The following is a 116898-nucleotide window of genomic DNA, read 5'->3' on the forward strand; positions in this document are numbered from 1 at the left end:
TGAATCGGGTGCAACCACAACAAACAAAAAAACAAAAACACGAACAAGAAAACATCTTAAAGTGACTATGTGACTGTGCAAACAGAAAATCCATGAAAAAAACAGCATAATATTCCTGAAAAAAGCACCGTACACCAACGCTTTGTGCAAAAAATCCCAGTGGGATGCAAGTCAAACAACAACAACCACAAGAAAACTTTGATTAAGGTCATTAGTCTAACTCCGTACTACAATAAAACAAACATGTCCAAACCAAAAAATGTTTTCGAAATCACCAAAAAATAAAGCCATAATTGCAACGTAATAGTGATTATAGGGACTGTGACCGAATTTTTTACAATAAACTACATAAATAACATGTAACACCAAATCCTAGTGCCATAGCTGGCTGCATGAGTTACTCCACAAATTACAAAACTGTATCCACCCATGAACGTGTGCATCTAGTTTTACCATTTAAAAAATATGTGACAGACTTTGTTTCATGTTAATAGCTGCTTGTGAATGACTACGTAAGTCGCGTAAACTATAGCAATGATATAGGTCAAGAAAGCTGACGTCAAAAAACCCCTAAATTTCCAATCACGCTCCACTCCATCCTCCAAAAATTATGGGCCCAATATGTGTACACGTTTTACAAATTGAACTTAGAGATACCAAAGATAACAAGGTAAATGAAAACGATAAATTAAAATGCTATTTGAATTGACGAAAGGTATTGTAAATATTCAAAGTAACATAAACAGTCATCACTTTTGATTTAAAGCTTTCGTGACTGCAGTAATTCATATTCTTAGTTCTTTCGGTAAAGTCACGTTATATATATTTTATTATTTTTTTGTTTCCCTTCAGCGTGACTTTACCGAAAGAACTAAGAATAGTCATCACTTTATCAATGCACTGCTGTATAAAGGCCTCCCCACGCCATATCCTTGATGGAAACTGTTTGACCATCCGCCACCACGCTGGTCAGCGCATAGGACCGGTTCAGATATCACCACGGATGTCACAGTGGCCTGGAATCGACAGGCGAGGTACATATCAAAATGCGCTGACCAATTTGCTACGGCTCATAAATTAATCATGCAATCAGGAACATGAGAGAAAGAAATGGTTGGAAAACAAAGAAAAGTAAAATGCGATTTAATAATCCACCTAGCCTCAGCACAAGCTGATTTCATCGCTCCATCTCCTCGGGGTCATATATTCCCTGACTGCCACGCCACGATTATTCGTCACTATAGACCATTATCACTTGTAGCGACATGCCCTGCCAAAGGCCGCTGTTCATACGTTTGAATGCCTTTAAACTGCGTACGCCCACCCATGTGTTCCTCTCTGTCTCTCATTGGAAATTAAAGGAAAGCTGAAAAGTACGCATCTCTCCATGCTCCTTTGCATACCTTTCAGCTTTAATTAAATTCTTGTTTGTGAATGACCATATTCCTGGAGACGCTGGAGGCAGATATAATGGTATATGATGTCAAAAGCATCATAAATATCCAGAACTAGGAGAGTTATTTATCTACGGTCTGAGGTAATTTACCACACGTAGGAGCAGTCTAAACAGAATGGCCTTGTGGAAACCAGATTGTGCTGGATCATGGAGTCCATACAGAGCAAGGGGTTTACAGAGATTGTAGTTCATTACCCTTTTTAGGGCTTTCCAATAAGAGGGAGGTTTGAGATAGGGTGCACATTTTCTGTGATATTTGGGGTCCAAAATTGGTCCTTTTTCAGGATGGGAGCGACATCAGCAGCATCATTGAGCTAAAGAAATGGTCTCAGATGAAATTGAGACTGCCATCTAGTAAGAGGCAGAGCGAGTGGACAGTGGCATATTAGGTTAGTGTGCAGAGGATATAGGATGGAAAACCCTGAGGTTAAACATTGTTGTTGTTCATTGGGACAAGCTGAGGGATGTCAATGTCAAGGGTAGGAAGTATGGAGATAGGACGGACAATTTTAAGAGCAGAGTCAGACACCAGGATGCCATTCATTATTTTCTCGACCTTATGAAAGGCGAGTTCGTCCGTCTCCAGAAGTGTACCCGTGACCTGTGAGCTTTTCCCCCTGCTGGGCTAGCACGGTACTGTCAGGGGATACCCCGAGCCAGGTGGCATCTCAACCCCCATCACCTCCAGAGACCAAGTCGGTCCTGCACGGTGGTGCAGTGGACAAAACAGTACATCACAACACATTCACGTTTAAAGCTCTGCACGTGCAGAATAAAGGTTTTGAGACGAAAAGCCACGCGCAGACAGTTTTAAGCTCAATATTTATTTCATACTCTAATGCTCTTTGTTGCTTCCCAACCGCATAACATTTTCTTAAGTGAAGCCCAGCGATGGGAAGACAACACGTGAAGACTGTGGAGATGGCGTGACACGGGCCACAATACAACAACCTGTACAGCATAGCTAAGGCACAATCTGCACAACGCCGGCCACTCGCTCGTCGAACCACAGACTCCAATGGGGTCGCCCTGGCCTTTGGCAAATATCGAAACCGAATAAGGCACCGAGTTCACACTCTGTAGTGCCCTACTCCTCACCACATTAACTTGACACGGATGTACGTTCTTAGATAAAAAGGGGTTTACCTCCCACAGTGCTAATAAAATGGTCGCTAAATGCACCCAAGTACAAACTGGCGACGCACACACGTCGCAACACACAGTGGGGAGTAAGAGCAGAGCTTCCACACAGCCCATTCACACAGGCCGCGCTTATGAGATGCAAGACACAAACAGGTTGTGCAGTATCAACTGCGGAACCTACTGGACAGCCGCACCTGCGTTACATAACGTACTTTGGAAGTCTGGAAAATGGGGCTGGTCACATAGAAACACTTGCTTAGATGTTTCCTTTAATTTGGCAACGAAAGAGGTATGAGTGTAAAGAAAATAACATCAGATATTTTATGCAACCAGCCCCAGAAATTTATCAGGAATATTTTAAACTTCGTCGCCTCCAACCATCCTCGTATTGATAAAACCCACGACACAGTAAAAGCGTCGCCAGTGTTGAAATGTAAAACAGCATCTTTAGTCTCAATGGCTTCAGAGCTGGAGCTGGCAAGCGAGCTGGTGCACACACCAATATTCTAATGTAAAGCTGCAAATAGCAAAAAGTTAATCGCTTTTAGTTTTCAAGCAAGCCAGAAAGTTTTTAATCAATTGGAAACCTGTTCAGAAACGAAAATACTTAAGACATTTTCCTCTTAAGCTTCATGCACATGGGGTTATCAAGGGTTAATACAACATACTACAGTAACAGGCATTTGCGATGGGTATTCATTTCAATGTGCATGTATTTGAAGAAAATAACTGTCTTATGTAGCTCATATGGCAATTTATGAAAGGTACTTTGAAAATAAGCACGTGGCATATTCTACACAGCAATATGGCAGCTATACTGGTGCATGCACATCACGATCTCATACTCTGCCACTGTTTTGCAAGTGATGGCAGCCACATGGCACATTTGACACAGCAAAAGAGCTCACGCGAGTTGCGGTAAGGCACGGGCGGCTACAGGCACCACTTGAACACACGAGCCATGTCTCACGCTGATGCGTGGAGACCATTTGCCTGGACTCCCATCTGTTTGTCACCAAGTGTGCCTGGCAGCAGGAGTGAATGTGTGTGCGCATCTGTGGGGTATTCTCACGGTGGCACTCGTTTATCCACACCAACTTTGGCACTTGCGATTTCCATGCAGGCATGTAAGTGGGCATATGCACGTGTACCATACTCGTGTATGTTGGAGTACAAGCGTAGGTGTGTGTCACGTTGAGCAAGTATTTGCGTACGTATGCGGATAAGCGCGAGCTTTGTTTTTGTACAGCCATGCACGTCTCACAGTGGGACTTTCTCTTCAGGGTCAGGCTTGGCACTGGCACTTGCCGTGGAGCTCAGAACTTCTTCAAAACTTCCGGATCGGCGCGTGGAAACACGGGTCTGTGTGCGCACGCAGCATACAGTACAACGACACTAAGCCATGACATTGTTGTGCTGTGCATCTCGTACTGACAGAGCAAACAAATGCGACTCTCGTGAAACAATGTGCACGTGGCCGCATCACGTGGGCTCACCTTCAAGCCGGTCACGGTGCTTCCCACTCGTTCCTCGAAAGATTTGAAAGTAGGAGAGTTCCTGGAGAAACCAAGACCATTACCATCATACCAATATAAATTTTTGATTTAAAGCTTTCGTGACTGCAGGGATTCGTATTATTGGTTCTTTCGGTAAAGTCACGTAGAAGGGAAACAATAAAATAATAAAAATATAAAACAATAAAATATAAAATAAATTTTATTTTATATATATCAATATATACACCGTATCTAAGCATATGCAGAGACCTAAAACGTTAAGTAAACAGCAACAAACAGCAAAGTTGTAATAAAGTTAACATGTGTTTAACTGAGTAAGGTTATATAAGGGCTAATTTCTTTAAAACTGCTGTTTGTGTTTAATTTCACCCCTTGGCTTTCGCGACCAATATCATCCATAATAGTTTTTTTTTAGTTAGATCGCTTAAATGTGTCGTTAAACCCGCCACTACCCGACACAGCCAATTAGTAAGGTTTTTCATGTAAACAGAACATGCCAATTCATTACTAGTACAGCACACCGGTGTGTTGGAGAGCAAATCCACATTTACAATCTGAGTACGACGTTTTGCCAGGAATTACCACTAGCTTCATCAGGCGACAGCCATATTTGTGGAGAAATCCTGTTTTAATCCTTAAAGGGGGGGGGGGGGATTAATACATTTATATAAATTACAATGGGTATCTATTGCCGGTTGGGTTATTAATATGGTAATCAACATATTATTTGGGTCTTTCGGTACAGCCACGTAGATAGATCAAATAATACAAAATTATGAAATAAAAAAAACAATATGTTAATCAACGTACATTATGCATGCACATTATACATGCACATTTTTATTGTACCTCCTATTATTTGCATGCAATAAAATAGCAGTACCTGTTATTGTCTGCGTACAGGTGTAGTGTGAAATACAAAGGCGCACACACTATACTTGGAGGCAACACGTTTAATAAACAACCTACTTAAACACTCCGAGTTCTATAGCTAGGTGTGGCTATACTGTTCGCTGTGTGCGTGTCAGTTAACTGAACCAACGGGCCAGTCAGCATACACGCTGCCTGACCCACGATCCCCAGCTAAGACTTCACGGCGAACGAGGAGCGAAGAGCGACGACTTCTCAAGTTGATCCCCACAAACGAGCCCCGATCCCTCTCGGGGCTCCCCCTTTATTGGCCCCGATCCGCCCTCGGCCACGCCCCCTGCGGTATCAACTCAGGAGCTCCAGGTCACGTGTCCCTCAAGCCTCCTATGGAGATTCCCGGCGGTCAGCGGCACTCCCGAATTAGTGGCTGGCGCTAACAGTGCAGTGACCCTATTTGTGTCACTACACAGGTAATCCCCGTTGATGTCTGGTTACCTGTATAGGCATGCACTTAAACAATGTATTATTTGATGATTCGCTTCCAAGCAGCGCTAAGCCTGTAGCTATCCGAAAGGCTCAGAAGTGAAAATAATTGACGCGACGGGAACAGACAGGGTCACGTAAGGCTAGGATGGGACCTAAGGGGTCGTAAATTATAATTGAGACAGGGACAGACAGGGCCAGATGAGGTGAGAGATAGTTCGGGGAAAAGGGGCGTGGCCGGGTTCGAGAGGGGGATAAAAGCCAGTGTGGAGCAGGGCTCTGGGCTGCTGTGGGGGAATAAAGAAACCGTCATCGCCATCGTCATCTTGGAGCGGGTCATCTTCATCATCTTGGATCGGGGCACCTTATAGTCTTGGAAGGCTAGAGTTACATATTGTCTCCGTGACTGCTACACGTCCGCTCCTATGTAGTCAGCCAACTACATGCGGAGTGTCGCGTAGAGTCACAGAAGTAATCCAGCTGTATATAGTCAACCTGTGGTTATCCGTTAAAATATCAGTGAGTCGGCGGACTTTATTCATAAATAAATGAACAAGACGGTGTCTCTGAGAGCTTCATTACACTAGTAACGAATTGGCATGTTTTTTTACATGACAAACCTTACTAATTGGATGTGTATAGTGGTTGGGGGTTTCACGACACATTTAGATTTATGCGATCTAACCCAAAAAACCTATATTATCTTTGTGTTCAGTTTGATGTACTTCCCCGCACCTCCAGTGAGCATACTTGGCTACATACGGTGTGAAATAAGTTCAACATACTTACATGCAGCTCGGAACAACAGATGATGGGAGGGAATTAAAAGTTGAGCAGTGTGAGAGAAGGAACAAAAATACAAGTCTTGTGACCTACATACATGGTGTGTGGTGGATGAGACAAAATGACCAGTGTCTGGTAGACTGAGTCCTTAACGTGGGTAAAGGAATCAAGGAGTAACGTTCAGAGGAACAGCAAACATGGTCGTAGAGATAGAAGAATGATAAGGAGGCACCTAACTGGAGTGAATCGGTAAGTGCTGGATCATCACTCTTGACTGCTTTACGCTCAGATTCGATCAAGCGTAGTGAAGTAGGAACTGGGTGTTGCACCCCAGATATGACAACATAATTCCAACTCTGGCAGAAGTAAGATAATAATATGCAGTTCAAATGCTACTCTGGCCAATAAAAATTGTAAACGCAAGGTGCAGTGAATCACTGATGAGAACACAATGCTGTAGCACCTTCGTAATACTGCTTCCATCACGGAGGCACCAAAGGGACAACAGCAGCCTGCAACACAGGGTGGATGGGGCGACTGCTGGACCAGGCCACCTGATTCACAGCTCGTGATCAGTTTTCGCTGTTGAAGAAGCTTTTGTCACAAATCATGGTACCCTGGAATTTTTGCCACTAATAATTACTTAACGATTGTTAATTACAGGAAATATTGAAATAGTTTATTATTACTCTGCTGTGCTGGTTATAATAGTGTATGTATATCTAACTTCTTTCGCACTGTACATAGCCAACCGTGCTCAACGGAGGTGCAGTGTAAAGTTGAAAGGAACTTGGACTTCTTGCTCAAAACAGCATCGAGGCAGTGCACATCTGTTTACAGCCTCCAGTGATGGAAACTCCATATTTCTATGACAGGGGTGAGCCTATCCATAGGACTACTGATGACACTTTTTTTATTGGCCACACAGGAATAATGGGCTGAGTAAACACCCCCAATCAGGAATTGGCTTCGTAACCTTCAGATTGCGAGCCGCTCGCTCTACCGCTGGGCCACCTGGCCCGTAATTCACAGGCATGCAGCTCCTATCATCATTCTTATTATTATTACTACCACTGCACTCAAATTAATTCAGTTCCATTCTGATAAAGAAATGCACAAACACTTAGAGATGACATCTCATAAAACGGACCCTGCAGTGAACTCCAGAACATAGATGCCATGACAGCCACTTGCTGTAACGGTGTAAAGTTAATTGGAGTGATGCTATATTTTAAAATCGCGCCAACCATGAAAAGTGCATTTCTACAACACTTAGGATTTATAATGTGCAGTTTTCATATGGAGGTGCAGGGAACCCAGACAAGCGGGAAGGCCATAGTAACCGGCACCAACAATTGTCCAGGCTCTGTGATTCTATATTAGGATGTTTGGCCAACTCCATAAACGAGTGTTTATGTGTTGAAAGGAACGAATCGCTCACTTGACGTCGCCCAACGTGCGGCTCAGCACCGAGCCCACGGAAGAGATGGCTGCCGTCGTCTTCTGGCCAGCGTGCACCAGCGTCTCCGAGGTTTTCTTGTAACTGCATGGAAGGCACGAGTTTACGAGGGACGGCCACAGTCCAACACATCAGCCGACGCGTTTCTCTTGTAAAGGCAGGTATTAATGAGTCATGATAGTGGAGTTGTAGTAACGCTTGTGCCTTGCAGCAAGAAGTTCCTGGGACCACTTCAGGCAACTTTCTGCGTTAAATTTGTATGTTCGCGCCTGTTGTGCACCAGTTTCTTCCAGCTGCTCCGGTTTACTCCCATAGCGAAACACATTCAATGTAACTGGAATTGGCCACAGATCCCAAGGCTGAAAATTATCTGCAAATTACTTAATTGGGATTGCACACAGCAGTAACATTTCCCCCAACTGCGACAACTTGACAGGACCCTCCTAAAAAAGTGTTCAAACTCTGAGGCTCAGGGAAACAAGCATCACAACGATCATTATTAATGAAAATTGTCAATTTAACCATAATTAAATCGCACTAAAACTATCAGATAGCATGGACTAAGTTTATGTAGCGCATACAAAAAGTTTTTCATCCAGAAAAACACAATACACATCCACTATCTAGTGCCAATCCACGAGTGAATGCGCAGCTGGGATAGTACAGTAACGCACATGCAGGACCACGCAGACCCCAAAAACCTCAGCCTGTATCCTGTGCGACAGCATCCAAAGTAATAAGCACATACGCAGATGAAGATGTCACGTCTTGCCACCCCTTGCTCAGGTTTGCCTTCAGTTCCGTGATGGTTCCGATCCCCAGCTTTTGCTTGATCTCAGCCAGGTGATGCTCCTTCGCTGCAAGAACCTGCTTCAATGTGGCTATCTCCTCCTCCACCTGTGCATGTGCACACACACACAATGCACGAGCTCGCACCCCTATAAATCACAAGATATTCCTTTCCATTTTGACTTAAAACTTTCGTGACTGCAAGAATTCATATTCTTCGATTCTCTGTAAAGTCACGTAGATAGAATAATAATAAAAATGAAGTGAATAAAAATAAAAAATATATATTTTTTACAAAGTAATAAAATAAGCTAAAACCACTAATGTAGACTGTAGCCTGGTTCTTAATCTGAGTGAGTGTACTGGCAGTCGATAATGTAGCCTGGTTATTAAGTTTGGTGAGTGTACTGGCAGTCTAATGTAGACTGTAGCAATGGTGATTAAACTGAGTGCGCGTACTGGCAGTCTATAATGTAGACTAGCCTGCTTCTTAACATGAGGGAGCATACTGGCAGTCTATAATGTAGGCTTACTCTTTGGTTCTTTCGGTAAAATAATAAAAATAAAATAAAATTAGAAAAATAAAAAGCAAAAACCACGTTTCAGGAGGAAAGAGGGGGAAGGTCACCGAAGGCAACCGTTTTTAAAGGTTTCAAAAAAGTGGGCGTGGCACAAGAGCTCCGACGGTGGAAGCATGGAACACGAAGTGCCAACAAAACGTCCTGGTGTCAGAACGAAAGTGGGCGGGGCATATGTGCCCTGGGGTAAGGTAAAAATAAAACACAAATCAAGTCATAACTTGACCTGTGCTCCCTTGACAAGAGAATTCAAATCAAGTCATGACCCCAAGTGGTTGATGACATCTTTCCAATGATAGCTGAGTTTGTACACATCTTCTCGGTTGAAATTGTCTGAATATATTATAGACTGCCAGTACACTCACCGAGGATAAGAACCAGGCTACAGCCTACATTACAGACTGCCAATACACTCACCAAACTTAATAACCAGGCTACAATCTACATTATAGACTGCCAGTACACTCACTCAGATTAAGAACCCGGCTGCAGTCTACATTAGTGGTTTTTGGTTTTTATTTATTTTTTATTACATTTTTTATTTTATTTTATTCACTTCATTTTTATTATACTTTTTCTACCTACATGATTTTACTGAAAGAACCAAAGAATATGTATTCATTTCCATGAGTGTCTTTTCGTTACCTGCCATAAACTGTGAGCACTGTCATTGGCAAACACACTTCACATTTTTGTTTATACAGCTAATAAAACATTGTGACTTTGAGTGAACCACGAAAACGAGTCTTACGAGGACACTGTCTCTGCACGAATAAAAACAGAAAAAAAAGAGCAGGCTGCCGGGCCAGTGTGCGTGCACATACCTTAGCCAGCTCTTCACGCAGCTCTTCCGTTTCCACATCTGACAGAGCCGAGCTGCTGAGGGTTGGGTCTTCCCTGGCCATGCCAGCCCCGGCTTGCCCTGTCGTGCCACTCCGGAAGTCTGCATTGGGTTGGTCACTGCCCAGAAAACCTGTACACATCAAATGGCCATCTACTACAGAGGCACAATAGTATCTTGTCTGCATGAACCTATATGTATGGTTTCAAGTAGATTTCTTATTAACAATGAGAACTAGAGAGTCCAAGGTAGCCTCATTTTCAAGAGTGACCCGTCACCAAAATGACAAAAGGAATAACATGAAACAAAGTACAGCAATGAGGTATATAGAAATCTAAAAAACATACAAATAGAAATCAGAGCAAGGAACTACTAAATAGGAATCAGCTTAAAAATAACTGCATGATAGAAACAAAATCATATAGTGCACAAACATAAATTAATATTACATTCACATATTCACATTTCCTGCAACAAAATATGTCCTGGACAATTTGCTTTTTATCTGTAGCTGAATAGAGGTACATTACTGCTGACATGCAGCAGTGATGGGGTGCTGCCCGGCTGAGGGAAGCAATGGGAACAGCTTTACCCTGGGTGAGAGACGGGGACCCCGGTGGAGAGTCCCCATCAGTGGGGGCCAAGTGCAGGTACTTGATGCTCACGCCTGCACTGAAGTCAAATGGGGAGCGGTAATCTTCTGGACTGTCCTCAGCCTCCTCACCCAGACGACTCCTCTCACCTATCTTCCCACTCATGGCCTCAAACACCCACCGACACCTTCGTTAAATCTGACAGCCACGGTGATTAATCCAGATATGTAAGGAGGGAGCTACTTAAACTGCACCGATGATAATGACTGATGGCGACAAGACCACAGATTAGCAATTCTTATTTAATGACGGCTCATTCTGGGAAGCTACCACAGCGACACAGCTGAGAACTAATCTCCGTGAAGCAACGTGTGATCACGCAGGAGGGATTAAGGGTGTGCTTTACAAGCCTGAGTGTGCCACGTCTCAAAGGTCACTCGTCACAGGGTAGAAAATCAATTAACTCCACCTATACAGCCACCATCCAATGTTGACACAGCACCCACAAGGCACGGGTACATTGCATGTCCATTATCTGTCCATCAGTCCGTACCACAGGCCTCCCAAGGATAGCGTGCATGTTATCTATCAGTATGTGATACCTCCATGGCATAACAATGACATACAATATAAATCACTACAGTGATACATGTCATTCGCACGTCATACCTGCGGGGCATTACACTAAACAAGCATTGTATTACATGATTATTAGCATACAACTCACACAAGCAGCAGTCAGTGAACCACACTGAATACACATCATTAACAGAGATGCTGAAATGGATTTCAGTGATGTCATATGAACGAGCTATTGTGGTGATAGAGGATTGATCAGTGAGGTGAGATGATGCAATGGAAGTGATTAGATGGCAGTGCGATGAGGTGGGTGAGATAAAATATAGTATCGGATCTGATGAGGTGGGAATGAGATGAGTGAGATTAATTATGTGGAGTGATGCGATGGATGATGATGTGGGCGACAACAATTATGGTAGTGGGTGTACCGAGGTGGGAATGAGATGAGTGAGATTAAAGTGGGAGTGATACAGTGGGAGATGAGGTGGATGATATTTGGCGGGTGGGATGAATTGTGTGGTATGAGTGATGAGGTGGGAGTTACTTGCAGGTGAGATGAAGTATAAGGTGGGTGTTTTTATGTGAAAGAGTGAGATGAGGTGGGAAAAGATATACTGGTTGATCAGGTGGAAGTGACAATAGGCGGTTGAGATCAATTATGGGGCGAGTACATTTTGATTTAAAGCTTTCGTGACTGCAGGGATTCATATTCTTGGTACTTTCGGTAAAGTCACGTTATGAGATGGGGGAAGAGGTAGGGGAGGTTAATAATTAAGTGGTAGTGAGATATGGTGGACGAAATTGAGCGAGTTATGGGTGATTGGGTTGGAGTGCGATGAGATGGGCCAGACGAATTATGGGGTGGCATTGATAAGGTGGTGGTGGTGATCCATATGGGAATTGCCCGTCGTCCGTTCAAACACGTGAATGCTAATGGCAGCGCTTACGGATGCGTTAACCAGCGAGGCAATCCCCGCTTGTGACCGCGCTGATCGCCACGTTAATCACCTCTCCGTAAGTGCCTCCAATGACGGTGGCACGGGCCCTGTGGTCTGGGCCTGGCCCTATCGGGGAACCTAAGAATCCTCAATTTTACAAAGTTAAGAGAGCAGCCGAACAGCAGCAACCACTGTCCGCGGCCCTTGTGGGAAGAGATTTTAGTTCAAAGACGGCGGCAACGAGGGCGAGGGAGCAGCGCAGGACGATGTTGGGGAGTGACTCGGCATGGCCGCCACGGCGAGGCCTCGCTGCGGCGTCTCTCACCGTCCCCGGACGAGTCCATCGCAGAAGTCGTCAGATCGGTCCCGGCTCGGTCCAGGAGAGGAGGCCTCCTCCTGCACAGTGGGACAGAGTTCAGCTCACACCTCCTCCTCCTGCTGCTAATACTTCTGCAGTCCCCGCCGTGTGCGTTTCATAACTTGAAGCCTGGCCCTCTCTCCCCGTCCGTAGTGCGGGCGGGGGGTTGGGAGTTTGTTCGTTTAGCTCAGGCCTTGCTTGAGACTAGGATTGGAGTCGAGAGGCAGTTCTGCTGGACCTCAGGCTCGGAATATAACACACATCTCCTAGAACCAAGGTTCAGAGTTTAACCCCAGATATAACGCATGTATCTTGGAACCCTTGGTGGGAGTCTAACCCAGCTGTAATTGAGCAGTTTAACAGTCTTATGTTTTCCGGAGCCCAGGGTAAAAATATAATCCAGGTCCGCTGCAGCCTAGGGAAAGTCTATCCCAAGTCTGCCGCAGCCCAGGGTGGGAGCCGAACCTAGGTTTGGCTGGAGGTCTCGCAACTCCACGCGGCGTAGTCGCAGCAGCTCCACGCACACGGAACTGGGTGCCGCGCCCCGTGACGCGTGGCGCCGCTGGGCGTGTGTACACGCGTGGTGCTGCCGACACACGCATGTGCGTGTGTACACGCGTGGTGCTGCCGACACACGCATGTGCGTGTGTACACGCGTGGTGCTGCCGACACACGCATGTGCGTGTGTACACGCGTGGTGCTGCCGACACACGCATGTGCGTGTGTACACGCGTGGTGCTGCCGACACACGCATGTGCGTGTGTACACGCGTGGTTCTGCCGACACACGCATGTGCGTGTGTACACACGTGGTGCTACCGACACACGTGTTTCTATTTAAAGCTTTCGTGACTGCAATGATTCATCTTCTTTGGTTCTTTCGGTAAAGTCACGTAGAATGAGAATAAAATAATAAATTGATAATAAAATAATAAATTGATAAAATAAAATAACACTATTTTATTTTATCAATTTATTATTTTATTCTCATTCTACGTGACTTTACCGAAAGAACCAAAGAAGACACGTGTTTCTGTTTACGCGTGTCTACATACGCTTCATGATACAGCTTGTTCGACTCTGAAGTCACGCATTTCAGAGTAAATGAACTTTTTACACACCGCAGTCAATGTCGATGCCATTGTTTTTTAAAACAAAACTTGAAACCGTAACAGTTGTGGACCATCAACTAGTCCAGGCACCAAAGGCTTTAACTACTTACTGGTCTTTGCAATCCGTTACTGTACTGTCATTTCATAAAAATCAAATATGGAGGTGGCTTAGTTGTAGCACATGTCCCTCATAGCAAGGAGGATCTTCTGGGTTCTATTCCAGACCCGGGTGTCTTTTTGGAGTTCATTTATCCCCCGGTTCTGCATGGGTTTCCTCCAGAGGCTCGAGTGCAGAAAATGCGTAAAATCCACCAGGCAGTAGATTCACGTTTTTATGTGGGTGACTGCGCTTATTATTTGTGCGAGTGCGTTTGTCTAATTGTTACAATGTTACTTTGCGTGTGAACGTCACGAGCGTGGGTGTTTGTGCCTATAGCTAGCTAGTGTGTCGTCCCGACCTTAACACGTGATCGCAGTCTGCACAAAGGCAAGATGGGGGGCCTTTGTATGAGTGCCGTGTATGTCGGAAAAGTATATATTGTGGCTGTGTGTGTATTTCAGTGTGTGGCTGTATGGTGTATGTGTCGGGAAAGTATATTGTGGCTATGTGCTGGCTGTGTGTATTTGAGTGTGTGGCTGTATGGTGTATGTGTCGGGAAAGTATATTGTGGCTGTGTGCTGGCTGTGTGTATTTGAGTGTGTGGCTGTATGGTGTATGTGTCGGGAAAGTATATTGTGGCTGTGTGCTGGCTGTGTGTATTTGAGTGTGTGGCTGTATGGTGTATGTGTCGGGAAAGTATATTGTGGCTGTGTGCTGGCTGTGTGTATTTGAGTGTGTGGCTGTATGGTGTATGTGTCGGGAAAGTATATTGTGGCTGTGTGCTGGCTGTGTGTATTTGAGTGTGTGGCTGTATGGTGTATGTGTCGGGAAAGTATATTGTGGCTGTGTGCTGGCTGTGTGTATTTGAGCGTGTGGCTGTGTGTGGTGTATGTGTCGAGGAAGTATATATTGTGGCTGTGTGCTGGCAATGTGCGTGTATTTGAGTGTGTGGCTGTATGGTGTATGTATCAGGAAAGTAGATATTGTGGCTGTGTGGTGTATGTAAGAGCGTGCCGCGTGTGGACGTAATGTCAGACTTGAGGGTGGTTCCGTTTTTAGAATAAACACGATTTCTCTCATGGGATCGAGGTTAGGACAACTTAGCCTATGAAAATTCTAGAATTGCACAATTCAGTTCGATACTCAGGCCCAAGGTTCTCGGGTATTCTCCCATAGCTAAAATAAACAATGTAAATGATATTAGATTCGAAGCTTTCATTACCCGATGATGGTTGCTTGTGTTGAAATCGAAACGTCTTCTATTATTAATTTATTTTATTTTCTTTCTACGTGACTTTACCGAAAGAACCAAATAGTAAAAGATATTGACAAAATATTTCAATGTTGAAAATTTCACATCAACCACAACTGCACAAACTTGACAGGACCCCCTGAAGGTGTCTTTAGACTCCATGGGGCTTCCCTGGGTAAACAAGCGTGATAACAAATAAAGATGTCCTGTAACGACCGTATCGTTTAATTCAAACCAAAGCCAAACAAGTTTACGTTGTTATGGGACCTCCTTTGCCAGTACCAAAATATGACAATAGGTTTTTTCCCCTTTTTTCAAAGCATATATTATCAGAATGTTTTTGTTTGTATTCTGACCACAAGCAGTGGTTAATGCAGACATGATTCCTTGTAAAAAGATTTCAGTTTGGTGGTTTAACATCTTAACACCTATTTTGTTGCCAGAAGGGGAAAAGCCTATTATCAAAGTTCACGTTGCTGCTCAAATAACCCGGAGGCAGAAAGCACCTCACGTGGAGCCACCACAACCTGAAGAGTTAACACGTATGGGGCTTTCGCGACCAATATATTCCAGCGGTTTTTGTGGGTTAGATCGCGTCAATATATAAATGTTGTGTCGTTAAAACCCGACACAGCCAACTTGTAAGGTTTGTCACGTAGACAGAACATGGCAATTCGTCACGAGTACAGCACTAACCGGTGTGTTGGAGAGCCAAGCCACAACATTTACAAACCGAGCACGTTTCGCCAGTAATTACAACTAGCTTCATCAGGCGACAGATTTGTGGAGAAGTCTTACTGTTTACCGAAATAAAACGCATACTGACGCCTATCTGAATGCAGTCATACCATCACTCCGCACAGAAATCTGCTCTTATCAAGACGCTCATTCAGCGAGCTAAGAAAGTCAGATGGTGACAGTCTGAGAAGTGAAATTCAACATGTTAAAAAAGCGCTGCAAATGAACGGTTACGATGATGCACAAATCAACAGGGCATTGAATACCAAAACCAAATCAAATAACTATTGCATTGAAACTTCCCAAGTAATTAAAACGATCAAAATACCGTACATTGCGGGAGTAACTGATAAACTCGCCAGATGTTTGGAAAAACAAAACATCCGAGTCAGATTTGGCACAGTACATAAAATACCGAAATTAATATCTGGTACAAAAGATGTATTACCGAAGCTATCAACAGAAGGTGTGTACAGGATTAACTGCACGTGTGGTAAATGTTATGTTGGAGCAAACAGGACGAATGATCAGCACGAGACTAAAAGATCAGATAAATATTAAATTATCCCAAATACAACTGTTAGCAGTAGCAGAACACGCGTGCCAACAATGACACTCAATTGATTTTGATAACGTTGAAGTTTTGTGCAAAACCAGCTGCTACTGGCCAAGACTAATTAAAGAATCTATCGAAATTTAAAAATCAAAATAACTTTAACCGTTCGGATAGCTACCGTCTTAGTGCTGCGTGGAAGCGAATCATCAAATAATAAATTATTTAAATGTATGCCTACAAAGGGCAGCGTATTTCAATAGGGATTACCGTTGGTAGGGCTATTTTAATAAACACAATAGACAGGAAGGACAAGTTCAAAGAGTTCGCATGATGCACATGCATAATGTACATTACCTCAGTAACCCCCCCCCCCCACACTGCGCAAGAGCGCAGAAGGGTGGTCACCACATCTACGCCTCTATATAAGGAACGTTAACTGTAAGACTTCTCCACAAATCTGGTTGTCACCTGATCAAGCTAGTTGTAATTACTGGCGAAACGTCGTACTTAGTTTGTAAAAGTTGTGGCTTGGCTCTCCAACACACCAGTGTGCTGTACTAATGACGAATTGGCATGTTCTGTTTACGTGACAACCCTTACTAGCTGTGTCAGGTGGTGGCGGGTTTTAACGACACATTTAGGTAGATCTTGCAGCTTTATATTTGAAATGTTTTCGTTCCAATGGAGCCGACTGGACAGTGTGCCGTGTCTTGTTCTCCGAGGCATGTACATCCTACGACCCAGGGACTCCGTTGACTCTGTGTTGCACCGAGAGCAGCAACCTCCCACAACATTGTGCCAATGTTCCTGGCGTTGCACGGCTTGACCAAGAGCGACATCACCGGGCACAGGAAAGAGCCAAGCAGGGCCCGTGCGTCCCTGAGTGTCGCTTGGTTGCCTTGCACTTCTGGCACTTGCAACTCGGTCCCTAATGAAACCCAGTGATTTGGCTCCATATCCACCCTCTATAGCTCAACAAATGTTGGTGCCCATAAAACAAGTGGGCACCCTTTATAATGTAGTCCCCAATTTTACAAAATTACCGGATGTGAAGTGTTAAGATGCTATAAAACGTTATCAAACTCACGCCGAAGGGTGCAAAGGGTTAACGTCAAGTGTCCGATTCAGCATTATATGTAGAGAAAGTGCTACACTGAGTTGATCAAGTGATTATTCTGCAAAAATAAAACATGTCACATTGATTCTACTAAAGGCATAAAAAACATCAATTTCCTTGAGGCTCACACATTCTGCCAGAATGTCCTCTGATGTTCACCAAGTGTCCTGCAAAAGTTCCATATAAATTACCAACAAATACAATAGTGTAGGTGGACTTGCACAGACTACAATGTTTCCATCTCACGCAGTCATTTAATGATGCAGAGGTCATGGCCCCTGTTCTTTTTGGTTGTTTGATTTCTTGCAAACGAATCCCAAGCATTCTCGAACACCCTTGCTCTCAAGCTTTCTGTGCAGAATTTTCAGGCAACACAATGCTGTCCTGTTAGTCTCCATTCCTGTTGTGCATGCTGCACAGATCGCTGTAGGAGTGGCGGGCAGGACTTGAGAGGGGCAAATCATTGTTGTAAGCTGGTTCCTCCTTAATCGGGCGAATGAGTCGAGCACCTGAGCCAAAGCGTCCACCGCCAGCAAATGTGAAGTGCATGGGTGGCACGGCGCTCAGGCCTGGGCTACCCTGGTCCCCTAAAGAGTCTGCGCTCAGCTGTTCCACCACCTGCACACACGGGAGAAACAAAGTTGTACAAGCTGTGTAGCACCAATAATTAATTCATATCATTTATGATTTTTCAATTGCATAGTGCACACATTATACACATAATTCACAAGTGTACATCTGTCATGCTCTGGAGCTCCCAAACGGTACAGGGATGAAGGAAAAGATGAATAAAATGTAATTCTCTTACAAAGGACATTCCTAGGAAATTGTTTAAAAGGTTTGAAAAGTAACATAACTTTTGATTTAAAGCTTTCGTGACTGCAGGGATTCATATTCTTGGTTCTTTCGGTAAAGTCACGTAGAAGGGAAACAATAAAATAATAAAAAATATATAAAACAATAAAATTCTCACGACGTTTCGACTGCTTGTGAACCAAGAATAAGTAACATAACGTTGTTTTAATGTTGTAAATTAATGCACGAAAACGGGCAGAAACGCTTTTTTATACGATAATGGTTGCGTACACTCACACCCATCCTTGTGCTCATGATCAGTTGGTAGAGTTCAGCTTTTTTCACGCGGTATTGATGCTATTAACCTTAAGATTATTGCTGTTGTATTTTTGTTGATATATTATTGTTATGAACAATAATCTAATTATACCCTTTGGTTCTTTTGGTAAAGTTACGCAGGTAGAAATAAAATAAAACAAATCACGACGTTTCGATCGCAACACAAGCAATCTTCATCAGGTGGAACAACCACAGCAAGAAATGCTGAAGTAGACAAGAGAGCTGCCGTGGCAAGAGATTATATAGGTAAGAGTGGGGGGAGGCATGGGGGGAGAGAGGGGGGGTAGGGTAGGAGGGGGGCTGCGTGAGCGCTAGGGGAAGAGGACGTGAGGCTGGGGGGGGAAATGGGTGGGGAGAAGTGGGAAGCTGAGTGTGGGACACGGGGGGGGGAAATGTACTAGTAAATGGCAGGTTCTATGGAAACAACCACAACCAGTTAAGGCATTACCTGGTTAATAACAGCTTCCCACTTCTCCCCACCTACTTCCCCCCCCAGCCTCACGTCCTCTTCCCCTAGCGCTCACGCAGCCTCCCCCCCCATTCCCCTACCCCACACCCCCCCCCCCTTTCTGTCTCCCCCCTTGCCTCCCCCCGCTCTTACCTATATAACCTCTTTCCACGACAGCTCTCTCGCCTACTTCAGCATTTTCTTGCCGTGGTTGTTCCACCTGATGAAGATTGCTTGTGTTACGATCGAAACGTCGTGATTTGTTTTATTTTATTTCTACCTACGTGACTTTACCGAGAGAACCAAAGAGTATGGATTCCTGCAGTCATGAAAGCTTCAAATCAATAATCGAATTGTTTCTGATAGATCTTTATTGTTGATACATTATGTTATGGTCGTTCATGTTTATAAGTTATGATATCAGTTTAACACATAGGCTTTAATGACAAATATCATCTACGCCTCTATATAAGGAACGAAACAGTAAGACTTCTCCACAAATCTGGCTGTCGCCTGATGAAGCTAGTTGTAATTACTGATGAAACGTCGTGCTCAGATTGTAAATGCTGTGGCTTGGCTCTCCAACACACCGGTGTGCTGTACTAGTGACGAATTGGCATGTTCTGTTTACGTGACAACCCTTACTAGGTTGGCTGTGTCGGGTGGTGGTGGGTTTTAACGACATTTATATATTGACGCGATCTAACCCAAAAAAACTCTCTTATGGAAGTTATTATATGGATTCATATTCTTGGTTCTTTCGGTAAAGTCACGTAGAAGGGAAACAATAAAATAATAGAAATATATATAATAAAATATATATTATATTTGTATTACTTTATTGTTTCCCTTCTACGTGACTTACCAAAAGAACCAAGAATATGAATCCCTGCAGTCACGAAAGCTTTAAATCAAAATTTATTATATGGTTATTCAAATTGTTGATATGTTATTACTGTTGATGTTGATTGAAAGTTGGCCAGTGAGTACCACCAGGAAGAAAATTGCAGGAAATCCGTATCGCATCCAATTAACTGAAGTTGTATCCCTTGCATATGTGCGGGCAGTGCTAATGCATGAATAATTTTGCTTTGCGTCATGTAGCGAGTGACAGGAGATATTTTTGTTTTTAGACTTGTAGGTCCATTTGTCATACACATACCCACTTGAATTTGTATGGTGGTCCATATGCCAGTTCTGTTAACTGAAGACAATTACTGCCACTGTCACAAGGCAGAGTGCTTGCATACAGATCTGTCAGGGCAGACAATTACTTTTGTAATTGTTTTCATTTAATTACTTTACTTTTGCAATTACTTTTGTAATTGTCTTGACATCTTTGAAAAAGAGCTTCAAAACTCATTGTATTCCTCTAGTCTAATTACAGATTCTGATTATTTTCTTCATGGTTATCCTAACTAGAGGCCGACCGAAACTGAATTTCTAGTTTCGGCTGAAACCGAAGCCAAAAGTTTAACTCCACTTTCGACCGAGACCAAAACAGAAAGGTATATAACGAGTTACCGAATACAAGATTTATGAAATATGTCATGATCCAACGCTACTTTAATTAAAACTAAATCTAGAACTAATCATTCAGAGCCTGCAGTAAGAGTCACTAAATATCACATCTTTAGGTGTTACTTACTTAGTAATTATATCCAAACAAACGAATGTTGTAGTTAAGAAACAACAGTTCTTCCGCACTCTCGCCCAGCAGGTTGTTGCGCCTTGCTTGCATCAGAATCGACTTTAGTGGGGTAATCCCACACCGCATGTTTTGACATTCTTCACGGTGATTAACTGCTCCGTTTATTAACTTTAATTTTCTAATTCACTCAGATTCGTAATTTCATTATCACTAATTCGCTACAGAACTATTAACTAACTGAATATCAATATTGTCAGACTTAGAATCTCGGTATCAACACGTGTGTTGACTGAAGCGAATCGCAACATATAAGCCAAGGCGGGCAGGCAGCTGGAACAGACAACAGAGGCACTTTGTTGTCGTCCCGCCAAAAAGACTCCACCCATGGATGGAAATGCAGGCTGCCATCTGTTGACCGGTCGTATATACATTAGCAGACCATGGTTGTGGCTGTAACCTCGCTACCAAGCTGCTGCTGCTGACGTGTATGTGTGTACGTGTGTGTGTGTATGTCCGGCAAAAAAAACCCCTACCTCCTCGCGGTGCCGGACGGGCAACTCTGTCGTGGACAGTGCTGTGGGGAGAGGGCCAATTCCGATTGGCCTCTCCCCTCATGGCGTCTGTGACCACCACAGTGGCTAAACGGGGGCTCTGGATGGGTGCGAGGGGCTGGTAACCGCTCCACCTTCAAAAAATTACCATGAAACCACGACTTAAATGTATGGAGCGTGGCAGTGAGGTGTGGGAAGCTGTAAGCCCCAAGCTACTTTGGGCTCGCCTTCCCATCAACCGGAGGCGAGGAGTGGTGGTCGTGGTTACTTATGCCCCCACCGAAGACGAACATCCGTGGAGGGATGCAGGCAAAGCCAATGAGTCAGATGCCTTCTATGACCTCCTGTCACAGGTGCTGGCTAAAGTGGCCCCTCGGGATAGAGTCATCTTGTTGGGTGACTTCAATGCCCGAGTTGGTCATGATGCTGGCACCTGGTCTGGAGTGATTGGAGGGCATGGGCCAGATAAGATCAATAACAACGGTAGGAGGCTGCTAGATTTGTGTGCAGCCCATGGGCTTGTAATTACCAACACTCTGTTTTGGCATCGGCGCATCCACACATCATGGATGCATGCCGGGTCCAAGCAAGAACATCTGCTGGACTACATAGTGATGGACCAGTGAATGCGAGCCCATGTCCTTGACACCAGGACCTACCGTGGAGCTGATCTGCCCTCTAACCATCGACTAGTCATCTGTAAGATGCGCCTGCCATTCTTCCACTCCGGTGGTGGGTGTACACCCAGGACCCCATTCCAACCTAAAGTGGCCTGGTCTCAGCTGATGAAAGTTGCAAGCGATAATTTCATCATCGCTTGCGGCTGGGGTTGGCATCGTCCCCCACTCCTCCTGATGTCAAAGGTAAATGGGCGAGGTTTAGGATGGTGACTCATGCAGCTGCAATGGCTGCTTTGGGTACGCGGTCCAGACCTCCCCAGAGACCCTGGCTGACAGAAGTGGTGTTCAGGATAGTTGAGAAAAAGCGACAGGCCCACTGTCATCGGCTAAAGAATCCCACGTCAGAGAATGAGGAGGCTTACTGCAGCCTTCGCTCGGAGGTTCGGAGAGCCGTGAGGCACTGCAAGGATGGGTGGTGGTCGTGGGTTGCTGAGGAGATGGAGTCTGCCTCAGTGGCCCGCGATCACAAATCTCTATTTAACTACATCAAAAAAGTAACCTGCAGCACCACACCTATTACCATCATTAGGGGAAAAAATAGTGTTCCAATCTCCAACCCCCAGGAACAGGTTTGCAGATTTTCTGAGCATTTCTGTGAGGTCCTGGGGGAGGGGAAACCCCTCAGCCAGGAAAACATCGTGGCACAAAGTGAGGATGACCCTGCTGAGGCTGCGGTGCCTCAAATATTGGAAGAAGTCACCCCCTGTGAGTGGCTGGCTGAGATACCATCTGTAGAGGAAGTACTGAGGGATGATCCGGAGTCTGAGACCAGGAAAGGCACCGGGCAGAGATGATCTCCCAAGGGAAATGCTGAGGGAGGGTGGCGTTTGTGCACAGACTGCCCTATATGACATCATAACAACAGTCTGGACCACTGGACGGGTTCCGCAGGATTGGAAGGATGCCCTGGTGGTCCCCCTCTTTAAGAAAGGGGACCGCACAGACTGTAACAACTACAGGGGCATCTCACTCCTCAGTGTGCCGGGAAAGGTCCTGGCAAGGATTATTCAACATCGCCTTGCCAGGCACGCTGAGGAGAGGCTTGCGGAGCCCCAATCCGGTTTCAGGAAAGAGCGGTCCTGCACAGATGCCATATTTTCTGTCCGTCTGCTACAGCAGAGGTGTAGGGAATTCCAACAAGACCTACATCTCTGCTTTATTGACCTGGTCAAGGCCTATGATACCATCAGTAGGCCTGGGCTCTGGGTTGTTCTTCGTGCTTTTGGAGTCCCTGACCCCTTGCTCATGATCATTAAGGACCTTCATGATGGTGAGCGGGCCCGGGTAAAACTACGTGGCCGGGAGTCAGAGCCATTCCCTGTACACCTTGGGGTGCGACAGGAATGTCCTCTGGCTCCCACATTATTTAACATCTATTTTGACCACGTAGTTCGTGAAGCCTTCAATAGCTGTACCGGGGGAATCTCCATTTGGTACAGATATAATGGGAGGCTGATCAATGCCCGGGTGCGGTCAAGGGATGGCTCCCTATTGCTCAACCACATTATGTATGCTGATGATTTGGTAATAGCTGCTCATTCAGAGGAGGAGTTGGAGACGCTGCTGCTGAGACTGGAGCGTGCCACTAAGAGATGTGGCCTTACCATCAGCCCCACCAAAACTAAGCACCTACCTGGGTATTTTGTACCATCGGACACTCCACCCCCACAACTCCCAATCGGTGATGGGGCAGTTGTAGAGAGAGTGGAGAGTTTCCCATACCTGGGCAGTGTGCTTATGACCGGCTCCAGTTTAACAGCAGAGGTCTCACTCCGAATCAGTCGAGCGGCAATATCTTTCCATCGGTTGCATAACGCTGTGTGGAAGACACCTGGTCTGTCGCTCCGCACTAAGCTTTAGGTATTCTCAGCCACGGTCATTCCCTCCCTTCTCTACGCTTGCGAAACGTGGACCCCCCTAATGGAACATCTTCGCCGGTTAGAAACATTTAGGCTAGCCTGCCTATGATCCATCCTGGGTTTAACCAGGCTGGATTGTGTGAGGAGCTCACAAATCCTTGAAAGATCTGGACAAGGTCCCATCGGTGAGCTCCTCCGGCAGGCAAGGCTGCGTTGGCTGGGTCATGTAGCCCGCATGCCCAGCCACCGCATGCCTAAACAGCTTTTGTTCGGCCGGATGGAGGGGGCTAAACGGGCACGGCACAGGCTAGAAAAGAGATGGAGTGACGTGGTACAGGAGGACGTGGAGCTGAGTGGACTTGCCGATGACTGGTACCAGCGGTCTCAAGATCGGCCTCTGTGGAGGAGGCTCGTGAAGGACGCTACTGGGCAGTTGGAGGCAGTCGCCCTCCAACAACAACGGAGGGCGGATGAGCGATGCTCACAACAACGAGCGGAGCGCCGGGTGGCTAAAGCACAGCAGGTTGGCACAGTAGGGGGCACAGGTGGTGCATCAACCAGTCATCTCAGTCAGTCGACCCGCGGCACCTGGGTCTGCCCCGTGACCTGCCAGCGGGCATTCGACACTTCACGTGGCCTCAAGTTGCACATGGCCTGGCACAAGCGTCGTGGTGATGTCACCGCCACTTAGTGGCAAATGGTGGTTGTTGCTGTTGTGTGTGTTTGCAGCCTATGCATAGGATTGCCTAGCGCCGACTGATCGGCCGATTGGCAGAGTCATAGACGTAGCACGAGCGTTATAGTCTAAAAATAGATCTTCGGTTGACGAATGATGACCGAAAGTCAATATCAGTTTCGGCCGAAACAGAAACCAGACCGAAAGTTAAAAATTTACTTTCGGCCGCAACCGAAACTATGCCGAAAGAGGCCATTTGCCAACTATCGGCGCCGAAACTAAAACCGAATTTCGGTCAGCCTCTAATCCTAACCACAAATCCCTTAGCCTGAAAATAATCCCTGATACTAATCCCCAATGGACTCTGTTGCCTTCTATTCACAGCCTTGATGATGTCCACGACTGCTTTGGGGCCTATGGACCCCAGTTGAAAGAATTTGGTTTAAGAGCCATACCTGACCAGGTCTGGGCCAATGTTCACCAGCCGAGTATTCATTATCGAGGTTACGGTCCTGCAGACCAGACAGTGTGAGAAAGACAATGCAGACCACACACAAGCTCGAATGACAAGTACACTTTTACCATGGATACTGCCATCAGAGTTACCACGACTAGCACCATTGTAACAGGCCGGAGCTTGTTAAGTGGCTATCCAAGACAATAAAATGTGAGATCCGATCATCAGTGGTCACCTCTTGCACATGGATTCATGTGAAGTGGCAGTAGCCGATTTGTATGACAAAGCCAAACAGGACCATTTATATCCTGCAAAGTTTGGCTGAGTAATGACTTTTCAGCCTTTTGCTTTATATATCCAAGCAGAACTTATCCGCCAATAATTTAGGGCAGTATTGTTGCTTTGGCTCAAAGCCATGATCTATTCAAGCTGGCTCTAGGCATGGCCCCTAAGCCATGCTCAGGATTTCCATAATCTGAGCCTCATCCAAGCCACGGTTGAACCACTCGTACGTCTTTGAAAACAACAGTGCAACTCAAGCCCCACCTGAGCCATGATTAAGATACAGCCCCAAGGCTCCGACTTGAGAAAAAACGATGCCGTGCATGGGACTTGTAGTCTGGCCGTGAGCGCGGTGAGAGGTTAAGGAGATGCTCCTACCACACAGTGCACCAGGAGGCTGAGTGGAACCCACAGCAGAACCGAGAAGATGAGCACAGAGCCCACCACATTATCAGCCAGGAACCGGCCTGCACCACAGAAGGAGGCTCATTCAGACCTATCCTCTCCAACCATTCATGTTCGAGATTTTATTTTCTGGGAGACACAACTTGGTGTCCGCATTTACTAAATAGTATCACTTCAATCGTGATAGCAGCCAAAAAAATACAGAGATATGACTGTGTATAATAAGATGGTCCCATTCCCATAGTAAACAATAAGATTCACAGACATTAGATATTTGAAATTTTACCTGAAAAACCTGAAAAAAAATTACTACCTCTAACTGAAAACCACAAAACCCACAAAATTCATCGTAATATGCAAATGAAACTGGAAAATATAAACTGCAAACACACAACTGACATACAACATGAACACCGAGGGAAGACAGAAACAATAATATAATCAGTGGCACGAGTGTAAATGTCCCTCAGGAACCTGGATTTGGAGCACATGGCATGGTGGCCCGGTGGCACAGCGACTGGCTCGTAATGAGGTTGGGGCGCCGCGGTAGCAAGATGTTAATTAGTTTAACACGTAGAAGGCTTTCGCGACCAATAATATTCATAATAAAGGTTTTTGGGTTAGAACGCGTTATTTATAAATGTCTCGTAACCCTCCACCACCCGACACGGCCAAACAGTAAAAAATGCGTCACGTTTACAAAGGACTAAATAGTCCTTTGTAAATGGTTACGACACATTTATAAATAACGCGATCTAACCCAAAAACCTTTATTATGAAGATGTTAATTACCTTGCCTGGTATGCAAGAGGCCGTGGGTTCATTCCCAACCCTGATGCCTATATATTTAGAGTTTGCATGTTAAACCCGTGGATTTTTCTCCGGGTCCTCTGGTTTTTCCCTCCACATTTAGAATCAATATGCATTTAGAGTATTTGGTTGCTATAAATGTCCACATAATAAGCCACTTCGTTGTGGCCTGGTGGCTTCTGAAAAAGAGCTATATAGCTCAGTGGCCCTTGCCTGGTAAAAGAAAAAAATAGTAATAGTACAAATCCTGGTTGGGAGTTGACTCAACTTATCATCCCAGTGGGGTCAATAAAATGAATATTACTATGAGGAAGTCGACGGTGATTGCCCTATCAACTCGGCCCAGCCATAGGGATGTAGAATTTCCATCACTATGTCAGGACTGTAAACGTGAGATGAGCACCAGTGCCCTCAACATTAACTTGAGCCGGAACTCTCTTCGCACCGGGACGCGCACATGGGAGACTCACTGAGCTCGTTGGCGTTGAGCTTCTCTATGAAGTCCCACGTGCGCTCCAAGAAGTCCTGCACCTGCTTGATGCACTGTCCCTGTGAAGACATGAGAGGAGCTATTTGAACCTTGGCACACGAGCAGCCCATCCTGGCCTGAACCTCACAAACTGTGGGTTGCAACCCCCAGAAAAAAACGTAAAAAAACCTCATACTTCAATATGAACAGTAAATTTAAAAGATCGTGGTAAATGCGTCTCCAACTTGTTAACACCTTTGTGAAGGCATCAGGACAGTTACACATCGCTTGGGGAATGCTGGCCTAGATATAGCTTCCCTGTGAATTGTTTGATCCAAGAACAGTGTGCATGCCCACAAGGGAGTGACACGCTACTCTGCCTGCATGACAACTCCATGGGTTATTCAGACACTCAACCTGTGTACGTTTACATTATATGGAGGCAGCTTTAGGGCTGTATCATTAGTCACAGCTCGGATCTGGATTGCCCTAAAAAATGGCTCAGCTCAGGCTTCGAGCCACTTGGTTGTTTTCAAGGAAGCATGAGCGGCTCAGCCGTGGCTTGGCTCGGGCTCAGCTCATGGAAATCCTGAGTGTGTCTTGGTATCATGTTCACAGCCGGCTCAAGTTAATCCTGGCTTCGAGCTGGCTCACTTGAGCCAGAGCCATGTCTAAGCAGAACCATGACTATGAATACGGGCCTAGGTCGGCACAACACAAAATCACAGCTTGAAGCGGACAGCTTATAGGCCATGGCATGCAACCCATTCAAGGATATGACAGGTACTGCCACCTCACCCTGCCCTCAGTGTCAGCGCATCATGCAACCTCACATGAATGTCACAGAATCCGACGGAACATGGCTTCCCCCGGGGTAGCAACAGAGGGGAGCCTCCTGCCGCCAGGTATGGGGCACACCCTCCTCCTGGTCTTCGACAGCATACCTTGCACGAGTCGTTCTTCTCTACAGACGCATGGCGCGCACACACAGAGATACGCACTTACAGTTCAACACATTTCAAACAACTTTCAAATTGGATATACATACCCCACTCGAGTATTCGGTCACTGATTAGTCCTCGTCTGAAAAGAGTCTGAAGATGAAGAAAAGAGGCAGAATGGTTGTGCGTGCAGTGATGTGTCCTGAGTCGTGTAATTTGAAATGTTACACATTTAATTAACTTGTATTACCAACAGCTGAATAGAACATTACAAAATCTTGTCGAACAATTTCGATTCAACGCAGTAAGAAGATGCAGAGTGAGGATGTCAGCGTTCATTTCATGTGATGATATGAACTGCCAGCGAGACAAAGAAACAATGGATCGTGTTCTTTGATCGAGCAAGGCACCGGAAGGCTTCCAGATGTGTGAATTATTCAATTCACAACTGGGCGAACCATGTGCCCAGGTAATGAGACAAGGATGCATTTTAATTGTGGTATAATAACGATGTGTAGGTGTGAGCCACATTGTCTAGATTCTGGAACCTCTGAGGGAAGGATTCAGAACTCGAGCTCGATTAAAAACGCATCGAATAAATTATATCTTTCTGCCAATTCTGTGTAAAGTACTTTAGGGTGTCTGTTCGAGGTGGTGTTGAATTTAATACAAATGTAGTGTTATTGAATGATTAATCCGAATCGTTTTTGACTGACTGAATGCCTCTATATAAAATATAAAAAGGCCATTGTTTCTGTACGGTGTTCTGTAATGCGGTTGCATCTGTATGCTATATTAATCCTAATAGTAGTATTATATGAATTCAACTGTGATGAGAAACCATGAATCAGCAAATGTAGACTCGTGAAAACTACGCTCTGTACGTCAATAATCCAAGAGGCATAGGAACCCGTTGTGTCATGCACTAACCTGCACATACACAAGGCTCGAGTTTCTGCTCCAGGGTTGTGCAGAATGGCTGGCACACGCCACTCAAACAGCGACCGTGGTCGAGACACTCGGTCCCATCAGACAAGTTTCCAGGTTTGGGACAAACTCCACTGTCTCCTGAACAACAACAGCAGCCGCAGATGTGGTTATCACAGCAGCGTCAAAGCACCGGGGCACAACACTACTCCAACAATATTAATACGACCGCATCTCATGCTTGTGGAGTGTGGATATAAGCTTAGTTGTTTACGAGAGATGCACCCACCTGTGCAGAAGGCAGCTTCCCTGCAAAGGGCGGGCAGCCGACCTTGGCACAGCACTTGGTCTTTGTAGCGGCATCCTTGGCAGCAGGGTGAGTTTCGGTCACTGGATATACATATGTGTGCACACAGGAACACACAACAACATGTTAGCCCAGGTGTACATGCCGCGGGGACTTCTGGGTGGGGGGCATGACCCCACACGAGGATGCAGTGCCACCCAAATGAAGCAAATACTAACCTCACCGTTACCTTGCGCCTACCCATCGTATCTCAGGTGGCTCGTGGCCAGTGTGCACACCATCATCCATGCCCCAGCAGACAGAAAGTTGTGGTGTTATAGCTCATTCTGCACATGCATGATAAACTGGGCCAGTAACCACTTTCCTGACCAAAGCCACAGCAGGGCAGCTGTGCCCATTACAGGCATACTGAGTACAGGTGTTCACGGGTGGCTGTATAAGCACACATTTGTGTGAATAGAAAACGTGAATGCACTTCATTCCCCATCGACCGACAGATCTTTCAAGTAACTACTACCTGCTGATTGCGAGCCGCTCGCTCTCCCGCTGAGCCAAGTGGCCGGTGAAAGTTCACTCTTCAGTTCCAATTATTCTCAGAGACCATCAATGGTTTCAGATTACAGAGCTAGGTTTCCAAAAACCACCATGAGCACCTGTGTTACGTAAAATATCAAAAGGATTTACAACATGGGACATCGGCAAGCCCTGGAGTTCCTTTTGTAGGCGAGGCCACACCTGCATAGTGCGTTTTCGCGCAGGGTGCAGTTGTGGGTGCAGCAGGAGTGGTTCCTGCCCAGCGGAGGGCCCTCATCGCACTGCTCCCCATCTTCCACACGGAAGTTCCCACAGTACTTGTGTCTCTGTGGGGTGAGGCAGCTGGCTGCCTTGTGGGATAGGACCTGCCCTACAGAACGCACGCTGCACGGGGAAAAGAGCTGTGCAGCAGAAACACAAAGCAGGTCCACACAGTGCACACACACGCACACACACAGTCAGAGCCCTGCCGCAGAGACTTGCCATGAGTGCCACACTTCATCCATCCATCGTCGCATGCAGTCGAATCCCAACCACTGCATTAGGCAAGTTACAAATCATTGACTAAAAAAGGTTGTGCTCATGTTACCTGCGTGGAATCATATGCACAAGACTGGATTATGTCCAATTCGTAAGCATTGCGAGTGGCTCAAGCGAAGCCTAAAGTCAATATTGGGTTCTACAGGCACCACAAAGGCAAAGGGAATGTCACTCAAACTCCAAAAAATGATCACGAATCACTGCAGCATGCGGAAGTAGCAAATTGTTACAACTCCATGCATCGCCAGACGCCAACTGTGCTCTTGCTATTGTCGGAGCCATTGTGATAGTGCTGTGCGGGCGATGCTCACGCCGTTGTTGGGCTGGTCTCCGCTCACAGCAATTGGATACATGATGTATTTGCCATCGGCGTCGTGCCCTGCTGAGCACTCCTCCGTGTCGTGCCCGGCCCCAAAACTGTGGCCCAACTCGTGGGCAACGACCAGCTCCACCTCCTAAACACGGCAGACACACACACACGCCACATACACATCGCACACATATGCATTGCATGCATCACACGCACCGCACAGAGAGCACACACGCATGGTGGCCAGCACCGTGGAGGCAAGGGTTGGTGGATCTCTTAAATGTTGTCAAACTCCCTTTCCGTGGACGTGAAGGTGGTGTCATACACTGGCCCACCACGGCAAGGCAGCACAAGTGGACAAATCGCCATTTCCATCTGGAAGGGGAAAAAGTGTTGCCCCCTTGCACACATGGGTTTTCTCCTGCTTGTATCGTTAACACAACTCATCATTTTATGGATGAAAACATCTTAAAATAAAAACCCAATGCAGGACCCTCCTGAAAAAGAGTCCTACGACTCAGTGTGGCTTTCTTGGATAAATAAACCAATTGTTATTACGCATCACACACGCCGCACAAATACACCGCACACGGATCACATGCATCACACACGCCACACATGCACGTTGCACATATATCACACAAATACATCACCAACACGCATCACATAGAGATGAATAAACTTGTGAATGTGGGCAAACAGACTACATCGTGATGGATTCCTTCAATAAAGAGGTATCTAAAAGGTGCAGAGATGAGTGGATAGTGATTCATTTGGCATTGGAGTTATTTAATAGGTTTATTTATCTAATTATTACACTAGTTTGCCTAGGAAAGCCTCAATGAGCAAATTTTTGCTCAGGAGGGTCCTGGCAGGTTTTTTGCAGGAGAGGGCATAAATTGCTGAGCATTTCCCCTTCAAATAACTGGCAAGTATTTTTACAAATTTGGAGCACAACACCGGCACAGAGTGGACTATTCTTACCATCCACTGTGAAGCAGATGCTGCGTATCTACGGTTAACACACCTGGAGTAATAACACTGTATAACATTTTTTTTTTTGTTCCTGAGTAGTAAGTGTTATTTGCTAATTGCTCATGCCTCAAAAGTACAGAAATGGCAATTATTCCCCATAAACTTTACTTTTGTGACCAGGACAGTGACATTTTGAAATTTACCTATTTTCCAGAACATTCCAGATAGATTCAGTGCTGAGTAAACTTGGAGTAACTTCTAGAACATTCTAGAACTTTCCAGTAATATAAATGGTAGTATAAATACAGGGGCCTTAAGCCCACCAGTTCAGTTTAGTTCCAGCTGCCAAAGTGGATACATATGTGCATTTTCAGAAATGGCATCAAGAGGCTGCAAGGATCCGGCAGATGCATTTTGCTATGTCTGCGGCCAATTTATCAAGACAAGAGCGAAAAAGTACTCTGTGGAAGCATCTGTGAAGATGTGTAAAGATCTACAAGGCATATTTCGGCATGCCTGTCGGGGATCAAGACGAACCCTGGGCACCTTATTTCACCTGCGAGCAATGCAAAAAAAACTCTGGAAGGTAAGATGGACAATTGTTGCTCGGAATTTTATGTTATAAAATTTGTTACAATTTTTTGCATTGTAAAAGTTTTAAATTTTAAAATGTTTTAAAATTTTCAATGTTATTGAAAAAATATATCATATATGAAAAATGTTGCGTGAATCTCTTACACATTAGTCATGGGTGAAATAAATGAATTTTTGTAGGATGGTACAGAGGGGAAAAGAGAGCCATGAAGTTCGCTATCCCAAGAATTTGGCAGGAACCCACTGACCACTCGAGCAACTGTTACTTCTCCATGGTGGACCCTTCCAAACGTCGGACTGGCAAGAATACACCTGCTATCACGTATCCAGACCTTCCTTCATCCATCGCCCCGGTGCCACACTGCCATGAGCTCCCTGTAACCACTCCTCTGTCTTTAGAAGAGAGCAGCAAGTCAGAGAGCGAGGAAGACGTTGTAGATCCAGATGCCAATTTCAGAGGTGGAGCTGAGGAGAGAAACCATATTACCCCAACCAAAAAGACCTAAACGACTTGATCAGAGATCTTGGTCTCACCAAGTCCAATGCCGAGCTTTTGATGTCTAGGCTCAAGCAGTGGAACTTACTGGATGAAAGTGTGCAAATCACAGATCAGAGGAAGCATCACCAACCTTTTTGCAGCATCTTTACCCGTCAAGATGGGCTCTGCTTCTACCACAATGTGACCAGTCTGTTCGATGCAATTGGAATCGCCTGTAACCAGAATGAGTGGCGCCTCTTCATTGACAGCTCATCCAGGAGCCTCAAAGCCGTGCTGCTCTATAATGGTAACAAGTACCTGTCTCTTCCCCTGGCTCACTCAGTGCACCTCAAAGAGGATTACAACAGCATCAAGACCTTGCTGGACGCCTAGAAGTATGATGAGTACAGCTGCGAGGTCATCAGAGACTTCAAAATTCTGGCATTCCTGATGGGTCTCCACGGCGGTTTTATCAAATTTCCCTGCTATATTCTTGGTTCTTTCGGTAAAGTCACGTAGAAGGGAAACAATAAAATAATAAAAAATATATAAAACAATAAAATTATCACGACGTTTCGACTGCAACACAAGCAATCATCATCAGGTGTGAAAACTACAGCAAGAAAATTTTGAAAAAGTGGCGGTTATTTTTAACATTAGCACCACGGAGAGCGATTTGGCAGTTATTCAGGTGGACGAGTCCATCTATGTTTCGAAAAGAGGAGGGGGGAGATGAAAATAATGGACGCGGTCTGAAAGCCACAGTAAGCGTGAACAATCAATTAAGACCCGAAATGGTTTATCAAATCCTTCCAATGATTGCTAAACCAGAATCCATCTTCTCGGTTGAAATTGTCTCTGTGTTTGTATATGTGGATAGCCTCATGACCGAATCTCTCATGGTAGCCAGATGGCTTGCAAAGAACCTATGTCTTGGAGAAGTCAATGTTATGTGAGCATACTGAATTATAACAGTGAATTGCCACTACCGAGGTGTTGGTCCTACCGTGTTTTAGGTCTGCTTTGTGTTGACGAATGTGGTCCGAGATATGTCGTTTGGTTTCTCCAATGTAACTACTACCACAGAGGCAACTAAGTTTGTAGCCGCCAGGGTACTGTATGTCCGAAAGCACATCTTTTACAGATGGAACCAGATCACGGATTTTATGTAATGTGTTGAATCGGACCTGGATAAACCATTTTGGGTCTTAATTGATTGTTCATGCTTACGGTGGCTTTCAGACCGCATCCATTATTTTCGTCTCCCCCCTCTTTTCCGAACATAGATGGACTCGTTCACCTGAATAACTGCCAAATCGCTCTTCGTGGTGCTAACGTTAAAAATAACCGCCACTTTTTTAAAATTTTCTTGCTGTGGTTTTCACACCTGATGATGATTGCTTGTGTTGCAGTCGAAACGTCGTGATAATTTTATTGTTTTATATTTTAATTATTTTATTGTTTTCCTTCTACGTGACTTTACCAAAAGAACCAAGAATATAAATCCCTGCAGTCACAAAAGCTTTAAATCAAAATTTCCCTGCTATCTTTGCCTTTGGGACAGCAGGGACACCAAGGCGCACTACCACAGGCGGGACTGGCCACAGCGGACCGAGTTTTCTGTGGAGAGGAACAACGTCAAGTGGGAGCCACTGGTGGACCCCCGGAAGGTGCTGCCACCACTGCACATCAAATTGGGCCTTATGAAACAATTTGTCAAAGCTGTAGATAAGGAGTCGGCAGCCTTCAAGTACCCTCAAGACTTCTTCCCTAAGCTGTCTGAGGCAAAGGTCAAAGCCGGTGTCTTCGTCGGACCACAGATAAAGAAGATCCTGGAGAGCAATGAATTCCCCAAGAAGCTCACTAGTAAGGAGAAAGTGGCTTGGAACAGCTTTGTCGCAGTGGTTCGTGGCTTCCAGGGCAATCACAAGGTCGAAAACTAAGTAGAGCTTGTTGAGACTCTGGTGAAGAACTCTGACACAATGGGCTGTAGGATGTCCCTCAAAGTCCATATCCTTGATGCTCATCTTGATAAATTCAAGGAGAACATGGGAGCGTACTCAGAGGAGCACAGCGATCGCTTCCACCAAGATATACTGGACTTTGAATGCCACTACCAAGGACAGTACAATGAGAACATGATGGGAGACTACATTTGTGGGCTGATTCGTGAAAGTGATTTACAGTATAATCGTAAATCTCGAAAAACTACTCACTTCCAAATCTTTTGTAGTAATTTTTGTATTACTTTAGGATAAATACATGTTAATTTTGATTCATATGTTTTTTTTCTCTGAGTTTATGTGAACGAAAAGTTTAACACGTAGGCTTTCGCGACCAATATCATCCATAAGAGGTTTTTGGGTTAGATCGCAATCTAACCCAAAAACCCCTATTATGGAAAAGACACAAATTCGCCTGTTTTCTCATTGAAAATCGGTAAATTTCAAAATATGGCTGTCATGGTCACAAAAGCAAAGTTTGTGGGGAATAATAACCATTTTCTATACTTTCACACAGCTCTCTCGTTGACATGCTAATTTCTCTGCTCCAGCAGCCCCACCTCTCTCTCTGCCCCACCCCCCTCTCTCTCTATTTAAGGCCTCGACACAGAGGCATTGGGTCTCTGTGTGTCTATGTTGTGTGTCTCTCTCAGTGTCTCTGTGTTGTCTCTCTCTGCTTGTGTGTCTGTGTGTACCTGATGACGATTGCTTGTGTTGCAATCGAAATGTCGTATTCTATTATTCAATTTATTTTCTATCTACGTTACTTTACCGAACGAACCAAAGAGTATTTTCTATACTTTTTAGGTATAAGCAATTAGGAAATAACACTTATTACCCAGGAACAAAAATTGTGTTACATAGTGCAATGAGTTGTCAGCCAGCAGGGACATTAAAATCATGAGACTAAGATAATGAACACCTTGTTATAATCATTATTAAGGCAGTACGGCGATATGGGAGATGACATATATTACTCAATTGGGATTATACATAGCAAGGATCACCTCCTACTGGCAGACTGATGCATAAGGATAGCTTTTGCTAGGGATGCCCCTAGGCTTGGCCATACACAAGCAATCATAGCCCCCTACTGAAAGACTAATGCCCCATGTCACTTGTGCAAATGAAACTCATCCAGGTCACTTTAGTTCACACCTGGTTACACAGAATCAACTGAAAATACTTTGGGCCGCCTTCATGCAGAGATATATTGTTCACAGCTGTTTATGGTGACTTTTAAGGAAGTGTTGTTTATTTTCGGCACAGAGATATTTTGTATCGTACTTTGCATGTCAGATCTCCCTTGCTAAATCCCCTTTTTTTGCTGGTAGGGCACTCACCTGGTTAAAATTGAAGTCAATGTATGTGTGTACTGTGTATACTTAAAGTGCACTTGGCCTAAATTTTGACTTAAAACTTTTGTGACTGCAGGAATTCATATTCTTTGGTTTTTTCAATAGTTACGTAGATATAAAAATAATAATAAAGTGAATAAAAATAAATAATACAAATTATAAAATTATAAAAAAATACAAATAAAAACCACGACGTTTCGATCGCAACACAAGCGATCATCATCAGGAAAAGGGGGTTATAGCCTCTAAAGGCAAACTGTTGTTTTTTTTACTTTATTATTATTTTTCTATCTACATCACTTTACCGAAGGAACCAAAGAATATGCACCTGGCCTGGCACCGTGGTGACGTCACTGCTACTTAGTGGCGAATTGCGGCTGTTGTATAAACTTTAGTACTCGCATGCAATTTGCCTACAATAGGAACTGTGTGCCTTGGTAAGTAAAGGTGTCCAATACTAAGATGCTATTCATGTGCCATACGCAAAAAATATTATTATTGAAAGGGTTACATCAGCACCATAGAGGCAACGCACCTTTGTAAGAATCGTCTTGCCATAGTTCATGGTGCTCGTCAGGCCCGTGTTGTACGAAACGTTGATGCCATTCTTCTCTTGGACTCCTGCGAGCAGCACAAATGCCTACTTCGTTACAGCTGCTGTAAGTTCGCTATAAACCCGTCGGCCATGCAGCAAAAATGAAACCCGCGGGGCGTTGCTGCACGCACGTGTCGACGCGTTTCTGCACGACAGTGCTCGTGTGTCAGTGAGGGTGCGCGTGCGCACGTCCGGGATCGCGTGGATTCGTACGCTTGCTGCACACGCCGCCATCGGTTTTTCCGGTGGGAGAGGCAACGTAGGCCAAACCCAGGATGCCATCCTCGAAATCCTGGTAGGTGAACAGATGAGCCAGGCACACTTGCGACGCCCGCTCCGACACATCCATGCTGAATTGCTGTCCGGAAAAATGTGCACACATTCACGTGCACAGACAATGCGTACAAAAACACACACACGCACTATTAAATACACGTCACATTTCCCCTCATGAGTAGTGGCATTACACAACGTTGATTTTTCACGGTTTAAATGAGATTATCTGTGAGTTATTCACCACAAGAGCCCCCCTATATGTTAGGGAGGCCACAGCACTCAAGGAGCACATAACACATGGGGAATTAGTGTTACCCCCCTGCCTCGGTTACGTGGGTTTTCTCCAGGCACACCGGTTTCCTCCCACATGTATACACACCCATTAATAGAGTAGGCCAAACATCCTAATATAGGACCACAAACCTTGGCAAACTCTTGGCACCAGATCTAGCTGCCTTCCTGCTCATTTATAGTTTTCACCATGTCTCTACAAAAAACTAGGCATTTAATAATTCTGTAGTGTTTTGAGATGTACTTATGCACGATTTCTTTCACACCGTACGTAGCCAACTGTGCTAATCGGAGCTGTGGATTAAGGACAAACTCAACACAAAAAGCAGTTCTAAAGAAATTAGTTGCCAATCTAGATTTAAAAGTGCATAGCTCCAGTGGCTTCTTAATATCACAAGAGCATTCCAGACTGCCGCAGGAGTGCATCTGAAAGTGCCCGATGCAGTGATCGTTTTTGTTCAATGGTTAACTAAAAGCCACTGCGAGGATGACCGGAGTTTGCATGATGGTTTATGTTCCTTGACGAGATCAGCAAGGTATTGTGGTTCATTTCGACAAACACTGTGTGTAATGAGTAGGAAAATTTTTTCATGAAAGAATCAACAGCATAAAAAAACATATAAATTACTGTTACCCGTAGCAACTCGCTGACATTCCACGCATGAGAAGTGGTGCCCAGACTGGGCGGGCTTGGGAGACCATGAGTGATGGGGCTCGGGGGAGCTTCCATGTTGTAGTGTCGCTCGCCACCCACAACCACCGTGGACTCCTCATGTATCAAGATCTACCGCACACACACAATGCCAACTCACGCATGCGATACTTACAAGTACACAAAGACAAAGATCCCCAGTATAGCCTTAACAGACTTTTGGAGCAAGTGCTCAGTGAGCACCTATAAAGGCCGGCAGAGCACTCGAGGGAGTTGGTGACAAGAACCACACCCAGCCGCCTTCGTCTCTCGAGTGGTAATATTCACACATTGCACCTGGTAATTATTTGAGGCCAGGGGAGGCCTAAGACTGGTTCAGGTAATCATCACTGGTGTTGGCCATGAACACGAATCTAACTCAATTTGCCAGATTCGTAGGGCAGCACACTAACCACGACACTACCGCTCCCCATAAGGAGACAGAAATCATGCTCGTACGCATTTACGCACAGACAGTGCTAACATTCATATGCATCAACCTTTCAAACACACACGCATAGTTCTTGCATACGCACATAGTTATTGCACACACGCAGTGTATGCACACACACAGGCATATCAAATGTACACATGGTATTCTCACGCACACACACACACCGTGATCACACATGGAAAGTACTCGCACCATACTCGTCACTTCAGCATATCTAAAGTATGCTTAATAACACCCAGAAACATTAAGCCAGGCCACAAAGCCACAACACAGCAGAACAAACGTGAAGAAGTACCCACCTCCTGGATCTGGATGCCAACACTGGCTGCCTGTTCACCCCAGTGCGTCCCACGGAAGATGCCATCTACACGGTCGACGAGTTCGATCTGACACGCGAGCAGACAGGTGTGCGAGAATAGGCATGAGTCGCACACAGGCACACACGCACAGCATGAAGCCACGGTCGGACAGCATTCTCCATCACTGGTTTGTAGAGGTTCACAGTTCGAATGCGGCAGACCAGCTAATGTCTTTATTAAAAAATATTACACACTGCCTGCTTCACAGTGGACATTAAACGTCCCATGACAGCATTCAAAATTAGTGGTCATTTTGTGCCGGCGTCATGGTCCAACTGGGACAAATTTGAAAAATGACATGGAAATTTACTTCATTTGCAAAACACAGTAATCATCACCCGCTAAATAGGGAGGGGGGGGGTCTGCACACTGAGATGATTCTTTACACAATCAAGTGCAATACAAATGCAAGTTGATTCATTAATTTGTCTTGAGAAAACTTGCCAGGACCCTCCTGAGAAAGTCGAGACTTTTCTGCGTAAACAAGCAAAACAAGACGAATTAAGGAAGAGAGTCAAAACGCGGGCTGTGGTCTCAGACTCGCTGCCCTCCCACGCGATAATGAACTGGAATGTTTGCATCAAAATGCTTGAACGGTAAACATGTTACCGGGCAACATGTTCATATCAGTCATTGGTAGATAGTCAATGAGGGTATCATTTTCAGGCATAGCGAGACCTCAACAAAACCTTCTTCAATGGAACAGAAGAATTGTGCATTAGACCCATTGCATTTAGAAGCTGTAACTATCCAAATTGTACCGTACACGTGGAGGACTCAAGTGAGATGATGCGGGGGACACGGTGCGAAGGATTCGTGAAACGAAGAGCAGCAGCTGCAGCAGCATTGTTACAATGCACCACTAGAGGAGAGGCGCATGCTTTGGTTTGGAAATATTCCAAACGTAACAAAGAGCTGCAACGTGTATGCAACATGCATTGTGGAGAGACTTTTAAAAAGGACGGATGTGGGAAAATGTTTAGGAATGCTTGTAGTGAAAAATTGTAACGCTTGTGTTAAGAGGGATTTTTCCCATATTAAATTGAGATGACAGGCGTGGGAAATGGTAGGAAACAGTACCCGGCCTGGTAGCTCAGCGCTAGAGCGAGCAAATCGCAAATAGAAGGTTATGAGTTCAAATTCTCGTTGAAGGTTGACTCAGCCCATCATCCATCTGTGGTCAAGTAAAATAGGTACCACTTGTTTGGGAAGTCAAAAGTGGTGGTTGTCCTATAAAGAGACTCACCCACTGCCATAGGATTGGGGAATCTCCACCACTGGCTCAGGTTCTCTGAACAAGCGATGAGCACCGATGCCTCAATGCTCATTGGGTTAGGGTTACCAAGTAGTTGATGGTGGTCCCCTGTTGGCCCCGCCCCATAGCCTGGAAGAAGCGGAAGTCGGCAACCAGGAGCAGGGTGCACGTGTCCTTCACGGGCTCCCCCATGGCCCCCACCGGGCCCCCTGCAGCAGCGCTACGTTTGGGGCGCATGGCCTCTCCTGTATGCAGAGAGCAACCAAATGCTACAGCACCGTACAATGCCAGTGCATCGAACAGCAGCAGCGTGCTATTGTAGCCTGGGGCAGCAGCATCGTCGTATGAAGTTGGGGATTGTACAGGATATACGGTCATAAAAGCACTGAGTGGAAAGGGCCTGGACAGTATCACGTTTCAAGACCAGGATAGTGTCATATGCAAAAGTGACCTGGGTCACCAAAATGACAAAAGCAAATAACGTTAAACCAAGAGCAACAACTGCTCATAGTGCAATGAAGTTAAAGAAACATGAAAATGAGATAAGGGCAATTCTTTCACTCATTTTTAAATAGACGAAGACGTATGTCAAATACAATTTCAAATCAAGCATTTGTACAGAATCTACACTTTAACATTAAACTGTGAATTAGATGGCAAGGGACCCTGGTACTCACCACTATTGGTAGAGCCAAACTGCTGCCCCGGATGCTCCCCAGGACGGCGGCCCTCTTGTTCACCCCCCTTCTTGGCACCACGGGGCGGTCGAGTGGCACAAAAAGGTGCGTGTGAGCCCTGCAGGGCGTCACCCCGGTAAACAACCATGCGTTCATCCTCCGGGTCGCCCGCCAGCCTCCACAGTGGCTGAAAATGTAGAGAAGAGCATCAAATCGAGGTCTATCTTCCTGCTACAGCAAACAGGGATAATTCTATTTTGATTTAAAGCTTTCGTGACTGCAGTAATTCATATTCTTCAACGTGACTTTACCGAAAAAACTAAGAATAGGGATAATTCTAGTTTAACTCATACCATTCAAATGCAACGACATCTCAGAACAAAACAACATATTGGGTGGCAGTGGCATCGCAGTGGTAAAACTCCTCCCTACAGCAAGCAGGACCTGGGCTCAATTCCTGACACGGATTCTTCTCTGTATGGAATTTCTATGTTCTTGTGTGTTCTGCATGAGTTTCTTCCAGTATCTATGGCTTTCTCTCAACACTAAACTAACATACAATTTAAGTAGTACTGGCTAAATATCCCAATGCTAACAAAAATACCTGCAAATTGATCAAATTGGATTACACACAGCAACATCGCCCCCTACCGCAAAAAACATGGCTGGACCATCCTAAAGGTGTTATGGCACTCAAATAAGCTATAACAATAATAACTTTACAAATGACAAACTTGTGGAAGACATGGCTGAAAGAAAGCATGAAAATACATAAATGATATATAGTTTTGAGATAGATGAGAGGCAACTACAGAATAAGGACAGTGCATATATAGATTAAAATACATCTTCGGAAACCTCAACATGGTATTCATCTCCACTGGTGAGGATCCGTGCAGAAAATTCACCCTCCCCAATGTAGGCCTGAACCGAAGAGTTAGAATCTCCTGCACACACGACACCGCACACCACGTGACACACACACACACCACACTGAATTACACATGGCACCACACACCAAGTTACACACAACAACTTAAACACAATACCACAAACCAAGTTACACATGACCCCACATACTCACACAGATACAAGGGATTTCAGTAGTTTGTGGATTGAGGAAGGGGTGCAGTTCACTCTGACGTTGTTACTCTGCTGTTGTTGGTGGTGCACAAACCTTGCACGTATCCCGAGTAGAAGCCATGCGTGTTCAGCGGTAGGGGCTTTACCTCCCCCCACGCATCTTGCATCAGAACCCGAGCAGAGTCGGTGAGGAGGCCACGGCGTGCACTGAGGTGCAGAACGAATTTCCTGCACACGCACACACATGCACGCATAGCATTACACTCACAACACCAACAGCTGCCATTTGCCACTAAGTGGTGGTGACATCACTACAGCGTTTGTGCCAGGCTAAGTGCCCTTCTAGGCTGTCACATGAAGTGTTGAAGGCTCGCTGACAGGCCATGGGAAAATTCCAGGTTAACTACCTATGATAAATGGCAGATGCACCACCTGTGCCCCCCACTGTGCCAACTTATTTCACACTAACAACAACCGCCATTCGCCACTAAGTGGCGGTGACGTCACCACGACGCTTGTGCCAGGCTATGTGCACCTTGAGGCCACGTGAAGTGTCGAACGCCCGCTGGCAGGAGATCACGGGACAGACCCAGATGCCACAGGTGGAATGACTGAGACGACTGGCTGATGCACCACCTTTGCCCCCTACTGTGCCAACTTGCTGTGCTTTGGCCACCCGGCGCTCCGCTCGTTGTTGTGAGCGTCGCTCCTCCACCCTCCGTTGTTGTTGGAGGGCAACTGCCTCCAACTGCCCAGTAGCGTCCTTCACGAGCCTCCTCCACAGAGGCCGATCTTGACACCGCTGGTACCAGTCATCGGCAAGTCCACTCAGCTCCACATCCTCCTGTGTCACATCACTCCATCTCTTCTCTAACCCGTGCCGCGCCCTTTTCACCCCCTTGACCTGGCCGAACAAAGCTGTTTAGGCATGCGGTGGCTGGGCATGCGGGCTACATGGCCCAGCCAACGCAGCCTTGCCTGCCGGAGCTCACCGATGAGATTTTGTCCAGATCTTTCAAGGATTTGTGAGCTCCTCACACAATCCAGCCTAGTTAAATCCAAGATGAATCGTAGGCAGGCGAGCCTAAATGTTTCTAACCGGCGAAGATGTTCCATTAGGAGGGTCCATGTTTCGCAAGTGTAGAGAAGGGAGGGAATGACCGTGGCTGAGAAGACCTGAAGCTTCGTGCGGAGCGACAGACCAGGTAGCTTCCACATAGTGTTACGCAACCGATGAAAAGCTAATGCCGCTCGACTGACTCGGAGTGAGACCTCTGCTGTTAAACTGGAGCCGGTCATGAGCACGCTGCCCAGGTATGGGAAACTCTCCACTCTCTCCACAACTACCCTATCACCAATTGGGAGTTGTGGGGGTGGAGTGTCTGATGGCACAAAATACCCAGGCAGGTGCTTAGTTTTGGTGGGGCTGATGGTAAGGCCCCACCTCTTAGTGGCAAGCTCCAGGTTCAGCAGCAGTGCCTCCAACTCCTCTGAGTGAGCAGCAATTACCAAATCATCGGCATACATAACATGGTTGAGCAATAGGGAGCCATCCCTTGACCGCACCCGGGCATCAATCAGCCTCCCATTGTATCTACAGTGAGGGAAAAAAGTATTTGATCCCCTGCTGATTTTGTACGTTTGCCCACTGACAAAGAAATGATCAGTCTATAATTTTAATGGTAGGTTTATTTGAACAGTGAGAGACAGAATAACAACAACAACAATCCAGAAAAACGCATGTCAAAAATGTTATAAATTGATTTGCATTTTAATTATGGAAACAAGTATTTGACCACCTCTCAATCAGAAAGATTTCTGGCTCCCAGGTGTCTTTTATACAGATAACGAGCTGAGATTAGGAGCACACTCTTAAAGGAAGTGCTCCTAATATCAGCTTGTTACCTGTATAAAAGACACCTGTCCACAGAAGCAATCAATCAGATTATAAACTCTCCACCATGGCCAAGACCAAAGAGCTCTCCAAGGATGTCAGGGACAAGATTGTAGACCTACACAAGGCTGGAATGGGCTACAAGACCATTGCCAAGCAGCTTGATGAGAAGGTGACAACAGTTGGTGCGATCATTCGCAAATGGAAGAAACACAAAAGAACTGTCAATCTCCCTCGGCCTGGGGCTCCATGCAAGATCTCACCTCGTGGAGTTGCAATGATCACGAGAACGGTGAGGAATCAGCCCAGAACTACAAGGGAGGATCTTGTCAATGATCTCAAGGCAGCTGGGACCATAGTCACCAAGAAAACAATTGGTAACACACTACGCCGTGAAGGACTGAAATCCTGCAGCACCCGCAAGGTCCCCCTACTCAAGAAAGCACATATACATGCCCGTCTAAAGTTTGCCAATGAACATCTGAATGATTTAGAGGACAACTGGGTGAAACTGTTGTGGTCAGATGAGACCAAAATGGAGCTTTTCGGCATCAACTCAACTCGCCGTGTTTGGAGGAGGAGGAATGCTGCCTATGACCCCAAGAACACCATCCCCACCGTCAAACATGGAGGTGGAAACATTATGCTTTGGGGGTGTTTTTCTGCTAAGGGGACAGGACAACTTCACCGCATCAATGGGACGATGGACGGGGCCATGTACCGTCAAATCTTGGGTGAGAACCTCCTTCCTTCAGCCAGGGCATTGAAAATGGGTCGTGGATGGGTATTCCAGCATGACAATGACCCAAAACACACTGCCAAGGCAACAAAGGAGTGGCTCAAGAAGAAGCACATTAAGGTCCTGGAGTGGCCTCGCCAGTCTCCAGACCTTAATCCCATAGAAAATCTGTGGAGGGAGCTGAAGGTTCGAGTTGCCAAACGTCAGCCTCGAAACCTTAATGACTTGGAGAAGATCTGCAAAGAGAAGTGGGACAAAATCCCTCCTAAGATGTGTGCAAACGTGGTGGCCAACTACAAGAAACGTCTGACCTCTGTGATTGCCAACAAGGGTTTTGCCACCAAGTACTAAGTCATGTTTTGCAGAGGGGTCAAATACTTATTTCCCTAATTAAAATGCAATCAATTTATAACGTTTTTGACAAGCGTTTTTCTGGATTTTGTTGTTGTTATTCTGTCTCTCACTGTTCAAATAAACCTACCATTAAAATTATAGACTGATCATTTCTTTGTCAGTGGGCAAACGTACAAAATCAGCAGAGGATCAAATACTTTTTTCCCTCACTGTACAGCTATTGAAGGCTTCACAAACTACATGTTCAAAATAGATGTTAAATAATGTCAGAGCCAGAGAACATCCCTGTGACACCCCAAGGTGTACAGGGAATGGTTCCTACTCCCGGCCACGTAGTTTTACCCGGGCCCGCTCACCATCATGAAGATCCTTAATGATCGTAAGCAGAGGGTCAGGGACTCTGAAAGCACGAAGAACTACCCAGAGCCCATGCCTACTGATTGTATCCTAGGCCTTGACCAGGTCAATAAAGCAGAGATGTAGGTTTTGTTGGAATTCCCTACACCTCTGCTGTAGCAGACAGACAGAAAATATGGCATCTGTGCAGGACCGCCCTTTCCTGAAACCGCATTGGGCCTCCGCAAGCACACTAAATACACTCAAACACGCACACACATACTGGGACACTTAATACACCAACATACCAATACAAAACTCCCCCTATAGTCTCAACAGGCCATTGATGCAAATGCTATGAATGCTATTAGTGAGCACCTATGAAGACCCACACAGCACACGAGGGGGTGATGTGGACAGCACTACGCTCGCCCGCTTTTTTCTCCCGAGTGGAGATGTTTACCCACCATCCCAGGTACTCATTTAAGGCTGAGTCAATCGAGAGATTTCAGAAATTGTATGCAATGAAAGATGCTAGTCAGAGAATTGCACATTTATAGAACAGTGATGCAGCCAATGCTGATATGTTGCAGAGCAATAGAGATGGAATATAGTTCTTGAAAAGGCAAAGACGATAAACCTGATATGATGTTGGGAATATCTCTAAGGAAAAGGAAGAGGAATGAAGAAGCGAGAGCCTTAGCAGGGATTACTAATATTCTCGAGAAGCTAAGGGAGGCGAGACATGGATGTTTTGGGCATGTGGTGAGTTGAGACAAAGAATATTCAATTTGAAGGGCACTGGAGATGCCAACAGGGCGGAAGAGCAGAGCGAGAACCCAGGGTGAGATGGGACACGATGTGGTTAAATGAGATATGAGCATAGTGGATATCACTGGGGAAGAGACACAGCAGACAATTACCTGGAGATAAGAACATCTGAGCAACTGACACCATGCAATAATGGGACTTCTAGTTTGGGAGGAAAAGTCCGCTCACCAAAACAATTTCAGAACATTTACTGTACATCCATCAGACTGGAGAAATCCGATAGATATTCTGTATGGATGTTTTTGGCAGCATTCGCTAATGGATCTAACTTTCTGAATCTCACCAGTAGGATATGACCTGCTCGACAAATGTGGCCAAGGATCAGAAAGTCGAATCCACTACATGCAATGTTGCATAAACACAGGCTCTGGAAAACATTCGTCTAAAAAGGCCCATGGGATAATGGATTTGGGCAGCAGTTTGTGTTATTAATCTCCACACTTCTAGTGCTGCTCGGGAGGGCTCCCCTCACACACGACGAAGGGTCACGATTCCCACACCTGCCAAGCGCCTGGAAGGACACGGTCCTGTCCCGAGGCCCCTCCGCCACGTCCCTCCGGCTGATCCTGTGCTCCATGTGTGAGAGAGAGAGCAGATCGTAGTGCCGCAGAGCCTCCAGACCCCGACCTGCCGGCATGAGTCGGTTAGGGGCGCAACAATGCACAGATGCATTCCTCGATAGAACACGGATTCTCTCGACTCAAGCCAAGGAAGATAACATGTCCGAGTTTACGTTTCCTTATGAGATGGGGGGATTAAAGCAGTGGATGTGCAGGCGCTGCATGGATTCTAAGGATCATTCATGAGAGATAGCGGCGGATGTAGGGAGACTTTCATCCAGCATTGGATTGACCAAAGCAGGAAATTATTACGCCGTTACATAATACTTCAATTGATATGGGTCTCCGGAATTGCCACAACAGATCGAATCGCTGGGTGTGGGGGCGGTGAATCATGACACCCTTAGAGAATGGGGTGGGTCAGGGAGGTGAGGGTGAGGAGGGTGAGGGAAATTAGGGGGGTGAAGGTGATAAGGGTGGCGAGGAAGATCAGGGAGGTCATGGTGGAGAGGGAGGTGGAGGCGGTGAGATCAGGGTGGTGGAGGTGGTTTGGGAGGTGAGGGAAGGGAGGGTGGTGAGGGTGGTTTGGGAGGTCAAGGCGGTTAGGTTCAATTGGCAGATGAGGGGCTTAAGGGGCCATCCATTTAGTACGTACGCAAAACTCTGTCAAAACTTGACCCCTCCCCCCCTCCCTATACACACGCATACTTTTTACACCCCCCTCCCGCCCCTGCGTACGTTCGCTTGACGCACCCCCCCCCCCCGAATCCTATAGAACGGCCGCTATTTAATCCACGCAGATAGTCCACCGCTGGACTATCTAACTAATTTGAAGAGAAATGTAGACAAACTATTATTGAGGCTTCACCTCCCCCCCCCCGTTCCCTATGCATACGTACATTGTCAGTAGACCCCCCCAAACGCAAGCGTACGCATTTGGGTTAAGCCCCCCCCCCTTCCATGCGTCCGTACTAAATGGATGGCCCCTAAAGGTGGTGAGAGATATGAAAGTGGTGAGAAAGGTTAGGGTGGTGATGGAGGTGGTTGAGGGCTGCGTTCTGCGTACAAGGGGCCAGACCCGGCTCGGAGCTGATCATGATAGGCGTCATTTAGGACGAGGCCGCAGCTCTTACCCGCAGGTCGCCTCGGCGCCCCGTGCCGTTCAGCCGCGCTCCCCGATCCCGCCGATAGAAGCAGCAACAGGAGCGACAGCGAAATCACAGAGGGATCGGGCCCCGGACCCGGTCCCTCCAGACCAAGTCCGGCCTCCATTGGAACTCCGAGCGCCTTGACGGCGACAGCAGCAGGAGACCGAGGTGTGAGAGCTTCCTGCTGTTGGTCAGCCACGCCCACCGACTACGAGCACCGCCCACGTACCACAAGCCACGCCCATCACACACAGACATGCCCAGACAACAACAAAAACAACCGTCACGTTACACAAGCAGAGAGAAAGGAGGGATTGACACGGTGGCCAAGGAGACCTGGAGCTTCGTATGGTGCTACAGGCGAGCTCGTTTCCACACAGCCTTATGCAGCCGATGCAAATATGCCGCTCGACTGATTGACACCTCGGCTGTCAAAACGTAACTTGTAATAAGCACATTCTCTTTGGTTCTATTCGGTAAAGTCACGTAGGTAAAAAATATAAAACAACAAAAATCACGACGTTTCGGCCACAACGCAAGCAGCCGTCCTCAGGTGAAGAAACAGAGCTGTCGGAAAGCTAAAAGTTATTGGCTTCAAGCACCCCGACTCCGCTGCTGATGAGACACTGCGCGTCGAACCCGATCCGCAGTTTTATTGAAACCGGTCCTCTCCGCTTAGCGCGATTGCCTACGTACGGCACGAAAGAAATTCAAATGAATAATGACTCAACGCTGCTGAAACCATGCCGTATCTTACGGATTATGTAAGATACGGTAGAGCTTTATGTTATTTTATATGCGGAGAGACAGCGACATAAGGGAGACGCATTGTCTGCTTATCTATAATGTAGCAATTTAGAATGTCCATTGAGCTGACATCCATCATCATTTGAATACGTTGCTTAGGTTAAAGGTGCAGCCCTGCAATTGCTCGCACGCGCTACTGCTGCTGTAACGACATCCACTCAAGGAAACTCTACAAAGCCCCCCCCCCTCCACACACACATTTGATGTTTTGGTATACTCTTCCACGCCGGCCAGACGTCATTGAAGAGGTGGGAGTACTCACACTTTGCCCCACCACACGCGAACTAGCGGTCGACTTAACTGAGGTGAACCAATTGGTACTGCTGGCTGGACAGAGGCGGCGGGGGAGGATTTAAGGAACCTGCCACGGTGGCTAGGAGATGTTGACTCCCTCGCCTGGTATGCAGGAGGTCGTGGGGTTTCGATGCTGACCCTGACGCCTGCTGCTGCTGTATATTTGGAGTCTGCGTGTGTGTCTCTCTCTCATCATCATCATCACGGTGGCTAGGAGATGTTAACTATCTCGCCTGGTGTACAGGAGGTCGTGGGGGTTCGATGCTGACCCTGACGCCTGCTGCTGCTGCTGTATGTTTGGAGTCTGCGTGTGTCTCTCTCTCATCATCATCATCATCATCACGGTGGCTAGGAGATGTTAACTACCTCGCCTGGTGTACAGGAGGTCGTGGGGGTTCGATGCTGATCCTGACGCCTGCTGCTGCTGCTGTGTGTTTGGAGTCTGTGTGTGTGTCTCTCTCTCACCGTGGTCGCGGGGACTTTTCTCCAGGGTCCTCCGGCTGCTCCCCTCCACGTTTCGCATCAACGTCACCACGCGTTTAGAGTCTTTGCCCGCTGTACATTTCCATGTGATGAGCCTGGTCGCTTCTGATAAAGGAGCTGGAGAGCTCAGTGGGCCTTAGCTGGTAAAGAAATGTTCAATTGTTACATTTTGGTAATATACAGGGTGTTTCACGAAGATGGACTCAATTTCAAAGATAGAGCGATTTCAAATCGGGTCGATCTTTATGAAACAGCCTGTAGTTTTAACTGCCTCGCCAGGAAGATGGAATCGAACCGGCCACCTCTGGATTACACACCCAGTGCCCTGACCGACAAACACACCGCGATGGCAAATTAAATTCCAAGTTGCGTCGAGTTATTCTAAAACCGGACACCTTGGGCTTGGGTTTCCCTGTGAATGTGTTGCCTGGAATGGCATTGAGAGACGAAAAGAGGGGCTCGGGAATTAAAAGAACGCACACACAAAAAAATCCCCCGTATAGCCTGTAACAGACTGTCGGGGCAAGTGCTGTTAGCGAGCAGCACCTATGAAGGTCGGAACGGCACACGAGGGCGTGGGTGGCCAGCACCACGCCCGGCCGCCTTTGTCTCTCCCAGTGGCGATGTTTACTACACACCGCACCAGGTACTCATTTGAGGCTGAGTCGACCTAGGGGAGGCCCAGGACCGGTTAGAATAATCGTCACTGGGCGTCACTTGGCGTTGGCCATAGCGCAGCGCTAACTGCTGCACTACCGCTCCGCATTGAGAGAAATAAAGAGGGACTCGGTAATTAAAGAACGCACACACACACACACATGTGCACACACACACACGTGCACACACACACGTGCACACACACACACGTACACACAAAGAAAAAACAAAGATCCCCCATATAGCCTTAACAGACTGTAGGGGCAAGTGCTGTTAGCGAGCACCTATGTGTGCGTACACACACGCACACATACACACACACGAGTTTCCATTCGGCAAGGTCCAGTCCGTCCGAGACCATCCCTCTACCTGGCACACTGGCATCGCATGCCCGGTCCTCACCCTTCGTCCTGCGGGTGGTGTGCCCACAGGACTCGGGCCCGGTGGGCGAGCTTCAGATTCAGGAAGGACGGCGGACGGTGCCGACACGGTCGTGGAACAAGGGACCGGCTCTCTTCCCTCTCACAGATTTTGCTTTGTTTTTTAGGGGCCATGGGGGTACGCCAGTGCCGGATGAAGCTAGTGCGGTGCCTGTTGCATATGTTATAAAAGGGGACCCTAGATAAAATAAAATAAAAACACGTAAATATTAAAACACACACGTTTGTAACCTTTATCGTAAAGTAATTGTATTTTTGCATTTGTTATACGGCCAGATAATACGACAAATCGCTAACCTTAAACACCCAGTCGTTCATAAAAGTAGTATAGTACTATAGTAATAGAGCAAGTGCAGAATCACTGAAGCGGAATTGATAGCTTGAAAGCATTTAGCGCGGGGCCCGTAGCATGTGTAGCTACTTTTGCCACGAGGATTATCCGGCACGTGTGGTAGACCGCTTCTCCGGTCTACACGCGCGCACACACACATGCACACACAACAACAACAACCGCCATTCGCCACTAAGTGGCGGTGACGTCACCACGACGCTTGTGCCAGGCTATGTGCACCCTGAGGCCACGTGAAGTGTCGAACGCCCGCTGGCAGGAGGTCACGGGGCAGACCCAGGTGCCACGGGTCGACTGACTGAGATGACTGGCTGATGCACCACCTGTGCCCCCTACTGTGCCAACCTGCTGTGCTTTAGCCACCCGGCGCTCCGCTCGTTGTTCTGAGCGTCGCTCCTCCGCCCTCCGTTGTTGTTGGAGGGCGACTGCCTCCAACTGCCCAGTAGCATCCTTCACGAGCCTCCTCCACAGAGGCCGATCTTGACACCGCTGGTACCAGTCATCAGCAAGTCCACTCAGCTCCACGTCCTCCTGTACCACATCACTCCATCTCTTCTCTAGCCCGTGCCGCGCCCGCTTAGCCCCCTCAATCCGGCCGAACAAAAGCTGTTTCGGCATGCGGTGGCTGGGCATGCGGGCTACATGACCCAGCCATTGGAGCCTTCCCCGCCGGAGGAGCTCACCGATGGGACCTTGCCCAGATCTTTCAAGGATTTTTGAGCTCATCACACAATCCAGTGTGGTTAAACCCAGGATGGATCGTAGGCAGGCCAGCCTAAATGTTTCTAACCGGCGAAGATTAGGGGGGTCCAAGTTTCGCAAGCGTAGAGAAGGGAGGGAATGACCGTGGCCGAGAAGACCTGAAGCTTAGTGCGGAGCGACAGACTAGGTAGCTTCCACACAGTGTTACGCAACCGATGAAAATATATTGCCGCTCGACTGATTCGGAGTGAGACCTCTGCTGTTAAACTGGAGCCAGTCATAAGCACACTGCCCAGGTATGGGAAACTCTCCACTCTCTCGACAACTGCCCCATCACCGATTGAGAGTTGTGGGGGTGGAGTGTCCGATGGTACAAAATACCCAGGCAGGTGCTTAGTTTTGGTGGGGCTGATGGTAAGGCCCCACCTCTTAGTGGCACGCTCCAGTCTCAGTAACAGCGTCTCCAACTCCTCCTCCGAATGTGCAGCTATTACCAAATCATCAGCATACATAACGTGGTTGAGCAATAGGGAGCCATCCCTTGACCGCACCCGGGCGTCGATCAGCCTCCCATTATATCTGTACCATATGGAGATTCCTGCGGTACAGCTATTGAAGGCTTCACGAACTACGTGGTCAAAATAGATGTTAAATAATGTGGGAGCCAGAGGACATCCCTGTCGCACCCCAAGGTTAACAGGGAATGGCTCTGACTCCCGGCCACGTAGTTTTACCCGGGCCCGCTCACCATCATGAAGGTCCTTAATGATCGTGAGCAGAGGGTCAGGTACTCCAAAAGCACGAAGAACAACCCAGAGCCCAGGCCTACTGATGGTATCATAGGCCTTGACCAGGTCAATAAAGCAGAGATGTAGGTCTTGTTGGAATTCCTTACACCTCTGCTGTAGCAGACGGACAGAAAATATGGCATCTGTGCAGGACCGCCCTTTCCTGAAACCGTATTGGGGCTCCACAAGCCTCTCCTCAGCGTGCCTGGCAAGGCGATGTAGAATAATCTTTGCCAGGACCTTTCCCAGCACACTGAGGAGTGAGATGCCCTGTAGTTGTTACAGTCTGTGCGGTCCCCCTTCTTAAAAAGGGGGACCACCAGGACATCCTTCCAATCCTGCGGAACCCGTCCAGTGGCCCAGACTGTTGTTATGATGTCATATAGGGCAGTCTGTGCACAAACGCCGCCCTCCCTCAGCATTTCGCTTGGGAGATCATCTCTGCTCGCTGCCTTTCCTGGTCTCAGACTCCGAATCGCCTTCAGTTCTTCCTCAACAGATGGCACCTCAGCCAGCCACGCACAGGGGGTGACTTATTCCAATATTTGAGGCACCGCAGCCTCAGCAGGGTCATCCTCACTTTGTGCCACGATGTTTTCCTGGCTGAGGGATTTTCCCTCCCCCAGGACCTCACAGAAATGCTCAGCAAATCTGCAAACCTGTTCCTGGGGGTCGGAGATTGGGTCACCGTTTTTTCCCATAATGATGGTAATAGGTGTGGCGCTGCAGATTACTTTTTGATGGAGTTAAATAGAGATTTGTGATCACAGGTCACTGAGGCAGACTCCATCTCCTCAGCAACCCGCGACCACCACCCATCCTTGCAGCGCCTCACGGCTCTCCGAACCTCCTAGCGAAGGCTGCGGTAAGCCTCCTCATTCTCTGACGTGGATTCTGTAGCCGATGACAGTGGGCCTGTCGCTTTTTCTCAACCATCCTGAACACCTCCTCTGTCAGCCAGGGTCTCTGGGGAGGTCTGGACCGCGTACCCAAAGCAGCCATTGCAGCTGCATGAGTCAGAGTCCTAAACCTCGCCCATTTACCCTCGACCTCAGGAGGAGTCAGGGACGATGCGAATCCCAGCCGCAAACGATAGTGAAATTCTCGCTTGCAACTTTCATCAGATAACTGAGACCAGGCCACTTTAGGTTGGAATGGGGTCCTGGGTGTACACCCACCACCGGAGCGGAAGAATGGCAGGCGCATTTTACAGATGACAATTCGATGGTCAGAGGGCAGATCAGCTCCACGTTAGGTCCTGGTGTCAAGGACATGGGCTCGTATCCACTCGTCCGTCACTATGTAGTCCAGCAGATGTTCTTGCTTGCACACACACACACGTGCGCACACATATACACACACGTGCACATACACACGAGTCATTATTCATTTGAATTTCTTTCGTGCCATACGTAGGCAATCGCGCTAAGCGGAGAGGACCGGTTTCAATAAAACTGCGGATCGGGTTCGACGCGCAGTGTCTCATCAGCAGCGGAGTCGGGGTGCTTGAAGCCAATAACTTTTAGCTTTCCGACAGCTCTGTTTTTCACCTGAGGACGGCTGCTTGCGTTGTGGCCGAAACGTAGTGATTTTTGTTGTTTTATATTTTTTACCTACGTGACTTTACCGAATAGAACCAAAGAGTATGGATCCTTGCAGTCACGAAAGCTTTAAATCTAGAATAAGCACATTGCCAAGTTATGGGAACTCCACCCTCTCGACAACTACCCTTTCACTTATGGGGTTTGAGAGGGTGGAGTGTTTTATGCCGATCACTGCCCGACGGATTTTACGCATTTTCTGTAGTCAGGCCCCTGGTGATGCTGTTGTATTGCCAGGTATTGCAAAAGCGCAAATAAACAAAAACACTCAACATATCCATCTGTAAAGCTACCCTAAGGGGCCGTCCATAAATGACGTCACGCGATTTTGGACGATTTTTGACCCCCCCCCCCTCGTCACATGGCGTCACAAAGTCAGACCCCCCCTCAAATATGACGTCACAAAGTTCTGCCATCCCTCCCCCCCCCCCATGCAATATTTCAATTTTGAAAAGAAAACATGCTTCAAATCGCTTTACACTATTGTCATTGTAGTTCGCACTCTGATGTTTTAGGCGAAAACGTGTATTAAAAAGGCGTTGGAAAGCTGAAATTTAGCATAAAATTCACTTGAAAATATTCGTCTAACTAAAACTGCAGATGTTCAGAATATGATATTTAAATTATCTTATAATTATCATAATTATATTAAAAGTAATTATTACTATAAAAAATACTTTAAACTTCGTAGTAGAATTAAGCAAAATGGAGAGTACAATTAAAACAATCACATATTCATTCCACAGAATGAAAAGCCCTGGTAGAATGTTGAATAACTACATTTATGCTTCTTCGTTCTCCGATGGAGAAGCAAAATGCTCCTTCATGGAATAAATAAAAGGTGACCTTAGTAAATTTAAATAATCAAATAGTTAATAATGAAAAATAATCTAAATTAGTGTTGTTAAAACAATTATATTTGAGTGTTTCAGTTTTCATTTATTTGGTATAGCCCTGTGAGCCATTCGGCTCTTGTATCGGGTGCAACCTTAACAAACAAAAACATGAACAAGAAAACATCTTTAAGTGACTATGTGTTTATTAAGTAGAACGTGTTGTTTATATTTAAAGTAGCGCATTTTTATGTAACGTCACATTTCTCAACCCCCCCCCCCTCGTCACACATCGTCACAAATGTCTGACCCCCCCCCCCCCCAGGTGCGTGACGTCATTTATGGACGGCCCCTACACGTCAACATGTAATGGGCGACGTTTTTACCAATGGCCCTTATTCGTAGCACCTGTTGTTCATTGCACATAAACATGCTTTTGTTGAAACACCGCCTGTCGTTTCATCTTCAGGTCGTTATTGAGGAATGTGTTGAGGTTTCCCCTCCACTATAGAGTCGAGACAGTCACGGTCACCGTAGATTTGTAAGGGGTGATCAACGCAACATTTATTTTGTTCTATCTTTCGGAGCACAGCGACCACCACACAAGTCCACACGACAGGAGGCGATTTTTTAAAATACTAACAATTTATTTTGACTAAGTATTACAGCTACATCAGCAACAGCATAACTGTATGAAACACATTAAATGTAACTAGTCAAATTAAGCATCGAACGCCAACGCGGCGCCGAGAAATGGTACGTCAATTCCTCTCCCTTAGCACCAACCTCCCTTCCCTCGACCACAACCAGCCCTCGACGTTGTCACCATCAACCCTTGGCTCCATACCTCGCCCTGAGCCATCCCGCACGGGGGAAGCCGGCACTAACGGATGCTTGCCTGATCCCAACAAATGTCGAAGCCCCAAGTTTCGTTTGCAACAGATGGCAGTGATATGTAGCGATCAATAATACTGCGATGTAAGGCACAACACTGAGCAAGGCGACTTGCACACCTCAACGCAACATGTGGCAACAAGAGAAGTGAAATAGGCTACGGATGCACACCCACACTATTTCAGAAAACATCTTCGGCACGCGTCCAGCACTACAGGGAAATCCTATTATAATCCCAGGCGTGGATCTCTCTCAGGAAAGTAATAACGGGCCATGTGAACCATTACTAGGGTATCCGAGCTTAGCGTCTCAGGTACTGGATATCTCTACAGAGATTCATAATGGCTGTCAGAACTACGATTGATTTGCTCAAAAGGTACTTGTCAGATGAATTGGGCAGTGCCGCATCTGCAGTGTTAGTGGGACACGACTCTTCTCATTGCCAACTCCGTCACACTGCGAGGGCCAGGATTAGCACAACATATAACAACGCCGCGGCACTGCTTTGCAGACAATCCAGATTCGTTTTTATTGACGCTCGTTTATCCAGGTAATATCATAGTTTTGGGATGTAATACCAGCCACATTGTATGGGCTCTTTTTCAGATGAAAAACAGCATCTAAGTCATACAACTGCTTTGCACTGCAGAGTCATTGGAATAACAAAAACCTCACATCTGCCAATGCAAGGCAGCACGTGCACCTCAAAATAACTTTGTTGGGGTCTGACATTACAAGCAGTGATGGAAGCCCGATCTGGCAATTCTGAATTGATGTTCATAACCCCCAATTATCAAGTTGCCCGGCTTTAATATGTACTCTTTAATACGTACTTTAATACGTACACACATTATATCTGTGATCCCATCAGGCTTAAAGGTAGCGGCAGCAGAAGGGCACAAAGCCATTCTTGCATCCCGTTTACATACACACTTTCATATACTCTACAGGGACCTGTGAACGTTCGTGTCATGTTCCCACTCCTATAAAACATGTCATAAAAATATTAATGTTTTAAATATCTTATTGCAAGCTCTCATGCAAACGTGGGTTTCAGCATGTGATCCCAGGCATATCAACATTGAAGCCAGCTTGTCCGATCTGCCTGATCGTCGTCGGCTTTGAGACGATGCCTCTTCACAGGTCATCATCCCCAATCCCCTCAAAGGCATCATTTTCCAAGTAGCCATCGCCACTTCCTCCACGCACTTGGCTCCCTCTGCTTGCCAACCCGCCAACCAAGGCTGAGCACGCAAGGCCACGCAGCGACATAGAAGACAACTTGCTCTGCAAAGCAAACCAGAAACACACCGATGCTACACCACCCCAGCAAAGCAGCTGTAACCCGAACCCACATTACATTCAAGAGACTGTGGCTCCACTTAAAACGAGAATTTGGCAGCGCTAATCCCTAATCATGACCCAAAGTTAGTGGTGCAATTTCTTTATTCATGTGGTATGGTTCCGTCTCTCCACAGGCCACCTACTAGTGACCTTCCTACCATATGTATGGACGTGTGCTAAACATCTTGAATAGTGTCAAAAGAGACTTGCCTTTGTCTTGCTGTTGTATTATGTACAGGTCATACAGAATGGAATCGTAACAGTGACATGGAAGTGTGATCCGAGTAAACTCATGACTAGAAACTAGAGCCATGGTCCAAGGACAGAACTACAGGTACACTTCTGGTGTGTACATCGTACTCTCTGCACTCTCTTGAAGCATTCCCATGGCTGATTCCATTGTCAATGCGTGCAGTATTGCATGGTCACAAGCAGACTGGCAGCAAGGGCCAACTGCACCACAGCAACACTTAAGATATTCTCGATTCTCAGAAGAATATGACTAGTGCCCATAACTTTCGCGTTCATCTTATTCACTATACAGCAAACCCTTTATCTGCGAGGGTTACGTTCTTGAAAACATTTACGAATGCAGAATTCGCGAATGCAGAAACCTTGTTCCAATGAGAAAAATTGGGTTGCGTTCCTGGTATAAATGAACATAGGGAGGGAATCATAAATGTTTAACAATGACTACAATCACGTTAAGAACTGTGTGTTTTTTATCTTTGATTATGACAATTTGACAATGGAGATGGTGAGGAATTCAGGACGACTCCTCAGGAGATGCAGGTTTTTGATAACTGTCTGTTGTTATCATAAATCTTGACTTAGGGGACGTCCATAAATGACGTCACGCGATTTTGCCCCCCCCCCTCAAATGACGTCACAAAGCTCTGCCCCCCCCCCCTAAAAAATGAAACATGCTTCAAATCGCTTTAAACTATTGTCACTTTAGTGCGTATGTAATGTGGCGCTGAACTTTGATGTTGTAGGAGAAAACATTTATTAAAAAGTCTTTAATTAAGTTGAACGTGTTGTCTATATTTATTTAAAGTTGTGCATTTTGATGTGACGTCACATTTCTCAAACTCCCCCCCCCCTCGTCACACATCGTCACAAATGTCTGACCCCCCCCCCCCCCCCAGGTGCGTGACGTCATTTATGGACGGCCCCTTAAAGCTTTCGTGACTGCAGGAATTCATATTCTTTGAGTCTTTCGCTAAAGTCAGTAGTTAAGTTCAAAGAAAATTAACAAAAAACTACGACGTTTCGATCGCAACACAAGCAGTCGTCATCAGGAAAAGGGGGTTAGCTTCTAAAGTCAAACTGTTTATAAAGGTTTGAAATGGGCATAGCCCAAATGTCAGCAGCATCGGCGAGGCAGATAATGTTAATGTAGGTGGTGGGCGGCGACCGCGACGGTGATGGGTTTTCCACCAATTAAAGGGCTGCCAGGTAAAAGTTAGCATGTTAATGTGAGAGATTAGCATGTTAATGTAAGAGATTAGCATGTTAATGTGAGAGATTAGCATGTTAATGTGAGAGATTAGCATGTTAATGTAAGAGATTAGCATGTTAATGTGAGAGATTAGCATGTTAATGTAAGAGATTAGCATGTTAATGTAAGATCGGAGAGCAGCCTTCACGTCGAGCGTGCTGAGGTGGCTATGTTAATGTGAGAGATTAGCATGTTAATGTGAGAGATTAGCATGTTAATGTAAGATATTAGCATGTTAATGTAAGAGATTAGCATGTTAATGTGAGATCAGTAAGCGGCCTCCACGACAAGCGCGCTGAGGTGGCTATGTTAATGTGAGAGATTAGCATGTCAACGTAAGATCGGTGAGCGGCCTCCATGGCGAGCGTGCTGAGTTGGCTATGTTAATGTAAGAGATTAGCATGTTAATGTGAGAGATTAGCATGTTAATGTGAAAGATTAGCATGTTAATGTGAGAGATTAGCATGTTAATGTAAGAGATCAGCATGTTAATGTAAGAGATTAGCATGTTATTGTAAGAGATTAGCATGTTAATGTGAGAGCGACCTCCACGTCAAGCGCGCTGAGGTGGCTATGTTAATGTGAGAGATTAGCATGTTAATGTAAGAATGCAGAGCCGCCGCCGCCACCTCGAGGTCGGTGCGCGAAGGTGGCTGTGTTAGTGTGAGAAATTTAACCTGTTAATGTAAAATCGGAGAGCCAAAAATAACAACTAATATTCTTTAGGTCTTTCGATAAAGCCACATAGATAGAAAAAAAATATATAAAAATATCAGTGATATTTTTATTATTTTTTCTATATACGTGGTTTTACTGAAAGACCCAAATAATATTAATTCCTGCAGTCACGAAATCTTTAAGTCAAGATTTAATAACTAACATCGGAAGGAGGTAGGATGGGAACATCACAGCCAGTTTTGACTTAAACTGGTTGATAATGTCCTTGCAATGATTGCTAAGTTTGTACCAATCTTCTCGGTTGAAATTGTGTCTGTATATTTGGATGGTTTCATGAAGGAATCTTTGTTGATAGCCAAACTTAAACTGGTTGATAGCGTATTGCATGTCAGGGATCACATCCTTCACAGATGGGATCAGATCACGAATTTTATGTACTGTGTTAAATCGAACCTGGATCTTGTGTTTGCTCATGATTTTGGAAATCTTTTTGATGACCCCTGCTATGTATGGCAAGGTGATGGCTTTGATTAGTCCCATCTGTGAAGGATGTGATCCCTGACATGCAATATCCTGGTGTCTACAAACTAAGCTGTGTCTTGCGGATGTAGTTAAATTGTGTAAACTAAGCGACATGTCTCGGACCGTGTTCGTGAACATAAGGCGGATCTGTAACACGGTAGGACCAATACCTCGGCCGTGGCTGATCATTGTTTGAATGCGGTGGGCTCACACGAAATTGATTTCTCTAAGACAAAAGTACTTTGCAAACCCACCACCGTCACGGTAGCTGCCCACCACTTACATTAACATTAGCTGCCCTGCCAATGCTGCTGACATTTGGGCTATGCCCATTTCAAACCTTTATAAACAGTTTGACTTTCGAAGCTAACCCCCTTTTCCTGATGAATGCCGCTTGTGTTGCGATCGAAACGTCATCGTTTTTATTCTCTTTGAACCTATCTACGTGACTTTACCGAAAGACCCAAAGAATTTTGTTATCATGTTCACACTCTGGGGAGCGCTACCCGTTATACTTTCCTTGATTGCATTTGAGTTATTTTAATACACAATAGCGAGTTCAGAGCGGGATTACTGTAAGACTGAAGACTACACGGGCAGCAGAGGGGGTGTGCCTAATCTTCACAGTTTCAAATGTAATAATCTGCACACTCCTCCCTGATGTGAGTGGTCTGGCATGTACACTCGCGAATACTTGAGTCCGGCAAGTCGCGAATAGGGTTTACTGTATCTGCAATGCTGAGGCACGTTAAAAAGGCCTCCTAATTGATTACTGCATCCCCTGAACGGCCTGCCAAGCCCTAAAAAAAATAAACACCCCTGCACTGGTGTCATGAGAGTTATCCACTCTTGGCGATGTTCCACTGAGTTGAGAGTCTGTCAGACCTGTACAGGCAGCTGGCTGCAATCAGGTAAAGATGTGACCAAAGTGCTGTGAAAATTGCATCTGCATTGTGGAGGGAGAAAACCTGAAGCTTGGTTTGAGGATCTAAGACCACACTCAGCCAAACACCAATAAAGGCAGTTTTGTATAATGACAGTGGAGATAATTATTCTTGTCTGAACTTACAGACACTCTGACCGTGGGGAGTTCTTTTGCAGATTCTGGGGACGTCTGAAAAGGACACAAAATTCATGTGAAACAACTCCCTCAAAATGTCACCCTCCTGCGGAGGGAGCTGGTAGGAACGTTGGGTTGCTCAGTCAATGGCCAGGGTCAACGGCGGCGTGGTGTATTCCGCAAATATGCCGGACTGTGAGGGCGGGCACAAGCCGGCGTGAGTAGGTTAAACGTTGAGTTTTATAAGGGCACCACGGGGTGACCAGCCCCTCCCCACCCAGCCCCACCCCTCCCACCCCCCACCCAGCCCCACCCACCCCACCCAGCCCCTCCCCACCCTCCCCTCCCCACCCAGCCCCTCCCCACCCTCCCCTCCCCACCCAGCCCCTCCCCACCCTCCCCTCCCCACCCAGCCCCACCCTCCCCACCCAGCCCCTCCCCACCCAGCCTCTCCCCACCAGCCCCACCTCCCCACCCAGCCCCTCCCCTCCCCACCCAGCCCCTCCCCTCCCCACCCAGCCCCTCCCCTCCCCTCCCTACCCAGCCCCTCCCCTCCCCACACAGCCCCTCCCCACCCTCCCCTCCCCACCCAGCCCCACCCTCCCCACCCAGCCCCTCCCCACCTAGCCCCTCCCCACCAGCCCCACCCTCCCCACCCAGCCCCTTCCCTCCCCACTCAGCCCCTCCCTACCCACCCAGCCCCTCCCCACCCTCCCATCTCCACCCAGCCCCAACCCTCCCATTTTTGGATGCACGACAGACGAACGGACACAATAATCCCCTGTGGGCTGGTGTAACCAGGAGGTTCCTACCAGTAATATGGTGACTGTAACTATATGGAGTGCAACTGCATGGCTGAACACAGCACTGATGCTCACTTATGGAGACGTGTGTGTAATTGTTTATGTGGCTGTAACACTATAATTTCAACTTGTAACCCACTGCTGCCACATGGCATTCATTCCCTCTCATAGGAAATAACTCTGAGGTGCAATGAGGAACCACAGACAAGCAGAAAGGCCACCACGCGATGAGCCGGCGACACAATTGTCCAAGCTTTGTGGTTCTCTATATATTAAGATGTTAATGAGTACTGTATTTCGATGTGGGAGGAAACCAAAGCACCCGGAGAAAAGCCATGCATATAATTGGGAAACACTATCGCATACAAGGAACAGGTGAAGCCCACATTGTTGTTGTACCACGTTCTCCGAGCAAGCCAGGGTAAGACACCTCGACACCCAAAGGGAATTTGTGTGATGATCCACCAAGCCTCGCTGCCTCCAATGTGCTGGATTATAGACCAGGTGTAAAGCCAACATCACCACCTGGCTGTTGTTTGCATGTGTGGCTGCTGGTGTTGTGTGCATGCAGTCGTTTGGCTGTAAGTGGCGGTGTGTGGGTGCGTGCTTTGTCGTGTGTAGTGGTCGTGTATGTTACTTGAGGAGGAGAATGTTTGTTCGAGAACTCCACCCGGCTGCTCAGACGTCCTCTCTTCATCTGCGGCCGCACCAAATGACACTGCATGAAGCCTCGGTTCTTTTCCTCACGCATCTCAACAAGTCTGGCCTACTTTGACAGGATATAGTTTCAGGTATCTCTATGCTAGACATGGCTCTATAGCTTCAAACACTCCTCATATAACAACGGCAACATAGAGTAGCGTAGATGAGGAGCTGGGCACATCGTCAGGAAAGAACACAAAGTAGGTGACACAAAGACTTCGTCGTTGAAAAATAATCGAGCAGCCAACCCCAGCTGACAGGTGGGCTATGAGGTTGGTATGTTTGAATGTACAGTGTGGAAGTACAAACAGTGAAATCTCAACATGAAACTCTTCAGTGGACTGAATACATTGAATGTCTGATCGAGAAAATTTAATCAGGGAATATTACTTTCTACCAAGGAGCATGTGTTTACTGCTATACGTGTCTCCCACTCTGCTTCTCTTGCATTGCCTCTCTGATGCTGTATTTCTCTATCGCTCCAAACTCTCTCTCACTCCATAATGCTCTCGTGCGGCAGCTGGTCCTCATTAGATCACCATGCTGTGTATCTCCACTCCTGCTCCACATGGCCTTGTGCTCACTAAAGATGCACCATAGTAACAGCTTCATTATGGACCACGTCATTATGAGTGTGGAGCTATGTGGAGAGCATTCTTGTCAAGTGCAGCAAGAGATTGAAATATACGTGGAATATTGACACAGGAGATATATGAGCATACAGCATGAAGAAGCATTGAGCGAGAGAAGCATCGCTATGCATCGTTCTGATGTGAAGCGCAGCATGTCATTGTTTTAGAACTTCCCAGCGTAACAATGAGGTAAATTTGTGTATAAAATGTATTTATTTCATACATGCAGAATTGCCAAGGAGATATTTGTAATATGAGAAGATGACATGTCCATGGTAAATTTTTGGACCAATCAATTAAGGTCATAGCTGCGGGAAAATGCAAAGAAATGAGAACACCTTCTTTGGTTCTTTCGGTAAAGTCACGTAGAATGAGACTAAAATAATAAAATAACACAATAAAATTCTCACGACGTTTCGGCCACAACGCAAGCGGCCATCTTCAGGTGAAAGGTACAGAACTGTCGGGACGACAGAGCTTCAATGAACAATGTTAAGATTCGTAGCGACTTTTAAGCTGGTTGGGAGAAGTGAGGCGCCTTGACAAAGGGGTTTACATATCAAATAGCTGAGGGATCAGCTTGTGACTGGTCACAGGAATGGCTATGTTAAAGTCAAAACCTACACATCCACAGAGGCTACGAGTAATTTAGCATTGAAATAGCTAAGGGATTAGCTTGTGCAAATAGCTGAGGGATTAGCTTGTGACTGGTCACGGAAATGGCTATGTTAAAGTTAAAACCTACACATCCAGAGGTAACTAGTAATTTAGCATTGAAATAGCTAAGGGATTAGCTTGTGACTGGTCACAGAAATAGATGTTAAAGTAAAGGCCTACACATCCACAGACCTTCAATGAACGCTGTTAAGATTTGTAGCGACTTTTAAGCTGGTTGGGAGAAGTGAGGCACCTTAACAGCGTGCATTGAAGCTCTGTGGATGTGTAGGCCTTTACTTTAACATCTATTTCTGTGACCAGTCACAAACTAATCCCTTAGCTATTTCAATGCTAAATTACTAGTTGCCTCTGCGGATGTGTAGATTTTGACTTTAACATAGCCATTTCCGTGACCAGTCACAAGCTAATCCCTCAGCTATTTTATATGTAAACCCCTTTGTCAAGGTGCCTCACTTCTCCCAACCAGCTTAAAAGTCGCTACGAATCTTAACAGCGTTCATTGAAGCTCTGTGAACGTGTAGGCCTTTACTTTAACATCTATTTCTGTGACCAGTCACAAGCTAATCCCTTAGCTATTCCAATGCTAAATTACTAGATACCTTTGTGGATGTGTAGGTTTTGACTTTAACATAGCCATTTCCGTGACCAGTCACAAGCTAATCCCTCAGCTATTTGCACAAGCTAATCCCTTAGCTATTTCAATACTAAATTACTCGTAGCCTCTGTGGATGTGTAGGTTTTGACTTTAACATCGCCATTCCTGTGACCAGTCACAAGCTAATCCCTCAGCTATTTGATATGTAAACCCCTTTGTCAAGGCGCCTCACTTCTCCCAACCAGCTTAAAAGTCGCTACGAATCTTAACATCGTTCATTGAAGCTCTGTCGTCCCGACAGTTCTGTACCTTTCACCTGAAGACGGCCGCTTGCGTTGTGTCCGAAACGTCGTGAGAATTTTATTGTGTTATTTTATTATTTTATTCTCATTCTACGTGACTTTACCGAAAGAATCAAAGAAGATGAATCCTTGCAGTCACGAAAGCTTTAAATCGAATTTAAATGAGAACACGTGAACAAGGTGTCACTGTGATGAGAGCATTGGTTCACCTTGCGAATCTTTCCTCCTGACTTTTTAATCATGAGCTCATCCACCATGCCCTGTAAGCAGATGCTCATCATAATAGCCTGTGGGCAGCACACACACACTCATATTAGCGTTCCCATGTCATGCATATATATATACACACCGTGTTAAATTCCCCAAATAAATTCTGTATCTCTCGCCATTGCCCACCTGCTGGCTGGAGATGCTGATCCACTGTAGTTTGTCCTTGGTGATGAGATACTCAAAGGCAAGTTCAAGTCGAACTTCAGCTGGCGAGGTGGTGGCCCGAAGGGTGGCTGAAAGAGGGGGGGCACTGACCAACCCATTGGATGCAGCAACCTGCTAGACACCGCAAAACCCACATAAATATGCCAGATGCCGTGATGCCGCGAGAGCCAGGTGTAATCACGCAGGTGCTGTGACAGTGCTAGAGAGCCAGATGTAATCGCGCAGGTGTTATAGGTAGTGGCCATATCTCACGCTGGGTGCGCCGTGTCGGGCAGCAGTTGTCACGCATGACGCGACTCGCCAACATCGCATACGTGTGACCTTGAAGCTCCCCTCTTTGGCCTGGTCACTTGACAGGAGCACGCGGAAGTTCAACTCCTTGTTCCCCACAGCAACGATCACTTTGCATCCTTTCTCCGGGAAATCCGTTATGCAAGGGTCAAACTGCAGGTACCCATAGTATTTGAGAGTTTGTGAAAACTGGATGTACTGCAAAAACAGTCGACAAAACATGTAATTATATATGACGTTTACCATGCAGAGCGTCACTTAAAATGGATTAAAAGGTGCACGATAATTACTCCACTTCCTAATCCTCGTCTTCACCCCACCCTACCTCCTTTTTAGATCCCTTGTCCTGCAGAGACTTTAGTTGTTGAAGCTGCTCCTTGCTGGCCACAATCCAGCCTCTCTCCACGTCACTCACCGCCTACACAGTCACACGCGCCCTTCAATTGCCAAACAATGGCACCGTTTTCCCCCGCAGTCACGCTGCATACATATATAGTTGGACTTACCAGTGGCCAGGTGGCTTAGTAGAAGAGCGAGCAGCTCATAGGGTGCGAGTTCAAATCATTATTGGGGTTTCCTCAGCCCATCATCCTACTAGAGATTTATAAAACTAGTACCACTTTTCTAGTACCACTTTGTCCTGAGGATAAATTGAACCCTTTCAAGAATGGAGAATTTTTATCACTGTGTAGAGACAGTTAGAGGTCTCTGGGTGTCGCACCAGCCACAGTGCTGGAGGGGCGCCGAGCGCCTCGATTGGTGGAGTTAAGGGCACGTGATCGGAAGCGGGGAGCTCCGGCCTTCTGTTTCAGTTTTCAGTTTCATTTATTTAGTATAGCCCTGTGAGCCAATCGGCTCATGGATCGGGTGCAACCGCAACAAACAAAAAACATGAACAAGAAAACATCTTAAAGTGACTATGTGACTGTGCAAACAGAAAATCCAGGAAAAAACAGCAAAATATTCCAGAAAAAGCACTGTACACCAACGCTGTGTGCAAAATTCTCAGTGGGATGCAAGTCAAACAACAACAACCACAAGACAACTTAGTATTCTTGGTTCTTTCGGTAAAGTCACGTAGAAGGGAAACAATAAAATAATAAAAAAATAAAACAATAAAATTCACACGACGTTTCGACTGCCACACAAGCAATCATCATCAGGTGTGAAAACCACAACAAGAAAATTTGAAAAAAGTGGTGGTTTTTTAACGTTAGCACCACAGATAGCGATTTGACAGTTTGTTCAGATGGACGAGTCCATCTATGTTTGGAAAAGAGAAGGGGAGACGAAAAATAATGGATGCGGTCCGAAAGCCACCTTAAGCGTGATCAATCAATTATGACCCGAAATGGTTTATCAAATCCTTCCAATGATTGCTAAGCCAGAATCCATCTTCTCGGTTGAAATTGTCTCTGTGTCTGTATATGTGGATAGCCTCATGAACGAATCTCTAATGGTAGCCAGATGGCTTGCAAAGAACTCTGTCTTGGAGAAGTCAATGTCATGTGAACCTACTGAATTATAACAGTGATCTGCCATGGCCGAGGTGTTGGTCCTACCGTGTTTCAGGTCTGCTTTGTGTTCACAAATGCAGTCCGAGACATGTCGTTTGGTTTCTCCAATGTAACTACTACCACAGAGACAACTTAGTTTGTAGACGCCAGGGTACTGTATGTCCAAAATCACATATTTTACAGACAGAACCAGATCACGGATTTTATGTAATGTGTTGAATCGGACCTGGATCTTGTGTTTATTCAAGATTTTGGAGATCTTTTTTGTGATCCCCGCAATGTAGGGTAAAGTGATAGTTTTGAAAGGCTCCTCAAGAGGGTCCTTCTTCATGGTTGGAGTGATAGCTTTGCGGATTGTGTAGTCGGAATAACCATTAGCCTTAAGAGCTTGGTATACGTGCTTGAGTTCACTGGCTATGTGTTCCTGGTCGGATATGCATTGGGCTCTATGGTGCAGAGTCTTTATGAGGGAATTCTTCTGGGATGGATGGTGGTGGGAATCCGGTTTCAGATAAGCATCCGTATGGGTAGCTTTCCTGTAGATAGTGGCTCATTGAACCATCAGGTCTCTTTTTTATTAGGACATCCAAAAAAGGTAGCTTGCCATCTTTTTCGACTTCCATGGTAAATCTGATAGCTGGATGTATGGAATTGATATGGTCGAAGAATTGGTCCAGAGCAGGCCGGCCATGTGGCCAAATGACAAAAGTGTTATCCACGTACCTCTTCCATAAGGTTGGGTGCAGAGTGGCAGTCTGGATGGCGTCAGTCTCAAATTTCTCCATGAAAATGTTGGCTACAACCGGAGATAGGGGGGAGCCCATTGGCCTGCTCTAGACCAATTCCTCGACCACTTCCATTCCATACACCCAGCCATCAGATTTACCATAGAAGTCGAAAAAGATGGCAAGCTACCTTTTTTGGATGTCCCAATAAAAAAGAGACCTGATGGTTCAATGAGCCACTGTATACAGGAAAGCTACCCATATGGATGCTTATCTGAAACCGGATTCCCACCACCATCCATCCCAGAAGAATTCCTTCATCAAGACTCAGCACCATAGAGCCCAATGCATATCCGACCAGGAACACATAGCCAGTGAACTCAAGCACGTACACCAATCTCTTAAGGCTAATGGTTATTCCGACTACACAATTCGCAAAGCTATCACTCCAACCATGAAGAAGGACCCTCTTGAGGAGCCATTCAAAACCATCACTTTACCCTACATTGCGGGGATCACAAAAAAGATCTCCAAAATCTTGAATAAACACAAGATCCAGGTCCGATTCAACACATTACATAAAAACCGTGATCTGGTTCCGTCTGTAAAAGATGTGATTCCGGACATACAGTACCCTGGCGTCTACAAACTAAGTTGTCTCTGTGGTAGTAGTTACATTAGAGAAACCAAACGACATGTCTCGGACTGCATTTGTTAACACAAAGCAGACCTGAAACACGGTAGGACCAACACCTCGGCCGTGGCAGATCACTGTTATAATTCAGTAGGTTCACATGACATTGACTTCTCCAAGACAGAGGTTCTTTGCAAGCCATCTGGCTACCATGAGAGATTCGTTCATGAGGCTATCCACATATACAAACACAGAGACAAATTCAACCGAGAAGATGGATTCTGGCTTAGCAATCATTGGATGGATTTGATCAACCATTTTGGGTCTTAATTGATTGATCACGCCTAAGGTGGCTTTCAGACCACATCCATTATTTTTCGTCTCCCCCCTCCTCTTTTCCGAACATAGATGGACTCGTCCATCTGACCAAACTGTCAAATCGCTATCCGTGGTGCTAACGTTAAAAAACCGCCACTTTTTTCAAATTTTCTTGTTGTGGTTTTCACACCTGATGATGATTGTGTTGCAGTCGAAACGTCGTGAGAATTTTATTGTTTTATATTTGTATTATTTTATTGTTTCCCTTCTACGTGACTTTACCGAAAGAACCAATAATATGAATCTCTGCAGTCACGAAAGCTTTAAATAAAAAAAAGGCAACTTAGATTAAGGCCATCAGTCTAACTCCATACTACAACAAACAAACATGGTCAAACCAAAAAACTTTTCGAAATCACCAAAATAAAGCCATAAAAGCAATGTAACAGTGATCATAGGAACTGTGACCTGTGACCGAATTTTCACAAGGGGCGTGGCTGAAGGCGGGGCGGAGGCGCGGCCAGGGGATAAAGGGGGAGCACCGAGGGGATTCAGGGCTCGTTTCAGGGATCAAGCTAGCTAACAGACACGCGCATAGTGAGCAGCCTAGGACAAGGTAGCCACACTTAACAACAGAATCCGGAATTCAGCGAAAACGCGTTGCCTCCTGCAACAGTGTGTGTGCGCCTCAGTCGACATACACTACACTGGTGTCAGAAGTGGTTTGTTAGGTGTAGCTAGCTTATGTAAAGACTTAGCAATTATGCTCACTAGGCGACGAGCGCCCACTCAGTTGTCTTCGGACAACGACAAAGAAGGCAAGTTGATCCCGCAAGCGGCCCCGGGTGCTGAAGCCCCGGTGATGGAGGGCAGCTGCAGCGTCGGCATCTCGTAAGCTAGCTACACCTAACGAACCACTTGTGACACCAGTGTAGCGTATGTCGACTGAGGCGCACACACACTGTTGTAGGAGGCAACGCGTGGGAAACAGGTGTGGTGCGGGACGTGAGGGAGCCTGTCAATTCCCCTGACGCCCGCGCTGCTTTCGCCGTTGCCCCGCGAGCATGGGACGACTGCGGGATGCCACAAACCGCAGGAGCGCGCGGCGCGCCAGAGCCCGCCAAAATTTTAAAACAGCGGCAAGACGCGCCCACCAATGCCATCCTCCCGCCGACGCCACTGGCTCCTGCCCGCAGACTAAAGAAGCGCCTTCCTTTTGACCGGGAATTCAAGGCAGCGGGTGGCAACTGGATGACATTCCAATGCCGCTTTGTCACCGCCTGCAGCCTTGCGGAATGGACAGAAGAGGCGGGCGCTGCGAGCGCTACCTACGGCGCTCGACGACGATGCGTTGGTGGCCCTCGACGCCATTCCCGACAACAGAAGACAACGCGACCGCAAGCCCTGGTGCAAATGGGGGCGATTTTTGCTCCAGCGTCCGCCAAGCACCACAAGTTCTCCACGCGGAAAAGGGGGGAAGCAGAGACACCCCTTGCTTATCATGCCTCTCTTCTGGCATCTGCCAAGACAGCCTTCCCCCAGGATGGACCAGGTGGGGAGAATCTCCCTGGTCCTGGAAAAGCTGCTGTCGTGGACCGAGGACCTCCAGGTCATTAGACCGGCCACAAAAGATGACGACATCACCTGGCTCAAGGTCGCCCGCTGTCTGGAGGCTCACCTCCATATCCGGCGATGAGGCGGGGTGGTTGTGGGTACTGCACCCCCAGCGGAGGAGGGAGCAACCACCGATGGACCACATCTACAGGTGGGGGTTGAGTCCTGCAGCACCGTGGAGGGATCCTGGGGAGGACCGTCGGGGCGGGCGAGATGGGCCGGCGAGGGTTTCCCCTCGTCAGAGGGACGGGCCCGTCATCTGTTTCAAGTGCGGCCTGCCCGGGCACATCTCCATGGAGTGCCACACGTGATAAGGAGGATCCTCCTCATCGATACCGGCTGCCGACCGTCGCTCCTTCTCTTCACCAGGCCCTAAGGCGAGTCGCGGTACACTACACACACAACCCCCTCACTCACCTCACTCATCAGGGTCGCGGGTTGCGCGCTTGTGGAGAGGGGGCGTCGCGTTATGTACCTCGGCTTTCAGATCCGGAGTCGTGGGTCGCGGGATTACAACGAGGTGGATCGCGTCCCAATCAAGGGTTGGTGGGCGAGGGGTGGCCCAAACGCCCCGCGCAGTTGATGGCCCTGGGCCGCCGTATTGTGGTGGCGGCGGGTTCGTCCGCGGTCATAGGGACGGTCGAAGGCATTGACGTACGCGTCCTTATTGACACCGGTGCGTCGGCGACCATCATCTCGGACATGGTTTTCGAAAGCTTGCCGCCAAAGTCGCGCACCATTTTACCCGACGCGATTCCCTGTTTCGCTGCAAACTGCCAGTCCCAAGGAATTGTCGGTCAGATTTCGGCCACAATTGGCATTGGCGACTTTCAGTTGTCAGGTCCAGTTCTCATTTCCAAATCTTTAGCCATAACCTGTCTGTTAGGGACCGATTTCCTTGGTAGAATGCCGCTCAAAATCCTGGTGGATCAGGGCTGCATTGAGTTGCCGTTGGGCCGCCGCATAGCTTTCTTGTCATTACCAACTTCGTTTCGCACAGCGAACGTTTTGGTCCCTGCCCTGGCGAACCAAACGGTTAAAATTCCCCCAGGGGCACAGATGCTGATCCCCTTGCGGTTTAAAAAGCACCTAGATCGCAAAACGGCTCCGCACAGGTTGTTGATGGTTCCCTCCACCAGGGTGGTTCGCGCAAAAAATTTGGTTTATGCGCAGACTTTGGTTGCAAGCGATGGACAACATTTTATTCAGGTCCTGAATGTTTGTCCGGACGCATCGGTGATTCAAGAGGGCACTGTCTTAGCTCACGCGTCGGCCACAGATGGCGTTCATAACAACGGCAGGAATATAGGTGTTGCAGTGGCTGCGGGGAAGGGTGAGGACACGCTCTGTTCCGAGAGCAAGGACCTGTCTGATGCACAGAGGCTCGAGCTGCATGCACTCTTATTGGAATTTTCCGATGTATTTAGTAAATCCAAATTCGACATTGGCTGCACGCATTTATTGCGCCATCACATTGACATGGGAGATTCGGGCCCAATTCATCAAAACCCATACTGCCTGAGTCCTGCGGAGAAGGACCATGTGCACCGCGCGGTGGATGAAATTCTGGCCGCAGACATTACCGGTCCCTCCAACAGTCCATGGGGTGCACCCATCGTTCTTGTAAAAAAACAGGACGGTAGTTTGAGGTTCTGCTGGACTTCCACAATCTCAATAAAGTCTCCGTGGTGGATGCGTACCCACTCCCGCGGATGGACGACTCGCTAGACGCGTTGTCAAGGGCGCGGTTTTTCTCCACACTCGATTTGCTGTCGTTATTTTGGCAGTTGCCCTTAGATGGCAGCTCTAGGCCAAAGACTGCATTTCGCACGCCCCAGGGTCTTTTCAAGTTCAACTGGCTCCCGATGGGATTGCACTCAGCCCTGGCCACATTCCACCGGATGATGGAGCTAGTGCTAGTGGGCCTACAATGGAATGCGTGTTTGATTTATCTCAACAATGTCATCGTGTTTGGACGCATGTTCGAGGAGCACCTGCAGAGGTTGCGGGCTCTTTTCCTCAAAATGCGAGAGGCTAAATTGACGTTTAAGCCACAGAAGTGCCATCTGCTGCAGAGATCGGTCAAATACCTAGGCCATATTGTCGGTGAATCCGGGATTGACGGATCCTGACAAAACTGCATGCGTGCGCACGTGGCCAATCCCTAAGTCGGCGGGTGAGGTACGTAGTTTTGTCGGGTTCTTCATCCCCGGGTTCGCCACGATCGCAAAGCCGCTCTATGTCCTCACGGCCAAGGGCCAGAAATTTCGGTGGGGGGCAGAGGAGGCGGCTGTGTTTGCCGCGCTGTGCAACAGCCTGGTCAACGCGCCTCCACTTCGGTACCGATTTTTCTTTGCCCTTCGTCCTCGATACTGACGCAATACTAGTGTAGTGGCATCGGGGAATGCCACTGCATGTCACGTAAGGCCGGCCTGTGTGTGAAGCAGGAGACATGATGCTCACACCACCTACAGCACGGCAGTCTGGAGCGGCACAGGGGTGACAGGGGGCCATGGAATTCCGGATGAACCCGGAGGGCTAGTGGCCAGAGGTACCGAGGGTGGGGACCCCAAAGAGGGGGCTGGGGGACCCCGAGACCGGTTCCAGAGGCCTCTGGAAGGTTCGAGAAGGGAGGCGTGTCTAGGGGCGGAGGAAGCCCCAGGATAGACTATATAAGCCGGACCCCTGAACAGGTCTGGCTGCTGTTGTTCATCTGAAGACATGAAGCCGTCCTCCTGAAGAAGAAGCCCCAAAGACAAGACCCAGACTCGAGTCGGGGTCCAGGCTTGACAGCCTCCCCCAGTTGTGTTAGGGCCAGTCAGCCCGGAGGGACTACCTCCCTAGGTTACCTGGTGGAAGGGGCAGCTACCCCTTTGTGTTAGAGTGTCTTGTTATAATAAACGTGTTGCCTCCAGAGAAGCCTTGCTCTCCATTTGTACCCACTACACTGGCATTGGCGCCGTTTCGTCGCAGGTGGTGGACGGAGTAGAGTGTGTGGTCGCATACGGCAGTAGGGTGCTTTCTCCGACGGAGCAAGGCTATTGTGTTACACGACGTGAGTTGCTGGCGATTGTTTATTTCGTTCAGCAGTACCGGCCGTACCTCTACGGGCGGAAATTCCAGGTGTGATCAGGCCACGCGGCCTTGCAGTACGCGCTGCGTGTTGAGCAGCCGTCCGGCCAGCTGGCTCGAGGTCCTTTAGGACTATGCGCATTCAAGGTCTCGTATAGCAAGGGCGTCCGCCACTCAAATACTGACGCATTGTCACGTCTGCCAACCGGTGACGAGTGCGCATGCACATCGGCGCGGGACGGTGCAGGCCCGCCGATTCGGCTCCGCCCCATGAGGTCATCGCTGCAGCCGATGTTGCGCACACGGACGCAGCTGACGCATGCGACCACACACCCGGTCTCTCCAACTCCAAGTGGGGGCGACTCCAGGCCGAGGACGACTTCTTGTTAGCCATCAGACGCCGGGTTCGCCACTCCGCAGAGGGCGACAGCCGACGACCGTTAGCCAGGGTCATTCTGAGAGGGGGCCTCCTCATGTGCTGGGACACAAAATTACTCAAGTATAACGTCGTGGTTCCCACCATCCTGTGGGGTAGATTGGTTTGGGCAATGCCCAAACGTCTTGTGCATTTAGGGGTCGCGAAAACCCTGTGCACCCTCCGCCTGAACTTCTTCTGGCCCAGCATGGCGGCGGGTGTCCAAAATGTGCTTAAAGGGTGCACCGCATATGCCCGCTGGAAACCTCCACCGAAATTGGCATGCTCCCCTCTCCAATCCGTTTGTGTATTGCACGTGAATGAGCTCGTCACGCTCAATATGCTTGTTACCCCACCCCGCGGGGTAACAAGCACCTGCTCGTGGGGTTAGAGTATCTTTCTTGGTGGCCGATGCCGGACCAGTCGGCAGCCACCATTACGGATGCCTTTCTCCATGGGTATATTCTGGATAAGGGGGCCCCAGGATGCCTCTTTACGGACCAGGACAGAAAATTTTCGTCAAAACTGCTTAAGGAGGTGTGTGATCTATTGGGCACTAAAATATCCACACCTCGCTCTCTCATCCACAGACCGATGGCATGGTAGAGCGCCTACATAGGACGCTCACATCCATGCTATGCCATCAGGTCAAAGAAAAACAGACCGACTGGGACTTGCATGTTCCAGGGGTCCTGGCCGCATATAGATTGGCCCCACATGCGTCCACCGGCTACTCACCTTTTTTTCTTATGTATGGAAGGGAGCAAGATCCGCCCATTGACACACAGCTAAATCCGGATCTGGCTCAAAAGAAGCTGCCCGACCCCATACGAGTTACCCTCCAGCGCCTGTGGGAGGCTAGAGAGGCCTCCCGCAGGAACTCGGCTTTGAAGCAAGCAGTCAATGACTGCCCGGAAGACTGGGACCAAATGGGCAGTCGGGGACAGGGCGTGGCTTCATTGCTCCCAGGTTCCTGTAGGGACATCCCCTAATCTCTACAAACCGTGGTGGGGGTCCGTGGAGATCGAGGTAAAAAGCCCATAGAGCGTCCGCATACAATTCGGTCGAAGGCGCTGGTTTGTACATGCGTCGCGCCTCAAACCGTTTTGTCCACCGGACGACGCTCATTCATCTCAAATCCCTGGGGGCTGTGTGTCCAGTGTCCCTGACTAGCCAGGGTGCGCGTCCACGGGAACGACGCCTCGATGCTCTGCTTCTTCCCCCTCAGGATCCCAGCTACTGCGGCCTGGGGAGCTGCCGACCTTATCGCCAATTTCGGCGCAAGTCAGGGGCGGACAACCATCGTCAGGTCCTTCCTCTCCAGTCGGGCAGTCTTCTCCTTCACCACCTGGAGAGGGGCCGCAGGCCTCGGGCCAGCCTTGTCATATGCCGGAACCACCCGCCGAGGCCTCCCCTAACCTGGCTGGGGGCCCGGCAACGAGGACCCACTCGAAAACTGGCCGCTTTCGTTAACTCTCGCTGGCACGCCGACATTTACGCACACCATCGGCAGGCAGCCTCGCTCGCAAGCCGGGGGGGGGGGGGGGGGGGCGGGGGCTGACTGTCAGGAGGGCGAATCACCCCTTAAGTTTGCCGTCGTTTCTTCTTCTTTTATCTCACGGCTCTTGTGTTGTGTTGTTGGGGTCGCGTCGTTCAGGGTTATTTTTACGCTTACCGTTCACGTTACATTGTGGGCCGCGCCATGCTGAGAAATTGGCGGTGTGACGAGTTGAGGTTTGTTTGTTTTTGGAAAAAATATTTTCTCCTACGCCCTTTTTCAGGAGGTATTTTTGGGTTGTCGGAAATTTGTCTCTACTCTTTCTATTTGGGGTTTCACAGCCGGGTCGGCTGAAATTTTATAAAGTGGGGGGTAGTGTAGAGACACAGTTAGAGGTCTCTGGGTGTCGCGCCTGCCACAGTGCTGGAGGGGCGCCGAGCGCCAGGTGCCTCGATTAGTGGAGTTAAGGGCACGTGAGCAGAAGCAGGGAGCTCCGATTGGTGGAGTTAAGAACACGTGACCGGAAGCGGGGAGCTCCGGCCTTGATGCAGCAAGGGGCGTGGCCGAAGGCGGGGCGGAGGCGTGGCCAGGGGATAAAGGGGGAGCGCCAAGAGGATTCGGTGCTTGTTTTGGGGATCAAGCTAGCTAACAGACACGCACATAGTGAGCAGCCTAGGACAAGTTAGCCACAATCTATAGTTGTGATTTAGTTTAGTTTATTTTATACCTACGTGACTTTACCGAAAGAACCAAAGAGTAAGTTAGCCACACTTAACAACAGAATCCGGTGTTTAGTGATTTGTTTAATAAACGCGTTGCCTCCTACAACAGTGTGTGTGCGCCTCAATGGACATACACTACAACTGTTTAAGTACTGGAAATGGGAGAAAAGTACCGCATCAATGCTCATTAAAACAGCAACTCTCATCGAGTTGCGTTAAACAGAGTTCAATGCTTTTGAAAACCAAGAGCAATGACATCGACTGGCAAGCCCAGTGCTCACCAGTGATAGTGCATCGCAGCACCACAGCACATCTCAATGGTACCATTCATACCTGAATGTATAGCAGGTTCAGACCCACTATGCTTTCCATGATGTCATCATCATATGCCGTGTCCCAATAGCTGCAATAGTAGGGTGTGTGCATGCACAGAGATGAAAATAAAACTCAGTTACAGGAAATCATGTGTCCCACTCCTCAGGTTTTATTTTTACAGGTGTCTGCGTTAAAACGCACGTCCACTGTACTGTCTCTTGTAACACATCGACAAAATATGTGCATGTTAATGAACATCATGCCTTACCTTTTATAGTGTTGCATAGCTATTGGAAAAACGAGGTTAAAATGGAACATGTATCGCCCTGGTGTGTCATGATTTGCACCATAATTATGACAAATGTAAACACGTCTGTGCGCCATGTGCGTGAGGCTCGCTGTGCGCACAGTCAAAAGTACCGCATGCGGCAGGATGCATTTATTATGATTCAATCCCCCTGTGAGTAACCGAATTATTATACTTTAGAAGTTCCGATTAAAGAATTGTATTCATTGCTATCTTATTTGTATACTTTATTTTAAAAAATACTTTAAAAAGTACAACAGGTTGCAAGGGTCAGCATCTCCTTTCTGAAATAGGAAAGACGGTATTCGCCTGCAACTTTGGCACCAGGCCAACAGTTGCTATGTTTCCCCACAGTGGAGGTAGGTCTCAAGAGAACAACTCCATAAAGTATCGCTCATGTATTGACTCTAGAGAGATGAGATAATAGACCAATTTGACCCTCAGCTAGGCACTGAACCCACTACCTACCACTCGTGAGTCTAGTGCACAGCACAGTGCTGAACAGCTCGAAACACACATTAAAAGAACAAATATTCATGTCTGTGGAATATTAGGCATCATTTAGTTGTAATATTCTTGGGTCTTTAGTTAAAGTCACGTAGATAGGTAAAAAAAAATAACAAAAAACTACGACGTTTCGATCGCAACACAAGCGTTCGTGATAAGGAAGAAAAAAGAGGGGGAAAGCTGCTGAGGCAGACTGTTTTAAAGGTTTAAAATGGGTGGAGCCCAAGGGTCATAAACGAAGTGGGTGTGAGAAATTACATTAACATGATAAATTACATTAACATGATAATTTCTCACATTAACATCATTAGCCCCGCCCACTTCATTTATGACCCTTGGGCTACACCCATTTTAAACCTTTAAAACAGTCTCCCTCAGCAGCTTTCCCCCTCTTTTTTCTTCCTAATGAAGATCGCTTGCGTTGCGATTGAAACGTCGTAGTTTTTTGTTATTTTTTTGTTATTTTCTTTGAACCTATCTATGTGACTTTACCTAAAAGACCCAAGAATATGAATTCCTGCAGTCACAAAAACTTTAAGTCAAGATTTGACATTTGTAATGTATCAGTCATCCAAACAAGGTTTGTTTGATCAAAGTGTTAAAACAAGTGTGATGAATAGTTTTAAAATGTACAGGAACATAGAAACTTGCCTTTTCCGGAGAACTATTTTATAGTCCAAGCTCTGGAGGCTTGTGACAGAGATGTATGGCAGCTCAAACTCCTGCAGCCGGCGGATGACTGGTATAAGCACACACGTGCATACACACAATACACATAAGCACATGTTAAAAACATACGTACCAGTTGCTGTACGGATTACCCAGGTATAGAGGACACGCATCCCTCCTCTGTGTTGATAACGTCCGTAGTATATTCTTGGTTCTTTCGGTAAAGTCACGTTGAAGGGAAACAATAAAATAATATATATAAAACAATAAAATTATCACGTTTATTGTTTTATATATATTTTATTATTTTATTGTTTCCCTTCAACATGACTTTACCAAAAGAACCAAGAATATTAATCACTGCAGTCACGAAAGCTTTAAATCAAAACGTCCGTAGTCTTCATGAAATGCCTACTCCTTTACGAGACCCACGCTTCCATGTACGACACAAGCAACTCCTCTTAAGTATCACATGGTCACATAATCCCCATTAATTTACCAAACAATTTCTCAAAACAGGTCTCAGGAACCATCGAGTCAATCAGGGCAATGGAAACATTTGGCGGGAGGCAGTGGCAATTCACAAGGTGTCCACATAGCACAGCTAATCGCCAGCAATTAGCCGCTGTTGATGCTTCGGATATCTATTGTTGGCGGCTAGTTTAAGGCACAGATGTGAAGTGAACTTGAAGGACAGTACAAATTTGTAAATTCAACATACTGAGTGTTGGGAAGCGATCTGGTGTGGGTTTCTACTTTTGTGTTACAGGTCAGGCAAGTTCAAGTAGCTGGAGAGTGCACACTCCAAAAATATCGTTCTGCAAAGACTTTTAGCTAAAGCAAAAGAACCCGACTGGATCATTACGTTTACACAAAGTGCTGCCAACATCTACAAGAGTTTCCAGACACTGGACTCCTGAGTCTAATTTATTAATCTCCTGGGCAGGCACTGAGAGCTGTCACTGACTTCATAGCACCCGTGCCACCCAAAACAATCACGCCCTTCCGAGTACCGATGAGCAACATCCATATCAACGAGCACTAAGTGTATCACTGTGTGCGAGAGCGGTGTCTATGGTGGTGAGTGACTGACAGGAGAACGCTCCGCCTCCCCGGTCACGAACCAGGAACAGCGCAAAGTAATGGACCAGCTCCTCTGGGAGCTCCAGCTTGGCAGCCACCGCCTGCACACAACACACGCCGGCAGATGTGCTACGTGACCAACGTGCAATGTATCAGAGAACTCCCATTCTCATGTGTGCTACGTGCTACGTGACCAACGTGCAATGTATCAGAGAACTCCCATTCTCAGGAAGCCACACCAAAGACAGACTTTTGAGGCAAGTGCTTTTAGCGTGCACCTATGAAGGCCGGCATGGTGCACGAGGGGTGGGTGGCCAACACCATGCCGGTCCACCTTTGTCTCCCCAGTGCTGATGTTTAAATACTGTACCAGATGCTCATTTTAGGCTGAATCGACCTAGGGGAGGACCAGGACCGTTTCAGATAATCATCACTAGTTTTGGCCATGAGCAGGAATTAAACTAGAGTTGTCGGGTTCGTAGGGCAGCGCGCTAAATACCACCACCTCTAAAACACCACCACCATGCATATACAGTACCAGCAACATTCGGTCTATTAAACCACAGGGTAATGGTAAAAAAAAACAGAATGAATATTCAGTTTATTAGTCTTTTTCAAATGGTGATTTGTCTGGGGGAAAAAATAACAATTGCCATGCAACTATTGATTAATTATTTAATAAGAATTGGAGAAGTGTGTCTAACCAATGATGACAGCAAAACTGCAATGGGACCTACATGAACAGCCCAACATTACTCATGTTTCAAAGTAAACTAAGCCCAGACACTAATCCCACTGAAGCTTCATGTTCAACTCGACACTAAACCAGCCTAAGTCTAACAATACCGGTAACTCTAACACCATACCTAAGCTTAACCTAAAGACAAATCATAAGCTTGACCCTAACTCCCCAAGCTTAACCTCAAATAGGAGCCGTGACTGGGTGCCCTACCTCAAGGATGTCGTCGGTTTGATGAGTGCTCTCCACATGAACAGACACCATCTGCCCATTGGCCAGCAGCACCTGGAGCTGCACTGCCTGCGAGGGCACCTGCTGCGTGTCCTGTATTGAACAACACAACTATATCACTGCAGTGCTTGTGCCAGGCTATGTGCTCCTTGAGACCACATGAATTGTCAAAGGTGGAGCACCATCAATGCCGCCATCAACACCACCTTCACTTCACAATGCAGCATTCATCACCAACTGCAGCAGGCACTGTGTGACCGCGTATACATATCGATTATTATAAAGCAGTGGAGTTACCTGTTGAGCTTTCCTCAAGAAGCTGTGGAATACCTCACTGGTGCCCAGCACTGGGTCCTGGCTCACTGCAAACAAACCACAAAACTTTGCACATACAACAGAAATGCACGGATGTGGATGGTTGTGCATTCAAACAACACATCATTGAGCCACACATAAAAGCACATATCAACAATCTGAAATCACCATCATTGTGTGCAGACTGCTAAACAGAAAACGTGACACAACTTCAAGTAGTGCGCAATGATTAACAAAAATAAACGATGACGCTTCGTACTCAATGCAACCAGGCAGCCAAGCACCAGAGCAAGCCGTTCGCAATCAGGTTACAAAATTATAATCCTGGTAGGGGGTTGATTCAGTCCATCATCATCCATTCGGATCAATAAAAATTAGTACCATTTTGTGGGGAAGTCAACAGTGGTTGTCCTATGGATACTCACCCACAACCATAGGAATGTAGAATTCCCTCCACTGGCTCAGGACTGTAAATAGGATATGAGTACCACCTTAATGTGCATTTGAGCAGCCGGTTTTAACTTTTGACTCAAAAGTACTCGATTAATTCCAGAGAATATGATCTCCTGTTACTCACCCGCCTGGATGTAGCGTTCTAGCAGCTCTCTCCGTTGTTCCACCTGGGCAGAGCTTAGTGGCAGTAGTCGCTTAGGGGGGAACATCTGCCCCACTCCACCTCCTGAACACCTCTTCAGCTGAACACATCACCAGCATAATAATTTAAATGTTTAACAAGAACAGATTTCATTCACTTTTAGACATAGATAACAACTCAGAGGCAGAAGGAACCAAAGACGAGCAGGAAGACAGCCACATGATCAGCTGGCACCAACAAATGCCCAAGCCTTGCGATCCTCTACATATTCAGGTGTTATCAACCATGTGGGAGAAAACCAGGGCACCCGGAGAAAACCCACGCATGCAAGGGGGAAACACTCTATTCCATACAGAAGGATCAAGTGGTATCCACATTTTTGCTGGACTGCCAATGACTCAATAATTTTATGTAAATGTTTTTCTAAATTTGCTACCATCAGTGGTGAACGTGGTATGTGCTTCACATTTCCAGTTTTTACCCCCTCATACATGGAACCCTAGTCAGTAACTGCTGCCTTCCTTGTCATACACGAAAACGCGACTCCCGTACAGCCTTTAACAGACTGTTGGAGCATGTGCTGTGAGTGAGCCTCGATGAAGGTCGGGTTGGCACACGAGGGGGTGGGTGGCATTCACCAAGGCCTGGTCACCTTTTACACATCGCACCAGTTACTCATCTGAGGCTGAGTCGACCTAGGGGAGGCTCAGAACTGGTTCAGATATATCACTGGTGTTGGCCATGAGTGGGAATCCAACTCTGGTTGCTGGGTTCATAACAACGACTGCACTTCCTCTTCCCACATACAAACCAACATAATTACACACTCTCGTGTAAAAGCCAGGAGAGGGGCCATTTTACACTGCTAGAGTGACACTTCACACGCTGAATAGATTGTGTGCAATTGTTGATGTCTTGTCAACTGCAGCCTCACCACTACCACTGTGTGCACCGCATATCTACCCATGATATCTCCATGCCTCACCTGCTCATGCAGGCCGTGCATTTGGCTGTAGCGCACGCGGCAGTGTAATGCGCCATTCACGTGGATGTTGTAAGTCTGAAAGCACGCACGTACAAACAGGAATCAAGGACAATAGTCTGGTCACGTGCCATTTAAATTACCGCAAATAAAATACTTTTGGGAAAAAAACTCACCACAGATTCAACTGATCACATCGGATCACATTGCCTTGTTGGAAAATATCTCTCTGATTTGGTTATTGATGAACACATTCCAATATCTCCATCATCAACAATGGACAAATTACCAAGGCGATGGGTTTCGGCCACTTCGCTAAGATTTCTATCTGGTTCAAACCATCTTTTGTGGAATTTGGCATAAAACCATCACCATCAAACCCAACATTTCATAACATCCATTGTAACATAACTATTCACCATACAACTTAACGTTAAAGAAGCAAGCCATAGACCCGCACTGATTATTGTGTTAACCTCACTGCAACAGGGATACCCATAATGCAACGTATCAGTACATTTTATAAACTATACAGTGAAACCTTGGATTACGAGCATAATTCGATCCGGAAACGTGCTCGTAATCCAAAGCACTCGTATATCAAAGCAGAAACTCAGATGATTCGTTCCACAACCCAAAAATACTGTATTCATTAAAAATTATTAATACAAAATACCTTTTTATATTTTTATTATTCAAATTTAATATAACGTAATCAAATTTATTAATTACATTTAATCGTGGCTGGTGTGAGGGAGACGAGAGAGAGGAGAGGAGGAGGAGGGTAATTGTGTAGGACGACTTTCACTTGCAGTACAGTTACTAAAGAACAGTCACTACACTTGGACACAAAATAAAAAAATGCTTTACACACACACGTGGTCACAACACTATACTGTAGTAAACAGTATATGCTCGCACAGATGTTGACTATACGAGTGAGGCATGCTGACTGAAACCGAGCATGGGAGATGATTACCCACAATCCCGCAGCGAGAGAGAGAACCATTGGCTCAGTTGTGATCACGTGACGCTCGGCAGACAAAGCATATACTGTACGTGCTGCTCGTATTGCAAGACATCGCTCGTTTATCAAATGATTATTTATTTAAAAAATTTGCTCGTCTTGCAAAACACTCGCAGACCAAGTTACTCGCAATCCAAGGTTTCACTGTACTTCGTATACAGATGTTTATGCATTAATACATTTGTAGTGACAAATGGTGTCAAATAGTGTGGCGACAGTATCGAGTGAAGATTGGTACTGTATGTGCGAAGCCTCTCTCTCGCACCAGATTGAGTATGCCATGGAAGGGCTCAATAGAGGGCATAGTCCCGGTGACAGTGAGAGAGAGAGATCGGGTGAGGACATAACAGTCTGGGTGAACCCGAGAGGGCAAGTGACCGGACGAGGTGGTAACGAGGGTCAAAGAGGAGGTGAGTGGGACACGTGATGTGGGCCCCGAGTCTACGAGAAGGATCTGGAAAGGGGCGTGGACAAGGGTGGAGCCTGGCCACGCCGCAACCCATAAAGGCCGAGTCCCGAGAGTGATCATGGCTGTTCATCTCTGAGAAGAAATCCTGTCTTCGATCCTGGGTCCTCGGTCTCCGGTCTTCACACACGTGGACCAGGCAACGTGTTAGCTGTCCTGGTCCGATTTAGTAGTTATTCCGTCCAGTGTGTACATAGTCAGCCGTGGTGGTCACCACCCACGGCTGGTCACCACCCACGGCTGACTATGTACACACTGGACGGAATAACTACTAAATCGGACCAGGACAGCTAACACGTTGCCTGGTCCTGTTAATGTTAATAGTCACCCTGTCGTCTTAGTTAATAAACGTGTTGCCTCCAAGATCAAGTGGGCGCCTTTGCTATTGATGCCCCCAGGGTCTGGAATGCTATTGCCAATAAACTGCAACTTGAATCACTACCTATGAGATCTTCACTCAAAACTGCTCTAGAGGAGTTGTACACCCCTAGCTGCCACTGCCATTCAGTGGCCTAAAATAAAATAAAATGTTTCGCTCCGGATGACCGCTGCAAAGTATTATCTGTATTTTGATTTAGTGTGCTGATCTTAACGGTGCATTGAAAAATGTGATACTCCGACTGATGCTCCTGTTGTTTGTGGAGTGACTCATGCAGCCGGCTGTGGCTCTAGGGTTTGGTGTTACATGTTTATGTAGTTTATTGTCAAAAATTCGGTCACAGTTCCTATGATCACTGTTACATTGCATTTATGGTTTAATTTTGGTGATTTCTGAAAGTTTTTTTGGTTTGGCCATGTTTTTGTTTATTGTAGTACGGAGTTAGACTGATGGCCTTAATCTAAGTTTTCTTGTTATTGTTGTTGTTAGACTTGCATCCCACTGGGATTCTTGCACACAGCGTTGGTGTACGGTGCTATTTCAGGAATATTTTGATGTTTTTTCCTGGATTTTCTGTTTGCACATGCACAAAGTCACTTTAAGATGTTTTCTTGTTCGTGTTTTTGTTTTTTTGTTTGTTGCGGTTGCACCCGATTCAAGAGCCGAATGGCTATGCAACTAAACTATGAAATGAATTGAACCCACTACACTTATTGTAATTAAAGGGGTTGTCTGTTACTCGCTATCTATGAATAGTTAACTACTAATGTGCCAATCTAAAGGCTTCATCACGAGGAAATATATTATTATCCAGGCCCCATTGTGTGATCTCCGACTCTTACCCACTTTATTTTCTCTGCCCTCTCGATTCATCTGATGTTAAGGTCCATTGGCAGAAACGGCACCAAATTTATATTTTCGTTGTATATGCTGTACCGTAGTGTTGTCGAGTTGCTGTACTGTCATCTCCTGGCACACTTAGCCGACAATACATGCGATTGCATTTATGTTGAACTTCTTTCACACTGTACGTAGCCAAGTAGCCTCCATTCCAGCACTGAGTAAGCTCAACCCCTAAATTAATGTTTGTTTCAACATCGTTTATACGTTTACTCTCAGTAAAGATGATGTCCCGTCGCATCGCACCCTCATCGAGACAAACTAAACGAATGAGAAACTCCGCCTCACGTATAATCTCCACGGGAATATGGAAATGGTACATTCCGATATAAACACTGCAGTGAGCAGTGCAGACACAAGCACCATGTGTTCACCATGTCACACATCGTAACAAATGTCTGACCCCCCCTAGGTGGGTGACGTCATTTATGGACGGCCCCTTGGGCTATGTGATGTCAGCATTCAGTTGCCATCCAGGTGGTGGGATACTAACTTAAAAGTGCAGCTACGGGGATAAAACAGAGTCGGGGAAGAAATCCCTCGACATGATCACCGCCATCGAAGGGGACCGCTACCGACCCCGCTCACCACGAAGCGCGCCGCCTCGCCCGCCCACTCCTCCGTGTCGGGGATGGAGAAGTGCATGGCGGCGGCGGCGCCTCCCCAGTCGGTCCCAAGTGCTGAAGCTGCACCTCACTGTCTCCGCTGGGCCATCGCGCGCCCCGATCTGTGCAGCCACAGCAAGAAGGGGCGAGGGAGTGAGCAGGAGGTGGTGAGGGCGCCATGACGGGGGTGGTTCCACACGTGCGGAGTTGGTTGGTTCATGAGGTGATTAGGTGGTGATGATGAGATTCGGTGATTATGCGGTCGCGATGACATGATGCAAGTTGATTATGATGTCAGGTGATGTTGAGGTGTGGTGAGGTGACGATGGTGAGGTGATTAGGAGGATGAGGTGATGGTGAGGTGATTATAATCGGAATGTGAAGTGATGTTGAGGTGTGATAAGGTGATGGTGAGGTGATTATAATGATGTTGCAGTGTGATAGTTAATTTCGCTTATCTGCGTCGCCCCGTTGGGTACCTCTGAGGTTGAGAGGAGGTTGAAGCAGACGAGGTTCAAACAGAGACGATGTTGCTACTAAGGCAGAGACGTAGAAACAGAGACGAGGTTGAGACAGAGACGAGGTTGACACGGACAAGGCCGCGCGGACTTTGCTCTGCACTTTAGCGGGAGGAGCCGGAGGAAGCGACGGCAAGGGTAGCGGTGCAGGAGGAACCAGGGAACGGGGCTGGCGGAGCGGGGGAGCTGGAAAGGGGATCTGCTGGACAGGACACGGGGCTGGAGGAGCTGGGAAGGAGATCTGGTGGACAGAACACGGGGCTGGAGGAGCTGGGAAGGGAATCTGCTGGACACGACACGGGGGTGCCCGCGCCGGAGCGAGGGGAGAATGCGCGGCGCACGAAGATCCCCGGGCCCCGTGGGCGGGGCTACTGCTGTTGCAGTCAGCGGCCCACGTGACGTGGGGTGGGATTTAACAGCGCGGGGTGGGGGTGATGGTGGGGGAGGGGGGAGTCGAGGCTGGCCATGGGGCCCGAGGTAAACAGGCAGCGGTTTCTTGCACGGATCCCGCAGCATTCCTATGCAGAGGGGGGCAGGCTTTCCAAAGAACCACGATTGACTTCCCAAAACTGAAACTAATTGTATGACATCCAAACAGGATTTTAACTAATAAATCCTCCAATGGCGAGTCACTCGCACAAGCGGTAGAGGCGCAAGTGGTAGACTGGGAAGAGGCAGGGGAGAGGTTGGCTTAGAGGTAGGGTTGAAAGGTCAGGATGAGGTTAGTGATACGGGGACAGATAGGACGAGAGGTAGGATTATAGTCAGAGGTGTAACTATAACATGTTTATGAGAAGAGGTAGGGCTTGGGTAGATGTAGGACTTAAATTAAGTTTAGGCTTCGTTGCGAGTCTTATGGGACTCGGGTATTAGGCGACTGCTGTGGGTTTGGCCCGACTATTCAGGCTCATGTGATATTTTCTCGTATTTTCTGTAAAGATGTCATGAAACCAAATCACATTTCAATTCCACGTGGAGGATTGGCGCTTAAACGCAATAAAGTACAAACTACAGTATTGCAGCCGTCCTTACAACACACGTCACTCGGTTTTATTTACTAACGTTCCATATTTAAACCCAGAATATCACAATTAACTTTACCATCTACATTGCGATTTGTAATACTTTCAACTCGTAGCGCGCCACCTCGTAGCGCACCACCGCAGTATTCCGACTCGAACAAGTGGGAAGGCAGCTGGAATGCGTTGAGCTGGTGCCAATCGCCCAAGCTCTGCTGCTCTCTATATGAAGCTGCGATAAGCCAATTAATATTTAAGTGTGGGGGGGGGAATTGGAGCATCCAGATAAAACCCGTGTGCGTCGGGGAATCATCCCGTACAGAATGGGAGTACCGCATTATCCTGCCAAGCCAGGGTATGGACCTTCACTGCCCACGGTAAAGGAATTCACGTTTGTGCGATCCAACCCTCACTGCCTCTCGTGGATTACAGGCATACACCACCATCTGGCTAAAGGAACCCTGGCGTGTACAATACACATTTATCAGGAATTCTTGATGCAAGTTTTCACCAGAACCCATTGTGGTAATTTATCACTTATTTTACACCGGAGCCAACCGTGCAAATCGGAGGTGCGGGGGAAGGATAACTAAACACAAAAAGCAGATCTAAACACTTAATGCTCAAATTTTAAAATAACAAAGCTGCACAAACTGTAGATTACCAAATGAACGACTTTTTTTTTATAAGTGCAACTAAATGAAAACGTTGAAAAGCACACTTTTGGTTTTACTAAATATGTAAATGCAACCCTATCTCAAAGCTTGGGAGCGATTGAACGGTGCACATACCTTTATCAATTATTGTATTTTCAGCTCAATTCGGTGTCCATTTTTTAACAGAGTAAATGGTGCACGACCTCCATTGCATAGTCGACCATGGAGATATTTCAGAATTGCACGTTACTGCTCAAATGACTTTCAATTATCTTCAAAGTCTTGGCCAGCATGCTGGACTATTTTTCCTTTCCAGTCAGGGTGTATACATTAATTCCCTCAGCCATTCGATAAATTGTCACTGCCTCCATCAATATCATGATGCTAGAACCCCTAATGACTACAGCAACAGTAGTCACTTTACTAATAACTACATGCATTCCAATCGAAAAACATTGATTCTTATGCATGTGGTTTGATGTGCATGATGCGAGCTTACAAATCACAATTAATCAGTCATGCATCCTGGCACCTCTCCAGCCACAATACGTTTCGATGTTAAGACTTGTGGCATGTACACTTTTGAAATGTTGACTGCAGGGTCTCTCACATCAAAGGCACAATACTTAATAAAAATGCAAGACTCAAGAATATGTTGTGTGTGTTTATTGAATTTAGTACAATGAGGATCCGGTGAGGGATCTTCACTTTCCAGGCAAGATCACTCCATCGTACTGTAAAAAGAAACAAGAGGACACAGATTAGCATGTCAACAGATGTCAGTATGGAGTTGGCAAGTCCGTCCCGTGGTCACCCTCCAAATTTATAAAAATGTGTTTAGATTATTTGACTTTTACTATGAATCCCCACACAATAAACCACTTTGATGAGCTATGTGGCCAGGTTACCTCAGCAAAATAGCTTAGTAGGCTTTACATGTTAAATAAAATTTTGTTAAATAAAAAGGAAAGCAGCAATCATAGAATTGGCAATGAAGTAGCAAAAACAGTGTACCTTCTTACCCTTTGGTTTTTTCAGTTAAGTCACGTAGGTTAAATGAAAACTAAATTAAATCACGACGTTTCGGAGGCAACACAAGCTTCCGTCTTCAGATGGAAACCGTCACAGCAAAATTGCTGCATCTCACTTGATAAAATTGCTGCATCTCACTTGATAAAATTGCTGTATCTCACTTGATAAAATTGCTGTATCTCACTTGATAAAATTGCTGTATCTCACTTGATAAAATTGCTGTATCTCACTTGATAAAATTGCCATATCAAGTTATTTGCTGACGGTTTCCACCTGAAGACGGAAGCTTGTGTTGCCTCCAAAACGTCGCGATTTAATTTATTTTACCTACATGACTTTACCGAAAAAACCAAAGAGTATAAATCCTTGCAGTCACGAAAGCTTCAAATTTAGTGTACCTTCTGCTGGAACCAACGAATGGCTTCCTCCTTGAAGATGCGATGCTTGAATCCAATACGACCACGCTTACGTTTTTTGTCAGCAATGCAGAATCCAGGTCGGCCCAGCACCTGGAAACCCAATAATCACGAGTAAACGTCTACAAAAGCACTGATTGAGAGATGCACGAATACCATGAAGAGCAAGATTCAAGACAAATTCTACCACAACTTTCATAAAATATACACCACTAAGTCCAAAGCAATGTATTGTTTGCATGCCATGTGCCACCAATTATCTTGGGGGAAAGAACCTCCATCAAGACAATGCAACACTGCAGCACTTATACACCACATGCATGTGTGGTGTACAATTTCTTTAGAACTGCTTTGTGTGTGTAGTTTGTCGTCCTTCCGCCACACCTCCGATTATGGTTGGCAATGGACGGTGCAAAATAAGTGGAACATACATGTTGAACTTATTATATAAATTTAGAAACTAAAGATTCAGCAGCTACTCATAGGTATTACTTTGCACATTGCTGCTTCAGGGTGCACATAACACTTGTCAGAGAATGTGCCAATGCATGCAAACACGTACAACAAAAAGGCATTACAATTAAACATGTGGACAAGACAAACAAGCAAACCTATACATGTACACCGATACACATAATGCATGTCCAGACATGCAAGACAAAAGGGCTGCAATGTTAATTTGGACAGTCTCAATCATTAATATCAACCATTGTACAGACTGCTGGGCGAAAGATTTCCCAAGATGCTATGATCCATCTTACGCCTGCATATTAACTGATCTCATCACTCCACCTTCATGGTGGTCATCCTCTTGGGCCCTTTTACAATTTTGGCTACCATTCCATCACCAGCCTGATCCATTCTAGCAATGTCCTGCCCAAGCGCCACTTGCTGAACAATTAAGTCTGATATGTATTTATTCCCAGATTCTCCATGCATTTGTCTCTGCAATACCACTCATTCATATCCACTTCTCAGGTTTTGTTCTATTTATATTTCAATATGCACCTATGGAAAGATTTTATCTTGGGGCATATTGCTTTTCGTGACAAAATGCCATTATCTGAAAGCACATTTATTTAATAATTTTGATCGCAATGCGTCAATAATTGCCCTAGTTTATATTTTATACTGCGTTTATGCACATTTCCATTTTTTTTTTAATTTTGCAAGTACTTAACACGAAATTAATTTGTTCCTATTTATCTAAAGTCCAACTTTTCAGCCTTTTTTCGAGTTATTCCCTTATTTCCCTTGGTATAAAGTAATTACATTTAACTTTGGGCCTCCAAATGAACACAAAGCTCACTTTTATTACTTATGCCATTGCATCTATATTGTAAAGCAGAAAGACGTCTTATGAAGCCAGACCCCTGTGGATTTAAGAACTTCACCACCGACACACGGTGGTCAAGGTGAAATTCATACATTCTGGAATAGAGATTCTACTCCTCCCTAGATAAATCATTACATTGCTTGGACAGCTCACTGCTATCCACGAACTGCCCAGGGTCAAGGGGAGCCTACAAGCCGTCGTTGGAAGGATAGCGGCAACTGAATACAAATATGCATAGTTCTCAATAAATTTGCATAACGATTCCCAATGAATGCACCTTAATTCCCTTGTCTATAATTTGTGATGACAAAAACAACTTTATACATAAATTAGGCTGCACTCTGAACAAATGTTTCTAAAAAGCCATTGCCACTTGAGACAGCCCATAAGTTTATGTAACCTATATTCAAAAGGAACTTTGTAAAACCCATGCCGACAAACAAATGGCCATAATCCTATTGCTCGTATATTTTAGATTTGGCCGACATCGATATGCAGCAACTTTAAATTAAACGGTATCTTTACTGTTCACACTGCAGTGGAGAGTGCACACCAGCATGTCTTCTGAAATTACTCTTCAGTGGTGGCAATTATAGCCCTCATACACTGGATCTGCACCAATCACTGCTGATCATCTTTACAGACATGTTTTATTATTTAATTTGAAAAAATTCTGGTATTAATATAAAACACTTAACAAAGAACTATTGCTCCCAGTCTCAGCAACCATTACAAAAATATATAATCACAATGCACTTAAACATAAGTATTTTTTAAATGAAATATTTAACTTTGTTTGAGAACAAACGTGGATTTGTAACAAACATGTCAAGGTTTTGGGCAAGGGCCCTTTTCAAAGTATGGATTCTCTTCTACAATTGGTATGAGACTGTGGCACCGAATAGTTTTAGATTTTATCCTGCTGCACATTGCAGCAGGAAAAACATCTAAAACACATGATACTATAACTGAAGCACAATGGGAAACAAAAGTTAAAAGGCAGATGAAACCATTAAAGGTGCATATGGAATTAACTGTTAGTTGAGTTGGTTTGAACAATGAGAAGTGTGGTGAAATTACTCAAAACGGAGGGTTTGTTTTGCACGTCGCTCACCACATAGAAGTCCAGGCCATAGATGCCGATGCTCGGATCATACTTGATGCCCAAATCAATGTGCTCTTGAATGCCAAAGCCAAAGTTCCCAGTGTCTGAGAAGTTGGATTTTCTCAGCTCGTACTCCCGCACCTGTATTCCAGAAAAGAAATGTTCCAATAATGTTTAGCAACATTTTGTAAGCTGGCCAGTTACTCAGGACCTCGACCACTCATGCATGTCCCAGGTACAATAGTGATATCTTACCGTTCAAAGCATTTCTATATAGTTGCGGTATAAACAGCGATGGCGTTTATAAATGTTCTGGTATAAAGGTTTATGTTTGCCACCATTAGACATAGTAAATACTAAAAACATTTCCCTTTCTACTCTGAAACTGCCCATCCCATTGACCTGAAACAAAGCACCCAACTCTCACCTTGAGGCCCTTCTCTAGGATCTCCTCTGCCTTGGCTCCACGCACTGTGCAATGAACCGCAATCTTCTCATTTCTCCGGATACCGAAGGAGCGCACAGTGTAGCGAGCTGCAAACACCAAAAGTGTAATTTAGTTTTTACGTTGATGGAAAATAATGTAGTCTTTGGCAGGCAAAACATTGGCATAGGCTTCTGTAGCTAACATTAAGGAACACAAAATAACAATCCATTTTATGACACTATATACTTAAAGAGAAGTAATATGGGTAGAACAGGTTTTCCCCTTTTTTCTGGCAACAAAACATGTATTACGATGTTAAAACACCAAACTGAAACCTTTAACACTGATAATATATGCATTGTCTTTGAAACGGATTGGTCCACACCAGACAGCTTTCTTTCAAGCCGAGTCTCAAACAGTGTTAGACCAGGCGTCCTCTGGTCTAACACCGTTTGAGACTAGGCTCGAAAGAAAGCTGTCTCTGGTGTGGACCAGTTTCAAAGACAATCCTTTTATTATTATTTGGGTCTTTCGGTAAAGCCACGTAAAGAGAATGTGAATTTCTGCATTCACAGAAGCTTTAAGTCAAGATTTAATGCATATAGTTTTTTTTGTTTGCATTCTGGCCACAAGTATTGTGGGTAATGCAGACATGAGTCCTTGTAAAAGGTTTAAGTTTGGCATCTTAACATCTAGATTTGAAGTTTTTGTGACTGCAGGGATCCATAATCTTTGGTTCTTTCGGTAAAGTCACATAGGTACAAAATAAATTAAATCATGACGTTTCGGGTGCAACACAAGTGCCCGTCATCAGTTGGAAACAACCACAGCAATAAACAATTGCTGAAGTGAATTTATTTTGTTTTATACCTACGTGACTTTACCGAAAGAACCAAAGAGTATCTTAACACCTGTTTTGCTGCCAGAAAAAAAACCTCTTCTCTTATATACACAGTACAATTAACACAAAACACATGCAACATTGCCTGCTTTTACTCAAATGGGAATGGGCAGGACACATTGCTCTTAGGGATAATAGCACTGTGTAACAAAAAAAAATTTGTTCCTGGGTAGTAAGTGTTATTTCCTAATTGCTTATGGCAAAGTATAGAAAATGGCTAGTCCCACAAACTTTGTGACCAGGACAGTGAAATTTAAAAAAAATACCTATTTTCAATGAGAAAACGTGTGCATGTGTCTTTCGTTCACAAAGTCCTGGTCACAAAAGCTAAATTTGTGGGACTAGCCATTTTCTATACTTTGCCATAAGCAATTAAAATAACACTTAGTACGCAGGAACAAAAATTGTGTTACATAGTGTATAGTCAATGGACAAGACAGCGACCTAGTGGCTGCCAAGGAATGGAACACTTCCCAGAGTCTATGAGTAGGTGCTAGCCAGATGACTACATCGATGGACCTAGGGCAGGGAATCTGCAACCAAAATAAGAGCCATTTTATTCGGTAAACTACATTTTAACTACATTTTTCAAGAACTGCAGTGTATGTGAATACGAGATAGTCCTTAATAACGCCACGAAGCAGTCCCGAAAGAGCCGTATGTGGATTTGGAGCTGCAGGTTGCAGACTTGCATCCCACTGGGATTTTTGCACACAGCGTTGATATACGGTGCTTTTTTTGGAAGATTTTTGCAGTTTTTTCCTGGATTTTTCTGTTTGCGCAATCACTTCAAGATGTTTTCTTTGTCATGTTTTTGGTTTGTTGCGGATGCAACCGATTCAAGAACCAAATGGCTGACAGGGCTATACCAAATAAATAAAACTGAAATGAAAACCCTTACCTAGGTGTTGGCGATTGATTGGAAAGGCCTTTATCCAGCAGTCAATTGATCATGGATAATTAAAATTCGTCAAAGTGGAGCAGGCTGACCAACGATGCATTGATTAATATTCGTTTTGCATAATTGTTGTACTCTGTATGTTATCACGCGATTCAGGTCACTTGCGAATGACTCACCCTGCTCTTTTGAGTTCTTACTTGGTAAAACAAATAATCTTTAACTCATTCGTGCTCAGAATCTTACTCAATAATTTACCCACTGACCTACTAATTCACTCACCCACTCTTGCAAACTAAACCATCCTGGTCTCTTGAGCGCTCGCCTGGTTAAGCAAAATCAACTTGATACTTGCTTCTCATACGTGCAAGGCAGCACCAGTAACTATTTCACGTTACCTTGCAGCCACTATAGGAGTCCCCACCACGCACCTTTGGAGAAGACGGGGGTCTGTCCCGTGAGCTGCTCGAGCACCTTGGCGGCGCGGGTCAGCCGATCTCCGCTCTCGCCCACGCAGATGTTGAGGCAGAGCTTGCGAATTCGCAGCTCGCGCATGGGGTTCTCCTTCTTCTCGCCCTGCTCCTAATGAACGAGTTTCACACATTTGCGTTGTTTAGCAATGAGACGCGACGCAAAGCCATGATCCATTGAAATATATTTTTTTTCCCCAGGGCAACGCTGGGTACTTCCCGCTAGTGTATTATACCACAGAGCTGCGAATGTAGGGCGCAGAGCATTAGTGTGCCAAGTGAATCCTCGATCAATAAACCTAGCACCCTGTAGTGTTATGCAAACCCAACGCCTCATTCCCATGGGTGCGGGGCAAGTACACGGCGGAGAAGAGTACGTACGTACACACGGCCATGCGGTAACACTCCTCGCCACGCCGAGCCAGGCCACAAGCAGGGAGAGGCGACCAAGAGGCCTTCACAATCAATCGAGCAGAGCCTTCAGGGTTCACCAGGGGCTGCACACTCTACCAGGCCCTTCATCTACCAAGACATTCAGGGTCCAGACAGGGCCTGCACAAAATCCCCGGGTTTTCATGAATCACACAGGGTTCGCCCTGAATAATTATTAAGTAATCGGTACAGCAACGACTCTCACGAGCGCACAGAGCTGGAAGCCTAGGGATACCGTAGGACCGTTTCAATATTGCGATCACTATCGCCACACACTCTACCACTATTACATACCACACCACCGGTGACAACTTTTATCGATTCATACAACTACATCACGTGTCACAAGTCTATCAGCAAATACGTCCACAACATTCAACAACTCGCCTCCCCTACTCCAAAGCCCATGCGCTTCCACTTTTCAACTCAACCAGGCGCCACAACTCCTTGTCCGGCCGAGACCATTAATGCTCACCACATACCCCCATCACGGTAATATGCCCAGCGCTGTACGCGCTATAACGCGTTGCGTCTCCCCACGGTATCTCTGCGAGGCTCCCTGGCTGCGCGCGCCGTGATGGCCACGGATTTCGCCGCCTTCTCCACAACCCACACCTACCGCCGCCATGTCGCCCGGCTTGAAAGGAAGAGGGCGCCGAAGGGGCAGGGCCTTGAAGGCGTGCATGACGTCACCGCGTGACGTCACATCACCATACCGTGTTTGTGCGGAAAGCCCCGTAAGCCTCTTGCGATGACGTTTTCGCGCTGGTCGACGTCATCGCCAACCAGCGAAATAACGTCACATAGATCACCGTGCACCCGGTGCCATGTGCAAGAACACGAGGTGGGCACCAGAGGGCAGTGCAGCACGATCCGTGCTTCTTGTGTCCGAGTCTCGATGCTCTGGGATCTACTCTGAGCTCGCCGCCGCCTTCGGCAGCAACCCGCGATAACAAGTGTGGTGAAAACTTGCGTGTGAGCATGTCCACTTTCAATTAATGTATAGTCATGTTATGTGTGAACGCTATGGGATAATTAATTTGTTTTTCCTCGTTTTAGGAGTGAGGGTTCGGGTTCGGGTTATGGGGAAGGTGGTGCTATCGGCTGTGGAATTTCTTCCCATCGTAAATTTTCCCAAGTTCTTACAACCTTGCCCGAAACGTGTTAATGCTAATCTATTGCTTATCTACAACATATTTTATTGTGCCGTTTGTTGCTGGCCGCTTTACGATTTTCGGCATTTGGGCCTGTGTTAATACAACAAACAGTATACGATTGGCTTTCTTGTCTATGTGTCTATCTGAATCCCTGGGTATATGAATGCCTGAATTAATGGATATCTATCTATATAATTGGCTGTCTTGCCTGCTTTTCTGCCTGCTTGTCTCTATGAGTGGGTGCCTGTCGATATGCGTTCTTTGTCTGTACGAGTGCCTGCCTGTATATGTGCCGATGTGTATGAGTGCCTGTCTGTATGAGTGCCCGTCCATGTGTGTCTAGGCCTCGTATAGGGTCAACATCTCCCCGGTGCACAGTTGACCTGGGTGTCTCTGAAAGCAATGGAAATGAAACTGATTATGTGAGCGTCGTCACGAAGGCAGCTGCTGCAATAGCAGCAGTAAGGGCACCAAGGACAGCGGCATAAACACGACCAGCAGCATCACAAACCAGCAACAGCAGCATTATCCACAACAGCTCCCCGCCTCCTCCACCTCCCTCCTCCATCATCATCAGCTGTGCCTCCGTGCAAGGAGGTTGTTGACACTGGCGGAGCCAGTGGGGGGTACGTGCCCCCCCCCCCCAATGATCCGATGGAAATACCTAATTTAGATCGGATCATTGGGATTCATTAGTAATACATCGGAATTTTGCGAACCCCACTACCACTGTAGCATATCATTACGTCCCAGGGACTCTATGAGATGATAGGACAATAGTCTGAGTCCATAATTGGCAATAAGTAACGGCAAAGCAGTTATAAGTGACTCAGAATTGTGCGCAGCTGCGTGTACAGTACCCGACTTCCCTGAAGGCATCAACACCTTCAATGAGTGCGATGCCGATCACACAACACGGTTCGAATTCGACCCTCGATCGATGGCTGCGTCATCGCCGCACACGCGTCGAATGAAAAGCAAGGGACAAGTCCTGACTTACTAACAACTCCTTACTACTCTGTTTTTTTCGGTAAAGTCACGTAGAAATAAGAAATAATAAAATAAAATTACATAATAGCATACGACGTTTCGATTGCAACGCAAGCAATAATCATCAGGTATAGAAGAGCTAAATTTAAGAGAGAGAGGAAACACAGAGAGATGGAGAAGCACATCAAATTGAACAAGATTTAGTAAAATTTGGAAACAATATAATGCAGCACAGAGGGTCGGTCAAAACACAATTAACGCTTGTTCTGGCTGATTACGTTATTTCAAAGATTGCTAAATTATAGGTTAAGAGTGATAGAGTACAGAGACACACAGAGAGACACACATGCGACACAGTGAAACAATGCTTTTGTTTCGAAGCCTTAAATAGAGGGGGAGGGAGGGGGGGCGGAGACAGAGCAAAGGAATACAACTGGACTGGGCTGAGTAAGTTGAAGAGCCACCGCACATGCCGCTGCAGCGTGGTGAGGGGGGGGGCACAGAAATCAGATTAACATGCCCACAGGGACTGTGGGGAGAGACAAGACACATACACGTAGACACAAAGGCAGAAACACTGGTAGAGACAACATAGAGACACACACTTAAGTTAAGTGTGACATTTGAGAGAGAGACACGACACATACACGGAGACACAAACAGAGACAACGCAAAGACACATACTTCATACCTCCCCGTAGAGGTGGTTCAACTTGATTTTCCTGCAGTCACGAAAGCACCATATCAAGTTGAACCATCTCTACGGGGAGGTATGAAGTATGTGTCTTTGCTTTGTCTCTGTGTCTCCGTGTATGTGTCGTGTCTCTCTCTCAAATGTCACACTTAACTTAAGTGTGTGTCTCTATGTTGTCTCTACCAGTGTTTCTGCCTTTGTGTCTACGTGTATGTGTCTTGTCTCTCCCCACAGTCCCTGTGGGCATGCTAATCTGATTTCTGTGCCCCCCCCCCTCACCACGCTGCAGCGGCATGTGCGGTGGCTCTTCAACTTACTCAGCCCAGTCCATGTATGATTGCTTACGTTGCAATCGAAACGTCGCATGCTATTATGTAATTTTATTTTATTATTATTTCTTATTTCTACGTGATTTTACCGAAAAAAACAAAGAGTAATTCCTGCAGTCACGAAAGCACCAAATCAAGTTGAACTCCTTACTAACTAACAACTCCTTACTAACAACTCCTTACTTACTAACAACTCTTTCATTTTTCATCGCTGGAGGGGTTGCCCCCCTTCCTGAAAATCCTGGCTCCGCCATTGGACTTGTTGATGAGTAGTAACAGTGTTGATGAGTGGTAACAGTGTTTAATGGGACAGGGGTGATTATAAGCAGGATTACTGAGGAGCTGTGGTCATTATAAGGTAGTCGGGGTGGAGAATGAGAAATAAAATAATGATGTTGTTGTTGACGAGGAGGATGATTAGAAGAGGTGGAGGATTAGCCTAGGGAGGATGATGATGGTGAGTGCTCGGATATGTTCGGTAATTGTGGAAGTGACTTAAAGCTTTCGTGACTGCAGGAATTCATACTCTTGGCTCTTTCGGTAAAGTCACGTAGATAGGTTCAAAGAAAATAACCAAAACAATCGCAACACAAGCAATCTATTACGACAGCTTGTGTTGGGATCGAAACGTCGTAGTTTTTCGTTATTTTTTTAATTTTATCTGAACCGATCTCCGTGACTTTACCGAAACATCCAAGAATAATTGTCTAAGTGGCCGCTAGGAGGCGCCAAGTGTCGCCTCACTCCGGGCTGAGCGGAGAGGGAGGCGCTGCTGTCCTTGCCGGTACCGCGCTGCCGCATCCTCGCGTCTCACGCCTGCCGTGTCCCTGTCATCCTGTGTGCCCTGGTCTCCCACAACCCCGCGCGTCCCCATTGGCCCGCGTCCTCTTGTCCGACACATCCCCGTGTCCACCCTTCGTGTCCCCTATGCCCCCCGCCCCTTCCGTGTCCCCATGAGCATGATGTTAATGATGGACGAGCATTCGCGATCCGCTAAGGTCATGTCCGCTTGGGTAGCGGAAAAGAGGGTGGAGGCCTCAGAGAAACGGTGGAGGTCCCGTGTAGAGCGAAAGGTTGGAGGCTCTGTGTAGAGGGAGAGGTTGGAGGCTCTGTGTAGAGGTAGAGGTTGGAGACTCTGTGTAGAGGGAGAGTTTGGTGTAGGGGGAGAGATTGGAGACTGTCTAGAGGGGGAGGTTAGTGGCTCTGTGTAGAGGGAGAGGTTGGTTCGCTCTGTTCAGAGGGGGAGGTTGGTGGCTCTGTGTAGAGGGAGAGGTTGGTGGCTCTGTGTAGAGGGAGAGGTTGGTGGCTCTGTATAGAGGGAGAGGTTGGTGGCTCTGTGCAGAGGGAGAGGTTGGTGGCTCTGTGTAGAGGGGGAGGTTGGTGGCTCTGTGTAGAGAGAGAGGTTGGTGGCTCTGTGTAGAGGGAGAGGTTGGTGGCTCTGTGTAGAGGGGGAGGTTGGTGGCTCTGTGCAGAGGGAGAGGTTGGTGGCACTGTGTAGAGGGGGAGGTTGGTGGCTCTGTGTAGAGGGAGAGGTTGGTGGCTCTGTGTAGAGGGGGAGGTTGGTGGCTCTGTGTAGAGGGGGAGGTTGGTGGCTCTGTATAGAGGGAGAGGTTGGTGGCTCTGTGCAGAGGGAGAGGTTGGTGGCTCTGTGTAGAGGGGGAGGTTGGTGGCTCTGTGTAGAGAGAGAGGTTGGTGGCTCTGTGTAGAGGGGGAGGTTGGTGGCTCTGTGTAGAGGGGGAGGTTGGTGGCTCTGCGTAGAGGGAGAGGTTGGTGGCTCTGTGTAGAGGGGGAGGTTGGTGGCTCTGTGTAGAGGGAGAGGTTGGTGGCTCTGTGTAGAGGGAGAGGTTGGTGGCTCTGTGTAGAGGGGGAGGTTGGTGGCTCTGTGCAGAGGGAGAGGTTGGTGGCTCTGTGTAGAGGGGGAGGTTGGTGGCTCTGTGTAGAGGGAGAGGTTGGTGGCTCTGTGTAGAGGTAGAGGTTGGAGACTCTGTGTAGAGGGAGAGTTTGGTGTAGGGGGAGAGATTGGAGACTGTCTAGAGGGGGAGGTTAGTGGCTCTGTGTAGAGGGAGAGGTTGGTTCGCTCTGTTCAGAGGGGGAGGTTGGTGGCTCTGTGTAGAGGGAGAGGTTGGTGGCTCTGTGTAGAGGGAGAGGTTGGTGGCTCTGTATAGAGGGAGAGGTTGGTGGCTCTGTGCAGAGGGAGAGGTTGGTGGCTCTGTGTAGAGGGGGAGGTTGGTGGCTCTGTGTAGAGAGAGAGGTTGGTGGCTCTGTGTAGAGGGAGAGGTTGGTGGCTCTGTGTAGAGGGGGAGGTTGGTGGCTCTGTGCAGAGGGAGAGGTTGGTGGCACTGTGTAGAGGGGGAGGTTGGTGGCTCTGTGTAGAGGGAGAGGTTGGTGGCTCTGTGTAGAGGGGGAGGTTGGTGGCTCTGTGTAGAGGGGGAGGTTGGTGGCTCTGTATAGAGGGAGAGGTTGGTGGCTCTGTGCAGAGGGAGAGGTTGGTGGCTCTGTGTAGAGGGGGAGGTTGGTGGCTCTGTGTAGAGAGAGAGGTTGGTGGCTCTGTGTAGAGGGGGAGGTTGGTGGCTCTGTGTAGAGGGGGAGGTTGGTGGCTCTGCGTAGAGGGAGAGGTTGGTGGCTCTGTGTAGAGGGGGAGGTTGGTGGCTCTGTGTAGAGGGAGAGGTTGGTGGCTCTGTGTAGAGGGAGAGGTTGGTGGCTCTGTGTAGAGGGGGAGGTTGGTGGCTCTGTGCAGAGGGAGAGGTTGGTGGCTCTGTGTAGAGGGGGAGGTTGGTGGCTCTGTGTAGAGGGAGAGGTTGGTGGCTCTGTGTAGAGGGGGAGGTTGGTGGCTCTGTGTAGAGGGGGAGGTTGGTGGCTCTGTGTAGAGGGGGAGGTTGGTGGCTCTGTGTAGAGGGGGAGGTTGGTGGCTCTGTGTAGAGGGAGAGGTTAGTCGCTCTGTGTAGAGGGAGAGGTTGGTGGCTCTGTGTAGAGGGGGAGGTTGGTGGCTCTCTGTAGAGGGAGAGGTTGGAGGCTCTGTGTAGAGAGGGAGGTTGGTGGCTCTGTGTAGAGGGAGAGGATGGAGGCTCTGTGTAGAGGGAGAGGTTGGTGGCTCTGTGTAGAGAGAAAGGTTGGTGGCTCTGTGTAGAGGGAGAGGTTGGTGGCTCTGTGTAGAGGGAGAGGTTGGAGGCTCTGTGTAGAGGGGGAGGTTGGTGGCTCTGTGTAGAGGGGGAGGTTGGAGGCTCTGTGTAGAGGGAGAGGTTGGTGGCTCTGTGTAGACGGAGAGGTTGGAGGCTCTGTGTAGAGGGAGATGTTGGAGGCTCTGTGTAGAGGGAGAGGTTGGAGGCTCTGTGTAGAGGGAGAGGTTGGAGGCTCTGTGTAGAGGGAGAGGTTGGACGCTCTGTGTAGAGGGAGAGGTTGGAGGCTCTGTGTAGAGGGAGAGGTTGGAGGCTCTGTGTAGAGGGAGAGGTTGGAGGCTCTGTGTAGAGGGAGCGGTTGGTGGCTCTGTGTAGAGGGAGAGATTGGTGGCTCTGTATAGAGGGAGAGGTTGGTGACTCTGTGTAGAGGGGGAGGTTGGAGGCTCTGTGTAGAGGGAGAGGTTGGTGACTCTGTGTAGAGGGGGAGGTTGGAGGCTCTGTGTAGAGGGAGAGGTTGGTGGCTCTGTGTAGAGGGAGAGGTTGGTGGCTCTGTGTAGAGGGAGAGGTTGGTGGCTCTGTGAAGAGGGGGAGGTTAGTGGCTCTGTGTAGAGAGAGAGGTTGGAGACTCTGTGTTGAGGGAGAGGTTGGCTCTGTGTAGAGGGAGAGGTTGGAGGCTCTGTGTAGAGGGGGAGGTTGGTGGCTCTGTGTAGAGGGAGAGGTTGGTGGCTCTGTGTAGAGAGAAAGGTTGGTCGCTCTGTGTAGAGAGAGGTTGGAGACTCTGTGTTGAGGGAGAGGTTGGCTCTGTGTAGAGTTGGAGGCTCTGTGTAGAGGGAGAGGTTGGTGGCTCTTTGTAGAGGGAGAGGTTCGTGGCTCTGTGTAGAGGGAGAGGTTCGTGGCTCTGTGTAGAGGGGGAGGTTGGAGGCTCTGTGTAGAGGGAGATGTTGGAGGCTCTGTGTAGAGGGAGAGGTTGGAGGCTCTGTGTAGAGGGAGAGGTTGGAGGCTCTGTGTAGAGGGAGAGGTTGGTGGCTCTGTGTAGAGGGAGAGGTTGGTGGCTCTGTGTAGAGGGAGAGGTTGGTGACTCTGTGTAGAGGGGGAGGTTGGAGGCTCTGTGTAGAGGGAGAGGTTGGTGGCTCTGTGTAGAGGGAGAGGTTGGTGACTCTGTGTAGAGGGGAGGTTGGAGGCTCTTTGTAGAGGGAGAGGTTGGTGGCTCTGTGTAGAGGGAGAGGTTGGAGGTTCTGTGTAGAGGGGGAGGTTGGAGGCTCTGTGTAGAGGGGGAGGTTGGAGGCTCTGTGTAGAGGGGGAGATTGGAGGCTCTGTGTAGAGGGGGAGGTTGGATGCTCTGTATAGAGGGAGAGGTTGGTGACTGTGTAGAGGGGGAGGTTGGAGGCTCTGTGTAGAGGGGGAAGTTGGAGGCTCTGTGTAGAGGGAGAGGTTGGCGGCTCTGTGTAGAGAGAGGTTGGTGGCTCTGTGCAGACGGAGAGGTTGGTGGCTCTGTGTATATGGTAATGATCGTGATGAAGGTGATGGTGATGACAGCGCCTGTCATGGTGATGATAGTAATTTTGACGATGGTAATGGTGGTTGTAATTATGGTCGTGATGGTGACAGTGATGATATTGATAGTGATGATGATGATGGTGGTGATGATGATTAAGGCAATGGCGGTTGTGGTTTTGGTTACAGGCTTTGACACGACTGCGTGAGAAGTTCATTGTGGGGTAGCGAACCTCTCCTACCCATACTGTGCTGAGTCTGGTCAGTGGTGAGTTTGGTAAGAGGTGAGTGTGGTGAATAGTGAACATGGTGAGTTTCGTGATTGATGAGCTTATTGAGTGTGGTGAACGTGGAGGTCAGTGTGTTTTGAGTGGTGAGCCCGACTGGTAAATGAGTGGAGTGTAGAGTGTTGTGTAACACTGTGGTGAGTAGTGCAAGTGGCGAGGGTGGGTGCATGTGTGATGTTAGTCGTGAGTGTAGTGAGAATGGTGTGAGTTGCGAGTGTGGGTGCGTGTGGTGAATCTGACAACCGCTGTGAGTCGTAATGCTAGTCGTAAGCACGTTGGTTGTGCGGTGAGTGGCGAGTAACGTGGGTGCATGTGCGGTGAGTGTTGACTAGTGTGCATAGTGGTTGGTGAGCGATGAGACGGGGGATACGTGGGGGGGGACGGGGTTCTGGGGGGGGCCCTGGCCGACCCCGCTGCGGCCTCCTCAAGCTGGCGTGCGCGCTGCTGGCGCTGCTTGTGGCCGTGCCGCTTGTCGCTCACTACTACCTGGCCCTCCCCATGGACGCGCTGCCACTCTCCTCGCTGCGGCTGCACGCGGCGGGGCCGTGCGACAACCTGCCCCGCCTGCCGGCTGGGCCCGACCTCCCCGCCAGCGAGCTGTGCAGCCTGCACGAGGAGGCGAGTGTGCCCGCACCACGTGCCGCGACCGTCTTGCCTCTCCTCTCCTCCGTCCTCCTCCGCGCTGATCCCCCCACCACCGCTCTCCGTCCGCAGGTTAGTGAGCAGCTGGTCTTGCTGGAGGCGCGCCGGCGTGGCCTGAGCTCCGAGCTGGCACGACTGATGGCACGCATCGAGGCCTTCCGCCTGGGGGTGGAGGCCGCCCGGCAGGAGCTGGCGCAGCTGCGGCACGTCATCGCGCAGACGGAGCGTGCGTACAAGGAGCTGCTGGAGCAAGCGCAGCCACGGCTGGCGCTCCCGGCACGCGTGGCCCCCAGTCCGAGCCGGCCAGAATCGCTGGCCCCGCCGGCACACCCATACGCCTGCCGCATGCACTCGTGCTTTGACCACTCGCGCTGCCCGCTCACGGCGGGATTCTCGGCACATGCCTACCCGCCCGGCGACTACCCTGCGCTCTGGGCGCAGCTAGAGCCTCTGGCGCGGCACGCCTTCCGGGAGCACACCGCCAACGTGAGCGCCGACGCCCGCGCCGCCTGCGTGTTTCTGGTGCTCGTGGGGCCCCTACGCGCTGGCCTGCCTGTGCCGCCGGCCACCGATGTGGAGCGCCAGCTGCGGGCGCTGCCCCACTGGCTGGGCGACGGGAGGAACCACCTACTTGTGCACCTGGCCCTGGCCGCGGGCGACCGCTCAGCGCTGGGCGCGGGTGTGGACACGGGTCGCGCATTGCTGGCGGGGCCGTGCTCCGAGCCACTTCGCCCTCGCCCCGGCTTTGACCTGGTGCTGCCCCCCGTGGCGCACGTCCTCGACGAGCCAGACCCGCTGGCGCTAACCCCACACGTTCCTGCCGCCCGGCGCCACTTGCTGGCTTTCCAGGGCGCCGCGCCGGAGGACAGGGGTGGCCTGGCCAGCGCGCTGCATGGCCAGTGGCCCGGAGGCCGGGACGGCGCGCTGTTGGACTTTGCCTGCAGCGGAGACGTGGAGCCCGGCGGTGGTGGAGCCGACTGGGCGCTGTGTGGCTCACGGGACGAGCGCCTGATGCTCCTGCGGGTTTCCACGTTCGCGCTGGTGCCGCTGCCGGAGCCGGCGGGAGCCGGGACAGTTGGCCCCGCGGCGCTCGTGCGGCTGAGCGAGGCGCTGGAGGCTGGTGCCGTGCCCGTGCTCCTCGGGGGGGACGCGCCGCCGCCGCTGCCCCTGGCCGACGTAATCGACTGGCGGCAGGCGACGTTGCTCGTGGCGCGGCCGCACGCGACGGAGTTGCGGGGCTTGCTGCACGGCGTGAGCGAGGCAGATGTGCTGGCGCTCCGCCGCCAGGGCCGCTTCCTGTGGCGAACGTACCTGGCGGGCGCGGGGGACGCACTGCGGTCGGCGCTGGCCGCCGTGCGCACGCGTCTGCAGCTGCCCCCCCCACCGGCGCCGGCCGCCCCTGCCCAGGAGCTCCCCCACCGCTCGGGGAAGCCACCCCCCCCGCCCCCGCCTCCGTCGTCCGACCTCGAACAGGTGGCTGGGCTGGCGGCCGAGGGCCCTCCGTTGGAGCTGGGCGGCATGCAGGCCGAGCCCCCCTACGCCTCGCCCAGCTTCTTGCGTAACTTCACCGCGGCGCTGGTGGAGAGAGGCCGCGCATGGAACTCCCCGCCGGGGCCCTTCCTGCTCTTCCCCTTCACCCCCTGGGACCCGCAGCTGCCCTCCGAGGCGCAGTTCCTGGGCTCGGGCGCAGGGTTTCGTCCCATCGCGGGGGGCGCGGGGGGCTCGGGCCGCGAGTTCCAGGAGGCACTGGGCGGTAACGTGGCGAGGGAGCAATTCACGGTGCTTATGCCCACGTACGAGCGTGATGAGGTGCTGATGAGGTCGCTGGAGAGGCTCAACGGCCTCCCGTACCTGCACAAAGTGATCGTGGTGTGGAACTCGCCCGGGCTCCCTGCCCCTGAGCTGCTGTGGCCCGACATCGGGGTTCCCATTCTGGTCCGTTTCCCTCTTCTGGTCCACGTGCACACACGGTATACGCATGGCTCTCTTATCGCTTCGTCAGTCACAGTTCACCAGCTCCATCAGGAACATTGCCCAGCCCTAGTCTAACCACATCACCCCAGACATAGACCCAACCCAGACCAGCTCAGTCCGGCCTAACTAGAACTCACCTAAGTTAGCACTGTCCACGTTCAGTCAAACATTGTTAATTTGTTTTAATCTTCAATAAAGCGAGCACTGCCTGCGCATTTGCACGGGACATACGGTCGGGGTCGAGAAAGGGTGAGTAGAGGGGGGCGTGACGTCGGCGCGATGCACCAACCCTGGCTCCACGCTGTGGGATGTGGGTGACGTCATCGCGTGGATTTGCAGGGTGACATAAACTACCGCGCTAGCCAGGCAGCCAGCAAAGCTTTTTTTGTAATATAGCACGAAAAATTAATTCCTCCCTTGACTTTAAGCTTATTAGGAAGCCACTTGAGCTATGCACTTTAAAATTTAGATTGAAAACGAATTTCTTTATAATTTTTTGTGTTTAGTTTGTTGTCCTTCCATGGCACCTCCGATGAGCATGGTTGGCTATGTATGGTGCAAAAGAAATGCAACATACATACATTAGTGTGATATATATAAATTAAAATGTGTAAAAATCCACAACATTTTTTGACATGGAAAAAATCGACAAATAAACCTGTGCTTCCGAACCCTGCGAGTGACCACCCGTGCCTCTCCCTGCCGCCGTACCCCCCCCCACCCCCCCACACTGGCCCCCTCCACCAGGTGGTACGCACGGAGCGGAATAGCCTCAACAATCGGTTCCTCCCGTACGATGCCATCCACACCGAGGCCATCCTTTCCATCGACGACGACGCCCACCTACGGCACGATGAGATAATCTTCGGTTTCAGGTGACGCGACACGGGTCTGTCTCCCGTGTGCCGTGTCCTGTGTCTCCTGTCTACCATGTCTTGTGTTTCCTGTGTGCCGTGTCTCCTGTGTCTCCTGTCTACCATGTCTTGTGTCTCCTGTGTGCCGTGTCTCCTGTGTGCCGTGTCCTGTGCCTCCTGTGTGCCGTGTCTCCTGTATTCCTTGTCCTGTCTCCCATGTGCCGTGTCTCCTGTGTCTCCCATGTGCCGTGCCCTGTGTCTCCCATGTGCCGTGTCCTCTCTTTGTCCTGTATGTCCCAAAGTAAGTGCGTGTCATCTGTGTGCCACGTGCTGCCCCCATGCTCGTGCAGGGTTTGGCGCGAGGCCCGGGATCGCATCGTGGGGTTTCCTGGACGCTACCACGCGTGGGATGCGCAGCACGGCTCGTGGCTCTACAACTCCAACTACTCCTGCGAGCTCTCCATGGTGCTCACTGGCGCTGCGTTCTTCCACAAGGTGTGCCGAGTCGAGTTGGAGGGATTTGTCACGGGGTGATGATTAGAATAATGTAAATGTACGTAGTAATTTATGCTAATTGCTTCTCAAAACGTTGTTATTCTCTAGTTTGGCACACGCAAAGTGGAAATGCAGCCAAAACCAGTGCGAACAATTGCTCAACTTTGTGGTCCTATATTGAGATGTTAATGGGTGTAAATACAATCAGGAGGAAACCGGAAGTCCCCAGAGAAAACCTACGTTTGCATGGGGAGTATCACTCAATCCCCATACAAATGACATTTTATCCACTTGCTGTAACCTCCAATTCGCACGGTTGGCTACGTGCGGTGCAAAGTACAACATACTGTACATACATGCAACTGCCACGGTACCCTGGCGAGCCAGGAGATGGCGTCCACGGATAGGGAGTTTTATGAGTCTGTGTGTGATCCACCAACCCACGCTGCTTCCACAATGCTGGGTTACAGGCCACGTGCAATGATCCCGTGTGATTGCGCAATCACAATCGTGGTGCATTGGTGCCAGCTGCATGTGTGAGCGCAAGTACACCAGTGACGATCTGAACCAGTCCTGGGTCTCCTCTACGTCAACTCAGCCTTAAATTAAGTCCTGGTGTGGTGTGTAAAATCATCAGCACTGGGAAGACAAAGGCAACCGGGCATGGTGCTGGCCACCCACCTCTTCATGTTCCGTGTAGACCTTCATAGGTGCACGCTAACAGCACTTGCCCCAAGATTCTGTTCAAGGCTATACGGGGCATTTTTGTCTTTGTCTCCCGGACAGTACTATGCCTACCTCTACACGCTGGTGATGCCACAGGCAATACGCGACCTCGTGGATGAGTTCACCAACTGCGAGGATATCGCAATGAACTTCCTCGTGTCGCACATCACGCAGAAGCCGCCGATCAAGGTGTGGACGGAGCACCATGCCACACAGGGGCTCCGCTCGCGGCCACAGTGGAGGCATCATCCTGTCAAAATTTCTTTTCTAGTTTTTTTTTTTATCAGAGGATATTGGAGGCTTTCGCTCCAAGCCAATGGGACAGTGAACTCTGTGCAGCAGTTTCTGGCTCTCACCTGGAATTCTGTGAGGATCAACTTCGATAAAATCAACAAAAGCAGAGGCATTGTCCATGTGCCCTCATGCTGAGATGGACCTTGATGTCAGTTGCGTCCGTATCCACCCACTGGACGTATTGCCCGTTGTGTCCATCCTTTCAAAATGTCCACCCCTTGCGTGTGTCCACCCCTCGTGCTTGTCCACCCCAGGTGACGTCGCGATGGACGTTCCGCTGCCCCAGCTGCCCTCAGGCGTTGTCTCAGGACGAGTCTCACTTTGTGGAGCGCCACCGCTGCATGGCGTTCCTCGTGCGCGTCTACGGCTACATGCCGCTGCTGCACACGCAGCACCGTGCTGACTCTGTGCTGTTCAAGACGCGGCTACCGCACGATAAAACAAAGTGCTTCAAGTTCATCTGAGCCACCCAAACCACCGCGTCCCCAGCCAGCTGTTTGGCCAAAGGGGGCTAACCGGGCGCGGCATGAGCTGGAGAACAGAAGGATGTGGAACCAATCAGACTTGCCGATGACTGGCACCTGCGGTGCCTCTATGGAGGCTAGTGAAGGACGCGACTGCGCAGTTGGAGGCAGTCACCCTCCTATAATGGAGGGTGGAGGAGCAATGTTTACCACGAGGGGAGGGCCGGGTGGCGAAAACGCAGCGGGTTGTCACAGTAGGGAGCGCAGGTGGTGCATCTTTCAGTCGTCTCAGTTAACCAATGGCACATGGGTCTGTCCCATAATCTCCGACCAGCAAGATTTCTCCATTGCACATAGCCTAAGTGCACCGAGCGCGGTGCAAGCACTGTTGTAAAATCACCACCACTTGGTGGTTTGACAGTTTTTGTTTGGTATCGTGAATGCCCTGGTGGTGTTGGCGAGTGTGCTGGCACTGTGGCAGGCAAGGGGTGAGCGTCACCGCTCCATTGAAGAAACTACCGGTGTGAAAAAGATTAGATTTTCCCAGAAAAGGTAGAGCTCAGTCAATTGTCACACAAACAGATAATGCACCTGTATTCGAAGATACAGCAACAGGGTGGAGCTGTGTGTAGATCTTTCTGGAGTGTACCTGTGTGGAGGTCTTGCTGGAGTGACGCTATGGAGATCCTAGCGTGGAGCTGTGCGGACGTTCTGCTGGAATATCTACTCAGTACGTATGTATTTCACTTCCATACATCGTCCTCGTATCTTTTTGTCGAGTTGATAACCGAAGCGAATTTTACCATTTTTGGTACAAACTACATGGAATTTTCAGTCTTGCTCGTAAAAAGGGCCCCTGCCAGACATGCCGCCATCGTATTTCCCCGTGAGGGCTGTGTGAGCAACGAGTGCATTGCGAGTGCTGCTGTACTCAACTTAATTGGAAACAATAAAAACGCTCTTTGGCAACTTCGATCAAACGCAGTTCATTGCTTCAGTAATTTTATTTATTAATTTTACACCTCACGCAAATTCGAATTGCACATCTTTTCAGTTTCAAAGTGGAAAACATGTTCATACTTTTGTTTACCTAAATTATTCACTTGAACATTGGCCATGACCAATCCACTACTCGATGAAGGCTTCCCCAGCCAACACCATCTTGCAATGGAATAATGCAACTCGTAACTGCTTAAGAGCTGACGGTCACTCCACTCAGGTGCGTTAAACCCCTTACTACCACTCCACTCTGAGCCATCGGCCATCATCCCCCCCCACCTCAGGATGTGCCCTGGCCAAGCCCACGTTTCGTAAATCAACATCGCAAACCTGCGTACATTCTGAAATCCACATCGCTCCATGCTTTGCACTCGTTCCATTTTCTATATCAATGTTGTTTCTGATCGGGAATTGGAACTTTATTAAATATCTAATGAAATCCATAATAGATTTTGGGTTTGATCGCGTAAATGTCGTTAAACCCACCACAGCCCCAATTAGTAAGGTTAATCACGTAATTCACAAATCTGGCTGTTGCCTGATGAAGCTAGTTGTAATTACTCAGATTAAATGTTGTGGCTTGGCTCTCCAACACACCGGTGTGCTGTCCTCAGAACGAATTGTAATGTTCTGTTTACGTGACAAAACGTACTAATTAGCCGTCGGGTGGTGGCGGGTTTAACTACATTTATATATGTAACGCGATCTATGGATATTGGTCGCAAACGCCTTACGTGTAAAACTGATCTGTAATATTCGCAAAAAGTTTAGTCCTTTTGGGAAATATCCACGAGATATTTTAGTTCTTTTCACTATCGGCCCCCCGAGCGGATGGGACTTTTTTACTCGGCTCTGATCAGATAATTGCTACATTCACAGCCACGACTCAGCCCTAATACATTTTTGGGTTTAACCAGTTATGAACTAAAATATTGTACACCTATTTGTACACCATTTGTCTTAAATTGAGGTCAACTTGGGTTTATATTCAAATGGTGTCAAAAATGTTGGGGCTTTCACGTATTGTCCTGTGTGACCCATACCGCGCAGTGTCACCTTCTCTAGCTTCGTGGGACAAGCTCGTCCGGAGGCTTGACGGCGGGCGAGGGGGCAACAGTCCGTTGTCTGCATCCACGAGCCAAAGAAGCCCAAATGGATGACGCAGTGACGGCGTTTCTTGGAACCACTGCCACCTGCTAGTACTGGAGGCCTCAACACAGCCTGCCCGACCAACCTTACCCCGAGGGCGAGCACTCCCATTTGGCAACCAGTCTGATAGCCCCCGTCTTTCTCCTTGGAGCTCAATGCAATGTAATCGGACGTTTTGAAAAGCCAGCAAAAAAACAGGACACAGCGGCACACGAGGAGCGTATTTGGGGACAATTTATTACAACAAACTGGAAGCGTTGCACTTGAACAAACTGTTTATTAAAACTGAACCCAAATACAGAAACAAGGGCCAAACGAAGCCAGAGGCTCCATTGCCTGGTGAGCTTTTCCCCAGCCGAGAGATGTAGATCATTGCAGTTGAGAAAGCGTACAGAGTACAAAACAAGGGACAAAAATAATTACTTCGAGGGCAACCACTGGGTCACGGGAAACTTGTTCCGCTGCTAGCAGCGTGTAGCTGCCAGCGTCGGGGTGGGCCATAACGTGGAGGCTTGGGGTGGCTGTGGTGAAGACGGCTGCTGGCTTCTGCAAAGTGTGCAAAGTCAACAGCAGTTATTGTCTGGGGGTGCCCATTTAAAACTACAAAATAGGCACGCATGCATCGCAAGCCCATTTCGGGCAGTGCCCTCACCCATGCCTCACCTGTGGCTGGAGTAGCCTACATGGCCCCAACAGCTGCCTTCTGAGCAGCCTCCTTGGCCTGGTGAGCCTGCAGCACAGCCACAGCCTCCTCCACCTGTGCAGCACACAAGACACGACACGGCTCATTAACACAACGCCCTAATTCTACACTCGTGCGGGTGGCAGTGTGCAAGAGGTTGCACTCGCCTTGGCACGCAGCGATTCTGGGGACTCGAGCATGTGCAGCAACTCCGAGTTGTCGATCTCCAACAACATGCCCGTGATCTTGCCGGCCAGGGTTGGGTACATGCCATGGATCAGTGGGAAGAGACGTTCACCTGCACACGTGTGCACACGCGCACACACGTTTACGCTTTCGCATCCGCACCGACAACACCGCGGCACATCAGGAGTAACGCATAGTAGGGTGCGGCGATCTAGACGATGACTCACCCAGCATCTGCTTCTGCTCGTGTGGTGGAGCAGCGGCCAGCATGGAGGCGGTGAGCGGCTCTTGGCCCTGGATGTGCACGGCTGACTGAGGGGCCTGGGACACACGACACGCCATGTCAATCATCACACGTGACACACATGCCACAGCGCATGTAATACATGCCTAGCATACAAGCCACACACATCACAAACAGCATTATACAAACATAACATGCATTATACACGCAACACCGCAAATCATATCCAGTTACATAATACACCCGATTGTAATCAAGGAGTCCACGAGGACACACGAGGCAGCTCGGACGTAGCCATTACCTGCTGCATGGCGCCAGGGCCCTGCACCCCGGGCTGCTGCGGGTTCCGCACGCTGCCCGTGTACTTGTAGCCTGGCAGAGCGCGTGGCCCGGCTGCCTGGGTCGGGAATGTGGGGCGCGGCATCATGCCCTGTGACGCTGCACACACGACAGAGCAGGGCGCGGACGCCAGTTCATGAGACGAGGGTCAAATTAACTGTGGTTCTGTGGCATTGTAAAAGACAGTGATGCGTTGTAAACTGAGGGATCTGCACTCGAAATCCTCCTCCTGTGTACTTCACACGACATTAAAGTGAAACCCTGAGTGAGACTGCCGTGTCGTGATTCTGTGCCCGAGATGTAGGCCGGTGGATCGCGGAGAAAGGGGGGGGTGGTGGAGTGTAGTGAGGACAGCGTACCCCGTGGAACCTGGGGAACGCTCGCTGGGTTCACCGTGCGCATTTGTGTCGGTCGTGGCGCTGGCTGCCTCATGGGACCGGTAATCGCCTGGAAGCCTACGGGGACCACGCACGCGCACTCGTTAGGACATCACTCGGTAATAGCGCTCGCTCACTCCCACCATCGCGAAAAACATCCGACCCCCCTACACCCCGATCACTCACCTGCTGCGTGCGCTCCTTGTGGCCGCACCTGCAGGGGCCAACGGGGGTTGGGCCGCATGGGCGCCATCGGGCTTGGTGTGTAGTACGCCGTGCGGCCTTGGGCCTGCTGGGACACACGGGACACAATCGGTCAGGCCCACGGGTCCATCCTCGACACACCCTTCCACCATCGCCGTTGCCATGAATCCCAAGTGCAGCGCCCAGGCCCTCACCTGTGGCATGGCCGCCATGAAGTATCCGGATGCTGCGGCCGGCTGGTACTGTCCGATGATGGCGCTGGGCGGCACGGCACGCATGCCGGCCAAGCGCTGCATGAACTGTGATGTCAGGTGCATCTTGCGCTCCTCCTTGCGCTGTGCCAGCGCCACATACAGTGGCTTGGAGCCGATGATGCGGCCGTTCATCTCTGTCACAGCCTTAGTGGCCTCCTCGGGTGATGAGAAGCACACGAAGCCAAAGCCCCGACTGCGGCCCTCCTCCATCATTACCTGCAGCACACACAGTGGGCGCACACAGCGATCAGCGCCTATCAGGGAAATCTCAGCAAAGAGACTTGGAAGGCAATCACAACAAACTCCTTAGCAGCAGCACAGTTGCTCAAAGAAGAGGCGCACTCACCTTGGCACTAGTAATTGTGCCGAAGGGGGAGAATTCCTTCCACAGACGCTCGTCGTTGATGTTGTCATCGAGGTTCTTCACGTACAAGTTCACTCCCTGCACAGAGGCGACCGCAGCGTCAATCAGTCATCCCCAGAAGGTTGACACTAAATAACTTTTAACATAGCTATTTCTGTGACCAGTCACAAGCTAATCATTCAGCCATTTCAATGCTAAATTATATGCTAATTCCTTTGTCAAGGCGCTTTGTTCCTCTCACACAGCTTAAAGGCCGTATCTGAACGTGGCTCTTTCACTCCAGCGCTGTCCTACCAGACAGTCTCGCCCCCTTCACCTGATGAAGGCCGCTTGTGTTGTGGCCGAAACGTCGTGAGAATATTATTGTGTTATTTTATTTTATCAATTTATTATTTTATTATCATTCTACGTGACTTTACCGAAAGAACCAAAGAAGGTTGACACTACCTCAGCATATAAGCATTCAATCTGCACACGAGGGGGACTATCCGGGGGAGACAAGCTCCAGCCTCAGGACACGTCACCAACACCCTGCGCTCTGACCCTCGTGTTTCTGCACCCTTAAACCGACACACAGGTGCAAACAAGTTTGTGTGCTGGGACATCCCAATCCTATCTCCAGAACCATTACATAAATCACTAAATATGTTAGGCTTCCATTTACATATTTGTGATTAAGCAGTTATCCAGCTGTTTGCGTTTACATTTATTTGTGACGTGCAGTGTGTGTTTTGTGACATGTGTATAATCTTTGTGTATTATTTTCATTGTCGTGTCTCTGTGCCGTCTCTGTGACGCTCCGGCACCTGGTATTTGCTCATGCGCTCCTGCTTGAGCATCTCAAACTTGCGTTTCAGCTCAGTCTGCCGCTCCGCCTTCTTCTGCGCGCGCCCCACATATATGGCGCGACCATTCAACTCTTTGGTGTTCATCTCGTCCACCGCCTGCACACGCACACAGGGGAACCATGAACCCATTACTGCTGTCACAACAGACGACTGACCCAAGCCACACCATAACGACAGCAGCCCCACCAAGCGCAGAGTTCACTGTCCACGCAAAACCATGTGTTCAGCACGCAGAGTTAACAACATGTAGACACAACCCTGGGTGTACACAACCCTGTTTGTACACGTGTGGCAGTGTGGGATGACGCACATGGTTCGATGTGTACACATGGTTGTGTTATGAAGCACAAGGTCCATTCAGAACATGCACACGATTGTGTATGTATATGCATGGCGGTGTGTGATGATGTACAATGTTCGGTGTGTACACACGATTGTGTACACGCATGTCAGTGTGTGATGACACACACGGTTCATGTTTTATTATGACCCATGGTTGCATGTGGGTTTGTACAGATAAGAGTAGGGTGTGGCAATAATGCCGCGAGACGCCCGGGGCTATGCTTGGTCCATGCTGCGCGCACAGGGACTGTGCACGTGGATGAGTGGCCCGATGCCAGGCCAGCATGCAGGGATGGGCTGGGTTCAGGAAGGAGTGGGCACCTTCTGCGCGTCTTCGTGTCGCTCGAAACTCACGAACCCAAAGCCCTTGGACTTTCCACCTTCGTCCATCATCACCTTTACGCTCAGGGTCTTCCCAACTGTAAACAGTCACGGACAGAAATATACATAAGCCTTGCCTCTACAAACTCAATCTCACATACAGCCCATCAATGCCAAACAACATCATCTCAACAGCCTTCGTTAGGAAGGTTCCCCCAATACCCCGAGTTCCTCATTGCGGAGTTCTGGAGGACACGACCGAAGCTACCGCATGCTCCTGACAATCGCGTACCATACTGCTCGAAGTACTCGCGTAGTCGCTCATCGTCCATGTCATCCCCGAAGTTCTTGATGTAGACGTTAGTGAATTCGCGTGCTTTCGCTCCAAACTCTGCCTCTCGCTCCTTTCGTGACTTGAACCGCCCCACAAACCTGCAGCACAGAGCAGCCGCAAGGCTCCACTCAGCACACATACAAGTGCATGTCCACTGCTATACTAGGATCGTGTGGGGGGTCTGCGCCGCCTGCGCCGTGTGCTGGCACTCACACTTTTCGGTCGTTGAGAAGCATGCCGTTCATCTTCTCAATGGCCTTGTCCGCTGCTTCCTGCGTCTCAAAGTGCACGAACCCGTAGCCCTTTGAGCCGTTTTCGTCGCACACCACCTATGGGTAAGCACAGCGTCAGTCACACCACCTGCATGGCAACACAGATAGAGACTGCAAGCAGAGCAGCCAACATCCACGATGTCAGCTCGAGGCCTAGACTCACATTACAGCACATTATGTTCCAAATACCGCCATCATTTTAAACACCCTCCCACTCACCACCTCTACACCATATTCAACATGCTCACTACGCTCCTTACACTACATTCACCATAGTCCCCACACACCTTACACCACACCTTATACCACATTCCTCATCCATCTTACACCATTCACCACACTCCTTCCGCACCTTATATCACTCCCCAGGCACCATACACCGCATTCACCACGCTCCCTATGCACCTTGCACGATAGGATGTTCCCAAAGGCTGAGAAGGTGTCGTACAGGGCCTTGTTGTCGATCGACTTGTCTAGGTTCTTGATGAAGATGTTTCCGACGCCCGAGCGCCTCAGCGACGGATCTCTCTGTGACCACATAATGCGTATGGGCTTCCCCTTGACCACGTCGAAGTTCATCGTGTCCAGCGCCCGCTCGGCTGAAACAACACACGGCACCTGTGTCATCATCACACGCTACCATCAACCCCACTGCGTTTTCATCACATCACCACCAGCAACATAAACAGCTATTTGCCGCTAAGAAATTAAATCCCCTGTTGTCCCATTGCCAGTTATTCCTCCTCAACCCATGTCTACTCCCCCTCCATTCCTAATTCTATTCCTCCTTCCTTAGTTGTCCTTCCTTAGTTGCCCCCCCTCTATTCTAAATCGTATTCCTGGTTCTTCAGTTCTGTTCCTCGTCCATCACTTGTTCTATTTCAACACTATCGCCAGACATGCTCCCAATCCTATTTCCTGTCATGTTCTGTCTCCATTTATAATCGTTCATCTCCATTGTATTCCCAGTTGTTTCTACCGCATGCACTTGAGACACCTGCGTAAAGGGCGCTCTTGCAAAAACACATCATGAGTTCCGTTCTTTGCCTTATTGAATTTCGCTTCCATCCAGTTCCGTTCCACCTCCGTCCCTCGTGTGCTCTTCCTTTCCCAATAAGTATTCCCCCGCCCTTACACAGCAGTTTTATTTCCATAATCTTTCCTCCTCCCATATTTATGTTGTTCCTCGATTAACCCTGACCTTTTTCCTGTCCTTAAGTTCCGTTTCATCTCCCATATCTCTGTGCTCCGTTCCTCCCCCCACCTCGCTGTCCCCGCTCTCCTCGTGTCGTAACGGGCAACGGCGGCCCCAATGCGAGACCCAACGTCCACGCATCCACCCAACGATTCCCCATCGGAGCCGACTCCATCATGAGCAACACATATAACTTGAGCGGAATAAACATTACCAGAGACACCGAGACACGGGTGGGGAAATATAAAGCGTGAGAAACAGAGAAACGAAGAGGCAGCGCCCCGCCCCTCCCCCACCCTCGCTGTCGCAACGCGGCCATGTAGGCCGAAGCCTCGGGCAGGCCTTGCCGCCTTACCGCGCTACCCCACTCACCGTCGGCCGGCTGCTGGAAGTTGACGTAGGCGTAACCGAGCGAGCGGCGCGTGATCATGTCGCGGCACACGCGGATGGAGAGGATGGGCCCCGCGGGAGAAAACTTCTCGTAGAGCATGGCCTCCGTCACGTCGGGGTGCAGGTCGCCGATGTAGAGCGAGGCCATGGGGTAGCTGGGTCCGGCGGGGTTCATGGCTAATGGCGGTTGCGTCGTCTTCTTGTCGGTACTGGCGGCTGCGGCGTTACGAGCTGCGTGTTCGGCACAGCTCCGCGGGGAAATTTTTATGTTTTTATTCGGGGGGTTTTGCTATTTTTTTGTTGTTTTTTATTTTTTTGAGGTTTTTTTTGTTTTGCTGTTGCTGCTGCTTCTGCTGTTCGCGGAGACGCGCGGAGCCTCGAGACGCGCTGCTCCTTCTCGGCAGCGAGAAAAGTTCAGGAGGAAGTGACGTCAGTGCAGCGCGAGCTTTTATAGCCGCGTCCGGTGACGTCACCAACATCTCGACCGCGAGCGGCTTAGGGGGGAGGCATGGGGGAATAAAACCACGTGGCCCTCACGTGCGGGGAGTGGGGGGCCATGCGGGTCAGAGCACGTTTCACTTGACCCGCTGGACACCCAGAGCCAGGGCACGTCTCGTTCTGATGGTTCCGCTTGTTTACCGGGGAAAGTTTCGCCGAGTCTCAAGTAATGTTTTACTGGTAGGAACGAAGTTGTAAACAGAGTGTACCAGCCTGCAATAGATTAATGTGTCCGTCCGTCCCTTTTCAATACTTTAACGAAGTGAAATCTCGTGCTGTTGGGTGTAAAATCAGCAATAGACAGCGCAGAGACTTGTCCTACCAGCCCACCCTGCAAGGACCTGTTCATAAGGGCCCTGCCAAGTTTTTGCAACAAGGAGCGATGTTGCTGCTCCCGTCAACCCACACGGTTTACCCGTATTTTGTAAAGGGAAATTGAGTTTTCAGGTTCATACGGCGTACAGCCGTTTCAATACGGGCAATTTTTTTTAAATATATTTATGTGTTTATCCATTTTAATGGGGCTTTGTCGGATGAACGTTGAGAATATAAAGGCACGGGGTGACCAATAACATCTAAATTGGTCTGTAATAAGGTAGGCACTGATAAGGGGTTGACATGTGTGCTGTGTGTAATCAAATCGAGTAACTTGCAGGCAATGTTTTAGCATTGGGGTGTAGTTTGGCCAATATCTGTACCATTGGTTTCTGTTAGCTGTAACATTAAAACCCAGAGTACACCCATCATAACAAGAGACCAAATAATCTCCATTCACTCGCATAGATATTTACACGTTCACATTCTGCAGAACAGGGGATGAAACATAACACTTTCCATAGCAACGTGCCCAAGTCGAGAATCGAACCCAGACCCTTCTTGCTTTCAGGCACGAGTGTTACTACTGTGGAACCCTACTGCCCAATAGCCTCATGTGAACCCTGATATCAAGGCTACT

At 47.9% G+C, this 116898-nt stretch overlaps 6 protein-coding genes across 19 annotated transcripts; 1 reads left to right on the plus strand and 5 right to left on the minus strand.

Moving 5' to 3' along the window:
* Positions 1 to 2261: 2261 nt before the first annotated feature.
* Positions 2262 to 13164, minus strand: LOC116942525 (tumor protein D52-like). 2 transcript variants are annotated; one of them, XM_032954533.2, is made up of 7 exons: positions 12853 to 13164; positions 12355 to 12425; positions 9903 to 10051; positions 8460 to 8608; positions 7694 to 7795; positions 4096 to 4156; positions 2262 to 3961 (listed from the first exon to the last, which is right to left on the minus strand). In XM_032954533.2, the coding sequence occupies exons 1-7, from the start codon at positions 13101 to 13103 to the stop codon at positions 3860 to 3862; spliced, it is 885 nt and encodes a 294-aa protein (XP_032810424.2). In that variant the 5' UTR covers positions 13104 to 13164; the 3' UTR covers positions 2262 to 3859. The 2 variants fall into 2 exon arrangements, with proteins under 2 accessions (XP_032810424.2, XP_032810427.1); XM_032954536.2 differs by lacking the exon at positions 12853 to 13164 and having other exon boundaries at positions 12355 to 12846.
* Positions 13165 to 15054: 1890 nt separating this feature from the next.
* On the minus strand, positions 15055 to 47417 carry LOC116942526 (disintegrin and metalloproteinase domain-containing protein 17-like). Of its 2 annotated transcripts, none has more exons than XM_032954537.2 (19): positions 47179 to 47417; positions 45986 to 46112; positions 41426 to 41559; positions 41107 to 41195; positions 40249 to 40435; positions 39659 to 39816; positions 38257 to 38343; positions 37447 to 37596; positions 36435 to 36603; positions 36186 to 36271; positions 30244 to 30387; positions 29594 to 29793; positions 28841 to 28941; positions 28555 to 28692; positions 27517 to 27647; positions 26685 to 26763; positions 25378 to 25466; positions 24716 to 24772; positions 15055 to 17879 (listed from the first exon to the last, which is right to left on the minus strand). In XM_032954537.2, exons 1-19 carry the CDS (start codon positions 47315 to 47317, stop codon positions 17649 to 17651), a joined length of 2496 nt encoding a protein of 831 aa, XP_032810428.2. In that variant the 5' UTR covers positions 47318 to 47417; the 3' UTR covers positions 15055 to 17648. The 2 variants fall into 2 exon arrangements, with proteins under 2 accessions (XP_032810428.2, XP_032810429.2); XM_032954538.2 differs by having other exon boundaries at positions 36459 to 36603; positions 47179 to 47416.
* Positions 47418 to 54773: 7356 nt separating this feature from the next.
* LOC116942527 (sorting nexin-17-like) lies at positions 54774 to 85123 on the minus strand. 3 transcript variants are annotated; one of them, XM_032954542.2, is made up of 16 exons: positions 84699 to 85123; positions 84203 to 84341; positions 80846 to 80920; positions 79843 to 79960; positions 79248 to 79312; positions 78933 to 79043; positions 77991 to 78081; positions 76880 to 76967; positions 75433 to 75502; positions 64910 to 65002; positions 64546 to 64782; positions 64255 to 64407; positions 64068 to 64145; positions 61587 to 61646; positions 60156 to 60200; positions 54774 to 56328 (listed from the first exon to the last, which is right to left on the minus strand). In XM_032954542.2, the coding sequence occupies exons 2-16, from the start codon at positions 84257 to 84259 to the stop codon at positions 56179 to 56181; spliced, it is 1491 nt and encodes a 496-aa protein (XP_032810433.1). In that variant the 5' UTR covers positions 84260 to 84341; positions 84699 to 85123; the 3' UTR covers positions 54774 to 56178. The 3 variants fall into 3 exon arrangements, with proteins under 3 accessions (XP_032810433.1, XP_075923267.1, XP_032810434.1); XM_076067152.1 differs by having other exon boundaries at positions 64255 to 64404; positions 84699 to 85122; XM_032954543.2 differs by lacking the exon at positions 60156 to 60200.
* A 1940-nt stretch (positions 85124 to 87063) lies between these two features.
* RPL11 (ribosomal protein L11) lies at positions 87064 to 94202 on the minus strand. 2 transcript variants are annotated; one of them, XM_032954550.2, is made up of 6 exons: positions 94049 to 94202; positions 92959 to 93109; positions 90729 to 90835; positions 90311 to 90442; positions 87843 to 87953; positions 87064 to 87146 (listed from the first exon to the last, which is right to left on the minus strand). In XM_032954550.2, exons 1-6 carry the CDS (start codon positions 94112 to 94114, stop codon positions 87117 to 87119), a joined length of 597 nt encoding a protein of 198 aa, XP_032810441.1. In that variant the 5' UTR covers positions 94115 to 94202; the 3' UTR covers positions 87064 to 87116. The 2 variants fall into 2 exon arrangements, with proteins under 2 accessions (XP_032810441.1, XP_032810442.1); XM_032954551.2 differs by lacking the exon at positions 94049 to 94202 and adding an exon at positions 93912 to 93935.
* A 71-nt stretch (positions 94203 to 94273) lies between these two features.
* On the plus strand, positions 94274 to 110815 carry LOC116942528 (exostosin-like 3). 8 transcript variants are annotated; one of them, XR_012941723.1, is made up of 8 exons: positions 94274 to 97383; positions 101399 to 102114; positions 102211 to 104073; positions 104860 to 104987; positions 105317 to 105461; positions 106248 to 106376; positions 106736 to 107679; positions 108995 to 110815. XR_012941723.1 is itself a non-coding variant. In XM_076067155.1 (7 exons), the coding sequence occupies exons 2-7, from the start codon at positions 101851 to 101853 to the stop codon at positions 106943 to 106945; spliced, it is 2739 nt and encodes a 912-aa protein (XP_075923270.1). In that variant the 5' UTR covers positions 94274 to 97383; positions 101399 to 101850; the 3' UTR covers positions 106946 to 110815. The 8 variants fall into 8 exon arrangements, 5 of the variants coding, with proteins under 5 accessions (XP_075923270.1, XP_075923268.1, XP_032810437.2 ...); XR_004402803.2 differs by having other exon boundaries at positions 106736 to 107675; XR_012941724.1 differs by having other exon boundaries at positions 106736 to 107675; positions 109010 to 110815.
* On the minus strand, positions 109312 to 115880 carry LOC103091841 (polyadenylate-binding protein 1). Of its 2 annotated transcripts, none has more exons than XM_032954549.2 (15): positions 115428 to 115880; positions 114266 to 114459; positions 113802 to 113917; positions 113547 to 113686; positions 113255 to 113352; positions 112550 to 112687; positions 111726 to 111821; positions 111320 to 111595; positions 111108 to 111210; positions 110904 to 110999; positions 110507 to 110643; positions 110189 to 110282; positions 109943 to 110073; positions 109757 to 109850; positions 109312 to 109639 (listed from the first exon to the last, which is right to left on the minus strand). In XM_032954549.2, the coding sequence occupies exons 1-14, from the start codon at positions 115618 to 115620 to the stop codon at positions 109773 to 109775; spliced, it is 1890 nt and encodes a 629-aa protein (XP_032810440.1). In that variant the 5' UTR covers positions 115621 to 115880; the 3' UTR covers positions 109312 to 109639; positions 109757 to 109772. The 2 variants fall into 2 exon arrangements, with proteins under 2 accessions (XP_032810440.1, XP_032810439.1); XM_032954548.2 differs by having other exon boundaries at positions 111108 to 111213.
* Positions 115881 to 116898: the final 1018 nt, after the last annotated feature.

This window comes from Petromyzon marinus, chromosome 15 (assembly GCF_048934315.1).
Source record: "Petromyzon marinus isolate PM22_M1 ecotype Great Lakes invasive population chromosome 15, UKy_Petmar_22M1.pri1.0, whole genome shotgun sequence".
NCBI lineage: Eukaryota > Metazoa > Chordata > Hyperoartia > Petromyzontiformes > Petromyzontidae > Petromyzon > Petromyzon marinus.

Excerpts from the sequence above, each read along its gene's own strand:
- LOC116942526 (XM_032954537.2), bottom strand. The coding sequence starts at position 47,317 with ATGGAGGCCGGACTTGGTCTGGAGGGACCGGGTCCGGGGCCCGATCCC. Across the intron at positions 46,113-47,178 it reads GGCGCCGAGGCGACCTGCGG|GTCGGGGTCTGGAGGCTCTG; the intron begins GTAAGAGCTGCG and ends TCATGCCGGCAG. Across the intron at positions 41,560-45,985 it reads TCCTTCCAGGCGCTTGGCAG|GAAATTCGTTCTGCACCTCA; the intron begins GTGTGGGAATCG and ends GTGCGTGTGCAG.
- RPL11 (XM_032954550.2), bottom strand. The coding sequence starts at position 94,114 with ATGCACGCCTTCAAGGCCCTGCCCCTTCGGCGCCCTCTTCCTTTCAAG. Across the intron at positions 90,443-90,728 it reads TCCTAGAGAAGGGCCTCAAG|GTGCGGGAGTACGAGCTGAG; the intron begins GTGAGAGTTGGG and ends TCTGGAATACAG. Across the intron at positions 87,954-90,310 it reads ATGGCCTGGACTTCTATGTG|GTGCTGGGCCGACCTGGATT; the intron begins GTGAGCGACGTG and ends TTGGGTTTCCAG.
- LOC116942528 (XM_076067153.1), top strand. The coding sequence starts at position 101,851 with ATGAGACGGGGGATACGTGGGGGGGGACGGGGTTCTGGGGGGGGCCCT. Across the intron at positions 104,988-105,316 it reads GAGATAATCTTCGGTTTCAG|GGTTTGGCGCGAGGCCCGGG; the intron begins GTGACGCGACAC and ends ATGCTCGTGCAG. Across the intron at positions 105,462-106,247 it reads GCGCTGCGTTCTTCCACAAG|TACTATGCCTACCTCTACAC; the intron begins GTGTGCCGAGTC and ends TCTCCCGGACAG.
- LOC116942525 (XM_032954533.2), bottom strand. The coding sequence starts at position 13,103 with ATGCGTGTGTCGGCAGCACCACGCGTGTACACACGCACATGCGTGTGT. Across the intron at positions 8,609-9,902 it reads TGCGTGAAGAGCTGGCTAAG|GTGGAGGAGGAGATAGCCAC; the intron begins GTATGTGCACGC and ends GCACATGCACAG. Across the intron at positions 4,157-7,693 it reads CGCACGTTGGGCGACGTCAA|GAACTCTCCTACTTTCAAAT; the intron begins GTGAGCGATTCG and ends TGGTTTCTCCAG.
- LOC103091841 (XM_032954548.2), bottom strand. The coding sequence starts at position 115,620 with ATGAACCCCGCCGGACCCAGCTACCCCATGGCCTCGCTCTACATCGGC. Across the intron at positions 112,688-113,254 it reads GACACGAAGACGCGCAGAAG|GCGGTGGACGAGATGAACAC; the intron begins GTGCCCACTCCT and ends GTGCGTGTGCAG. Across the intron at positions 111,214-111,319 it reads TCATGGCGGCCATGCCACAG|CAGGCCCAAGGCCGCACGGC; the intron begins GTGAGGGCCTGG and ends CGTGTGTCCCAG.
- LOC116942527 (XM_032954542.2), bottom strand. The coding sequence starts at position 84,259 with ATGCACTTCTCCATCCCCGACACGGAGGAGTGGGCGGGCGAGGCGGCG. Across the intron at positions 64,783-64,909 it reads ACAAGGGATCTAAAAAGGAG|TACATCCAGTTTTCACAAAC; the intron begins GTAGGGTGGGGT and ends CTGTTTTTGCAG. Across the intron at positions 56,329-60,155 it reads TCCCCACGGTCAGAGTGTCT|AGCAAGTTGTCTTCTATGTC; the intron begins GTAAGTTCAGAC and ends TTTGCTTTGCAG.